Source organism: Pan paniscus, chromosome 1 (genome assembly GCF_029289425.2).
Source record: "Pan paniscus chromosome 1, NHGRI_mPanPan1-v2.0_pri, whole genome shotgun sequence".
Classification (NCBI taxonomy): Eukaryota; Metazoa; Chordata; class Mammalia; order Primates; family Hominidae; genus Pan; species Pan paniscus.
Window position 1 is genome coordinate 89,202,753 of NC_073249.2, and position 121,075 is coordinate 89,323,827.

Consider the following 121,075-nt stretch of genomic DNA (forward strand, 5'->3'; position numbering starts at 1 on the left):
CATCCCTGCCTGGGAGGGAATCCACACACATGCAAGAAGACAAACTAGGAGCATGGGCTACTAAATTATACCACATTGCACTCATCGGGGTCACAGGGTTTCTTCCAAGTGACCCGCACTTGCCCTTCCCATCTCTCTGTGACAGTGGCACCTGCACCAGACTGCATGTTGAGGTGTCATCTGAAATTATGAAATAAAACAGAAGAGGTCTATTAGCTCATCAAAATGCAGTTATCTAAGTTCAGCTGTGAACTGCCAAATTTGAGGAGTGATCCGATGAAACATCTTTTCTTTGCAATCCAAGAAGACTTACCGGAGAGAACTGCTCAGAGAATCTGCAACATCCGGTTCCTGGAGACAGCTAAGGAAAGAAGCAGGGGCGCATGTTTCTGCCCAAAGCCGGGTTTTGGCCGAGGTGACTACACACCCCCTTTCCTGGCTCCCATAGGCTAAGTGCCTGGCTTCTTGAGAAGCCTGCTTCTTGAGAACAAAAAAGTGATTTAAAGCCTCATGGGAGATGAGCAATCCTCAAGACACAAGCAGAAAAAGTCCCAGTGATACAGGAAGCGGGTTCAGGAACCTGCTGGTTCCTGATACATAAATCAGACAGCCTCTGCTGCATGACACGAAGCTTGCTTCTGCCTGGCGTCTGTGAGCAGCTGCCAGGCTCTGGCCAGGATCCCTTCCTTCTCCTCACTGGCTGATGGATCCCAAGGGGCTCCTCTCCTTGACCTTCATGCTATTTCTCTCCCTGGCTTTTGGGGCAAGCTACGGAACAGGTGAGTGTTCATCTGCCTGATGGTTTGAGTCCCATGTTAGCTACCAGGAATCAGCGTATCTTCGTGGATGGAGAGAAGGTGCAGGGCTGGGTATTGTGTTTGGTCACTCTTCCTTAGGGACTGGCTGTCAGTTTCAACTGCCTCTTTCAAAGAGGAAGGAACATTATAAGTTCCTGGGCCCTTGGGTTTCCAAGACTCAGCCCCACCAACCCCAGTTTCCAAGGAAATGAGGAGCTCTAAGCCAAAGGCTCCAGTCACTTTTCTGACCAGTCTTAGGGTGACAGGCCCTGGTAGAAGTCTTGCTTGAGTGGTTGGTTTTACATGGGCATCTTCTGGCAAAGACCCAGCCTAGAGAGACTGGGCTGGATGGACTGAGCTCTGGGAGATGATTTGCCCTACATCCCTGCCCTGGGAGGGAATCTGTGCACATGCAGGCTGACAAACCAGGAGCATGGGTCAACAGAAAGCATTGGCTAGAGTGGGAAGAGAGAGTAGAAGTGAAAACTCCAGGCTTTTGGCTGAGAACCAGCAGTGGCCACAGTGCGGTCATACTGGTGTGTATTTTCTTGGAAGAGAAGGTCCAAGAAAGCAAGAGGGAAGAAGTTGGGATTTCTGAAGGTTAGGGCTGGTTACAGTATGTGGGAAATGCAAATTGGGAACCCTCAGAGAGTAGCTCCAGCAGGAAGGCCAGACAAGAGCTACCTTTGGATCTGGACTCTGTTCCTGTCTTTCTGGCTATCTTCTTCCCAAGGCAGGCTATTGCTTTCTGTTTAGAAGTATCAGGGCTATGAGAAAAGGTATTTGAGAAAGAAAAAGCCAAGCAAGAAGTGGACTTTGGACTGCCTGTGTGAGTGGGGTGAGAATCTCCTTCTGCTTATTTGTTTAGACTGTGGGAGGTAGCCTGGAGTAGAAGAGGTGGCATTACGGACACGGGGGGAAATCCTGAGGCCCAGGGTGTTTTAAGCTTGGGGTTTTCAAGACCGCAAATCCAATATGGACTTTTCCAGGAAAAGCACCGTGATATGCCAGGGATGTGGGGGTGCTGCACAATGGATGTGTCTTTTACCAGACAGCCAGATGAACAGGGCTTGCTCAGCCCGCTTTCTTTTGGAATCTGCAGATCCATGGCTCATACTTCCCAAGGTCTAGGAGAGGAAGAACTGAGCTCAGGGCTCAGAAAACCAAATCGAGCCACTTTAAGTGGTCACAGGGAAAGCCAAGCCTCCGTTGTTGCAACCAATTTGTGACTGCACCATTTTTGGAGCACCTCTTGGTGACTGTAAGGAGTGATGGAGTGATGGTGCTGAACTGTGAACTGGACTTTTCCATCTCTGTGCTTGCTAGCCTCTTGGCCAGCCTGGCCCATAGCATCTTAGGCACTGCTGACCAATAGCTGGTCTTATTGAGGCTTTGGAAGTTGCCGGTCAGGGAGAAGCAGCCCAGCCCCACAAGGCAAGTCTATCCAATCGGAGGCTGCTCACTTCATTGCATGTTTTCTTCTTTGAATCTTCACAAAAGTTTTTCAGTGTTTTTATTTTTAAATACACACCCTTTTGTGAAGCCCCAATAAAACCCAGACAGAAATGCTTTGCAAATGGGGCAGGTTAGTCATGACAGATTTGCCCAAGCAAGAAGCTTGATTCTTGTAAAACTGGCATCCACTCCCATTCTCATTTCTACTCAGCTCAACTTCTAATTCCCAGTCAGAATTGTAAAAATCAAAAAGTCCACATGTGCCTTCCCCAAGTAAAGTGAATTTTTCATTTCCCCCAATGAGATTTGTTTTAATAGACTTTATTTTTTAGAGCAGTTTTAGGTTCACAGCAAAGTTGGGCAGAAAGAACAGAGATTTCCCATATGCCCTCTGCCCCATACATACATAGCCTCCCCTATTATCAATATCCCCCACCAGGATGGTACATTTGTTATAATTGATGACCTTATGTCAATGAGTTTTTTTAATTCCTCCATGCAGGTCCTCTGCACCCCCTTCACACACTTTGGGGGAAGGTGAGGGACAAGTGCGTGGGTTCTAGACTTGGCCTAACCTTGCGTGTTCAGTGGCCCATTCTATCCCAAGATGTCAATCTAGGCACTTCTATTTCTCAAAAATGTTAATACTGTGATGTGATGCTGTCACTTTCACTGTCTCCCTCACTGGACTGGAAATCAGAGTATCAGGGCTAATTGGTTTAATCCATAGCTTTGACTTTGAATGATCCCATTCAGCAACTATTAAGGACACATGATGTGGCAGCCACTGTGCAAGGGTGCAAGGTGTGGGGAAAACAAAATGAACAACAGCCACTGCCCAGCACCTGACACTGTGTCTGTACTGAGAGCCTGTCCACAAATATTTGTTGAGTGAATAATACTGGTATATACTGCATACTTGCTATATACCAGGCACTGTTCTAAATGCTTTATGTGTGTCAGTCATTTCATTTTCACACCAACCCTATAAGAAATGTATGTATTATTGGTACCATTATAACTTTATAAATGAGGAAAGGGGCACAGAGTAGTTTAGCAATTTCTCTGCGCTCACATAGCCGCCTGACTCCAGAGGCCTCAATGAGTAAAACTGGACAAGCCTGTGTTTGGGAAGCAGGGGTGGAGAGAATGCCAAAATTTGTATCCAGGTCCCATGGTAAAAATTAGAATGTGCTATCTATAATTGAAAAATATGAGTTGAATTGAATTGGAATAAATTGAAGTATAGAAATGTTCAAAAGGCGAGAGACTGATAAAAATCACAGAAGAACGTAGAGGGCATATAAGAAGTATTTGACCTGGAATTTGGAAAATGAAAACTTTTTTTCATCATGCAAATGTTCATTTAATTTTTTTTGTTAACTAGTTTGTTTATTGATTATCACATCTATAAAACATGTCATGTCTATGAAACTTCAACAGTACACAAGAGTATTTAGTGAAGACTAATTTCCCTTCCATACCTCATGCTGGAGGCAACCACTGTGACCAGTTTCTTGTGTGTCTTTCCAAATGTATAGGTCTTCGTGTTTGATAGATCAGTAGAGTGACTATAGTTAACAATAATCTATTGTACATATCAAAATACCTGGAAGAGAATAATTCAAATGTTCTTAGCATAAAGAAAAGAGAAATACTCAAGGTGATACATATCCCAATTACCCCGATTTGATCTTTACACAACATGTGAGTGTATCAGATAGCACACGTGCCCTGAAAATATGTACATCTATTATGTATCAATTTTTTAACTTGGCAGAGAAGAAATCAGAGATAAAGAGGGTGGGGAAATAAAACTTCTCTGGACTTTTCAGTGTCCTGGTGAAGAGTACTAGCTTCCTGACATTTTTTCATACCATAAGAATTAAATCTGTAGTTATTTGTATAGGTAATTGCTCTGATCCAAACGAATAATAAAATTTTTCCCGAGAGGAGCAAATGGTTATAGCCTGAACAAGGTCCCTAGGTAGAGCGCCCAGGGTGCCATGAAGCCTGGAGTCACTATCTTCCTAAGCAGGCCAGCATAAACTTGTGCCATCATTATGCAACATGCAAGAAGGAATGAGCCCCAGAACTTGGAGTCAAGTCCCAGGACTTGCCATAAAAGCCAAGACATGTAACGGACTATCTGGCTCCTGGAGAGATTTATTTACCTAACAAAGTGTTGGAATAAGGAGCAGACCTTTAAGAAGGGGAGGGGGGATAGCTGCCTCCTTCCTCTTTTATAGGTAGGGAAAATAATTTGTCCTTGTTTCTTACCTATGGAGTGTCTGTTTACTCACATAGAGCAATTGACCTTGCTCTTATCACATCATCCTAGGGGGAAGGGGGGGCCAAAGCATTTACTATTTACTGTGAGTCATTTAATAAGAAATTTAACTCTAATCCAGTATATCTCATGTGCACATTTGGGATAAAGTTAATAAAAATGAATATTAAAAACTTAGCCCCAAATAAATGGGTCCGATGGGCTTGATTTTTATGGAACTTGAGAAGGAGCGTTCTAGAAGGAGGCACAAATGCAGAGGTAAAGGGTTTCAAGTGTTCTTGGCAAGTTGTCTGTTGTACCTGAAACCTAGGGTTTATATTTAAGGCACTTCCATGTCCTCAGCTGGCAAGTGGGGAAAAGGGTCCCCACCACTTTCCTCCATAATATACCTCTTAGGGATACTATAAAGGCAAATCAGAGTACATTCTGCTTTTGGAAAGAGGAGAACTTGGACTCTGTGTTGTCATTTGCTCATTTTTCATTCATCCCATTCTGTTTTATTAATTCACTTGGGCAACAAGGATTTACTGAGCTCCTACTATGTCCCAGGTGGGTGTTAGGCATACTGTAGTGAATAAAACAGACACAGTCCCTACTCTTGGAAGCTTATAAGAGTGGGGGATTACAGGCATTGAACCAGAGTTGAACACGTGATGAATGATATGAAGGAGTGCGTTCATTGTCCATTGGAAGCCTGTGACAGGAAAACCTAACCTAAGTCAGGAGTCAGGAAAGTCTTCCCTATGAAAGAGATGTCAAAATGGAGACCAGAAAGATGGAAGTTGTTAGCTAGGCAAATAAAGAGTGGTTATAGCCTCTAAGGCTAGGGAAGGTACATACTAATAGTCTAAGATAGAAAGATCCAGCAGTGCCAAATAATAAAAATAGGACTTTGACTGATGGGAATACAGTTTAAAAAGCAAACACAGACAAGATGTCTTTTCTTTCTGAGCTTAAATTTACCAAAAGAACTGTGGGGTCTATAAGTTCTGTTCCTTCTGTACCTGAAAGAATACCGTAGCAAGATGCTAAAAGCACATATGAAAGTGTCAGGGCTAGGCAAAAAAATATAATACAATAAAACAAAAAGAGTTATCATTAGGTAGAAGCCCATCTTGTGAGAGGGTTGGCTAAATCCTACTATTAATAATTTTTGACCAAACTCCATAGGCCCATGTGAATCACTCATTTTTCGAAGTAGAATTACCCATGAAGGAAAGTGAGTTGGTGTTAACAGCTACAAATGTTTCCTCCCAGACTCTTTTAGTAAATAAGGGCTGGCTGAATCACAGACACACTGGAAAACACTCATCAGGCAGCAGGATGTTTCAGGAGCAGGGACGCCACTTGAGGGGTTTTATGAACCACTTTAAAGCCCCCACTTATTTTTCCACCTTGTGCTTATGTGAGGGTGATCTCAAGTACCCCCTCCAGACCCCAACACTCACACACTCAGGTATTGCGTCATCATTCTTTATGTGGGTTGTGGGGTATAAGGGTCTCTTCCTGATGAAGTTTTGGTTCCACTCCTCATGACTGAGTGTGCATAAACCACTCAGCCTCTCTCATCTACCCCTCCCTTTTCCTCTTCCTCTTTCTCCTTCTATGTTCTTTCGTTTATTTTTTTTTGATTTTTTTTTTTTTTTGGTTATTCCCTACCTCTCTTATATCCCTCTTTCTCCTCCCCCAATCAACTCCAAGTTCTGAAAGCAACCATGGCGCAAAGAGTGTGCAAGGTTAGGTGGGGAAGGGGTGCATGGGAGCCATTTTGGGGAGTGGTGGCGATGGGTTATGGCCTGAAAATGGGATTTTTTATTCTTTTTTTCTCCCAATCAAAGTTGGTCTTTAAAAATCAACACTATGCTAGCAATTTTTAACCTTGTTTTGAATCTCAGATCCCTTTAAGAGATGGCATTTATGGATGTGCTCCCAGAAAAATATGTATACGCTCATCTACACAACTTTTTAGACAAAAGTCTGGAAGTTCATACTTGCACATATGGCTTTAAATTTTTCCTTATTTCTTTATACACAGAAGTTTAGGTTCAGGATTCAATAAGTTACTCTCTTAGGTACTGTGCCTACAATTCAGGTATGTGGCCACCAAAGGGGTCACATTATCTAGACAGTCAGGCATCCATAAGTGTGGTGGAAGAAAATCCAACATGCTTCCCAGTATATTAATGTAAAAACAACCACCACCACCACAATAACTATAATGTTCCTCATGTCACCAAGCAGCAGGGGAGAGCACTCTGTTTTAAGCTTAATATATTCGCAATGTTTTAAAAGACAAATGCCTAATTGCCTTTCTCACTTTTCCTCAACAATTACGAATTTCAATCACTCTAGTCCAGATTTTAGCCCAGATAAACTTCTTTTTCTTCTTCCCCAATCACTGAATCTCTAGTCTACTATTAGCTGAGCCCTTTACTAAGCAACATGGGGATTTCGGGGTATTTTGGTGACAAGAATATTTGGGCCAGGGTGTCCAATTTTCCAATAGCTCATCTTAGCCACAAGTCAGTTGTGAAAGAGTCTCTTCTAGGTAGCTGCATTACTTAAGCTGATGGTTCTATTTTACTCTCTGACTTTCTTATCAGCTAGAACAATCTATGCTCTCTTTGAGTCATGGGCTCTTTCTTTTATGAACACTAGCTTATGGTTAAGTTCAGATATATATATATATGTGTATATATATATGTATGTGTGTATATATGTGTGTGTGTGTGTGTGTGTGTGTATATATATATATATATATATATATATATATATATATATATATATGACAAACCCAATAACCTAAATAAGAGGCTTTGGTCAGGTATTATGGTTTTCAGCATTCATACATTGAACAGATATTTATTAAATGCCTCCTACACGCTAAGCACATAGCACCTGTTGGTAGGTCTTGGGGTCAAAATAGTGAACAAAATGAAGTTCTTCCTCTTGAGCCTTTTGCATTCTAGTGGGAGAGACAAAAATAAAACAAACAAATATACAGTATAATATAATGCAGTGATAAGTGCAGAAAGAAACACAAAGCTATTTTAGATAGATGGTCAGAGGAGGCCTCTTGGAGGAGAAACTGTTTTGAGCAGATACCTAAAATGAAGTGAAAGAATGAGCTACCCAGGTATGGAAGGGAAGAAATTCTTCAGAGAGAGGAACAGCAAAAGCAAAAGTTCTGAGACAGGAATGTTCTTGGTGGGTTTAAGAAACAGCCAGGAGCCAGTGTGGCCGTAGCACAGTGAGCAAAGAGGAGGGCAGGAAATGGAGTTGGAACAGTGCCACTGACTGGGCATGCAGGGCCTTTGAAGCCATATCAATAATGGACTATGGTTTTATTCTATCGGTGCTAGAAAGCCACAGAAATTTAAAAGCAGGAGAGAGACAAAATAGGACATGGTTTTTAAAGATGATTCTATCTATTGTATGAATGCAGGGAGACCAGCTGGAAGAAGACAGCAGTACCCAGGCCTGGGATGATGGTGGTGGAAATGCAGGAGGTGCAAAGGGTTCAGATACCAGACATATTTTGAAGTCAGAGCCAGGAGGATTTGCTGTTAAAATGAGTGTGGAGTATGGCTGGGCACAGTGGCTCATGCCTGTAATCCCAGCACTTTCGGAGGCCGAGGCGGGCAGATCACTTGATGTCAGGAGTTCGAAACCAGCCTGGCCAACATGGTGAAACCCCGTCTTTACTAAAAATACAAAAAATTAGCTGGGCATGGTGGCAGGCACCTGTAATCCCAGCTACCCAGGAGACTGAGGCAGGAGACTTGCTTGAGCCCGGGAGGCAGAGGTTGCAGTGAGCCGAGATCGCAACATTGCACTCCAGCCTGGGCGATAGCACAAGACTCCGTCTCACAGAAAAAAAAAAATTGAGTTTGGAGTATGCGAGAAAGAAAGGAATCAAGGATGTTTCCAGTGTTTTGGCCTGACAAATTGGCTGGATTATAATGTTTGCATAAGGTGTTCTGGAACCAAGAGTTTGTTTGCTAAGTTTGAAATGCCCTTTAGACCTCCAAGTCCTGTCTTGTGTAGGCAGTTGGGAGTGCAGTGAAGGGTTTGGTTGGGAGATATAACCCTGTAGCATCCCAGAAATGTGTCAGACTGTGCAATTGGGTGAGAAACTGGATGAGTGTGGATGAGAATGAGAACTCTGAGTACTGAGATGCTCCAGTATTTAGAAGTCCAGAAGAGCAGAAGTCTCCTGCCAAGAAAACTGAGCAGAGGCAACCTATAGGATAGGAGAAAAACCAGGAGAGTATGTTGTTCCCTGAGCCAAATGATGACAGCATTTGAAGGAGGGATGGATGAACTATGTCAAGTACCCCTGAGAAAGCAAGTAAGATAAGAACTTTGACTTGGCTTATGGAGTAGACAGTGACCTTGACAAAGGTGGTTCCAGCGAGCAGTGGGGAAGAACACCTGTTTATAGTGGGTCCAAGGAAAAATGGGTCTGGAAATGGGAAAAGAAACTATAAACACACATTAAAGCACTTTGCTGTAAAGGAAAACAGAAATGGAGAGGTATCTGGGGATGGACCTGGGATCAGGGGAGATAGTTTTAATATAAGGAAACTACAAGTTTATATGTTGTGTATTGATGGAAATAACCTAGTAAAAAAAACCTGGTAATGTGAGGGACAGAGGCAATTGCCGAAACAAAGCCTTGAAGTAGGTGAGTGCTCCGTGGAGGAAGAGGCTCGACTTAAGTGGGAATGTAGACCATCCATCCAGGTAGGTAGGTTGATTTAGTGGTGGTAATAAATGGAAGTTCTCTTTTTGTGTTTTCTATTTTATATTTCAGTGAAACAAAAAGCAAAGTCGTCACATGAGAGAGGAGGGGGAAAGGCAGGTTGTGGGTTTGAGGAGAGAGGAGGTGTGAAATAATCAGCAGCAGGAACCCTCATAGTGGTTTGAAACGCTCTTGGTATTTTTTTTTTTTTTAACCTTGTTGTTGGCTCAGCTTTTTTGGAAAAGAGAAATACAGTAATATCTCACTGTCGACATTATTAACTATCTCAGGGTGTTTTGGAGAGAGAGGATTCCACAGTTTGAACACTGGGCTTATCACTTCCTGACTCCACATTCCTCAGATTTTTCTGTTTTCCTCATGATCTGAAATGCTTCCTGGGCTCATGAGCTCAGAATCACTTTCATTTGCTCTCCGTCCTTCATCCTGTGTATTCAATGGTGGAAAAAACCCTGGTAGAGGAATTAGCAGAACTGAATTCTAATCCTGACTCTGCCACTTACTAGTTAGGGAAGCCATTTAACTTCTCTGTGCTTTTTAGATGCCTGAACAATAAATCTGAGTTGATAAAGACCCAGTACTCTAGTTAGTCTATACAACTCTATCCTAAGTAATTTGAAGATTTCTATTGACAGTTTTGAAATATTGAGAATATAGTGGGGATCCTCATGGCAGTTCTTATAGACCACGAAGGACTTGGCAACCCCAGGGATAGCCAAAGAGGAAGAGGGAGAGCCTCCAGTCTGTCCTTCCTGATCTGCTGACACGATGTTGTCTAAAGGCCTTAATAATAAGGGACTCTCTTCTCCTCCCTCCCACAGGTGGGCGCATGATGAACTGCCCAAAGATTCTCCGGCAGTTGGGAAGCAAAGTGCTGCTGCCCCTGACATATGAAAGGATAAATAAGAGCATGAACAAAAGCATCCACATTGTCGTCACAATGGCAAAATCACTGGAGAACAGTGTCGAGAACAAAATAGTGTCTCTTGATCCATCCGAAGCAGGCCCTCCACGTTATCTAGGAGATCGCTACAAGTTTTATCTGGAGAATCTCACCCTGGGGATACGGGAAAGCAGGAAGGAGGATGAGGGATGGTACCTTATGACCCTGGAGAAAAATGTTTCAGTTCAGCGCTTTTGCCTGCAGTTGAGGCTTTATGGTAATAATGGCGGCTTCCCCAGGCCACGCTAAAGGGCCAAGGTGCTCCTTTGACAAAGAATTTAGGTCTCTCTTAAAAGCAAAGGGTATTCAGAATTGGAAGTAACTAGAATGATCTTCTAGTTTGGGGGTATTTAAACCTGCTGCATGGAAGACGTTTTAAAGGTTGACTTTTTTTTCCAAATTGCATATTGATGGTAGCTGATTAAGCATTAGTTACTCTTACTCCCATTTCCCAAAGGAAAGGGGCCCAGCTCCTTGTGGGCTGGAGGGCCGATAGCCCCAAGGATCTTGGTTTGCAAGTAATATTTTATTTGAAAATAGGATTTTTTTCTGATTAAAAGAAGTTGAATATCACAGATCAAACCCAGTCTCTCCTACATGAGGACAGTGAAATCTAACCAGAAGCGGTTAGCACATTTACACACATTTGTGTAGGTGTTTCACTGCACTGGGGGTTCTGGATAAAGACGGCTAAAATTCAGCCCACACACCACTTGTTAAGCCCTGCATTCCGGCACCAGATCATACCTACCTGGTGGAAGAAGTGCCTTTTGGCATTTAAACAAAGGCTTTGGTTATAAAGTCTTTTAGTTGCTGTACTTAAACTAGGAACCAAGTCCACCTGAATCCAAGGCCAGTGCTTTTTTGAGCCTCTTTAACTACCAGTCCCTCTTGAGTGCACCCAGGGATTGTGTCTCTTAGGCCCAGAGGCTCATCTGAATTCCCAGGGATCCTGATAGCCACATGGGGCTTTCCTGCTTCTTCAAAATGACTTCCTTATCTCTGGGGATGGGACAGGAATTCCCACCTAACCAGCATTTCTTTGAAATTCTCAAATATCTAGAGGGAAGGCAGCAATACTCTCACCAATCCTCCCTCACCCCAGCATTCCCTTTCCTTCAAACAGTGCCTGCGGAATTCCCATGGCCCTTCCTCAGGTACCTGAGAGTCATTTCCAGCAGTGGCTCCAGGCAAGATTGCCATGAGCATGGAGGCTGCACATGATGCATTTTCCAAAACGGTGTGGATGCCAGACATTCTGTCCTTTGGTTCCTATGTTTCCTGTTTTTGTCACATCTTGTGATCAAATTCTTACTTTGGAAAATGTGGTCTCTGCAACCATGGCATTTTTCTCAAGCCAAAGGAAGAGTTTGGATTTTGAAGTCAGACAGACCTAGGTTCAGATCTTAACTTGGCCACTTAGAAGCTGTGAGATGTAAGACATTCCACCTCCCTGGGACTTGGCTTTCTCATCTATAAAATGGGGAATAATTACAACTAGAGTTATAATTGTTGAGAAGATTAAAAAAGATGATGAGGCTGGGCACGGTGGCTCACGCCTGTTGAGGCGGGTGGATCACAAGGTCAGGAGATCGAGACCATCCTGGCTATGGCGGTGAAACCCCATCTCTACTAAAAATACAAAAAAAAAAAAAATTAGCTCAGCATGGTGGTGGGCACCTGTAGTCCCAGCTACTCGGGAGGCTGCGGCAGGAGTATGGTGTGAACCCAGGAGGTGGAGCTTGCAGTGAGCTGAGATTGTGCCACTGCACTCCAGCTTAGGTGACAGAGCGAGACTCTGTCTCAAAAAAAAAAAAAAAGATGATGAATGTGAAACACCAGCACTGTGCTTGTCCTATAATAGTTGCTAAATAAGCAAGAATTTACCTTTTATGTGGCCTATTTCATGGCCTTAGAGTGGGATAGATTGATGAGGCCTATGGTTATAATTGAGGACCTATCACTATCTCAGACACACAAAAGCACTTACTACACACCCACCCACTCACTCACCCATGCGCCCGTGTACATGCGCGCGCGTGCACGCACACACATACACACACACACCCTCCCACACACATCACGATAGATGAAATCCCACCACTAAAAAGCCATTCTTTTAGGTCTAGGAAGTAACAACGTAAGCCAACTAAAAACCATGGTGGATTAGTTGACAGCAAACTCCACTGATAGGAGACAGGAGAATAGCAACTTAGGTCAAGGACATCAGGAAGGGCGAGTGGAGCCCTAACAATATTGGTAGAAGAGGCCTAAAAAGCAAATTCTTATTTTCTATTTTATCCCAAGGTGGTCTTAGAAAGGATGTAGTGGGGCATGATGGACAGTGTGAAGCAATAGATTCCCCACTAGAAATAAATCACATTGAGGGGGAGGGAAAATGCCATTAGGCTGTACTTTGTTCTAACAAAAAGCTCAAGTGAGAATTCCCAGGGGTTCACTTCAGTGATGGCTCCCTTCCTCCCACTCCTGACAGAGCAGGTCTCCACTCCAGAAATTAAAGTTTTAAACAAGACCCAGGAGAACGGGACCTGCACCTTGATACTGGGCTGCACAGTGGAGAAGGGGGACCATGTGGCTTACAGCTGGAGTGAAAAGGCGGGCACCCACCCACTGAACCCAGCCAACAGCTCCCACCTCCTGTCCCTCACCCTCGGCCCCCAGCATGCTGACAATATCTACATCTGCACCGTGAGCAACCCTATCAGCAACAATTCCCAGACCTTCAGCCCGTGGCCCGGATGCAGGACAGACCCCTCAGGTGAGTACACTGGTGGCAGCCTGTGTGCCACCTTAATGAGCATGGGCTCAGTCTTCACATGGCCCAATTGCTCCCCAGCCATGGCATTCACCTTAGTAACAATACTTTACATTTTCTTTATAGTTTGCAAAAGTTTACCATGTGCATTTAGTGAGCTCACTCTCATATTGACCAGGGTGGCATTTTTATGCTCAGTTCACAGTTGACGAAACCAACAGGAGGTGATAGAGCCAGACCCAGAGCCTAAGTCTCCAAGGCATAGCCTTCTCTGCCTCTTGCCTTGACTCCAACCTGCAAGGTTGGCTGGGTGAGGGATTGCAGGTGGGAGGGCCTGGCTCCCAAGTCTATGCTCCACTAATGCTGGGGCAGTTCTACACCATCAATTAGTATTTACTGATCACCTACCTGGTAAGAAATTGTGAATAAATATGATATGTGATCTCTCCTCTCTAACAATTCATTGTAAAGATAAGACATAAAACATGGCTTAATAATGAAACACAGGATATAGTGAAGGGCCTCGTTTTATGGAATGGACTGTGAATCCCATAGCAGGGCTAGGGGAGTCAGAAAGAGAGACTAAGACCTGGACTGTGAAGTTTGAGGAATAATGATAAATTGCATAGCGCTTCATCATTAGCAAAGCACTCTCAACTGTGTAATCTCTTTTGATCCTCACAATAACCTTGCCAGATAGGTGTTATTATACTTTCATTTTACAGATGAGGAAATTGACGTTCATACCATTTAAGTACCCTCTTCAAGTTTCTTTGGCATGTAAATAGTGGAGTTAACCCCTAAACCTACATCTTCTGACTGTTCTTCCTCTAGAAAGAAAAGCATCATTATTCTGTCAGCAAAAGGAAGACAGAACTTATTAAGTAAGCTCATTTAACCACTTGGATACAGGACAGAACACAGGCCCTTTTCACTAACAGATCTTGTGTCCCTGCCTCAGGCAGGTTCAGGGACTGTAGGACCAGGGTGTTGCTCTGCAAGGCATTGCTTACACCCTGACATTCTCCTCTCTGCATCCACTGGGGGGACATAGGAATCGTTCCAATGGGTCTTCTGCCTACAGTAGCCATGGTGTCCATGTGGAGGGCTTTCCCAGGTGGTCATGGTTGAGGGACAGGGGAACTCAGCCAAGTAATGCCCTTCCACATAGCACTGCCTGTCACAGAGACTCCCCTGGAGTATTCCCAGATGGACTGCTGGGAAAATCCCACCTGGCCTCCAGTGTGCCCCTGGGAGTTCTTGAATGAGTCTAACCCCCTGCATGTTTCCTCCCCAGACATTTCATAGCCAGAGTCCCCCATCCTCTCACTTACTGGCTATGTCTGGCTGCTTTCCCACCTTGCATACAAACCACATTCAGAGGCTACCCCCCAGTTCAGAGCGTTCTCCCCACCCACAGTCATTTAGAAGGTGCTGGCAGGACAAGCAAGCCCTGCAGCATAGTGGGTAGCTTACAGAATGTGGCCCCGGAAGTCCTAGAGCCAATGCTGCCCTTTCTACTTACAAGGGCAAGTCCCTCAATCCCTCTGAGATTTAGAGTCTTCATCTCTAAATAACAGCAACTGGTGGGTCATCATGGTTTACTATGTGCCAGTTATGTGGCATCTCAGTTAATCCTCACAGCAACAAAATAATATTGATAGTATCCCCACTTCACAGATGAGGAAACAAAGCTATAACATGGTTAAGTGAGGTCACACACAGAGCAAGTGATGGAGCTAGGCTTTCTGATTCTGGAAGCCTCATAGTTATTAGTGAAAGAGATAAAGCACTTAAAATGCCTTATAAACCATAATAAAAATGTAATTTTTATTATAAAAGCTATAAAAATATAATGTATTTTTTAATTGTAAATGAGGAAGCAGTAACCCTTACCTCAGCACAGCCCTCTCTGGGTATAGCTGCCCTATTAGAGTACAAAAACAGGGCACTGAATATTTTACCCTGGCCCAACCCAAAAAAGGGGCAGAACTTTGTTCATGCTCCTCAATGTAGTTTAAAAAGAATTTAGTTAGGGCATACCAAAGTGTTGGTGGGCCATAAAGCTTATACTAAGGGCACTCAGCTCAGGACATTCTAAGAAAACATGTGAAGATGGACTTACCCATCTAAGCCACTCTGAGGACCAAGAATGCACCAGTGGGAACCAGATTTACTGAGTAGGAAGCAGGTTCTTGTGAGGAGTGGAGGGACAGGAAGCAGTAGAAACCTGGCACCACAGGAAGGGCCCTATCAGGATCTCGGCTTGGTTTGTAAGAGAACTGTCCAGCCGTTTCCCTCTCTTGGGTCTCTGTTTCATCCCCAGTAAAATGAAAAGGGCGAACAAATGAAGTCCCTCCCAGAGTAGACAATCCTTGATTCAGTGTGTGTGTGTGTCAATAAGAACTGCAAATAGAGGCTTGCCACTGTGTATGAGTTTGCTAAGGCTGCTGTAACAAAGGACCACACACTGAGTGGCTTAAACAATCAAAATGTATTGGCTCTCAGTTCTGGAGGCTAGAAGTCTAAAGTCAAGGTGTCAGCAGGATTGTTTTTCTCTGAGGGCTGTCAGAGAAGGATCTCTCCCAGGCGCCTCTCCCTGGCTTGTAAATGGCTGTCTTCTCCTTGTCTCTTCATATCATCTTCTCTCTACATGTATTTCTGTGTCCAAATTTCCTCTTCTCATAAGGACAACAGTCATATTGGATTAGGGCCCACCTGTCTCCGTTTGCTAGGGCTGCCATAATAAAGTACAACAGATTGGGTGGTTTAAATAACAGAAATTTATTTTTCTCCTAGTTCTGGAGGCTAGAAGTTTGAGGTCAAGGTGTTGGCAGGTTTGGTGTCTTCTGAGGCCTCTCTCCTTAGCTTGCATATGGCTACCTTCTCACTGTGTTCTCACCTGGTCCTTCCTTTGTGTACTCACACCCTGATCTCTCTCTCTCTCTCTCTCTTTCTTTTTCCTGGTGTCTCTTTGTGTGTCCAGATTTCCTCTTCTTATAAGGACACCAGTTAGGTTAGATTAGGGGCCACCCTAATGACCTCATTTTAACTTAATAACCTTTAAAGACCTTGCCTCCAAATACAGTCATATTCTGAGGTCCTTGGGGTTAGAGCTTCAACATAGAAATTTGGGGGAGGGGAGACAAAATTCAGCCCATAACATCACCCTAATGACCTCAGTTTTACTCAATTAACTCTGTGAAGATGCTAGGTCCAAATAAGGAAATCAACATATGAATTTGGGAAAACACAATTCAACATGTAATAAAAGTAGAGATGCCTCCTCCCCACCCTGCCAGCCTGCAGGGATAGGGGACCAGACCTTCCCTGCCTCAGAACCAGATCACACAGCTGGTTTGTGGCCTGCCCTTCGCAGTATACCAGATTGCCTAAATACTGAAAACAGAATTGTATTAGTACCTTGATTTGTGTTTGCGCATGAATAATGAATACTACCAGTTCTTAAAACACTGCGCTTAGTTTGACAAAACATTTACCGAGGCTCTACTATATTCTAGCATTGTGCTAGGGGCCAGTACACAAAGATAAAAAAGACATGATCATTGCCTTAAGGCAGAAGACAGCTGTATAAGTAAACAATGATCCGAGATTAGACAGTGTGACGCATGTAAAATGGAAATATATGCAAGGCAACAAACAGGAGGGAATTATTAACACTGTCTCGGGGGATTAGAGAGAGCATCCCAGAGAATGTGACATAAACTGGGTTTTAAAAATAAGTAGAAATTACCCAAGCTGATGAAAGACATTCCAGGCAGAGGGAGGAGCAGATACAGCTGGGTCTTGCTCTGTATTATCTTGTAGGTGATAGGAACTAATAGTTTTAGATAGAGGAGTGACACCATCAGTCTTGCTTTTCAAAGAGGAACTCCAGTAGTATAGAGAACAGACTGGGGCAGAGAAGTAGGGAAGAAAGAGAAACTAGTTCCTGGGGGCCATTATTGCAGTCATCCATCAAAATGATGGGACCCGAGCCAAAGCAGCAACTGTCAGTTAACAAAGACTTTTTTCCTAGGGCATACAAAGGAAAACCCCAGCCTTGGGATGAAAGGGTGGGGTCCGAGGATTTATTAGAGGTTGCTTTGCCATCTCTCATCAGGACAGTGATTTTAAGACATTTTTCATTTTCATTAATGAAAACCTCACAGCGGTTAATGATGTGATGAGACGGAATGCAATGTGATGTGAGCACTGAATCTTGACAGGACTCACTTAAGCGAAACTGTGCAAAAACTTATATGTTCCTTGAAATCTTTTTCTTTAGGTGACATTTGTTCAGGTCATGTATTCATCCTTGTTTCAATTGCCATTTCAGTGTGTTAATGTCTATCATAATGAAGCATCTTTATTGCAAAGTCCAATTCTTAGGGTGCTATGAAGTACTCTGGCTAGGTCATGTGAAGCCAGTGGATGTGGGTCAGCTCTGGACAGTGTGTGACTTGCTGCCATCCTCGATGACTGTATTCTGAAATAGATATGGCTGTGCTAGAATGAAGGAATCTAGAAAGGAATGCCCCTGGAAGCTCATCTTGAAGAGAGGATCTTTTTCAGCAGATCAGCAAAACGCTGGCTCAGCACCTCTGAGTTAGCTCAGTGAAAGAAAAGGCTGACGCCTGCCAGTGAGCTCCGGAGGCTTCCCCTTTCTAACAAGGTCATTTCTTCAAATAGGGAGTTCCCATTGTTTCAGAGTCACTTAGATGTTCCAGGCACAAAGACAGGTCTCTCTCTAGGGTCTTCCCAATTTAGCGAGCGTAACAACAATGGTGGAAAGAAAAAACCTGGAAACTTTGCACAGCCCAGAGCCTGGTCATGGGCCACACCCGCTATAAGGGAAGCTGAGACACATAGCTTCTAGCTGAGCAGCTACATGCCCAGAAAAGACTCATATTACCACGAAAGCATGAGCGCAATCGCACTGGAGCTAGTAGCCTCTGCAATGCTGGGTGGGATAGGCAGGTTGTAAGTGATTTTTCTGGAAGCTGTGAACTCCGTAAAAATGTTTACTTGGATGGTCCCAGAACTTAAATTAGTATATGGTTCATGAGCATCCTTCCCCACCCCCAGTTCTGAATGGAAACTGCCACGAACAAGAATGTATCTCTTGAAGATGGCAGCCTTTGCTGACAGAACCACATGAAAGGCAGGAAGGAGATCCGGCACGCTCCCACCGTTACGCTAACATCGCAGTATCTCCTGGGTGAACTGCATTTGTTTCTCAGATTCTTTTTAGTTTTCTTTTTCATCTTCCCTAAAAAAAAAATTAATAATAAGATTTTGGGACTTGAGAAGAGAGAGAGAGAGACACGCTTCTGTGTTTCTGTGACAACACTTTCAGAGACAAGAAAAAAAAAGCTCTCTGGCTTTTTCCTTGGATGTGTGACTGTCTGCCAAGTTATCACGTTTAAACCACAGCCAATAGGTGGGGAGGGCCCAGGGTGGAGACTCGAGCAAAGCACTCTTCCCAAAGGGCATGTGAGTTCTTGACCAGCCTGCTCGGCCGCCTCTAAGAGCCTCGGGAGTAGGGGGAGTTCCAAACCTCTGGTTCAGAAATGTTCAGGTACCATTTCTTTGTGAATGAAGGAGTCAGGAGCTTGTAGACCCCAAGACAACTTTGATTTCTCAGCATCACCATCCAGAGAGGCCTCACTACATGACTGAGCAAAGAGAAGAAGAGCTGGAGCTTCTGCCACAGGAAATGGTGGTTTGAAAATGGGAGCACAGGTGAAGCGCCGATGGCACAGACACACACTTGCCTCCTGGCTCCATCTTGTTATTGTAAAGTATAAGCCAAGTGGGTCACTGCTCCTTCCCTTTGATTCCTGGCTTGGGCCATTCAGCAGGTGACCCTGCATTCCTTCTGGTAATTTTTAAACAGAAAGCTACGTGACAGTCTTTTTCTAGATCCATTTTTGTGGACTCTCATTTAATTTAACTTAGTTCGTCGAGTGCATATTGAGTGCCCTCCTGCCCTATATTGTTTCCGGTGGAATGGAGGATACAAATAAAGAATAAGGTACAGGGCCTACCTTCATGGAATTTGCAATCAAAGTGGGACTTCTACATCTTACTAGGTAGAAAAATATAATATTTAAAGAAACATATTATAATCAAGGAACTGCTACTAGAATTCCTCTTTGTAAAGGAATTGTATTTGTTTATGATAGTACCTTAATAAATGCTAGAAGGCAGGTGGAGACCCCCGAGGAATCTGGGTGTGGGTTGGATGGTTCTGTATGAGAATGGAGGAAGATGATACTGGTGCAGAAACGGGAAGAGAAAGAGAGAGTCTGAACCTGCTAGGTGGTGAAAGCTGCCTGGTTCACAATGGAATTTGCTCCCTGGGACCCTTCAGTCTTCAGTAGAGAACTTAAACCCACAAAATTATTGGTGTAGGTTTTTAAAAAAAAGTTTTTTGGTTTGTTTGTGGAAACTGATTGTATTAGTCCGCTCTCATCATGCCAATAAAGACATACCTGAGACTGGGTGATTTATAAAGGAAAGAGGTTTAATTGGCTCATAGTTCCACATGGCTGGAGAGGCCTCACAATCATGGTTGAAGGCGAATGAGGAGCAAAATCATGTCTTACGTGGCAGCAGGCAAGAGAGTTTGTGCAGGGGAGCTCCCATTTATAAAACCATCAGATCTTGTGAGACTTATTCACTCCCATGAGAACAACCTGGGGGAAACCACCCCATGATTCAATTATCTCCACCTGGCCCCACCCTTGACACATGGGGATTATTACAATTCAAGGTGAGATTTGGGTGGGGGCGTGGCCAAACCATATCACTGATGAAGGGACTAAACCTTGCACCCAAGGAAGCACAGAGTAGAGCAAGCAGAGTTATAGGAGCAAAGACTTAGAGAACCTCGAGGAAATTACTCCCAGAAATTACAGAAATCATGTGCAGCTTGACCTGAACAAACTGTAATAGTAGCACTTTTTTCATATTTATCCAAATTTCTAAGAGCATGGGGTCTCTGACATTTGATTTCCATGTAAATATAATTAAAGAATAGCAACAAATGGATGAGCACCAAGTGTAAAAATACTTGGGCCTACTATACAGATAGGGAAACTAAGCCATAAGTAAAGAACAGATGGGACTGAAGCATCTCTGGACACTGGTGAAAAGACTCCTTTGGACTTAAGATTAAACTCATTTTCTTGTCTTTCCAATCAACCAACAAGAATTTACTGAGACTTTATTATGTACTGACTACTAAGAGAGCTGTTAAAGTAGTGTAAGAGATGGTCTCTGGCCTCCTAGAACCTAGCAACTGTTTGGAGAATTGAGGCTAGCAGAAGTAATTGACACTTACTGACCACATGATGGATTCCAGATATTGCTCTGGGCACTTTCCATACATTACTGTATGGGTTTCTCAGAACAACACTGTGAACTTATTGTTATGCTCATTTTACAGATGAGGAAGTTGAAGCCACAGAGGGTATGAGTAGCTTATCTGTAGTCACAGAGCTATCAAGTGGTAGACCCAGAATTTGAACCTATCTATCTGGCTCCAAATACCATCACTGAAAATGGTCTGCATGGTAAAGATGATGTTGCCAAAACTCAGGTTCTAAGATACACGACATAAACCACAGGTGCTGCAGGAGTCCAAGCGACAGGGAAGAACAAGAGCTGGGATGGTCAGGAAAGGTGACACAAAGAAAGGAAGATTGGCCTGGGCATCAAGGCTAGGCAGGCATGGTGGACAGCTTAGGGTGCAGCAGGAAGGAGAGTATGGAGTGGAGCCTGGGGCCAGGAATGAGCATGTGTTGGATGGAGGATGATGAAGGATGGGTTGGCTGCTCAGAGGGCTTTTGACTCAAAAGGTTTGAATCAAAAGGGCTTTGACATCACTACTGCCTTCTTTATGGGGACCGCATCTCCAGAGGCTAAAGCACAAACCACAAAATCTGCAGTTCCCATCTTATCCAGCTCTGCCACTGACTTTTTCTATGAATCTGGATACTCCTGTCTGAGTCTCAGTGTCCTCAAAATAAAATTAGTGGGTTGGGTGAAATAAGCACTATACTATAGTTCCCTTAAGGTTAAAAAGGTCTATGGTTCATATTTGTATCCAAAGATTTGGAAAAAAATTAGAGTTTATGAAATATCTTTCAGGACCATGGCCAACTTGTCTCTCAGATCTAGATGGACTGGCAGAAGCTTGTCATAGGACAAAGGTAGCAGATTGCTTTCATCCTCTAGAGACCCTAGAAAAGATAGAGAGGGCTGGCGTTGTCATGTCCTGAAGCCTTGGTGCTGCACCCAGTCATTGTTAGTTTCTGTGAGTTGGTGGGCAGCAGAGCAACCGGCGTCGGGCGCGAGGGAGAGGAGGCTGACTCACCAGGCATTACTGGTGCAGTTTTGTCTTTTATTTTCCAGTTCAGAGGTACTACTTTGTCTGTTGGTTTTATTTTTTTAATCTCAAGTGAAATTGGAAAGAAATATTATCTTTTAAAATGATATAAATGGTGGGGGTGTTTCTTCTCAAATCAGTTGTTGTATTGGAAGTTCCCAAAGTATCTATGATAGAAGAAGAAAGAGGAACTAGTCAAAATAGTAAGTGCTACTATAATGGTTTGCTGGATCAGTTCCATAGGCTGACGAAACACAAAGTTCAGGCTACTGGCTTTGCTTCTTATCCTACTATTAGAGTGATTTCTCCAGTGGTTCCTAGTGTCGATATCATAAACCTTGAATGAATCAATCTGTCTCAAACACACACATACACACATACACACATACACATACACACACACACACTCCTGCACAGAGGGTTCTCAGTGACCATAAGTCACTCAGAGTGGAGCTGCTCCTTCCTCCAGCATCAGCAATGATTCAAAATGTCATACTTTATACAAATTCAGAACTCTCTGCCTGCCTCCTAACTTCTTTTTTTTAATCAGAGCATAAGACTGTTGAAGTTGGTATCTGGCAAAATTAAAACATTTAATTTAGGGGATAGAACCTATAACCAAGGTGTTTGCAAAGTCAGTTCAGTGAGATTCCTTGGGCTAACTTGATGTGTGAAAGGCCTAAGGAGAAAAATAATCTTTTCAAACCCAGAAGGCAACTTCTTGTCAGCTATCAGGCTGGAGGCCCCTTTGGATCTTGTGGGCTGCATTTTATGAATTCATTGAGACTGTCTGTATCTTTGGTCAACTCTGTAAACATCTGATTGTGTCCACCATGATTCTTTCCTTTGGAACCCGACTATTTTTCTTTCAATTTCTGCCCCACAAATTCCTCACAGGTTCAACAACAAGCAGGCTTATTCCACAATCATCCTTATAAGTTTCCCTTACACATTAATGTTAACATCTGGTGTTACTCTATTTAGAACCTTAGTGAGAATATTCTACTTAGAACCCTAGGGCTTCAGCTTGGTCCCCACTGTTCATTACCCCGGTATAACTTTTTCCAAGCCCATAAGTCTCTCTAACTCTCCAAGAAGTCTGTCTTTAGTATTCAGCCACATTTCTACTACTAAACCAAGCTCTAGTTCTTGAGGTTCTCCAGGCTGTTTTCCTTCTCCATAAAATGAGAATAATGAGTGTACCTACCTTGTAAGATTATTGTGAGGATTAAATATGTTAGTACACATGATGCACTAAAAATATGTGGCCCATTGCAAGTGCTCAATAATTGTTCATTATAATCTTATTGAGCTACATGTCTTGTTTACTGGGGGTGATAATTCTCATTCACTGTTTGTCAAAGTGTTGCTCCTAGTTCAAAAGGATTTGATAAAGTGGGTAAAGGAGAGAAAACAATAAAAGTTTTCTCTCTGATTTTGAGCCTTGATGATTAGTTCTCGGGCTAATTTTAAACATGAAGATGATTTAGAGGAAAGACTAAATACTTTCCTTTCAGTTCAGGTCTGCTGGGTTCAACCCAGTTATTTGCATGAAAGGACAACAATAGCACTATTATGTTTATTTTTAAAAAAGATAAGTAGATCTTTCTTCCTCCCAGTGTCTCATGAGAATAGTGTGAATTCACAGGGACGGCACATGGAACCATTATATTCTCTTTACCCAAAATGGATACAGGACACATTAGCAATCTTAAGATGGAGAAACTGGGCAGAGAGATTGACTTAGGAGAGATGAAGATAATTTAATGTTAGACATGTGGTAGTTGAGTTAAAAATAAAGCATTTGGATAGAAAAATCTTCATGAAATTAAGAATGTGAAAGTATAGTGAGAGAAATTAGAATAAGAAAACAGATACAAAAATTTTCAGTGGTCTAAAGCTGACCTCTAAAACCATGAAAACAAACGTCTCCCTTGGGAGAGAATGCAGAAATAGAACATGAGGCTCCATTATCCCACTTTCATGTAAGATGTTTTTAAGCTCAGAATACTTTTGAGATTGCTCTTTGACTTCTTTTTTTTTCCAGAAACAAAACCATGGGCAGTGTATGCTGGGCTGTTAGGGGGTGTCATCATGATTCTCATCATGGTGGTAATACTACAGTTGAGAAGAAGAGGTAGGTGTCTGGCAATAAATAGATTCTTACCACACTCTCTGTGGTAAGCAGGGGACCTCTCTCCACAGGCTCGGACTTGCTCTCACAACTCTGGCTTTCTGCATGGGGCCACCTTTGCAAAAATAGTAGATAAACATATCCTGGGACCTTGCTTAATTCAGTCTAATTCAACATGTCTTGATCCCCTCTACTAGGCTATGGAAAGAAATAGAAGAGCCACAGGTTTCTAATGTGAGAGACATTATTCAGATAATTTCAGTTTAGTGTGACTAGCACTGCCATCAGGGTAAACACAGGATGCTGAAGAAGTGAACAAGAGGTTTAAGAGTATTCACTGGGAACAGAATTCAGAAAATTATTGGATCTCATCCAAAAAGTCACCAGGGTTAGAATGAAACCTATAAGGCACAATTATTCCCCTGCAGTTGAAGTGCCTAGAGGTACCATCCCCTGTCCTCTCTTCCAAATTTCCCTATGATTCAATATCTCAGGGCATTGTGCTCCCCTCAGCCACCTTGACTACTACCAACCAATACTGGAGTCAAAATGTCCTGACCCAAGACCAGGAGAGATGCCCCGGCTGCCTTCCCATGGTAAGGATAGAACTTGATCCTCATAACACTGAGCTGATGACTGATTTCATTCTCAAGTAGATCAGTGTCATCTACACGCAACCTTCTTAGAAAAGCCCTTACCTCAGCACTCTGATGTTGGTTTTGCTTATATAAAAAAACTAGATCATAGCACAGCGACCTACTTGTGTCTCATTTCCTCCATCTAAGAGTTAGCCAGGGAGGAGGGATGGGTGATTCAGATAGAAATTAGGTTGACAGCCTATGGGGCTGGGGGTAGGGCAATCACATTTAGCTCATACTATAAGGAAATAATGAGATACCCAGGATGAGAAAACTGAACTTAACTTATCCACATTAACCTACCTAGTAAAATTGCTGGGATCCTACGCCATACTCTTTCCTCAACCACACTTGGCTTATCACATGGTTGTGCTCTAAGGGAATAGTGCTCCCCATCCCACAATTCCCCACTACCTTCCCCAACACACATACCCGTCCTCACCTCAACCCCATTCACCATTTGTCCCTTGTAAGTTAGCAACACACAAAACTCTGCCTCAAACTTGCGGTAAAATTTATATTTAGTTGCTGCACCTTTCACAAAACCTTGCTAAAGAAATTATTTTGGCAGCTTCTAATGCTATAATCGTCAGAATGCAGCCTGACACTGAAGGCTTTTCAATGGACTCTTTGGCAATTTCATGTCCGGGAGAATACACTGATAAAGAATGTGGGTATAGGCATTAGACAAACTTACATTCAGATGTAGATTTTGCTACTGACAAGCTGTGTGATCAAATGACTTAACTTCTCATCTGCAAAACAGGGGTAATACTATGTACTTCATGGTATTGTGGTGGAGATTGGTATCAATACACAGAAAACACTGAACACAGTGGTTCCCATCGATGGGTGATAGATAGATAGATACATAGACAGATAGATACATAGATAGACAAATCTCTTAGTGTAGATGAATTAAAATGGCAATGTTTAAGTGCCGTGGCCAGGAGAAGCTGCACTGGAAGCATCTGGAAACAATACCTGGAACAGATTGAAAATATTTTAAGTCATGGTAACATAAGACTTTATACTTCAGGTAAAAGCTGAAAAGGATATTAGATACTCTATGCCTTCATTTTACAGTTATGGTAAGAGAAAAGACCCATTGAGATGACGTGATTTGTCCAATGCCACACAGCTAATGATGGCTACAATGTAGATGTCCTAATTTTAAGGCCAAGACTTTTTCCTTAGAGCCTAAGACCTTGCTGACTTGGAGCCGAGTTAAGCTTACTCCTAAAAACCTGTTCTTGCACTGGGGAAAATAACCTGAGACTAAATTATCTTGGTCCAATGGTCCTTTTAAGCAGCAACAATCAACCTCACCTCTTCCATCTGTCTGACCATTTAGGACTGTCCTTCCAGTTCTACATTTGACTCTGAGCTGACCTGCAAGACTGAAAGTCTTTGAGGACTGGAGTCTGTTCTCTACTCTATTTGTAGCCACTACAGCACCTAGGAGAGTGCTGGCCAGGCATGTCTTCCTTTGCAAACCCTCGTGGGGACTAACTTGAACCTCCTCTGCTACCTCCAACTGCTTCTTGAGTCCTCCCCTCCATTTTACACACACACACACACACACACACACACACACACAAGCACTCACGCACACTCCTCAGTCAGGATCAACTCTGACCAAAAAAGCGAAGTTGAAACCACTAGGCACACCGTGCTCATACCCACACACAAAAAATCCCATGTTGACTTTCCTTGAATTCCTGGAACTTCATCAGTGTCTGCCCCACATTTCCTCCCCAAGACTCACACCCTCACGCAGCACATTCCACCATGCTCACCACATACATACTGGGCCTTTCCCTTCCGGAGAAAAATGTGCCTCTCCTAAAAATGCTATGTCCTCAGAGACGTGCCTTTTTTTTTTTTTTTTTTTTTTTTTTGAGGCAGATTCTTGCTCTGTCACTCAGGCTGGAGTGCAATGGCATGATCTCGGCTCACTGCAACCTCTGTCTCCTGGGCTCAAGCAGTTCTTCTGTCTCAGCCTCCTGAGTAGCTGAAATTATAAGCGCGTGCCACCATGCCTGGCTAATTTTTGTATTTTTAGTAGAGACAGGGTTTCCCCATGTTGGCCAGGCTGGTCTCAAACTCCTGACCTCGTGATCTGCCCACCTCGGCCTCCCATAGTGCTGGGATTACAGCGTGAGCCACTGCACCCAGCCCAGTTTTTTAAGAGAATAAATTAACTGGTGTTAAAATAAGTCTACCTTAAAGGCTGTGATTTTCTGGGTCCAGCCTCCATTGCCTCTGCCTGGACTTTGCGATAATCCCATAATAAACCTCCATCCTTCAGTCTGCCACTTTCCCACCATCCTCACTGCTGCATGATGTATACAAAGGATACTGTGCAACTTTAGAAAGAATGAGAGAGGTCTACTGTGCTAACATGAAAAATGTACTCAAGACATTTTAAGTGAAAAGATCAAGTTACAGAGAAGTGTGTGCAGAATGACACCTCTCGTGTGAAAAAAAGTCTATATAAGTATAGCAAATATCCAAAACTGCATTGTCTAATATGGTAGTCACTAGCCACATGTGGCTTTTTAAATTTAAATTAATTTGAATTAAATAAAATTTAAAATTCAGTGACATTAGTCACAGTTCAGGTGCTCCATAGCCCCGTGTCTGTAAGCTGTATTAGACACTGCAGATATGGAACATTTCCATCATCTCAGAAAGTTCTGTTGCACAGAGCTGATCTACAGGGATATACATCAAACTTTTAAAAATGGTTTCTTCTTTTTTTTTCCCCACTTCTTTTCACAGGTATTGAAAAATACGGTTTCTTTTGGGAATGAAATTGGGTTGGTTAATGGGAGAAGGGGATTTATACTTTTTACTTTATACTTTATATATTTCTTCACAATTTTTATTTTATGATGAGAATAAATTACTCCTATAATTTAAAAAGAAAGCTTTTTAAAATTGGCTAAAAATTAAAATATTCTGCAACTTATTAATTTCCAGAGACCCTAGGCCCTGAGCAAAATTTCCAGATGGTGGGCAACAGAATGACATTGTTGCTTTATTTTCTAAATAGTCCCAGGTGGAACATCCCTCTTACACGTCCCCCCCGCCCTTACCTCCCACACATCAATTCCCCCAGAAATAGGGAGGTGAGAAAGCTGCGAGTGAAGCAACATACTACCAGCTGGAAAATACAAAAGAGGTATAAACAACTAGCCCTGCCCTCAAAGAACTTAGAATCCTATTAGGAGACCAGATATGCACATTGAGCAACAGAGATTAAAGTAATTGAATGGTACACCAATGAGAAAAACACCTAATGCGTATTGGGCATTTGTTATGCACCAGGCAATGTTCTAAACACTTTACAAGTGGTATCTCATTTAATTATCACAACAGCCCCGTGAGGCAGGTATTTCAAATCCCATTTCACAGATAGGCCTAGAGTGATCAAGTAACTAACCTAAGACAATATGACAAATGCACAGGGGGGCTGGGACTCAGGGCTTTGTTTCCATTGTGCCCTTGGGGAAAGTGGGTATGCAAAGGACAGTAAAGACCAGACAGGTCTGAGTAAGGAGCTCCTGCTGGGGACCAGAGGGAGATAACCATTATGGTTTCTTTTCACCAGGTAAAACGAACCATTACCAGACAACAGTGGAAAAAAAAAGCCTTACGATCTATGCCCAAGTCCAGAAACCAGGTGTAAGTTCTATATTTTGTTTGAGATGAACCTGTCATGTTTCCTAGAGGATTCCTGGCCAGTCTACCTTGCCTGTTGGACATTCACAGTTTTCCATCCAGAGCAGAGGAAAGTAGGGAACAGGAGTCAAGAACAAGAGTTCTCCTAAAGTCACTAAACGTCAGTGTTTGAAATAATGGGCAACACTGGATAATTTTCTGGTCATGAGTCTTCACAGGAAAAAAATGTAGAAGCTGGAAATACATACTGTATGACTCTTTCCAGCTCTGGCATTGTAGGAGTCTAGGGTTCCATGTTACTCAATTATTTCCTTTTCTAGGGAAAAGAGTGCAGGCTTGAGGAGAGAGGAGGTTTGGAAAAGCTATTGTGTGACATGTTGGACTGATCCAAGTTTAGGATTTACTAAGTGCAAAAGTGACAAGGAAGGTAGGATCTTCAAAATTCTAGCTAGAGTGTGGTTAAAGAGATGAAAGAAGAGATGGAAGAAAGAAAACTGTGATAGAGTGATCACTGGACTACGAAGTGAAGGATGGAAAAACTGGATGCATGGTGAAGTTGAGAAGCAGATATGCTTGAAGGAAGGGATAGAGACGCTAAAAGGATCGTGGTTAGATGTAGAGACACTGTAGTTTTTCAACATGAAGGCAATTCTTGGTATTGTATAGGCCAGAATCTGGCCATTTGGAGTGTAGGAAGAGGCAAATTCTTGAGTAAAGGATGTGAAGGTAAAGACGGTTTTGATAGTACCTTAGAAAATTGCATGAAAAGACAGCAAATGCACTTCTGAGAACCAGGAGATGGACTCTTGAACAAAGTTCTTATTTCTGCTGTCCCCTAGTGGCCTGGAGGGCTTATTACACAACCCAGCTCCATCCTTCCCCCAACTAAACTCCATTTAAATAGATGAGAATCCCAAGAGTAACCCTTTCACCCCACGCTCTCATCTGCCTGTTTAGGTAACCAGGTTCATCTTTACCATAGTGTCTTCCCTCACTACTCTATCCTATGCTGCTAGCATCCCTCTTTTTTACTGTGAAGCATGACATATGGTAGTTACTAGCCACATGTAGCTTTTTAAATTTAAATTAATTTGAATTAAATAAAATTTAAAATTCAGTGGCATTCATCAGTTCAGGACCATCCTCCCAGTTCTACATTTGAGTCTGAGCTGACCTGCAAGACTGAAAGTCTTTGAGGACTGGAGTCTGTTCTCTACTCTATTTGTAGCCACTATACACCTAGGAGAGTGCTGGGCAGGCATGTCTTACTTTGCAAACCCTCGTGGGGACTAACTTCCACCTCCTCTGCTACTTCCAGCTGCTTCTAATCACACTTTTAGTCCTCTCCTCCATTTTACACACACACACACACACACACTCACTCTCACATACACACACTCATGCATACCCACTCCTCAGTAAGGATCAACTCTGACCAAAAAAGTACACAACACATTAATGTCAGCTCAGTGAATTACCCTTAAACACATATTTCGATATTTGGTAAAGCAAGTCTTCCTAATTTGTTTTTCTGCAAAAGTTTTTGGCTATTCTTGTTCCTTTGTACTTTCATATGTATTTTAGAATCAACTTATCAAGTACCACAAAAAGAAAAAAAATTATTAGAATTGTATTGAGTCTACAGATCTATATGAGGAGAAATTACATTTTTCAGTGTTGCGTGTTTTTTGTTTTTTGTTTTTTGACAGAGTCTTGCTTTATCGCCCAGGCTGGAGTGCAGTGGTGTGATCTGGGCTCACTACAACCTCCGCCTCCTGGGTTCAAGCGATTCTCCTGCCTCAGCCTTCCAAGTAGCTGAGATTACAGGCACCTGCCACCACACCCGGCTAATTTTTGTATCTTTAGTAGAGATGGGGTTTCACCATGTTGGCCAGGCTGGTCTCAAACTACTAACCTCAAGTGATCTGCCCACCTCAGTCTCCCAAAGTGCTGGGATTACAGATGTGAGCCACTGTGCCTGGCCTCAGTATTGAGTCTTCTAATACCGTAAAACTACCACTCAGATCAAAGACTAGAACATTGCCCGTACTTCCTGAAGGCCTCCTGTGCCACTTCCCAATCATTACTTCCTCTCTCCTCCCCAAAGATAACCACTATCCTGACTTCTAGAAATATAGGTTAGCTTTTTCCTTTTTTATTTTTGAACTTTATAAAAATTGAATTCTTTATTCTTTTTTCTCTCATGTCTGATTTATTTTGCTCAATATTATCTTTATGAGATTCATACATGTCTTTGAATTTACATATAATGCATTCTTTTTCATTGCTTCATAGAATATAAACGTATGAATATACTAGAGTTTATTTATCCAGTTGACTATTGATGGACATGTGAGTTATTTCCAGTTTGAGGCTATTATGAAAGTTGCAGCTGTGAACATTCATATGCAAGTCGTTAAGTGGACATGTGCACATATTTTTGTTGGGTATATACCTAGATATACCTAGAAGTAGAATTGCTGAATCGTAGAGTATGCATATCTCCAAATTGACTAGATAAGGCCGAGCTGTTTTTCAAAGTGGACATATCCATTTACTTTTCTATCAGCTACATATGAGAGTCTCAATTGCTATGCCTTTTTTAAAAAAATTTTTTTTGAGACAGAGTTTCACTCTGTTGCCTAGGCTGGGGTGCAGTGATGTGATCTTGTCTTACTGCAACCTCTGCCTCCTGGGTTCAAGCCATTCTCCTGTCTCTGCCTCCCAAGCAGCTGGGATTACAGGTACGCACCACCACACCCGGCTCATTGTTGTATTTTTAGTAGAGACAGTATTTCACCATGTTGGCCAGGGTGGTCTTGAACTCCTGATCTCAGGAGATCTGCCCGCCTCAGCATCCCAAAGTGCTGGGATTACAGGCATGAGCCACCACTCCTGGCCTCAATTGCTATGCATTCTAACAAAAACTTGGTATTAACAGTCTAATTTTAGTCCTACTGTTGGATGTGTCTTATTATGCTTTTATTCCACATCTCTGTAATTATTAAGGAAGTTGAACAACTTTTCATATGTTTATTGGCCATATTAAAATTCTTTCTTAAAGTGCCCATTTAATCTCTTGCCCGTTTCCCTTTGAGGTTTAGTCTTTCTTTTATGGACTAGTATATGCTTTTCATATATTTTGGATATGTGCCCTTTGGCAGATATGTTAGCAAATACCTTCACCCATCTGTAGCTTGCCTTTGGAATTTCTCAGAGATACCTACTGATAAAGAGACGGTCTTAATTTTGTTGTAGACCAATTTAGTCTAGTCCTTTTTAAGCATTACTGGATTTTATTTGCTAATATTTTGTTAAGAGTTTGGTTTTCCACTTATGTTTCTGAGTGAAATTGGCCTGTAATTCTCTTGTATAATGCCTTTTTTTTTTTTAAGAAGGCACTGCAGTGGCTGGTATCTCTTGTATAATGCCTTTTTTTTTTAAGAAGGCACTGCAGTGGCTGGTATATAGCATTCTTGTGAATATATCTAACTGGGATACAAGTTGAGGTAGAAATATTTCAAATGTCCTTAAAAAAATAAGTAACAGAGTTCTTCCTGGACTCTTCTTTAATCACAAGCCTCAGATTGATCCCAAAATGACACACAGCTACTCTACGTAATACCCACATCACGGTAAAGTTGGTCGCTCTCCTGTTAAAAATTCAGACTTTAAGAACTGGAAGGGACCTGGGTAGTCATGCCCAACCAGTGGGGTTTTGATATAAAGATTTATGCTAATTCACATAAGGAGTTGGGGTATATGTTAGTTTCCTAGGGCTGCCTTAACAAATTACTGGAAACTTGGTGGCTTAAAACAACAGAAATTTATTCTCTAACAGTTCTGGAGGTCAGAAGTCCAAAATCAAGGAGGCACATCCTCAGGGCCACACTCCCTCTGGAGGCTTTAGGAGAAAATCCTCTTTGCCTCTTCCAGCATCTGGTGGCTCCAGGCTCTCCGTGGCATTTGTTGGCTTGTAGTTGTGTATCTGCAATTTTTGCCTTCATCTTCACATGACCTCCCTCTCTGTGTCTTCTTCTTTTCCATCTCTTGTAAGGACACTCATCATCAGACTTAGGACTTATTCTAATCCAAGATGACCTTATTTTGAAATCCTTATCTTGACATCTGTGAAGATCTTTATTCAAATAAAGTCACATTTTGAGATTCTGCCTGGACATATCTTTTGGGGCCACAGTTCAACCCACCGCAGGGTGCATTTCCTTTTTGTTATTCTCTGCGATATTTGGGTAGGATGTCTTATTTCTCCCCTTAAATATTTGGTAGAAATTGCTGGTAAAGCTATCTGAGACTGGGGTTTCTTTGGTGGAAATTTTTTTAAGTTATATTTTTATTATTCAATTTTCTCCTCTACATATTAGTGAACAACTTTTTTCTGTCTTTTTAGTGGCTACCCTAGAAATTATAAAATACAACTTTGACTTACCAAAGTCTAAGGTTTACTTCTCTCCTGCATAATACTTTAAGTCCACAATAATTTCACCTCTTGATTTAAGTGACCGTTTTGTCATTATTTGAATTTCATATATATTTTAAACACACAAGACATAATTATTATTGTTTTATATATAAAAATATATACTTAGACTTACCCACATTTTCACAATTTTCTTTGTTCATATTTGCGATGTCTTTATTATATCATTATAAAGACCGTAATAATGTAGACAGTTATTTAAAAACTAACAATGCCTTTATTCTTATTTTTAATGGCTATAAAATAATCTTATAAAGAATATAATAACATGAAAATCACTTAACAAATGTTTACTGTGTGCTAGGAACTCTTCTAGGACTTATCAGAGCTAGTATCTTGCAGAATTAATTCCAGCGGCCACCATTCACAAAAATTATGTGAAAATAATGCCCCTGGAGTTGCTTGTAAATGATGCTCCCTAAAGATGTACAAATCAGTGGTCCTAACAGAAGACAACAAGATACAAAAATATACTAACTTATTATATTTATGTTTAAAATAATTCCCTATGCCTGGATAAAAATCCTGAAGCAAACATTTAAGCACACACAGAGTCTTAATAGGACTATGGGTGACTTCTTTTACATATTTTTCTCCTTTCTAAAACTTCTGAATTAATGTTAAAAATGTAAGTTATTTGCCTCCTTCTGCCTCTAGGTCAGGTTATGCTAAAGTTCTCCCAAACAGGAAGACCAGCAGAGGTTGCATCTGTTGATAAAGGTCTCTTTTTTTTTGTGAGGCGGAGTCTCACTCTGTCGCCAGACTAGAGTGCTGTGGCGCCATCTCAGCTCACTGCAACCTCCAGCTCCCTGGTTCAAGGGATTCTCCTGCCTCCGCCTCCTGAGTAGCTGGGATTACGGGCATGCACCATCATTCCTGGCTAATTTTTGTATTTTTAGTAGAGATGGGGTTTCACTATGTTGGCCAGGATGGTCTCGATCTCCTGACCTCGTGATCCACCCACCTCAGCCTCCCAAAGTGCTGGGATTACAGGCGTGAGCCACCACGCCTGGCCAAAGGTCTCTTAATAAACTGTTTTGATAGCCTCTTTATCTCATCACTGCAAGAAATTCTTTCTTAAACTCAAAATTTCTTCAAAATGTATTTAAGAATTGTATGGGATCTTGAAAGCCATCTATCTGAACCACCCAATTACTGCTTGAATTATCTGCTACAACATTACTTCCAAAGTGTTGCCTAGCTCCTTTTTACTGAAATATAGTTTGTGAACAAGCAGCATCAGCATCACCTGGGACTTTATTAGAAATGCAGAATCAGGCCCTGCTCCAGATCTTCTGAAATAGAATCAACCCTTTAACAAGATCCCCATGTAATTCATATGCATAATAAAAGTCAGCAGCACTGGTCTAGACCATGCCCAAGTACTTATAACTATAGGAGCTCATTGCCTGCCAAGGCAATTCATCCCACATTTGAACATCTTTTACTATTAGAAAGATCTTCATTATATTGAATCAAAATATTTTCCCCAAATCCTAATCTTGGTTTAAACCTGAGATACTTTATAGGCAAATTGAATTCCTTTTCTATATGGCAATTCATCAAATATATGAAGAGAAAAATTATGTCCCATCCCTTTTTCCTCCAATAAACTTTCCTAATTCCTTAACCCTTCCATCACATGACAAAATTCCAAGTTTTCTCGCATTAAAACACATGTGGTGTGGCTTCAAGTCTGGCTCTATACCCAGGGAGAGTGGACAGCAGCATTATCCCATAACCAGTGTCCCCAAAATGTGTTGAATTAATGACTTCCCTATTGTAAGTGATGGCATCCGCATCTTACAAGGATGTGGTCTCAATTTATTTTGAGGTCTTTGTCCAGGAATTGTGGATTTTAATTCGTTCAAAGTAACATCAACAAATATCAGCTGAAGAATTTATTTTTATGTGTCCAATACTGTTCTGTGGGGAGTACAAAAATATATAGCTTATTTCTCAAGGAATGTGTAGACTGGAGAAACAACACATAAATATATCAGAATGTTTTAAATATAGCATAGAGTGCCATAAAGTGTAAATTAGACTTTAAATACCTGAGGAATTTAAGTAAGGGATAGGTCATTATAAGTTGAGTGACCAAAAAAGAATAGTGATAGAAAGGACATGCACCTTAAGTTAAAAGAGCTTAAGGCAGGGGACTCCCGGCTTTGACACTTCTTGCTTGTACACATTAGGAAAACATTTGGTCTTTCTGAGCTGTAGCTTCATCATCGGTGAAGTGTGAGTAACAACAGTATTTAACACAGAGTGGTTGTGAGGCAAATGAGAAGACATATGTGAGGAGGAGGAAGAGTAGGAATGGCAGTGTGGGATGCAAGAACTCTGCATGTAGCCGGTGATATGAGTGAGACGGACTAAATTCTGTTGCTATTCTGTCCCCTCCAGCTGCCCCTGTAAGAGCCACACCAATTTCAGTTTCTTGTGAGGAAGACATTTTAAACATCTGAGAAGCACTGACAATGGATGAGGCTGCCTTGGGAGGTTGTGCACCCCAAGACGCCACCTGGGGAGTCCAAGCAAAGCCTGGGGAATTGAGTTCCAGAGAATTTGGGGGAGAATTCCCACCTGAGAAGGAGGTTGGACCAAATGACTGGAAGGAACTTTCTGCCTCAAGGCTTCTTGAGTCTGTGCTTCTCTATCGGAGAGTTGGGTGAGAACTAGCTCTCTCTGTTCAGCTAATCTGCTTTCTTTGCTTCTCTTGTAGCCTCTTCAGAAGAAACTTGACTCCTTCCCAGCTCAGGACCCTTGCACCACCATATATGTTGCTGCCACAGAGCCTGTCCCAGAGTCTGTCCAGGTGAGGCATCTCTCTGCCTACTCTCCGTAGAGAGGGAATACATGAAGGAGGGGAAAATGAGGAAGTTTTTTTTTTTTAAGGTGGGAGGAGGGAGAGGATCAGGGAAAATAGCTATTGGGCACTAGGCTTCATACCTAGGTGACAAAATACTGTGTATAACAAATCCTCATGACACAAGTTTACCTATGTAACAAACCAGCACATGTACGCCTGAACTTAAAATAAAAGTAAAAAAAAAAAATTAAAACAAAAACAAATTAAATGAAACAGATTGATGAGTCCTGGACTGGGGAAGGGAGGCCACAGCATGCAGGCAAAAAGGAGTCTCTGTGGCTTTGGTTTTCCAGTTTCCATGAAGCCCCCAATACCTGCTCACACGGGGCCACTGCTAACCCCCTGCTGGCCAGTGTTTCCCTGAGAGTTGTCCAAGGACCACATCAGAATCAGCCAGCGTACTTGTTAAAAATAAAGATTCCTAGGGCCTTCTACCTAGGATTCTGTTAAATGAAAATGTCTATGGAGAGTAGCCATGGACCTACATATTTTTAAAAACCCACACCCCAGGTAATTCTGATACACACTCAAGTTTAAGAACAGCAGCTGGAGTCCAGGAGTTCTCAACTCCAGCTACAAAACAGAATCACCAGGGAAGTGTTGTAAAAATGCTCATGCCTAGACTCTGTGCAGCCCCATTTAATCAGAATATTTAGGGGTGGAGCTCTGCATAGGTGTTAAGCCTAGAAGAGAATATGGGGTGCAGCTCAAAATGAGACTTGCATATTCTACCCTATTGCAAGATCAGCAGGGACTAAGTTTACTTCTGACAGGAATCTTTCCTTTACTGAATGAATAGAAATAAATTCTGGGCTGAAATCTTTGCTCCATTTGGGTTCTTTCAGAAGAGAGCCCAGGATGATAGAGGCACAAAGGTCACACAAATGCCTGCATCCACCTTATTTTTCAAAGCTCCTACCGCACACACACTCATCCAGAAATGCCTGGGCAGGTGCCCTATTTCAAGATGAAATCAATCTTCAACTTGAGGTCCATTCTCACTTCACTGTCATATCTAAGAAGGAAGTAAAAATATAAACCTGACTTCAAAGCTTCAAAAAAATACATAGATTTTTAATGAAGTTTACTTAAGGACAAAAACAGTGTGCTATAGTTAACATTTTATGGCAAAACCCTTAAATTCTATTTTCTTTGTTTCTTTGATGAGAGATCTTTGCGCATAACCCTCTTCTCCCCTTCCTCTCTCCTGCCAATACCACTTTTCTCTTCTCCCTTTGAGTCCCACTAGACTTTTTAAAAACTCAATAATTTACAACTCTCTTGGCTTCCCAGATTGTGACCCATATGTAACAGCAAAACAAATGGTTTTCCTTACAAGGGGATGGAAGGGGAGAGGGCAAAGAGGGAGACAGGGCACTGAGTGCTGGTCCTCAGATCATGCTCCCCATAATGACATGCTTATGCTTGGAAGGGAGCTGTGGTCCTTGTTGCAGGTGGAGAAGCAGTGTGGGAACCCAAGTGCTGTCCCAGCAAGGCCCTGTCTGTGACAGACCCTGCACAAGCCATGATCTCTAAGACCCTTTCCTTTTCCTCAGCAGTGCTGTTTTCATTTGCATTCTGTGAAGTGAGTATCCAGTCCCTCTACTCACAGACTTCTGCTTTGTCCCCAGGAAACAAATTCCATCACAGTCTATGCTAGTGTGACACTTCCAGAGAGCTGACACCAGAGACCCAACAAAGGGATTTTCTGAAGGAAAATGGAAAAACCAAAATGAACACTGAACTTGGCCGCAGGCCCCAAGTTTCCTCTGACAGACATGCTGCACGTCTGTACCCTTCTCAGATCAACTCCCTGGTGATGTTTCTTCCACATACATCTGTGAAATGAACAAGGAAGTGAGGCTTCCCAAGAATTTAGCTTGCTGTGCAGTGGCCACAGGCGCAGAACAGAGCGTTACTTGATAACAGCGTTCCATCTTTGTGTTGTAGCAGATGAAATGGACAGTAATGTGAGTTCAGACTTTGGGCATCTTGCTCTTGGCTGGAACTGGATAATAAAAATCAGACTGAAAGCCAGGACATCTGAGTACCTATCTCACACACTGGACCACCAGTCACAAAGTCTGGAAAAGTTTACATTTTGGCTATCTTTACTTTGTTCTGGGAGCTGATCATGATAACCTGCAGACCTGATCAAGCCTCCGTGCCTCAGTTTCTCTCTCAGGATAAAGAGTGAATAGAGGCTGAAGGGTGAATTTCTTATTACACATAAAACACTCTGATATTATTGTATAAAGGAAGCTAAGAATATTATTTTATTTGCAAAGCCCAGAAGCTAAAAAGTCAATAAACAGAAAGAATGATTTTGAGATCTCTGAGTTTTGAACAGTGGACTGGAAACCTTGTAAGAGCCTTAAAAGTACAGTTCTGTGCAAATGGCATTCAGTTTTAAGGAAAAAAGTAGCAAATGTTTGATGGTGCTGTTACAAAGGAGCTTGGAATACTCAGAGGAACTTGTCCCATGGTGATTTTTCACTTCTCAAAATGATGTTTAAATCCCAGTTCTCTGTTGATTCCCTTGAACAACAAACCTGGAACCTCAGCTAAGACTCTCTGTGACCAGATTCTGAACCTCTTATATCCAGGGCTTCAAGGGGTATTGCAAGTCAAGGTCTTTCCTAGGCACTTTCTACTCCCTGCATACCTCTCCTCACACTAAATTTATCCTCTAGTAGAAAATTAAGTTATTTTGGTCTAACAGCTTCAAATCATTGAATGCTCAATAACTTATTTTGCAAGCTGCAGGCAGAAAGAGACTTTTTAAGTAAAGTCCTATGTTTTTTCCTATTCTCTGCTTTCAGACAGGCTGTCTTCAATTTAAGCCCTTCTTTTTCTTATTTGTTCTTATATAAACTTGGTAAGTACTGTAAGAAACAGCCACTATCATACCATTGCATAATAAGGGGCACCAACTTCCCAGCTCAAAATTCAGGTCCTTATTGCCTTGTATCTTACCTCCTCTATGAGGTCAATTCACATTGTAAGCCTGCTGCTTAGTGCATCTCATTTCCTGGTACCAGCTTCTTCAATAGAGTTCTTAGTTGCAATCAACAGAAGCTGGCTTTGGCTTTTTTATGTAGAAAAGGAATCTATTGAAAAGATACTGATTGGTTCCAATAACTGCTAGAAGGTTCTGCAAAACCATGCTTTGAAAGTGAGCAGGAAAAGAGGAGACTAGGCTGTGGCTGGGAGCACAGCCAAAATTACAAAACCAGCCCAGGGATGATGATCCTGTTCATGCACAGCCACTGTCCCCAGCACTAGGCACAGACTCTACCACTGCCTCACTGTCTCTGCTGGACTTGGAAACTTGATATTACTGTTACTGCTGCACTGTCTGCCGTGAAAATGAATTCTCCAGGGTCCCTTCTTCATCCTTTCGTCTCTAGCTTATAATTCAAAGTCTGGGATTGAGTGGCCAATCCTAGGTCACATGTCCATGTCCTGTCTCCAAGGGAGGCTGGGAAATGAATATCTGGCATTTTCCACTTTCACTTCTTATGAATTAAGGAATTCTACAAATAATAGAAGTGGGATTCAGGTGGTAGGCAGACAAAAAAGCCTCACAATTATCCACTATGCCACCCTTGTATAACCTTACCCTCATTCACTGTCTACTCTCAAAGCTGTGGAGCTACTAATGAAGATTTGTAAACCCTGGGCTTATGAGCACCCATTCCTTTACTACAACTCAGATTGCTCTAGCAGCTCAGTTCCCAGCACTTGGATTTTTCCAGTAGCTGAATTCTACCTGATGGAAGGGCAGAAACAAAGGGTGAAGAAGAGGCTATCACTTCCAAGTATCCTGAACCCCTGGGCTCAAGACCTCACTGGGAAGGGAGTCTTTCGGGCCTCCCACCAAACAGCACTGGCATTTTGCCTCTCACCCTAGACCATGGTTACAAGTGGTAAAACAACCCCTTCTGGTGATACATTCACCACTCTCTAGTTTCCCCCAAATGGCACTATGGGGAGCGGGAGCTTGCCTTTTCCTCAGACTTAAAACAATAAGTTTTCCCTGTGTTTCCCCTCTAATGCTGTTTTCTTTTGACCAAGCATGTCTGAATTCTAGAGAAGTCAGGAGGAACACACCCATTCTCGGTTTGAAGGGACTGTCGTTCTGAAGTACAACTGGGCACAGTCCCAGGCTCTTCAGGACGCTTCCTCCATTCACAAAGCGGGGATGTGATTGTTACAGCGGGTGGTGTGTGCTGGCTGAGAAGCCACTGTGAATTGATTCTTCTTCTGAAGTTTATGTTTCTACTTTTTGGAAATGAATAAATTACAGCCAGTCCATCAAGGAAATTGCACTTTTGTCTTGTGTTTCCTAAAGGATTTATAACACGGTAGTATGGCATGATGTGTTTCCTGGCCTTATGTCTCCATGCCATAGTTATGAAATGCTGAAGGAGGCGGATTTGATCAGATAGGATGTGAGGCTGTCCCTTTCCTGGAGGTGGACAGGGGTTAGCTTGGCATCCCCTTCACCAAAGGTCAGGAACCACCCTCCACATGGAGAACTGTGTTGAAAGGATTGTTTAATTTTTGTCACTGCCAGAGTAATTCCCTTCCCTGAACTCTGCCAAATTCCCCTTGTGGACAAAATCTAGAGCAGGGTTTCTCAACTGCCACACTATTGACATTTGGGGCTGGATAATTTTTTTGTCATGGGGCTGTCCTGTGCACTGTAGGGTGTTTAACAGCATCCCTGGCCTCTGCCCACTGGGTGTATGGCACATGCACTGTCCTTGATTGTGACAATCAAGTATCTCCAAACACTACCAAATGTCCCCTGCTTGGCAAAATCTCCCCCAGTTGAGAACCACTGATCTAGAGATATGCTGGCCCCCTGGTGAGCTCTGAGAAAACTAAATACGCTTCTATATACCAAGAAGTAGATCTGTCAAAGGTGGCCACCTGGTCACTTAAGCATGGCCCAAACCTGCCAATGACACCCAAGGTTACCTAAATATTAGAATTACCCGGGAAACTTTTTAAAAAATAGTGATGACCAAATCTAACCTGAAACCAAAATGAGATCTGGGTTGAGATTTATAGAACTACTTATACCACAGAAAGGATTTCGTGATGAGTTTCACACACCAGCCACAAGAGGGTGATATAGCAACACAATCCACCCAACCTTAGCATCCCCACCACTTCCTTGTACCTAAAGGATGTGGACTTAGTCACAGACTGGATGAAACTGTGTCTGGTTTCTCAGCTCTTACAGGCTGAAAGGAGATAAGGAGGCTAATGTGGATTGATGAAAGGCTCTAAAAGGTTAAGTGTACTAAGTTTATTTCACAGAAGACTTCTAGTTCTACTCAATGCTTCACTCATTCAACAAAGTTATTAAGTTCCTACTGTTTGGCTTGTCATCCAGCAGGAGATACAAAGAACACAGGCAATTGAAGTATTATAACAGGTAGATCACTATGTGATCTACTGAGAACCATTGGAAAATAAAAGAAGATGCTATTAATAATTACCCTGGGGCAGGGGATGGCAGCTAGGAGGCAGGACTAACTTGCAACTCTCACTCAGATGTGTGGAGACTCACATCATGAACTTTTGTTCCAAGAACCGCTGCAGGAACATACCAGGAAAACTGAAAGAATTCACCAGCCTTTTGAAAGGAGTGGCTTGCCACTGCAAACTCTGAAATAGCTGAAAAACTGTGAGTGCCTAAAGTGTGAGAGGGGGAAAGTCTACCTCTGAACACACATCTTCACTTGGGAAACCTGAAAATCCAAATAACAGGAGAAGAATTTAACTTTACCTAGAGCTGAAATGAATTTAGAGAGCCAAGCAAAATACAAAAGTAGAAGAAGCAGTGGGAAGAGCCCTACAGGCACTCCTGGTCCCCGAGGAAGTCCAGGGAAGTCATTTCTGACTTTATCTCACAGAGTTCCTTGGGGAGGGCTGCCAGTGGGATTGGGGAAGGGCCACAGGGAGAAGGAAACTTCCAGCTGAACTTTGTAATAATTTTGACTGAGTACGAATTGTCCTGGTCAGGATCTGTGGAGATGAATAGAAAGTGCAGATATGAGCACAGAAGCCACAGCAGGCAGGGAGGGGTGAGGCCTGAAAGCCCTGCTTGCCTTCTCAGCACAGAGGCTAGTATCCCAGGGCAACATCCCAGCCCTGCATACCAGAGGCTTGGATATAAATTTGGCTCTTTGGGGAGCATGGCAGGAGTGAGACTGGCCTTGCTGGCTGTGTGGGAGTGGGGAGAGGCCTGTCACCACTGGCTTTCCCCCACTTCCCTGGCTACCTGTACAAAGCAGCAGAGGCAGCCATAATCCCCTGGGAACATAACTCCATTGGCCTGAGAACCACACCCCCATACCCCACAGTTGCCACAGCAAGCCCTGTCCAAGGATAGTCTGAGCTCAGACATGCTCAACTCTGCCCCCACCTGATGGTCTTTTTCTGCCAGCCCTGGTAGCTGAAGACAAAAGACATAATCTTGTGGGAGCCCTATGGCCCTCCCATCACCTGAGAAACCCAAATACTTATCCAGGTGACCTTAGGGCAAGCTTGTATTCCCCCTGTACTGCTGCAGCTGATGCTCTCTTGAAATCGCCACCTTCTGGCTGGAGGCCAATCAAGTCAAGCCATTATAGCAACTCATAACAAAATAGCCCTGCTCCAAGGAAGGAGAAAACAACAGCTAATTCCACCACTTGTAATGTCCTGGCTAACCAGAGGTCGAGTCTGTCCATGTGACAACTTCACTGTTAGCATAACCAGCATTTGAGAAAACCTGTGCACTAAACAAAACTACAACCAAGGACTCTCACAGAATCCACTTCACTGCCCTGCTACCTTCACTGGAGTAGGTGCTCGTATCCGTGGTTGAGAGACCTGAAAATAGATCACAACACAGGACTCTTTGCAGACACTCCCCAGTACCAGCCTGGAGCCTGGTAGGTCCACTAGGTGGCTAGACCCAGAAAAGCAATAACAATCACTGCAGTTCAGCTCTTGGGAAGCCTCATCTGTAGGGGAAAGGGGAGAGCACCACATCAAAGGATCACCCTGTGGGACAAAAGAATCTGAACAGCAGCCCTTGAGTCCTAGACCTTTCCTCTGACATAATTGACCCAAATGAGAAAGAACCAGAAAAACAATTCTGGCAATATAATTAAACAAAGTTCTATCACACCACCAAAAGATCACACTAGCTCACCAGTAATGGATTCAAACCAAGAAGAAATCTCTGAATTGCCAGAAAAAGAATTCAGAAGGTTGATTATTAAGCTACTCAAGTAGGCACCAGAGAAAGGTGAAAACCAACTTAAAGAAATTTTTAAAATAATACAAGATATGGACAAAAATACTGTAAAGAAATAGATATTATAAATAAAAAACAATAAGAACTTCTGGAAATAAAAGACATGCTTAGAGAAATGCAAAATACACTGAAAAGTTTTAACAATAGAATGGAACAAGTAGAAGAAAGAACCTCAGAGCTCAAAGACAATGCTATTGAATTAACCCAATCTAACACAGACAAAGAAAAAAAAATTTTTTTAATGAACAAAGCCTCCAGCCAATTTGGGATTATGTTAAATGACCAAACCTAAGAATAATTTGTGTTCCTGAGGAACTCAAAGAACACCCAGGAAATTCATTGCAAAAAGATAATTACCTAAACACACAGGTTTAGGTAATCTAAACCATCAGGTTATCTAAAGTCAAGATGAAGGAATGAATCTTAAGAGCTGTGAGGCAAAAGCATCAGGTAACCTATAAAGGAAAACCTATAAGATTAACAGCAGATTCCTCAGCAGAAATCCTACAAGCTAGAAGGGATTGGGGTCCTATCTTTCATATCCTTAAACTAAGTAATTATCCTTACTTTAGCCTCCTTAAAAGAATAATTATCAGCCAAGAATTTTGTATCTGGCAAAACTAAGCTTCATATATGAAGGGAAGATAAAGTCTTTTTCAGACAAGCAAATGTTGAATGTATCACTACCAAGAGAATTTGCCACTACAAAGTCAGCAGTATAAGAACTGCTAAAAGGAATTCTAAATCTTGAAACAAAACCTCAAAATACACCAAAATAGAACCTTCTTAAAACATAAATCTCACAGGACCTATGAAACAATAACACAATGAAAAAAAAAAACCAAGCAATTCAGGCAACAACTAGCACAATGAATAGAATAGTACCTCATATCTCAATACTGACATTAAAAGTAAATGGCCTAAATGCTCCACTTACAAGATCCAGAGTGTCAGAACGAATAAGAATTCACCAACCAAGTATCTGCTGTCTTTAAGAGACTTGCCTAACACATAAGGACTAACATAAACTTAAGGTAAAGGGGTGGAAAAATATATTGCATTCAAATGGACACAAAACTGAGCAGGAGTAACTATTCTTATATCAGACAAAACAGACTTTAAAGCAAGAATAGTTTTAAAAGACAAAGAGGGACATTACATAACAATAAAAGGACTAGTCCAGCAGGAAAATATTACAATCCTAAATATATATGCATCTAACACTGGAGTTCCCAAATTTATAAGACAATCACTGCTAGATGTAAGAAATGAAATAGACAGGAACACAATAATAGTGGGGGGCTTCAATACTCCACTGACAGAACTAGAAAGCATCAAGACAGAAAATAAACTATATCCTAGAATAAATGGACTTAACAAATATTTACAGCACATTCTACTCAACAACTGTGAAATATATATTCTACTCATCAGAACATGGAACACAGGCCAAAAATCAAGTCTCGATAAATTTAAGAAAATCAAATTTATATCAAGTACTCTGTCAGACCACAGTGGAATAAAATTGGAAATCAACTCCAAAAGGAACCCTCAAAACTATGCAAATATATGGAAATTAAATAATCTGCTCCTGAATGATCTTTACATCAGCAATGGAATCAAGATAGAAATTTAAAAGTTCTTTGAAATGAACGATAATAGTGACACAACCTATCAAAACTTCTGGGATACAGCAAAAACAGTGCAAAGAGAAAAGTTCATAGGATTAAATGCCTACATCAAAAAATCTGAAGGAGTACAAACAGACAATCTAAGGTCACATCTCAAGGAACTAGAGAAGCCTGAACAAACCAAACCCAAACCCAGCAAAAGAAAAGAAACAACCAAGATGAAAGCAGAACTAAATGACATTCAAACAAACAAAAAACAATACCAAAGATAAATGAAACGAAAACCTGGTCCATTGACAAGAGAAAGAAAATGGATAGACCGTTAGTGAGATTAACCATGAAAAGAAGAGAGAAGATCCAAATAAGCTCAGTTAGAAACAAAATGGGAGATATTACAACCAATACGACAGAAACACAAAAGACCATTCAAGGCTATTATGAACACCTTTATGTGCACAAACTAGAAAACTGAGAGGAGATAGATAAATTGCTGAAAACATACAGCCCTCCTAGATTAAACCAGGAAGAAATAGAAACTTTGGGCTGGGCGCAGTGGCTCACGTCTGTAATCCCAGCACTTTGGGAGGCCGAGGTGGGCAGATCACGAGGTCAGGAGATCGAAACCATCCTGGCTAACATGGTAAAACCCCATCTCTACTAAAAATACAAAAAATTAGCCAGGAACAGTGGCAGGTGCCTATAGTCCCAGCTACTCGGAAGGCTGAGGCAGGAGAATGGCGTGAACCAGGGAGGCAGAGCTTGCAGTGAGCCAAGATAGTGACACTGCACTCTGGCCTGGGAGAAAGAGTGAGACTCCTCCTCAAAAAAAAAAAAGAAAAAAAAAAAGAAATAGAAACTTTGAACAGACCAATAACAAGCAGCAAGATAAAAATAATGATAATATAAAAATTGCCAACAACAAGAAAGTTCAGGACCAGATGGATTCACAGCTGAATTCTATCAGGAATTCAAAGAAGAATTGGTAACAATCTTATTGAAACTATTCCAAAAGACAGAGAAAGAAGGAATCCTTCCTAAATCATTCTATGAAGCCAGTATCACCCTAATACCAAAACCAGGAAAGGACATAACAAAAAAAGAAAACTACAGACTGATATCCCTGATGAACATAGTTGCAAAAATCCTCAACAAAATACTGGCTAACTGAATCCAATAGCATATCAGAAAGATAATCCACCATGATCAAGTGGGTTTCATATCAGGGATGCAGGGATGATTTAATATACGCAAGTCAATAAATGTGACACACCACATAAACAGAGTTAAAAACAAAAATCATATGCTCATCTCATTAGACACAGAGAAAGCATTTGACAAAATCCAGCATCCATTCATGATTAAAACTCTCAGCAAAATTGGCATAGATGGGACATAACTTAAGGTAATAAAAGCCATCTATGACAAACCCACAGCCAACATTATACTGAACAGGGAAAAGTTGAAAGCATTCCCCCACCCTGAAAACTGGAAGAAGGCAAGGATGCCCACTTTCACCACTTTTATTCAACATAGTACTAGAAGTCCTAGCCAAAGCAATCAGACAGGAGAAAGGAATAAAGGGCATCAAAATTGGTAAAAAGGAAGTCAAACTGTTGCTGTTCACCAATGGTATAATTGTAGAAGGTATCAAACCCTACTCATCCAAAAAACTCCTAGATGTGATAAATAAATTCAGTAAAGTTTCAGGACACAAAATCAATATACACAAGCGAATAACACTGCTATACACCAACGGTGACCAAACTGAGAATCAAATCAAGAATTCTCCCCTTTTTACAATAGCTGCAAAAAAATTAAAATACTTAGAAATTCACCTAACTAAGGAGGTGAAAGACCTCTATAAGGAAAACTACAAAACACTGCTGAAAGAAATCATAGATGACACAAACAAACGGAAATATATCCCATGCTTACGGATGGGTAGACTCACTATTGTGAAAATGACCATACTGCCAAAAGCAGTCTGCAAATTCAATGCAATTCCCATGAAAATACCATCATCATTCTTCATGGAACTAGAGAAAACAATCCTAAAATTAATATGGAACCCAAAAAGAGCCTACATAGCCAAAGCAAGACTAAGCAAAAAGAACAAATCTGGAGGCATCACATTACCTGACTTTAAACTATACTACAAGGCTATAGTAATCAAAACAGCATGGTACTGGTATAAAAATGGGCACATAGACCAATGAAGTAGAATAGAAAACCCAGAGAGAAAGAGACAGAGAGAGGGAGGGAGGGAGGGAAGGAAGAAAGGGAAAAATATAGGCTCATACACTAAAATAAATGGAATCAGAATTTTTGATAATCTAACCCCTACCTCAATGTAGACATCCTTTTCAAGTGGAGGCACTTTAGCTTGAGTGACATTCCACGCCTGGCCTCTCCCCTACTCATTTACTCCACTCTCAGGGAAATTCACCCCTGATATTTCATGTAGGTTCTTTTCTATTTTCCTTAAGTGTTGGCTGGTCTGAGAAATAAAGGGAAAGAGTACAAAAGAGAGAAATTTTAAAGCTGGGTGTCCGGGGGAGACATCACATGTCAGCAGGTTCCATGATGCCCCCAAACCACAAAACTAGCAAGTTTTTATTAGTGATTTTCAAAAGGGGAGGGAGTGTACTAATAGGATGTGGGTGACAGAGATCACACGCTTCACAAGGTAATAAAATATCACAAGGCAAATGGAGGCAGGACAAGATCACAGGACCAGGGTGAAATTAAAATTGCCAATGAAGTTTCAGGCACACATTGTCATTGATAACATCTTATCAGGAGGCAGGGTTTGAGAGCAGACAACCAGTCTGACCAAAATGTATTAGGTGGGAATTTCCTCATCCTAATAAGTCTGGGAGTGCTACAGGAGACTGTGGCTTATTTCATCCCTTATCTGCAACTGTAAAAGACAGACGTCCCCAGAGTGGCCATTTCAGAGGCTTACCCCTAGGAATGCATTCTCTTTCTCAGGGCTGTTCCTTGCTGAGAAAAAGAATTCAGCGATATTTCTCCTATTTGCTTTTGAAAGAAGAGAAATATGGCTCTGTTCCGCCCAGCCCATAGGCAGCCAGACTTTAAGGTTATCTCTCTTGTTCCCTGAACATCCCTGTTATCCTGTTCTTTTTTCACGGTGCCCAGATTTCATATTGTTTAAACAATTTGTGCAGTTAACGCAATCATCACAGGGTCCTGAGGCGACATTCATCCTCAGCTTACAAAGATGATGGGATTAAGAGATTAAAGTAAAGGCAGGCATAGGAAATCACAAGAGTATTGATTGGGGAAGTGATAAGTGTCCATGAAATCTTCACAATTTATGTTCAGAGATTGCAGTAAAGACAGGTGTAAGAAGTTATAAAAGTATTAATTTGGGGAACTAATAAATGTCCATGAAATCTTCACAATTTATGTTCTTCTGCTATGGCTTCAGCCGGTCCCTCTGTTTGGGGTCCCTGACTTCCCACAACACTTCACCTCAGGAAAGAGAAGTGCATAAACTATTTTGTGAGTTTGGGAAGATAACTGAGCAACCTCCACTCAATGCCTTCTCAGCTGTCTTTCTTGGAACCAGCCTTTTTGTAGGAGGCAGATATTCTTGTCTATTCCTACCTGCTCACAATGGCAGACTCTACTCTCCTGTTGGGAGGGTTTGCCCACTTATGGCCTCTTCCTTCTTCTCCTCCTACATTCCCCACCTCCTCCTGATTATAATGATAGTGATAGTCAACATTTATCAAGTGCTTTCTAAGTGCCGAGTATGGTCCTGAGTGTGAATCATGCATTAACTTGCCTAAAGCCACATTTGCCAACCAGCTTTATCAATAACAGAGCTGACACTTTTTCTCCATCTGTATGAATCTTCTGTCTATCTTAAAATTGATTCCAAATCAGGAGTAGAGGAAGCATAATTAGTTGCTCCTTCCCTCTAAACCCAACACCTCCTCTGGCCAAACTCCCTTGCCAAACATCCTCCATGTCTTCCCTGAACTTCTCTCTCACAACAGTTTCTCATGTTCCATTGTTAGAGAGCTAACAAAGGTACATGTTCCATTGTTAGAGAGGTTCCATTGCTAGAGAGTCAAGTTTTTGTACATTAAAATACTTCTTCTTGGAACTTGCCTACTTTCTCCTAGTGGTTTTCTCTGAATAACCTAATTCCTCTTCTGCATAATAATTTTTCAAATATCTGAAAATAACTGTCATTTCTATGCAACTTGTGATCACTAAAGGAAACAAAAAAAAATTCACTCCCAAATACACTTTCTGACATATTTCAAGATGGCTGTTCAGATGACCTGAAGATGGGAATAGCCCTGCAAAGCTGCTTTTTGTGGAGGAGATTTGCCTCTGTAGAGAAAATCTGCATTGGTGAAATAAACAGCCAGGCTTTCTCTGCCCCATTCTGTCTAGATCTAGGAAGGATAGGCTCCTGGGAGAGAGACTGAAAGTCTGACACCTTATGGGGGCTGACAGAAACATTCTTTCTGAGAGCTATGTTGTCCAAAGGATCATCAGGATGGCTAAATAATAGGAAGGAGAGCATTAGTAGTGATATTGGTTTGGAAACCAGGAAGAGACAGTCTCAAATATGTGCCTAAGCTGGTGTCTCTTCAAAGAGAAGAAGGACGGTTGGGTATTACATGACAAAGGGTCCATATGGTTTGTTTGTTTTTTTTTCCTATCTCTTATAATATTCAATTCACTTTTCTTTCCTTTTTTTTCTTTCCTTTCTTTCTTTTTTTTTTTTTAAGACAGGGTTTCGCTTTGTTGCCCAGGCTGGAGTGAAGTGGCATGATCATGGCTCACTGCAGCCTTGACCTCCCAGGCTCAAGCAATCTTCCCACCTCAGTCTCCCTGGTAGCTGGAACTACAGACACATGTAACAATGCCCAGCCAATTTCTGTATTTTTTGTAGAGACAGGGTTTTGCCATGTTTCCCAGGCTGGTCTTGAGCTCCTGGGCTGTAGCAATCTGCCTATCTTAGCCTCCCAAAGTGCTGGGATTACAGGAGTGAGCCACTGTGTCTGGCCTCATTTTTCAATAAATTCAAAACCTCTGTTGAAATTCTCTACAGAAAATTTTCACCTATTGTGTATATCTTTTCACCTATTGTGTATATCTTTTCCACTATTCTCTTCAAAACATTAATTATAGCTATTTAAACATCCTTGCATCCTAATCTAATATCTATAGGTCTGTTTCTAAAGTCTTTTTCCTCTTGTTAATCAATCATATTTTTGTCTGCCTGGTATTTCTTAAATTTAATGCTGTGCATTATATATAAAAGAACCAGAGATGCTTAAAGTTATACTTTCTTCCACCAGATAGTGTTTTCCCTTCTTTCTGTTAGGCAGATATAAGAGACTGATCACCTCATGGCAGTCAGGGATCCAGCTTCATTGGCCTGGATTTCAATTTATATAAGGTGGCCTGCTGGGCCTTTGATTAAGACACTGTCAGGCATCCATCTCCTCCAATCTGAAAGACAATAGGAGAGCTAGCCCTTTTTTCAGAGTTTCTCGGCCCAGCTCCTCAGCCTCCCATACTATATAGCTTCAAAATTTGGCAAATCAACTAAGGGAGAAACCACCAGGGCAGGTCTCTTTCACGATATGCAGGACTGTGAAAGATTTCACTCTACTTTTAGAAGACATCTGTCTAGATCACCAGACTCTCATGCACTCCTAGAAACTAGTAAATATCCTGTGAGAAAATCAGCCATGTGTTAGGGACCACCTCAGGTTTCTTAGTCCATTTGTGCTGCTATAACAGAAGACCTGAGACTGGGTAATTTATAAAGAATAGAAATTCATTTTCTCATAGTTCTGGAGCCTGGGAAATTAAAAATCAGGGTGCTGGGGTCTTTTGAGGGCCTACTTGCTGCATCCTCACATGGCAGAATACAGAAGGGCCATAAAGTTTTTTCACATGGCAGAAGAGCAGAAGAGAATGAACTTATTCCCACAAGCCCTTTTTATAATGTCAGCTATCCATTCTTGAATGTAGAGCTCTCATGACCTAAACACTTCCCATTAGGCCCCACCTCCCTATACTGTTGCATTGGAGATTACGTTTCCAACATACAAATTTTGGGTGATGCATTCAGACTATAGCAGCTTCCAAATTTTCCCTCTACACTAACACAGTCAAGAAAATTTTTATTGTTCTTTCCTCCTCAGCCTACACTAAGCTCAATATTCAGCTCATGTCTAGAATCAGCAAATCTCCCCCCAACTCTCCCCTCAAGGTAAAAAATGGTTGATGATGTCAGGTCATCTGAAAAAGGTTCTGCCTCTCAGGAATTTTGGGTGATGATATCCCATTACTTCCTCTTTAAAGACTCTTTGATGCCTTTAAAAATAAGGACTTTGTAATTCCTCTGGCCTTCATTATTATTATTATTATACTTTAAGTTTTGGGACATATGTGCAGAACATGCAAGTTTGTTACATAGGGATACACATGCCATGGTGGTTTGCTGCACCCATCAACCCATCATCTACATTAGGTATTTTTCCTAATGCCATACCTCCCCTAGCCCCCTACTCACTGACAGGCCCCGGTGTGTGATGTTCTCCTCCCTGTGTCCATGTGTTCTCATTGTTCAACTCCCACTTATCAGTGAGAACACGAGTTGTTTGGTTTTCTGTTCCTGTGTTAGTTTGCTGAGAATGATGGTTTCCAACTTAATCCATGTCCCTGCAAAGGACATGAACTCATCCTTTTTTATGTCTGCATAGTACTCCGTGGTACTATATGCCACATTTTCTTTATCCAGTCTGTCATTGATGGGCATTTGGGTTGGTTCCAAGTTTTTGCTATTGTGAACAGTGCTGCAATAAACATACTTGTGCCTGTGTCTTCATAGTAGAATGATTTGTAATCCTTTGGGTATATGCCCAGTAATGGGATTGCTGGGTCAAATGGTATTTCTAGTTCTAGATGCTTGATGAATTGCCACACCATCTTCCACAATGGTTGAACTAATTTACACATCCACCAACAGCGTAAAAGCGTTCCTACTTCTCCACATCCTCTCCAGCATCTGTTGTTTCCTAACTTTTTAATGATCGCCATTCTAACTGGTGTGAGATGGTATCTCATTGTGGTTTAGACTTGCATTTCTCTAATGACCAATGATGATGAGCTTTTTTTCTTATGTTTCTTGGCCACATAAATGTCTTCTTTTGAATACCTAATAGACGTCTACAGAACTCTCCACCCCAAATCAACAGAATATACATTCTTCTGAGCACCACATTCCACTTATTCTAAAATTGACCACATAATTGGAAGTAAAACACTCCTCAGCAAAGGCAAAACAACAGAAATGTCTCTTCATATCCTTCACCCACTTTTTGTTGGAGTTGTTTATTTTTTTCTGGTAAATTTGTTTACGTTCTTTATAGATTCTGGATATTAGCTCTTTGTCAGATGGATAGATTGCAAAACTTTTCTCCCATTCTGTAGGTTGCCTGTTCACTCTGATGACAGTTTCTTTTGCTATGCAGAAGCTCTTTAGTTTAATTAGATCCCATTTGTCAATTTTGGCTTTTGTTGCCATTGCTTTGGTGTTTTAGTCATGAAGTCTTTGCTCATGCCTATGTCCTGAATGGTATTGCCTAGATTTTCTTCTAGGGTTTTTATGTTCCTAGGTCTTATGTTTAAGTCTTTGATCCATCTTGAATTGATTTTTGTATAATGTGTAAGGAGGGGGTCCAGTTTCAGTTTTCTGGATATGGCTAGCCAGTTTTCCCAACATCATTTATTTAATAGGGAATCCTTTCCCCATTGCTTGTGTGTGTCAGGTTTGTCAAAAACCAGGTGGTTGTAGATGTGTGGTGTTATTTCTGAGGTTTCTATTGTGTTCCATTGGTCTATATATCTGTTTTGGTACCAGTACCACATTGTTCTGGTTACTGTAGCGTTGTAGTATAGTTTGAAGTCAGGTAGTGTGATGCCTCCAGCTCTGTTCTTTTTGCTTAGGATTGTCTTGGCTATCCAGGCTCTTTTTTGGTTCCATAGGAAATTTAAAGTAGTTTTTTTAATTCTGTGAAGAAAGTCAATGGTAGCTTGATGGGGATAGCATTGAATCTATAAATTACTTCGGGGAGTAAGCCATTTTCACGATATTGATTCTTCCTATCCATGAGCATGCAATGTTTTTCCATTTGTTTGTGTCCTCTCTTATTTCCTTGAGCAGTGGTTTGTAGTTCTCTTTGAAGAGATCCTTCACATACCTTGTAAGTTGTATTCCTAGGTATTTTATTCTCTTTGTAGCAATTGTGAATGAGAGTTCAGTCATAATTTGGCTCTCTATTTGTCTATTATTGGTGTATAGTAATGCTTGTGATTTTTGCACATCGATTTTGTATCCTAAGACTTTGCTGAAGTTCATTATCAGCTTAAAGAGATTTTGGGCTGAGACGATGGGGTTTTCTAAATATACAATCATGTCATCTGCAAACAGAGACAATTTGACTTCCTCTCTTCCTATTTTAGTACCCTTTATTTCTTTCTCTTGCCTAATTGCTCTGGCCTGAACTTCCAATACTATGTTGACTAGGAGTGGAGAGAGCGGGCATCCTTGCCTTGTGCCAGTTTTCAAAGGGAATGCTTCCAGCTTTTGCCCATTCAGTATGATATTGGCTCTGGGTTTGTCACGAAGAGCTCTTATTATTTTGAGATATGTTCCATCAATATCTAGTTTCAATGAGACAGAAAATTAATAAGGATATTCAGGACTTGAACTTAGCCCTGGACCTAATAGATGTCTACAGAACCCTCCACCCCAAATCAACAGAATATACATTCTTCTGAGCACCACATTCCACTTATTCTAAAATTGACCACATAATTGGAAGTAAAACACTCCTCAGCAAATGCAAAAGAACTGAAATCATAACAGTTTTTCAGACAACAGTTCAATCAAATTAGAACTCAGGATTAAGAAACTCACTCAAAACCACACAACTACATGGAAACTGAACAACCTTCTCCTGAAGGCTACAGGGTAAATAACAAAATTAAGACAGAAATAAAGATGTTCTTTGAAACCAATGAGAACAAAGACACAACATAACAGAATCTCTGGGACACAACTAAAGCAGAGTTTAGAGGGAAATTCATAGCACTAAATGCCTACAGGAGAAAGCGGGAAAGATCTAAAATTGACACCCTAACAACACAATTAAAAGAACTAGAGAAGCAAGAGCAAACAAATTCAAAAGCTAGCAGATGACAGGAAATAACTAAGATCAGGGCAGAACTGAAGGAGATAGAGACACAAAAACCCTTCAAAAAATCCGTGAGTCCAGGAGCTGATTTTTTGAAAAGATTAACAAAATAGATAGACCAATAGCCAGGCTAATAAAAAAGAAAATAGAGAAGAGTCAAATAGACACAATAAAAAATGATAAAGGGGATATCACCATGGGACCCACAGAAATACAAACTACCATCAGAGAATACTATAAACATCTCTACACAAATAAACTAGAAAATCTAGAAGAAATGGATAAATTCCTGGACACATGCACCCTCCCAAGACTAAACCTGGAAGAAGTCAAATCCCTGAATAGGCCAATAACAAGTTCTGAAATTGAGGCAATAATTAATAGCCTACCAACCAAAAAAAGTCCAGGACCAGTTGGATTCACAGCTGAATTCTACCAGAGGTACAAAGAGGAGCTGGTACCATTCCTTCTGAAACTATTTCAAACAATAAGAAGAGAGGGACTCCTCCCCAACTCATTTTATGCAGCCAGCATCATCCTGATACCAAAACCTGGCAGAGACACAACAAAAAAAGAAAATTTCAGGCCAATATCCCTGATGAACATCAATGTGAATATCCTCAATAAAATACTGGCAAATTGAATCCAGCAACACATCAAAAACTTATCCTCCACTATCAAGTCAGCTTCATCCCTGGGATGCAAGGTTCGTTCAACATATGGAAATCAATAAATGCAACCCATCACGTAAACGGAACTGATAACAAAAACCACATGATTATCTCAATAGATGCAGAAAAGGCCTTTGATAAATTTCAACACCCTTCAAGTTAAAAACTCTCAATTAACAAGGACACAATTTTATTTACAATATCATTTTAAAAATAGCTGGGAGTAAATTTAAATGAGGAAGTGAAGAATGTGTATACTGAAAACTATAAAACATTGATGAAAAAATTGAAGATGACACAAATAAAATTGAAAGCTATCCCATGTTCATGGATTGGAAGAATTAATATTGTTTAAATGTCCATACTACCCAAATCTACAGATTCAATGCTCTCCCTATCAAAATTCCAATGTCATTCTTCACAGAAATAGAAAAACAATCCTAAATTCATATGGAAACATAAAAGACCCTGAATAGCCAAAGAGATCTTAATCAACAACAACAAAACTGAAAGCATTACACTACAGGATTTCAAAATATATTTCAAAGTTATAGCAGTGAAAACAACTTGATAGTGGCATAAAGACAGACTCATCAACCAATGGAATAGGAGAGAGAGCCCAGAAATAAACTGGGCTCACACATCTATGGTCAATTGATTTTTGACAAATGTGCCAATAATGCACAATGAGAAAAGGATAGTCTCTTCAAGAAGTGGTGTTGGGAAACTGAATATCTACTTACGGAAGAATGAAAATGAACCCTATCTCACCCCTTATGTAAGAATCAACTCAAAATGGATGGAGACTTAAATGTAAAACCTGAAACTCTAAAACTAATAGAAGAAAACATAGAGAAAATGCTCCTTAATATTGGCCTGGGCAGTGATATCTTAGAAATGATACCAAAAGAATAGGCAACAAAAGCAAAAGTGGATAAATGGGATTGCATCAAACTAAAAAGCTTCTGCACAGCAAAGGAAACAATTAACAGAGTGAAGAGACAAACCACAGATAGGGAGAATATATTGGTAACATACATTGGATAAGGGGTTAAAAATCCAAAATATATATAAGGAACTCAAACTACTCAATAACAAGAAACAAATAAGCCTATTAAAAATGAGCAAATGACTTGAGTAGACATTTATTTAAAAAAGACATAGAAATGGTCAACAGATACATGAAAAACCACACAACATCTCTCATCATAAGAGAAATGCAAGTTAAAAACAAAATGAGCAATCACCTCATACCTGTTAGACTGGCTATTACCAAAGAGATGAAAGATAAGTGTTGGCAAGGATGTAGAAAAAGGGAATACTTATACACGGTTGGTGGTATTGTAAATTTTTTCTCCAGCCATTTTAGAAGACAGTATAAAGGTTCCTCAAAAAAACTAAATAGAAAATTAACACATGATTCAGCAATCTCACTACTGGGCACATACTCAAAGGAACTGAAATCAGTATATCAAAGAGATGTCTGCATTCCCATATCCGTTGCAGCGTTGATCACAATAGCCAAGATATGGAAACAACTTACGTGTCCATCAGTGCACAAATAGATTTTTAAAATGTGCTACATATACACAATAGAATACTCTTCCACCCCCCAAAAAACAAACAAAACAAAACAAAAAGAACAGAAAATTCTGTCATGAACCTAGAGGACTTTATGTTAAGTGATATAAGCCAGGTGCAGAGGGATAAATACCATATGATCTCGCTTATATGTGGAATCTAAAAAAGGTGAACTCATAGAAGTAGAGAGTAGAATAGTGGTTATCAGAGTCTGGGGATTGTGGGAGTTGATGCGGAAAAGGAAGATGTTGGTCAATGGGAACAAAGTTTTAGTTAGCAGTAATAAATTCTGGTGCTCTATTGCACAGCACAGTGACTATAATAATAATATATTGTCCCTGGCTAACACGGTGAAACCCTGTCTCTACTAAAAATACAAAAAACTAGCTGGGCGTGGTGGTGGGAGCCTGCAGTTCCAGCTACTCAGGAGGCTGAGGCAGGAGAATGGCGTGAACCCAGAAGGCGGAGCTTGCAGTGAGTCGAGATTGTGTCACTGTACTCCAGCCTGGGCGACAGAGCAAGAATCCATCTCAAAAAAATAAAAAATAAAAAATAAAATAATAATAATATATTGTTTATCTCAAAATAGCTAAAACAGGATTTCAAATGTTCTCACCACAAAGAAATGATAAATATTTGAGATGATGGATATACTAATTAGCTTAAATTCATAACTCCATATTGTATATATGTATTAAAACACCACATTGTACTTTATAATATATATAATTATTATTTGTCAATTTAAAATAAAATGAAACTTTAAAAAAATAGATAAAAGAGACCCCAGAAAGCTAGCTCTTCTCCTCTACCATGTGAGGACACAGAGAGAAGGTGTCTTCTATGAGAAAATAGGCTCGCACTAGGCACTGAATCTGCCAACCCCTATCTTGGACTTCCCAACCTCTAGAACTGTGAGAAGTAAATGTTTGTTGTTTACAAGCCACTCAGTTTATAGTATTTTGTTATAGCAGCCCAAACAGACTAAAATACAGAATATCTTCCGTTTAGCAGAATTTACTTGGAGCTTACCAAGTACCCCAGCACTTACAGAGAAATTAGTTTCTCAATTTAAAATATTGAGTCTATAAAGAAGAGCCATTTAAGGCACCAATACATTTGTCCAGCAAAGTTATCTCTCCCCAAGCCCTGGCTATAGGCTGCACCACTGCCTCTGCAACTGTGACCTTGGCTCCAGCCGCCATGCTTCCTCACACACCAGGCACCAGCTACTTAGTCTGCAGGAGGGTGAAGGGCTCTGCAAGGCAAGTGGAAAATCTAGCTCACCACAGAATGGTGGCTGCCATTAAATAACCACAAAACGCAAATTTGAAGAAGCTTACAGGTAATTTTATAAGATAATTAAAGTAATAAGATCAAAGTTAGTTAAAAAGTACATTTTTAGAAAAATAATCCAGTGACTTTGTATGAGAGACAGATACGGCTAAAAAACTGCAACTGTGTGCCTATGTACCAGGAATAATTATTCTAATTATGTTGTTGTTGATGTGCAGATGACCAATAATATAAATATAGTTTAATATATAAGTAGTAATAAATAAAATTTTGATTTTACCTCAATAAACATAAATATATTTTATGTTTATTTTTAGAAATAATTTTATTTATGAAAATGTCTTTAATAAAACTATTTTACCAGTTTACCAATTTAATAAAAATATATTTTTCACCCAATATATTAATATTTCAAAAAAATCAAATAACAATTAGTTTAGTGCTTCTTTATCCCAAACATCTCCTGGTTTGGATAATAAATTATATGTTTACTCTAGGCCAGGCACAGTGGCTCACTCCTGTAATCCCAACACTTTGGGAGGCCAAGGCAGGTGGATACCTGAGGTCAGGAGTTTGAGACCAGACAGCCAACATGGTGAAACCCCGTCTCTACTAAAAATACAAAAATTAGCTACGTGTGGTGGCAGGTGCCTGTAGTCCCAGCTACTGAGGAGGCTGAGGTAGGAGAATCACATGAACATGGGAGGTGGAGGTTGCAGTGAGCCAAGATCACACCATTGCATTCCATCCTGGGTGACTGAGCATGACTCCGTCTCAAAAAAAAAAGAAAAAAAAATTATATTTACTCTAGAAAGAGGAGAATAAAGAACTGACCAATAGAGTTCTATAGAGATCACTGATAAACTTGACAGAAGGAGCCTTAGTGGACTCAGGAGCTGTATCGGAGAAGGCTAAAAATAAAATAAAGTGAAGTAAGGAAGTGGAGAGATGACAATATATTTATTTTTTAATATGTTTTGCTTTTAATAAGAGCAAAGAAAATGAGACAGTGTATAGTGGAAGAAGCGAGGTCAGGAGATATTATTTTTGCAACTAGGTTATAAAGTATATATCTATGTGTGTTTGTGTTGTTGCCCAGTAATGAGGCAGCAATTGATGATGCAGGATGGAGGTAAAGGGATAGAGTCCAACTAACCAGAAGATTGACTTTTCATTCAAAGCCACAGTTGCAACCTTCTGGTAGACACGTTAGTTTTTCTCTTCCTTATTCTGCTTAATTCCCATATTATTAGATCTTTATTTGTCTTTTTTGTAAGCGTAAATAGTAACATAAATAGAATAACAAAAATAGAATAATTCTGGTACATAGTTGTATCAGTTTTTCAGCTATATCTCTCTATACGAGATTACTGGAATTATTAAGAATGTCTTTTTAAACTAACATGAGTCTTATTAATTGGGTTATCTTCTTTTCAAATCAGTTTTGAAAAAATAGGAATGAAAAAGAGGAAGCGAGAGGAGGAGGAAGGGAAAAATGTTGTTATGTAAAAGCAGAACCTTTCCCTATGCTTTGAAGATACAGATTAGATGCTAATAATTGTCTCTGAGCAAATAACCTAAGAAATGTGTGTGCGCATATGTGTTTGTGTGTGTGTGTCTGTGTGTGTATGTGTGGTGTGTGTAGGGGACTTGCTGTTCTTTTCATTGTTTTCCCTAAGTAATTGGAGAAAATGCTAGTAAGCCTTAGCTGACATTTCATGGTCTTTCTGACCAACAGTTAAATCCAAGCTTCTTTGTTTTACATTACCCCAAAATAGATTTCCTTATGCTGATACAGAGAAATTAGGTCCTTCAATTCAGCTTGCATGTTGAGAATACCAAAATTGTCACAAAATTTAGCCCTTCCCGTCCTGATATTTATCATGTTAGGTTACTCACATGCTGCTGCTGATCGTGTTTTTGAGTCAACTAGAAAAGCACAATCCATTAGATAAATAACCTCTAAGTTCATGACCCCATACACTAGGTAGTTGAGAAAACTGCATAAGAATGAAAACATTTTGTCTGGGCGCAGTGGCTCATGCCTGTAATCCCAACACTTTTGGAGGCCGAGGTGGGCAGATCACCTGAGATCAGGAGTTCAGGACTAGCCTGGCCAACAGGGCGATACCCCATCTCTACTAACAATGCAAAAATTAGCCGGACGTGGTGGTGCACATCTGTAATCCCAGCTACTCAGGAAGCTGAGGCAGGAGAATCACCTGAATCAGGAGGCAGAAGTTCCAGTGAGCCGAGATCATGCCAGTGCACTCCAGCCTGGACAACAGAGCGAGACCATGTTTGTTTTTGGACATTCAAGATTCAACCACACAATGAGAAATTCCCACAATAACATATATGTCAAAGGTCTATCCAGTCTTGGCTTTAACTATTGATTCTGGGATGACTACAATTGTTAGGGGGAAATCTGTATGTTGAAATGCTCTACTTTCCTGGAGCAACATTTATGGTTTACTAGTTCTGTCCATGGAGACCCCTTGACACCAAACACCAGCATTTCAAATACCTGGCTGTAATTATCACACTGATCCACATGATGCCTTAATCACAGCCCCCTCACTAGGTTTTCTCTTTTCCGGGCCAATGAATCCCAATTCTTTCACTGTTTGTCATATGGAAGTGTTGAACATAGCCCTGGAAACAAACCTAGTACTCAATAAATCATAATTTTGTCTGTCTTATTGTTCCGTGCCCAGTCTTTTACAATCTGTTGCCCTCTGGTGGATAGTTTTCCAGATCATTAATGTCCAAATGGTGTATTATAATTAACCTATTAGTGATAATACTATTAAGAACGAACATTTATTAAAAGCTTATAATGTGCCAAGCACTTTGCTAAGTGTTTTCAGACATTCTCATTTAATACTCAAAACAAACTTAACACGCTAATATGGCAATTCTTATTTTACGGATGAGGAAAACAAGACTTAGAACAGTTAAGAAACCTGATCAGGGTGGCACAGTTGAGGGGTGGGGGCAGTGATCCTTCCCCTTTTCTCCCAAGCCTTCATTTACTTGCATCACAGTGCCATCTTATAACTTTATATTGGTTCTCATCTAAACTGTGGTTTCCTCCCTTCACTTTCCTCATGACAGTTTTTTGTTTGTTTGTTTTTTTGGTTTTGTTTTTTGGTTTTTTTTAATGTTCCAATAAAACTTTACATTTATACGCTGGGCGCGGTGGCTCACGCCTGTGATCCCAGCACTTTGGGATGCCGAGGTGGGTGGATCACCTGAGGTCAGGAGTTCCAGACCAGCCTGGCCAACATGGTGAAACTCTGTCTGTACTAAAAATACGAAAATTAGCTGGGTGTGGTGGTGCATGCCTGTAATTCCAGCTACTCGGGTGGCTGAAACAGGAGAATCGCTTGAACTCAGGAGGCGGAGGTTGCAGTGAGTCGAGATCACGCCACTGCACTCCATCTTGAGCTACAGAGTGAGACTCGGTCTCAAAAACAAACAAACAAACAAACAAACAAAACTTTACATTCAGAAACAGGCAGCAGAAAGGCTGTATTTTGATGATTCCTGTATTAGTTAGTTTAAATTTGTTTTCCCATTCAATTATCCTAAATAAACTTTAGATAAGAAATCAGGCCGGGTGCGGTGGCTCATGCCTGTAATCCCAGCACTTTGGGAGGCTGAGGCAGGTGGATCACCTGAGGCCAGGAGTTCAAGACCATCCTGGCCAACATGGTGAAAGCCTGTCTCTACTAAAAATACACAAATTAGCTGGGCATGGTGGTGTGCACCTGTAATCCCAGCTACTCGAGTGGCTGAGGCAGGAGAATCAGTTGAACCTGGGAGGCAGAGGTTGCAGCAAGCCGAGACTGTGCCATTGCACTGGGCAACAAGAACGAAAACTCTGTCAAAAAAAAAAAAAAAAATTCACAGGTTATTCAACTTGACCACCTGATATTGAGACAAGTATTCAACTTGACCACCTGATATTAATACAAGTATTCCACTCAATAAGTAGGAAAACTGAATTTGAAACTCAAGTTTTGTGACTCCAACACTTGAGAGTGTGTAATCTTCTTTTTTAAAGATTTAATTAATTTTTTAAATAGACAAATAATAATTGTACATATTCATGAGTTACATAGTGATGTCTTGATATATATAATTTATAGTGATCAAATCAGAGTAGTTAGCTTATTCATCCTGATGGTTTTATTGTAAAGCTCAAAGCTTTGGTCACAGAGGCAAATGTTTTTGGAGTCTTTTTATGCTATTTGTTTTTTTTTTTATTTTTTATTTTTTATTGATCATTCTTGGGTGTTTCTCACAGAAGGGGATTTGGCAGGGTCACAGGACAATAGTGGAGGGAAGGTCAGCAGATAAACAAGTGAACAAAGGTCTCTGGTTTTCCTAGGCAGAGGACCCTGCGGCCTTCCGCAGTGTTTGTGTCCCTGGGTACTTGAGATTAGGGAGTGGTGATGACTCTTAAGGAGCATGCTGCCTTCAAGCATCTGTTTAACAAAGCACATCTTGCACCGCCCTTAATCCATTCAACCCTGAGTGGATACAGCACATGTTTCAGAGAGCACAGGGTTGGGGGTAAGGTCACAGATCAACAGGATCCCAAGGCAGAAGAATTTTTCTTAGTACAGAACAAAATGAAAAGTCTCCCATGTCTACCGCTATTTGGTTTTTTGTATTGCTTGCTCAGAGCCTAAACTTTGCTTGACACTACAAAAATTGTATGTACTCTTTCATTTCCCTTTTAATTATTTGCAGAATTAAAAACATTTTCATATTTCTCTTATTCAAACCCTTCGTTGTTTTGCTTTCATGACATCAACTCTCCTGTTTTCCTCCTATTGCTTTAACAATTCTTTCTTTCTTCTCTTTTCTTTCAGTTATAGTTGTTTTCCAGAGTTTTATTCTTATGTTTTGTTTTTTAATTTACCCTTTCTCTAGTATAGAGAATTTTTCAACATGGAATTAAAGATAATTATGAATCAGGTACAACTGAAGACTATGAAAAGACTTGGAAATGAAAGCATATTACCAAAGTTTAAAACTCAAGCAAATAGCTGAAAACTGTAAACATAGCTGAGAACCCATGTTTGGAAGACATTCTATAGGGTGTCTATAAGGAACTCTATCAGTATGTAAAGCAAGAAGACAAAGAGAAAATCAGGAGATATTAATTCAGCAATATAGAGGATAGCTTTAAATATTTAGGAGGACTTTTAGGAAGAGCAAGTAGAAAGGCCAAAAAGGAAGCCATAATCAAAGAAACAGAAGAAAAATTTTCTTTGATAAAGAAAGATTTGAACCATCAGACTGAAAATACAACTGATTCCAGCCAGAAATATGCCATGCAAACACACCAGGACACATCCTTGTAAAATCTTGAATTTCTGTGATAAAGGGAAAATCTTAAGTGTTTCCAGATGGAAAAGTTAAAGAACAAGAATAAAACTAGTATATGTTTTCTTGTTGCAAACCTAAATGCTGGAACCAATTTAGAACTTTCATTTGGTTCCTTTCTGGGTTTTTATTTCTGTCCAGAAATACCAATCTCTTCAATCTCAGACTTCAAACATTTATGAAAAATGAAATTTAAAAACTAAAAATGTAAACTTTATTTCTCAATAGAAGCTCCATCAAGTTCAAAACACTTTTGAAAGTGATGATACCAACCATTTAGAACATCCCTGAAGGACTGAGTGTCCTGGATACTTAACTATGTTAATGTAGTATTTTTACATTATTAACTGAACAAAAATGGGTGTCCTTTAAAGATTTTTTAAAGATTAGGAAACAAAAAGAAGTCAGAAGAAGCCAAATCAGGACAGTAAAGTTGATCCTAAAGATTTCCTATTGAAAAATGAGCAGGAGCTTTGTTGTAGAGAAAGACTCTAGCAAAGCTTTTCTGGGCATTTTTCTGCTAAAGCTTTGTCTAACTTTCTCAAAATACTTTCATAATAAGCAAATGTTATTGTTCTTTGGTCCCTTAGAAAGTCAACAAACAAAATGCCTTGAGCATCACAAAAAACTGTTCCAATGACCTTTGCTCTTGACTGGTTCACTTTCGCTTTGACTGGACAGCTTCCACCTCTTGGTGGCCATTCCTTTGATTGTGCATTGTCTTCAGGATTATACTGATAAAGCCATGTTACATCTCCTGTTATAATTCTTTGAAGAAATGCTTCTACAAAGCATTTTCAAAGTGGGATCATCCTGCTTCTTTAAAATTTCCATTGAAAGCTTTGCTCTTGCCTTCAGCTGATCTGAGAGCAACAACTTTGGCACTCATTGACTGATAAGTTCGCCCAATTTTAATTTCTCAGTCAGAATTGTGTAATTGGTTCAATACATGGAAATCAATAAACGTAATCCATCACATAAACAGAACCAATGACAAAAACCACATGATTATCTCAATAGATGCAGAAAACGCCTTTGAAAAAATTCAACAGCTTTTCATGCTAAAAACTCTCAATAAACTAGGTATTGATGGAACATATCTCAAAATAATAAGAGCTCTTTATGACAAACCCACAGCCAGTATCATACTGAATGGGGAAAAAAACTGGAAGCATTCCCTTTGAAAACCAGCACAAGGCAAGGATGCCCTCTCTCACCACTCCTATTCAACATAGTATTGGAAGTTCTGGCCAGGGCAATCAGGCAAGAGAAAGAAATACAGCGTATTCAAATAGGAAGAGAGGAAGTCAAATTGTCTCTGTTTGCAGATGACATGATTGTATATTTAGTAAACCTCATTGTATCAGCCCAAAACCTCCTTAAGCTGATAAGCAACTTCAGCAAAGTCTCAGGATACAAAATCAATGTGCGAAAATGACAAGCATTCCTATACACCAATAACAGACAACAGAGAGCCAAATCATGAGTGAACTCTCATTCACAATTGCTACAAAGAGAATAAAATACCTAGGAATACAACTTACAAGGGATATGAAGGACCTCTTCAAAAACCACTGCTCAAGGAAATAAGAGAGGACACAAACAAATGGAAAAACATTGCATGCTCATGGATAGGAAGAATCAGTATCATGAAAATGGCCTTACTGCCCAAAGTAATTTATAGATTCAATGCTCTCCCCATCCAGCTACCACTGACTTTCTTCACAGAATTGGAAAAAACTATTTTAAACTTCATATGGAACCAAAAAACAGCCCACATACACAAGAAAATCCTGGGCAAGAAGAACAAAGCTGGAGGCATCATGCTACCTGACTTCAAACTACCCTGCAAGTCTACAGTAACCAAAACAGCATGGCACTGGTATCAAAACAGATATATAGACCAATGGAACAGAACAGAGGCCTCAGAAATAACACCACACATTTACTGCCATCTGATCTTTGACAAACCTGACACACACAAGCAATGGGGAAAGGATTCCCTATTTAATAAATGATTTTGGGAAAGCTGGCTAGCCATATGCAGAAAACTGAAACTGGACCCCTTCCTTACACATTATACAAAAATCAACTCAAGATTGATCAAAGACTTAAACATAAGACCTAGAACCATAAAAATCCTAGAAGAAAACCTATACAATACCATTCAGGATATAGGCATGGGAAAAGACTTCATGTCTAAAACACCAAAAACAATGGCAAAAAAAGCTAAAATTGACAAATGGGATCTAATTAAACTAAAGAGCCTCTGCACAGCAAAAGAAACTATCATCATCATCAGAGTGAACAGGCAACCTACAGAATGGGAGAAGATTTTTGCAATCTGTCCATCTGACAAAGGGCTAATATCCAGAAGCTACAAAGAACTGAAAGAAATTTACAAGAAAAAAGGCAACAACCCCATCCAAAAATGGGCAAAGGATATGAACAGACACTTTTCAAAAGAAGACATTTACGCAGCCAACAGATGTATGAAAAAATGCTTATCATCACTGGTCATTAGAGAAATGCAAATGAAAACCACAATGAGACCATCTCATGCCAGTTAGAATGGCAATCATTAAAATGTCAGGAAACAACAGATGCTGGAGAGGTTGTGGAAAAATAGGAACACTTTTACACTGTTGGTGGGAGTGTAAATTAGTTCAACCATTGTGGAAGACAGTGTGGCAATTCCTCAAGCATCTAGAACTAGAAATACCATTCGACCCAGCAATCCCATTACTGGGCATATATCCAAAGGATTATAAATCAATCTACGATAAAGACACATGCACACATATTTATTTATTTATTTATTTGCAGCACTATTCACAATACCAAAGACTTGGACAAATGTCCATCAATGATAGACTGGATTAAGAAAATGTGGCACATATACACCATGGAATACTATGCAGACATAAAAAAGGATGAGTTCATGTCCTTTGCAGGGATGTGGATGAAGCTGGAAACCATCATTCTCAGCCAACTATCACGAGATCAGAAAACCAAACAACTCATGTTCTCACTGATAAGTGGGAGTTGAACAATGAGAACACATGGACACAGGGAGGAGAACATCACACTGGGGCCTGTGGGGGATGGGGGGGCTAGAGGAAGGATAGCATTAGGAGAAATACCTAATGTAGGTGATGGGTTGATGGGTGCAGCAAACCACCATGGCACGTGTATACCTATGTAACAAAACTGCACGTTCTTCACATGTAATCCAGAACTTAAAGTAGAATAATAAAAAAATTAAGTTACATAAACGTAAAATAAAATACACAGTATTAAAAAAAATCTTGTAATATACCATTTCCACATAAGAAATTCGTCTCTCCAGTAAATTATATATCACCATAAACAAAAATATACAGGAACTGAGAGAAATCAATAACTCTACTGTTTTGTGCAAATGCAGTTGAGTTTATGATCACAACTGCCCTTATCTATAAATCTGCTAACCCTTGAGCCTTGAAGGGAAAAGATAAACACCAGCAGCCAGTGTTTTAATTGTACCACAAGAAGGCCTGAACAACAAGAACATTTTTCCTGCATTAGTTTCATCAATACCCTGTCATTGAAGTCAGGAAATACCTTGCCAGTAAGGGACTGCGTTTTAAAGTTACTTTGATATTGGACAGTGCCCCTGGCCACCCAGAGCCCCAGGAGTTCAACAGCAAAGGCACTGAAATGGTATACTTGTCCCCAGACATGTTTCTAATTCAGCCTCTAGAACAGGGGGTCATAAGGACCTTTAAGTCTCATTATACACATACTCTATGGAAAGAATTGTCAATGCCTAGGAAGAGAACCCCAGGAGAGGGCCATCATGAAAGTCTAGAAAGATTACACCATTAAAGATGCTATCATTGTTGCAGAAAAAGTGGTGAAAGCCATTAAGCCTGAGACAATAAACTCTGCTTGAGGAAACTGTGTCCAAATGTTGTGCGTGACTTCACAGGATTTATGACAGAGCTACTCAAGGAAATTATGAAAGATATTGTGGATATGGCAAAAAAAAAAGGTGGGGTAAAATGTTTCAAGAAATAGATCTTGGCAAAATTCAAGAGCTAATAGACACCACACCAGAGGAATTAATGGAAGATGACTTGATGGAGAAGAATGCATCTAAGCCAGGATCAAACAATGCGGAAGAAAACATAGAAGCAGCAGTGCCAGAAAACAAGCTGACATTAGACAGTCTGACAGAAGGCTTCTGACTATTCGGGACTGCTTTTGACTTCTTTTATGATATGGGCCCATCTATGGTATGATACAGGCACTAAAACTAAAACAAATGGTAGAAGTAAGAAGGGGTACCATATAGAAACATTTTTAGAGAAATGAACAAGCAAAAAAGTCAGACAAAAATTAAATATATTTCTGAAAAGTTACACTGACTGTTCCTGTCTCTTCCACCTTCCTTTCAACCTCCTCTATCTCTTCTTCCCCAGGGACCCCTGAGACAGCAAGACCAACTCCTCCTTATCCTCCTCCTCCTTAGCCTACTTAACATGAAGATGATGAGGATAAAGACCTTTATGATGATCTAATTCCACTTAATGAACAGTAAATATATTTTGTCTTCATTTTGATTTTCTGAATACCATTTTATTTTCTCTAGCTTACTTTCCTGCAAGAATATGGTAAATAATGTATACGACACATAGAATATGTGTTAATCAACTGTGTTGTTGGTAAGGCTTCCTGTCAACAGTAGGCTATTAGTAGTTGAGTTTAGTGGTGTCAAAAGTTATGCATGGATTTTCGACTGTTTGAGGGGACAGCACTCCAAACCCCTGCATTGTTCAAGGGTCAACTATATTCAGTATTATGTAAGTATATATGGGAAATGATCAGCAGGATTGTTTAATGTGTGACTCTAGAGGCCAGGTTACCTAGAAATGAGCTAGCTAGCATGAGGACTCGTCTCAGTTAAAAAAAAAAGCTGTACGCATCCTCCAGGTCTTAGGGGTAGTGTCCCCAGCCTTCTCATTACTCCCCAAAACAGCTGAGTCAAACTTAAATATTCATTTATATCCCCATTCCCAGACAACATCGCCCATACACACATTACACAATCACTCTTATTCTTGTTAACCAAGATGAAGACCCTCTACAAGAAATAGTCCTGTTACATCTAGCTCAACTCCACCTAAGCATGCCTCTGCACCTGCTGTCTCTCATGCCCAGGAGTCACAGTCTTTGCCAAGTGACACTGCTGGCTTTTAACTCAGTTCCCTAATTCACCGTGTGATATAGGGAAAAGTCACTTCCTCTCCTTCTGAGCCAGTTTCTCCATCTGCAAAATAGATTCGATAGTCTAAAAATCCCTTTTGACTTCATTTTTATCAAACACTTTTTGTGTCCCTAATAAGGTGTGATCATAATCATAATGTTTCATGATGATATCATGGAATTATACATAATTATATGTATGTAGTTATACTATATTATATATTAATATATTATATAATTATATATTATTGTATCATATATAAATATAATTATATATTATTAATATAATACTTAATATTGATTATGTTAAATAATATCACATGTTGATTATACATTATAATACATAATCATGTACTTGTGATCATTTTATATAACTATAATTATGTAATTTTAATTGCTATGTTTTTTTAAGCTCCTACCATATGTCAAAACATTTTTCCTCTTTCATATCCCCCACCGCCATTTGCCTAATAATGGTAATTCATTCTTTGAGCCTGTCTCAGGTTGGTTGTCAGTTTCTTTAGGAAGCCTACTCCAACTTTTCTTAGCCTGAGTTAGATGCTCCTATTCCTCTCATAGTTCCCTGTATTTTTCCTATAGCAATGCTTATTACATTATATTGGAACTGCTTATAGAGTTGTTGATTACTCCAAAAAAGAGTATAAATGCCATGAAAGGAGGGTGATCAATTGTTTTGTTGCTCTGTATATTGCCAGCACCCAGAAGAGGGCCTGGCACATAGTAGGCACACAATAAATATTTGTTGAATAAATAATTAATGCTAGGCACTTTAAATTGGAAAAAACTAGCACAGTAATACAAAGACCAGTGTTAACTAAATCAGTTAACATGCACTTCCTTTCTTAAATGTGGTTATAAAAAGGAGGAAGAAAACTCAAGTGAAACTGACTCTGCTAGAACAGTGCCGTGCTTTTCCACAGAAGGTTAGACCCTGAGAGAGATGGCTCAGCACCACCTATGGATCTTGCTCCTTTGCCTGCAAACCTGTGAGTTCTGACCCTTGCTGATCGCCCCCTAGTTTTCCATAAAGTTTTAAAAATTGCCCTTAAGGAAGACATTGAACTGTCTTTTTGATCTGTGTTTAGCAGAACACCCTGGGTCTCAGTATCTACTGTACTCAACAGGATCCAACTGGCTGGGGAGAGACTTAAAATTCAAACCTAAGTGTTTAGGTTCAGCTTTAAAGTTTATATTTCTGAGTTATATTTCTGAGATCTGGAGATCTCAGTTTCCAAAGGTCTGAGGCAAATCCTTCTCAGAGGAATCAGCACTTGGTAAACCCACCCACAAAGCCTGGCAAAAGAAAGATCTTCTAAAAGCTTGAATGACTTACAAGCAATTTCTTCTTGGCATTCAACTGTGATGGCGTTTGAGAGAGAAAAATGTCTTTCCTAATTATAGTTGATTGTTCTATCTGGTTAAAGTGATGGATGACTCATCGTTATCATTGTTGAGCCTCATCTCTATAAACTCCCTTGATTTTCAAAACACAGAGCTATTACTCTGCTTTTATCCTCAAGAAACTCTGAAATAAATGAGGAAGAGATTACTATCCCATTTTTTACAAATAGTCTCAAAAAAGAGTTGGAGAACTTGAATTAAAAACCCTATTTTTCTTACTTATGGCATAATAGTAAACTAAAAGAACAACAAGAATATTGATTGTTATTGGTACAAAGAAAATTGTAATATTAACACAGATCTGGGAGTGCTGTGTCATTGTACATATTATCTCCTTAAATACAAACAATTGCTCTAACAGAAATTTACTATGTTTGGAACTTCTAAATCTACTTCTAGTATCTCTTGCCAGTTCTGAAAATGCACTAGCAAAATTCTGGCATGAGTTAGAACCCTGGGAACCTAGTACGTTTGGATTTTCTGTAAAGGTAGGATCAATGCACCATGATCTCTCTGGTTCCCTTGGCCATTTCAAGCTATGGCTCCTTTAATTTGAACTTCATGGAGATTGTAACCACTAGTCAGACCAAATTTTTGGAGCCTCTGCTGGTCGCTCTAGAATGGCAGACAGAAAACGCAAGTAGATGAGGAATGGTACTAGGGATGTCCCTAATCTTCCAGAGAGAGACCAGACAAGGTAGCATTTGATACCACTTAATTTTCAAAACATTCTACAATGTTTATGCCTACATTCTTATGTCATCCATATGAAAACCATTGAGATGAGCAAGATAGACGTTATTAATCCCATTATGCAAGAAAAATAATAAATTAAGATTTAGGGGTTTAAAAATTCACCTGAAATTTCACTACCTAAATTGGTAGAGCTGGAAATAGACATTGGTTTTTCTAATTCCAAGGTTAATCTCAATCCCATTGGTTCTTCTTTCTGCTCCACCTGACCTCTTCACTCATTGCTTTCAAATTTTTGATGCTCTTCAAAAGGTTAATACCTGCTAAGATAAAAGGTAGCTCTAGGATACACTTCTTTCATCTACTGAAACTGAAATAAAGTTGTCAAATCAGCTAGTAGTGAACTGTTTACGAGTTTTGTGACCTAGACGAAGTTACATTCCTCCTCTGACTCTTGTTTCAGCTTCAAAATGGGGAGGCTATTAATACAGTAGAATTGTTTTGAGAATCAAAATGATGATAATGCATGTACAACACTTGCCATAGTACCTGAATATAGTAAGTGTTTAACAGATATCAGCTAATGCTACTATTTTTCACACTCGCTTTTCATGCATTATTAGGAAGAGCCATGGCTTTACCACACAGAGATCCTGGGCAGGACTCCTCTGTGAGGAAATTGTCCAAGGAACATAAACAGGAGAAAAGGTGGTGGGAGTTTGAGCTTAGGTGTTGGTTGTCAAGGTTCTGGAAAAGGAAACTAGGAGTGAGATATTCATTTCATCAAGGATCCATGAAAGGGGAATGGGAGCTTGTTTATATAAAAGTGAAGCCAGGAGTACTTTTTACATACTGTCCACCTTTACTGAATTATCTGTTTGCCTCTTAAGGATTATTCTGCAAACCTTTTCTGAGCACAAAAATATACCGTGAATTCCTCCTGCTGCTGTTCCTGGTAGAGATAGTCCCTTACATTCAGTATTGGGCTTAGGAGTCTACACTTTACACATTTCCCTGGAATTCAGAGCAGTTGAAGAGGCTGAGAAGCAGTGGAGAGATGCAGGGAGAAATCCCCATTTCCCCTCAGAAATCACCGACATAAGGAAAGTCTGAGTGTGCAAACTTATGACTGTTCCATGTTGGAAAAGTTTTCTCTGAGTCAAAATTCACAGTCTTATGCTCTGATGCCAACTTTCTGATCATGACTTTGGAAACACCATGACTCTGACTGTCTCTCCACATACCCTGGGAGACACTCCCACTCTGAGGGTAGGAGATGAAGGAGTCCACCAGTTTTAATCCTTGCCCATCCCCTCTACATATTCTGTCTCATACTCTTAATTCTTCCTTTTCTCTGCCCCATTCTTATTTCTATTTCTTCAACTCCCTGTCTTGTCTCCCATCAATAATAGTAATAAATAACCATTTATGGAGCAATCACTGCATATTCAGCATTACTCTAAGTAGTCTACAGTTATTATTTTGTTTAATCCTTACAACACACTATGAGATAGATACGGTTTATGTGCACATATACAGATGAAAGCATTGATACACAGAGAGTCAAAGGTCACTTAACCAAAAAGTGAAAGAAGTAGAATTTAAGCTTCAGAGTCCTTAGACTTCACCTCTGAGTTATGCTGCCTCCACCCACATTGATGCTGAAGTGGAGTAAATTACTTTCCCCACTATTAATGTTTGGGAATATGTCAGTAAAGAGTGATGATTTATTTATTTCTGTCAAGACAGGATTATTCGGATAGAAGCTGTGCCTTTCTCTATACCCACCCACAGAGGAGGAAGGAGCTGTTGGCAGGTCCTTGCCAATAACGGAAGTTTAGGCAGGGCAGTGAGGCAGAATACCCAAGCAAATAACCATCTCCAGACATCTTTCAAATACCATTCACTTTAATATTATTCAAATGTGATTTGAATTAGTTTCTTTAAACAAATAAAAGTCCAATATCAGCATGATGTTGATGTCTTGTTGGATGTTAAACATGGTCATGGGCATTTCAGCAGTTGAGACTTAAAATTCTAAGAAATGAGTGGGCCCACTATGGGTAACTGGACCCCAACCATCATCCTGGGGCTCGGAGACAGGAAGCATACATGTGGAAGTATGCTGACAAAACAACGTGCCACTGATCTGAAGTCCTTGCATCGAGGGGTCTTCAAGATAAGGACAAGTTCTCTGTATTAGAATGAGATTTAAACAGATGACTACCATAGACATTCAGAAAAGGGCTCAAAAGCAGAAATCCAGTTATAGAAATGGAAATATATTATTTATGGGTAAAACTGTTTATCAAAAGCCAAGCTTCCAAACAGAGCTTGGGAAGCTGTTCCCCCTGTGATAACTCAGGCCTTCAGTGGAAGGCAGTGGAGGCCTACTTTGTCAGCTCCAACTGCTGAAGCAGTCCTGGAGATCAATATGGAGGCCAACAAGGCAGCCAGAGCACCTTCACAACAGAAGCCTGATGGTCAGTGCCAAGCCATTCAGGCTACTGGAGTATTCCTAAATCAAACCTTTCTTGTCTTGGACCTTAGGAGAGGGATGGACCTGTAAGTTGGGAGATCACTGGGCTCATCTATGTGAAACTTAGAAAGAGGTATGAGCAATCAGCTGGGGGCTGATATAGGTGGAACTGACTAGGTACTCTTGTTTCCTTTGTTATACTCAGTGTTCAAGTACACGCTAATAGAGGGCAGCAGTGTTAAAACGGATGGCCATGATCTCATATCTGTTTTGAGATTTTGTGTGTGTGTGTGTGTGTGTGTGTGTGTGTGTGTGTTTTGAAGGAACTGATTCAAGTAAACCTAAATCCCAATAAAGGTGATATAATATAAAACTCCCAGGGGAAAACAATGTACTATTGCATGAGGGTAGTAAGTTCCTTTTTCTTAAAACCTCATGATCAAGGACTTTCCGTCGCTTTGGAGAATGACACAAAATTTCTGCCTGCCCAGCCCTGTGCTTCCTCTTCCCCTCTATGTCCCTTCACTCAGTGTGAGCAGTTATAATGGACTCTTTTTTGGGTACCACATGCTAAAGCTACCTCTGGTCACTCTCCCAGACCTACAATACTCAGCGATGTTCCACCCCCACTTTTTGACTCTAGGAGGCAGTGGGTGGAGAAGAGGAGGGGAAGTTTAGCTAGTGCCACAAAAAAAGAACAAGAAATGTTTGTCTGGAGGATCCTAAGAAAGTAAGGGGGTGGAGGTGTCTGTTAAGCAACTGTGCAGTCTTCCCCATTTCCACTCTTATTAATAGCTACTTGCTGACTTTAACATCTCCCCAATACCCCAACTCTAATGTTTCCCTTCATAGTTGTCTGAGGTGTTATTTTAGTCTCTTTGAAGATGTTTATTTGTTTTACGTAGCAAACATATATAGTGCCTAGTATATGCCAGGCACTATTCTAAGAGGTCTACAAATATCAATTCATTTAACCCTCATAATATTTTTATGAGGTCAAATATTGTGCTACTATTACCTTCATTAATGTGCTAATATTACCTTCATTTTAAAACTGAGGAAACCGAGGCACAGAGAGGTTACTGACTTTCCCTGGGGTTCATGGCCAGTCCCTGACAGAGCCAGGATTCTAGCCCAGGCAGGCTAGTTCTCAGTGACTAACCCATGGTGACACACAGGTGATTCCACAAGGCAACGCTCTCCTTGGGACCACTAGACTCTTCTCCATTAGTACACACACTTGAGAGCACCCTCATGTCATTTAATCCTAATAATTCCTCAAAGTGGCAGGACAGCTCTGTTTTATTTCTTTTACCAACTAGAACCCTCTGACTTAGCAAGTAAGTGACATTCATGGTCATTTAGTCAACAACAGACCCTAGACTCAAACATGTTTCCTAATCCCTGATTCAGGACACTTTTACTAACTATGCTGTGGGTCACCATTTTGTGGATCTAAAAAATTTTCTTCACAAACAGTATAGAATATAGAAAGAAATTGCAGTTAGCCATCTGATTCTTGTTAATAATCAGTTTAAATACTTGACCTTTCACATCAAGACCCAGAGATCAGTAAAGAGTCCTCTCTTGCCTTCACTCTTTCTCTTGCTGAGATTTTCTGCCTTGTTTTTCTATTGTTGGAAAAGATTAATTGAGTCAGTTGCAAAAAAAAAAAGCTTTGTTTTTTGTTTTGTTTGTTTTTGTTTTTTGTTTTGAGACAGAGTCTTGCCCTGTCACCCAGGCTGGAGGGCAGTAGCACAATCGTGGTTCATGGCAGCCTTGACTTCCCAGGCTCAAGTGATCCTCCTGTCTCAGCCTCCCAAGTAGCTGAGACTACAGGCATGCATTACCATGCCTGACTAATTTTTTTTTTATTTTCTTTTTCATAGAGATGGGATCTCATTGTGTTTCCCAGGCTGGTGTTCATTTTTTCAACAAACATTTAATAATCATCCACTAGTTATTGGAGGAACAGTAGTGATTGAAACAGAAAAAGACTCACATTCTTGATAATTGCATTATAGTAGCAGTGTATTGAGGGGATGGGTTGGGAGACAATCAATAAATAAGCACAGGCAATGCTTTAGTGGTGATAACTGCAGTGAAGAGAAGGATAGTAAGGCAAGGCAAGAGAGAAGGATGGGGTGGGGATTGCTATTTTAGGCACAGTGACCAGGAAAGCTCTTTCTAATGAGATGATGTTGGGAGAAAACCCCGAACAAAGTGGGGGACTGCTGAAAAGAGTGTGGTAGGAAAAGAGGAGAACAACAGGTGCAAAAGCTCTAAGGCAAAGTGCCCTTGGCCTGTTTACAGAACAGAGGGAGCTGATGTGGTTGGAGTAGGGAAGTAGGGGAAGATCAGACAGAGCCTAGTAGTGATGGTTAAGATTATGAAAGGAGAATGGAGAGCTCCCCAGACTCCAAGGGTACACTGTGTTCATTTTTAATAGAATCTAAGGAGGATTATGGGGTTTTAGGTCTATATAATCTCTCCATTGTCATCCATATTTGACTTTGGATTCCACCCAAAACATCAGTAAGTTTTGCTTGCCCAGCCTTGAAGAATTTTCCTCTCATGAGTTAAAAGCCTCATACCTCAACAATCTTTATACAATCTATATATATGGGTTTCTGATTCTTTTCTATTTGTTTTTTGTTTTTTCAAATATTCTTCTTTTTCTCACGATCCCTATTGTCTTCTTCTAGTCAGTGGCTTTGAGCTGCCTAACCATGAAATGTACATTTGTAAAATCCATCCATATCCCTAGGATCATCCAGGGAAACAGGGTTATCATCTTAGACACAGAAAGGTGTATTGCATTTGGGAAGGGTGCCCCAGCCCAATCCAGGAGGGGAAGGCAACCTCCAGTGAGCAACCAGTCCTCAGTGATCTCTTTCAACACTGGTCATCCTGCCCCCTGAGTCCTGGGCTCCCTCTTTGCCATAGCTACCTAAGAGTCACAGTGAACAGGTTTTTCCATCTAAGCCTGCACCCCAGGGTTTCAGCCTTTTCTTGCCTTTGCTTCTCCTCTGGAGGTATGACCTTTCTCCTACCTTTCCCATTTGTGTTCTGGCATAAGAAGTTCACGAAATCACACTCTTTGGAAAAGGTTGTAAATGTGGGTTACCACTTCTTCACTGGGCTCTCAAGGGTACTTAGCAAACACTTGATCCCCTTCATCAATCTCTTGTTGACTCCCTATGGTGTTCCTTATAGTAACATTCCCCCCCCCCAATTTTTACATTCACCAAAATAATAGCAACTACCATTTATATGTGCCAGGCATTGTGCTAAGTGCTTTATCTTCGCAATTGCATTTAATAATTATCCACACTTTACAGATGAGGCACCTGAGGAACAGTGAATTTCAGTAATTTTCTCAAGATAACACAGCTAGGTTCAAATATTCCTAGATTCAAAATCGGCACCTTTAGTCTGTATACCTCCTAGCTGGTCCCACTCTTGCCTCCTCACTGTTGCCAGTTAGTCTCCCCTCCTACATTACTGAAGAGAGGAAGGCCACCAAGAATGATTATCTTCCATTTTATCCTATCTATTCCAAAATGTCCACTGTGTATTAAGCACCTTCTATGTGTCCTCAAAACAATTCTATAAGGCAGGTGTTATTATAGCCCATCTTGTAGTCAAGTAAGATCAGGGCCTCAGCAAATGTCAGGGATTGAACATGAGCACAAGCCCACCTGGCTCAAATCTATGCTCACTCTACTTCACCAAGCAGCCTCTTCCTATCACCATCTTTAATAACATCTCAAAATACCTTTGCTCTTTCACTCATCCTTTCCTTTCCCCTTTCCACTTCAGGTGAGGGTGTGACCCTCCTTAAACCTACAGCTTCCACTGCCTGCCCTTTCCTTTCCATCTTTTGTTCCATGACAAGCATTAGTAGCCTGTGTATCTTGTGCTGTTCTGCATACCAGAGGTTTAAGGCAAGGCCCCTGGACTCAGTCATTCACAGTGTCCAGAACACAGACACGCAGATTGATGACCACCACACAATGTGGCAAGTGCTATGAGAGGGAAACCTGGAGTTCCACAGAGGCCATGAGCAGGAGCATCTAACCTAGAGCAGGCCCACTGGGGACATCTCTCTCTGCTTACCCTCCCTAGCACCTCCCCCTCAACCCCCAGTCTCTTCTATTTTAAAACAAAAATAAATTAGTTTTACCTGACCTTCTATCTCATCACACTTCTTTCACTGTCAAGTTTTTCCTCCACACTTTACCACCTACTCTGTCAGTCCCCTAGACTCTGGCCTTCCATCGAGTTGTCTTACTTGTACTACATTCTCAAAGGCCATCAATAACCTCATAACGGGCAAACCCAGGGCCATTTTCAGTCTTTATCCCATTGAACACTGAATCATTAGACATCAGTGGCAATCTCCTCCTTGAGACTCTTTCTCCTCTCTGTGATATGGCCCGCTATTGGTGCCTCTCTTGCACTCTTACTGTTTGGTCTCTTCTGTTTCTTTTGATGGTGTCTCTTCTATAAATGTGAGCACTTTCACAGGGCTCAGTCGTGGACTTCAGGCTTACTCTTCCTGAATGACCCTCCTCTACTTCACCCATGCCATTTCTGTGGATGATCTCTAAACCCACTGGATTTCAGTGTTACAGTAAGTACCAGAGACACTAAAATAAGAATGGCTTAAACAAGAAAGAGGTTTATTTCTTGCTCATGTAAAAAAGTGCGGAGTTGGCAGTTCACAGTCAGTAGAATAGTTCACAAGGTCATTGGGGTTCCGACTTCTATCTTCCTGCTCCACCATCCTCAGAACTTGGCTTCCTACTCATGACTCAGAATGTCTGTCTAAGATCCAGCTGTCATGACCTTCTGGCCTGCAAAAGCAAGGAAGAGATGAAAACAGCAAATTTCCCTCTTTTTATGTATTTATTTATTGGTTTTTTTCTGAGACAGGGTCTCACTCTGTCACCCAGGCTGGAGTGCAGTGGTGTGGTCTTGGCTTACTGCAACCTTGACCCCCTCGGGCTCAGGTGATCCTCTCACCTCAGCCTCCTGGGCAGCTGGGACTACAGGTGTGCACCATCATGCCCAGGTATATTTTGTACTTTTTTGTAGAGACAGGGTTTTGCCATGTTACCCAGGCTGGTCTCGCACTCCTGGACTCAAGCGATCCACCTGCCTTGGCCTCCCAAAGTGTTGGGATTACAGATGTGAGCCACCGTGCCAGGTTCCCCACTCTTCTTAAAGACATAGAAGTCATATACAACACTTCCATTTTTATTCTGTTGTGCTGAACTTAGTCATATGACCAACGTTAGCTAGAAGAAAGCAGGACAATATAGTCTTTACTCTGGGTGGCTCTATGCCCTGCTAAAAATTAGTGATTCTATTAATAAGAATGAAGGAGGGAACAAATATTGGAAAACAGCTAGCAGATTCTGCCACAGTGCCCCAAATAATACTTCAAGTCCATTCTCTCTCCTTATCTTCCATCCTTCCAACAGCTTACTTACATGGTCCACCATCATCTGAAGTTTAATATTTCTAAGACTAAACTTTCTTCTCCCTTTGACTTCTTTCCATCATAAACTTTATGAGTTTTTCAATGACATAAAGTAGAAACTCAAAATACATTGATGAACAATTGAATTCTAGCAGATGCCTCTTTATTTCTTGCCTTTCTTTGTGTTATCATCAAATCCAGCCCTTCCTTTCCATTCCCATTATCGTCCCCTGGTTCATGCCCAGAAGACTACAGTATCCCTAAATGGCCTCTCTGATGCAGCCTCTCCTTCCTGTTTTCCTCCCCACACATCATTACTACATTACAATGACTAAAACATTATTTTAATCTTCACTCGCAAAAACCTTAATAGTTCCCCTCTGCCTCTGATGGAGACCTCAAACTCAAGGCTGTTTCAAATCTAAACCTAATTTGTATCTCCAGCTGTACCTCTCCCCACTCTGATATGCAAATCTATATTCATCCAATTAACATCACAGGTTCTGCTTCTAAACTTTTATTCAGGATCCGAGGACTTGAGACACCCTTCCTTTCCCTTTCCATCAAGTAGAATTCTATTCAGCCTTCAAAATCCTCCTCAAATTCTACTTTCTTTGAGATGTTTTTTCTAACCACTACAGCTCAGCAATCCCTCCCTTCTTAGAATTCGTACCGTAATCACTGTTTCTACCATTCACTTGAATTTATTAATCACTATCTCATATTGCAAAGGAGAATTGTGTGTGTGCGTGTGTGTGTGTGTGTGTGTGTGTGTGTGTGTATCTTATTTCCCTAACCGGGTATCAAATTCCCCCCAAAAGGCAGAGAATCTGTCTTTGCCGTAGACTAGCATAGTGCATTTCATGGTAAGTCCTCAAGATGTTTCTGTGCCACCAGTTATCTCTGAAATTAGATTTTACTAAGGTCACTTCCAGTGATAACATAATGTTAGAGTCCCTTTAGCACCTAGAAAAATAAATATTGGGATTGATTGATATGGACACTCTTTCTTTTAAATCTTAAAATCTTTTAAGAGCAGAATAAAGTCTATCCAGGGTACCTGAAACTGTCCCTCCAGGCTTTACTTGAATTAGCCCTTAAAAATGGCTTTTGATATATGCTCCAGTATGGCCCCGGCATCACCAACACCATCATAAGGGTGGCCTAGGGCAGGCCCAAAGGGCATGTACCAATTGTTAAAGTGATGATAAAGAACATACGATGAATGTTAATATATCAGTATCAACTCCAGAAATAACTAACATTTATTTTACCTTGATGATCAGCAAAGCATTTCTACTCATATTACATCATTTGCTGCTCACCAAACAGGACAAATAGCATAATTATTATTTTCATTCTATGGATGAAGAAACTGAGGTTCAGAAAGGTTTTGTGACCTGTAATCCCAGCATTTTGGGAGGCTGAGGCAGGCAGAGCATTTGAGGTCAGGAGTTCAAGATCAGCCTGGCCAACATGGTGAAACCCCTCTCTACTGAAAATACAAAAACTAGCTAGCCGTGATGGGATGCACCTGTAATCCCAGCTACTCGGGTGGCTGAGGCAGGAGAACTGCCTGAACCCGGGAGGTGGAGGTTGCAGTGAGCCAAGATCACTCCACTGCACTCCAGCCTGGGTGACAGTGAGAGAGTGAGACTTTGTCTAAAAATAAATAAATAAATAAGAAAGGTTTTGTGACCTCGTTAAGGTTGTCCAGTTCATAAGTAGAAGTACTTGCACCTACACCTTCTGCCTCCCTATCTTTCCACTGCATGCAATGGTTTTGCAGCTGCTTCTCTCAGAGCACAGTTGGAGTGTTTGAAGGTGGCAGAATCTTCATCTTAAACATGTGCAACCCCTTTGCCTTTTCCAGCAAGCAAAGTATTCTTGCCAACAACACCAGCAGCACAAATAACAGCTTCCCCCAGCTTTGCCTACCCACCACCCCCACTGCCTGATTGCTCTTTGATACCCCACCAACACTTCCTGAATGACTTGCTACAGGAGATGAGACATACTTTTAAAACTGCACCACACACCAACCACTGTGGCTGCTCAACGGCCCTAATATTAAGAAGGTCTCAGCCTTAACAATCTACCTACATACTTCCTGGGGTTTAGTGAGAGAACCCAGCAAAATTACGAGTCTGTGGAATCTATGTTCTGTCTCTCTCCTCACACCTAATCTCAATCCACAGAGTGGTGTGGCAATTAAGCACTAGGGCCTGACTTCAAAAAAGACTTGAGACGTGGGAGATCTGAGACCAGGACTGGCTAGATAATTTGCGAGGCCCAGTGCAAAATGAAAATGGAGGGCCCCTTGTTTAAATAATATGTAGAATTTAAAGGTGGCAACGCAGCCTTAAGTCCAGTTCAGGGTCCTTTTGAGCTCAGGGTTCTGTGCAACTGCACAGATCACATGCCCATGCCTGGACCATCCAGGGATTCAGGCTGGGACACTCCAAATACCCCTCTCCTAGAACCCGTCAGCCCAGAAAAACAGTTTATCTGGGAGGAATTAATGTTCTTGAATTTTGGCAAACTATGACTCTTACCACCAAAGGCAGCATTAGCCTCTTTCTGACCCGCTACCCCAATGGCTTATTTCTATTGCTTTTACCATTTAGCACTCATCATGTTGTATTGTCTTTCACTTGTGACCACATCTGTCTTATTTTCTAGGCTGTGAGCTCCTCAGGGCTGCAACGATGTCCTGTTTATCCCTGTGTCCCTAACACAGCATCTGACACATAATTAGCAGTTAATAAATGTTTGCAGATAAGGGTTCCCAATTTCCCCCTTCCTACTCCCACTCCACATACTCCCCACCCTGTTGTATCTTCTGTACTTAGCCAACCCCCAACTAAATCCTCAGGCCTTGTCCTGGATACTGCTCCTAAGGGAAAATCTCTGTTGGTCAGAAAGGAAAGAGCTTTACATCAGCTGTTCCTGGGGCTCTTTCAGTGGTTGCTGAGCTGAAGAGCAAGGGTAGCCATAGTGAGACAACACCATCAGGTTAAGAAATCGCTTTTTTTGTGCCACTTTCAAGTGACGTGTATACTTTATGATCCTTATTCTTCCATATACCAAGCCTTGGATAAACTTTAGGGTCAACCTGAACCCACTTACGTGGAAAACTGATGTCTGGTCATCAGAGCCTACATGCAACCAGTACACACCAGAACCGCTCAACTAGTTTGTTTATGACTAACACCCTTTCTGATTGGTCAAGGCCCACGTCATATTGGTTATTAAATACTTTGGATATCATCCATGCTTGCCCCAAACAGTGTTTCTCACTAAAGAGCCCTCATTGAGAATTATAGGATAATGAAGAAGAGGAGGAGAAAGAGCAGAAAAATAATGTCTTGAAATTACATTGTCTCTCATTTTACAAACTATATATTAAATCAGTTTATCTTCAAAAGTGATAGAGGAGAGAAAAGGGAGGAGAAAATAAGCTTTTCATCTTCCCATGTTACATTTTAAAATATTCATCCTTAAGTTTTCACTAGGAAATGTTCCCTGGATTCCCAGAATAGATCAAGTCCCCTTGCTGGTCTCTCTCAAATCACCATAATGCTTACATATTTTGTGCCTATCCATTTGTTTCTATGGTTATCTGATCAACATTGGTATCTTCCTCTGATTGTAAGTCTCAAAGAGCAAGAATTATATCTGTTTCTTCTCGCCGTTGTATCCCCAGCTCCTCGTATCTTGTTTAAAAGAGTAGATGTCCAACAAACACTTATATTATAAATTAAATTAACAAATACCCACCATAGTATCTGGAACAAAACTGATCCTGAATAAATACATGCAACCATTCACAAATGTATGAATGAATAAACGAAACTTGCTTACTTCAGAAGTTGTTCCAAGAGAGTCTAGGAAACTCATGAGTAAATTCTATCAGTTAATTCCACAAATATTTATTAAGCCCCTTCTCTGTGTTAGGCACTCTTCTAGAGACTAGGAATATGGAAGTAAACAGAAAAATATCCCTAAAAATCACCAACTTAGGGAATATTTTCTCCAGAGACTCCAAAGCACTCTCTGCTTGTATCTTCCAAGAAAAGAGACAAAAGTGTTACTTGCTTTTTGCAGAGATCACAGGAAAATAAAAAGCAATGACCCAAGAGTCCATCAGCCAAGATATTCCAGGTTCTTGTTCTAGCTCTTCCACCACTTGGCAATATGATCTCGGGAAAGAAGTGCACCTAATATCTTAGACTACGTGGAGGCTTATGGCCTTCACCTCTCAAATGCCTTCTAGCTTTCAGAGTCTGTAAGTCTAGGTAAAAATATTTTTAACAAAATGGATCTCTAGTGAGAAACTTAGTTTTTGAATGAGAATGCGTTAGAAAATTTAGTTGTCATAACATATTAAATACACCTAGAGTAGAATGCCAAAAAAAAAAAAAAGGCATCCTCAAGAAACTGGGTGAACTGCATTTGTGGCAGCTCCTCAGGGAGCTCCAAGGCCAAAAAGATTAGGAAGTGAAAAAGCTGCAACAGTCAGATGGCTACAGTTTTCTTTTTATGTTCTCAGGGCCGGAAGCAGCTGGAAAAGACTCAGAAATCTTCACAGTGAATGGGATTCTGGGAGAGTCAGTCACTTTCCCTGTAAATATCCGAGAACCACGGCAAGTTAAAATCATTGCTTGGACTTCTAAAACATCTGTTGCTTATGTAACACCAGGAGACTCAGAAACAGCACCCGTAGTTACTGTGACCCACAGAAATTATTATGAACGGATACATGCCTTAGGTCCGAACTACAATCTGGTCATTAGCGATCTGAGAATGGAAGACGCAGGAGACTACAAAGCAGACATAAATACACAGGCTGATCCCTACACCACCACCAAGCGCTACAACCTGCAAATCTATCGTAAGTCATGGGAAGACGGAGAGCTTGTGTTTTATTTTTACTTTGCAAGTTTGCTATCTGAAACACATCTACATTTCTGATAATTGGGTCCCCTAAATCTTTTTATATCTATAAATACTTACATATTGATACATCAATATTTATAAGAGGATGTAGTCTTATTTCAGTCCTGACTTTGCCTGTTTTTAGCTATGTAATCTTCCATCAGTAGTTGGTCCCCTGGGCCTTGGTTCTCTTTTTTACATAATGTCAGTGATCATACTACTCACTTCCCAGGGTTATCATGAGGATCAAATGAGATAGTGTATGCAAAGTGCTTTAAAAAAACTTTTCATTTTGAGATCATGATAGATGCAAAGAAGGTACAAATAAATATACAGGGAGGTTCTATGTACCCTTCACCCTGTGTTAACACCTTGCATAACTATAGCACAATATCAAAAACAGGAAATTGACATTAGCACAATCTATAGAGCTTATTTAGGTTTCACCACGTATGCATGCATTCATTTATGTGTGAGTATGTGTGTAGCTCTGTACAATTTAATCACATGGGTAGTTTTGTGTAACCACTACCATAATCAAGATTAACCATCACAAGATTCCCTCATACTCTCCCTTTATAGCCACATCTCCATCTTTCCCTTCCCCAGTCCCTGAAAAACAACCAGTTTGTTCACATCTACAACTATGTCATTTCACACATGTTATGTAGATGGAATAATGAAGGTGTATCTTTCTGAGGTTGGGTATTTTTCACTTAGCGTAATGTCACTGAGATTCATCCAAACTCTTGTGTGTACTAATAGTTTATACCTTTTTATTGCTAGATAGTATTCCATGGTATGGATGCACTAGGTTGTTTAACCATTCACCTCTTGAGGAACATTTTAGTTCTTTCCAGTTTGGGGCTATTACAAATAAAGCTGCTGTGAATATATGTGTACACATTTCTGCATGAAATAAGTTTTTATTTCTCTGGGATAAATGCTCAAGAATGTAATTTTATGATAAGGCCATTTACAACTTTAAAAGAAACAGATAAACTGTTTTCAACTTTCCATTCTCACCAGGAATGTATGAGTGATCCAGTTTCTCTACATCCTCACTAGCATTTGGTGTTATTATTTTTCATTTTGGCCATTCTGATGGGTGTGCAGTTATAACTCAATTTAGTTTTAATTTGAATTTCTAGTAGTTAATGCAAAGTGCTTTTGAAAGGTAAAATATTATAACTATTTGTTATCATCATTATAATTGCCACAATTCACTGGGAGATGTGCGTGCTTTGTTTTGCAAGCTACCCCAAGTGTGGTCTGTAGACTGGCAGTATCAGCATCAACTGGGAGCTTTTTGGAAATGCGAATGTTCAGGTCCTCCCCCTGACCTTTGTGAATGAATGAAGTCCAGGAATCTGTGTTTAATGTTATCTCTGGATTATTCCCACCTGTGCCAAAGTTTGAGAAAGTACGGACTTAGTGCTGCCCTGTTCAGTATGGTAGCCTCTAGACACATGCAGCTCTTGAGCATCTGAAATGTGGTGAGTCCAAATTGAGATGTGCTGTAAGTGTAAAATTCATACCAGATCTTGAAATCTTAGCACCAAAAAATTATATAAAATATCTCAATAATTTTCTTTTTTTTCTTCAATGTTTATTTTAAGTTCAGGGGTACATGTGCAGGATGTCAAAGTTTGTTACATAGGTAAATGTGTGCCATGGTGGTTTGCTGCACAGATCATTCCATCATCTAGGTATTAAGGCCAACATCCATTAGCTAACCTTCCTGATCCTCTCTCTCCCCCAACCCCTCTCCAACAGGTCCCAGTGTGTGTTGTTCCCCTCCATGTGTCCATGTGTTCTCAACATTCATCTCCCACTTATAAGTGAGAACATGTGGTGTTTGGTTTTCTGTTCCTGCATTAGTTTGCTGAGGGTAATGGCTTCCAACTCCATCCATGTCCCTGAAAAGGACATGATCTTGTTCCTTTTTATGGCTGCATAGTATTCCATGGCATATATGTACCACATTTTCTTTATCCAATCTATCATTGATGGGCATTTGGGTTGATTCCATATCTTAGCTATTGTGAATAGTGCTGCAATGAACATACATGTGCAAGTATCTTTATAATAGAATGATTTATATTCTTTGGGGTATATACCCAATAATGGGTTTGCTGGAACAAATGGTATTTCTGCCTCTAGGTTTCTGAGGAATGGCCACACTGTCTTCCACAATGGTTGGAATTAACTAATTTACACTCCCACCAACATTGTAAAAACATTTCTTTTTCCCTGCAATCTTGCCAGCATCTGTTGTTTCTTGACTTTATTAATAATTGCCATTCTGACAGGCAGGAGATGGTATCTCATTGTGGTTTTGATTTGCATTTTTCTAATGATCAGTGATGTTTAGCTTTTTTTCACATGTTTGTTGGCTGCATGAATGTCTTCTTTTGAGAAGTGTCTGTTCATGGTTTTTGCCCACTTTTTAATGGGGCTGTGTGTGTGTTTTTTTTTTCCTGTTTGTTTTTTCCTTAAACGTTTGTTTAAGTTCCTTGTGGACTCTGGATATTAGACCTTTGTCAGATGGATAGACTGGAAAAATTTTCTCCCATTCTGTAGGTTGTTTGTTCACTCTGATGATAGTTTCTTTTGCTGTGCAGAAGCTCTTTAGTTTAATCAGATCCCATTTGTCAATTTTTGCTTTTGTTGCAATTGCTTTTGACATTTTCATCATGAAATCTTTGCCCGTGCCTATGTCCTGAATGGTATTGCCCAGATTTTCTTATAGGGTTTTTATACTTTGGGGCTTTACATTTAAGTCTTTAATTCACCTGGAATTAATTTTTGTTTAAGGTATAAGGGAGTGGTCCAGTTTCAATTTTCTGCATGTGGCTAGCCAGTTCTCCCTGCACCATTTTTAAATAGGGAATCCTTTTCCCATTGTTTTTGTCAGGTTTGTCGAAAATCTGATAATTGCAGGTGTGTGGTCTTATTTTTGAGTTCTTTATTCTGTTCCATTGGTCTATGTGTCTGTTTTTGTACCAGTACTGTGCTGTTTTGGTTACCTTGGCCTTGTAGTATAGTTTGAAGTTGGGTAGTGTGATGCCTCCAGTTTTGTTCTTTTTGCTTAGGACTGTCTTGGCTATTCAGGCTCTTTTTCATCCATATGAATTTTAAAGTAGTTTTTTCTAATTCTATGAAGAATGTCAATAGTAGTCTAATGTGAATAGCTTAGAATCTATAAATTACTTTGGGCAGTATGGCCATTTTCATGATATTGATTCTCCCTATCCATGAGCATGGAATGTTTTTCCACTTATTTGTGTCCTCTCTGATTTCTTTGAGCAGTGGTTTGTAGTTCCCCTTGAAGAGGTCCTTCACTTTCCTTGTTAGCTGTATTCCTAGGCACATTAATCTTTTTGTAGCAATTGTGAATGGGAGTTCATTAATTATTTGGCTCTCTGCTTGCCTGCTGTTTGTGTATAGGAACATTAGTGATTTTTGCCCATTGATTTTGTATCCTTGAGGATTGCTGAAGTTGTTTAACAGCTTAAGAAGCTATTGACCTGAGATGATGGGGTTTTCTAGATATAGGATCATGTCATCTGCAAAAGGAGACAGTTTGACTTCCTCTCTCCCTATTCGAATACCCTTTATTTCTTTCTCTTGCCTGATTGCTCTTGCCAGAACTTCCAATACTATGTTGAATAGGAGTGATGAAAAAGGGCATTCTTGTCCTGTGCTGGTTTTCACAGGGAATGCTTCCTGCTTTTGCCCATTCAGTATGATATTGGCGTGAGTTTGTCATATGTGGCTCTTATTATATTGAGGTATGTTCCTTCAATACCTAAGTTATGGAGAGTGTTTAACATGAAGCGATGTTGAATTTTATTGAAGGCCCTTCTGCCTCAGTTGAGATGATCTGTGGGTTTTGTCTTCAGTACTATTTTTGTAATGAATCACACTTACTGATTTGGATATGTTGAACCAAACTTGCATCCTAGGGATGAAGCCAGCTTGGTCGTGGTGGATAAGCTTTATGATGTGCTGCTGGTTTTGGTTTGCCAGCATTTTACTGAGGATTTTTGCATCAATGTTCATTAAGGATATTGGCCTGAAGTTTCCTTTTTTGGTTTTATCTCTACCAGGTTTTGGTATCAGGATGATGATGGCCTCAGAATGAGTTAAGGAGGAGTTCCTCCTTTTCAATTTTTTGGAATAATTTTAGTAGAAATGATGCCAGCTCTTCTTTGTACTTCTTGTGGAACTCAGCTGTGAATCTGTCTGGTCCTGGCTTTTGTTTTGTTTTGTTTTTGGTTGGTAGGCTATTTATTACTGCCTCAATTTCAGAACTTGTTATTGGTCTGTTCAAAAATTCAACTTCTTCCTGGCTCAGTCTTGGGAGTGTGTAAGTGTCCAGGAATTTATCCATTTCTTCTATATTTTCTAGTTTATGTACATAGAGATATTTATAGTATTCTCTGATGGTTGTTTGTATTGCTTTGGGGTCAGTGGTGATATCCCCTTTATCATTTTTTATTGTGTTTATTTGATTCTTCTCTCTTTTCTTCTTTACTAGTCTAACTAGCAGTCTATCTATTTTTTTTATTTTTTCAAAAAGCCAACTTCTGGATTTGTTGATTTTCTGAAGAGTTTTTTGTGTCTCTGTCTCCTTCAGTTCAGCCCTGATCTTTGTTATTTCTCATCTTCTGCTAGCTTTGGGGTTTGTTTGCTTTTGGTTCTATAGTTCTTTTAGTTGTGATGTTAGGTTGTTAACTTGAGATCTTTCTAGCTTTTTGATGTGGGCATTTAGTGCTGTAAGTTTCCCTCTTAACAATCCTTTAGCCTGCCTTGCAGAGATTCTGGTACATTGTCTCTTTGTTCTCATTAGTTTCAAAGAACTTGATTTCTGCCTTAATTTCATTGTTTACCCAAGAGTCATTCAGGAACAGATTGTTCAATTTCCATGTAATTGTGTGGTTATGAGTGAATTTCTTAATTTTGAGCTCTAATTTGATTGTGCTATGATCTGACAGACTGTTTCCCTGAATGATTTCAGGTCTTTCGCATTTGCTGAGGAGTGTTTTACTTCCTATTATGTGATAAATTTTAAAGTAAGTGCATACGGTGTTGAGAAGAATATATATTCTGTGGAATTCGGGTGGAGAGTTCTGTAGAGGTCTACAGGTATACTTGATCCAGAACTGAGTTTAGGTTCTGAATATCTTTGTAAACTTTCTGCCGTAATGGTCTGTCTAATATGGTAAGTAGGGTGTTTAACTCTCCCATTATTATTGTGTGAGAGTCTAAGTCTTTTTGTAGATCTCTAAGAACTTGCTTTATGGATTTGAGTGCTCCTGTATTGTGCGCATATATATTTAGGATAGTTAGCTCTTCTTGTTTAATTGAACCCTTTACCATCATGTAATGTCCTTCTTTGTCTTTTTTTATCTTTGTTGCTTTAAAGTCTATTTTTTCAGAAACTAGGATTGTAACTCCTGCTTTTTTCTGTTTTCCATTTGCTTGGTAAATTTTTCCCTATCCCTTTATTTTGAGCCTATGTGTGTCTTTGCATGTGAGATGGGTCTCTTGAAGACAGCATACAGATGGGTCTCAGCATACCAGTTTGCCATTCTGTGATTTTTTTAAATTGGGGGCATTTAGCGCGTTTACACTTAAGGTTAGTATTGTTATGTGTGAATTTGATCCTGTCATCATGATGCTAGCTGGTTATTTTGCAGACTTGTTTATGTAGTTGCTTCATAGTGTCACTGGTCTGCATACTTCAGTGTATTTTTGTAGTGGCTGGTACCTATTTTCCCTTTCCTTATTTAGTGCTTCCTTCAGGAGCTCTTGCAAGGCAGGCCTGCTGGTTGCAAATTCCTTCAGCATTTGCTTGTTTGGAAAGGATTTTATTTCTTCTTCACTTATGAAGCTTAGTTTGGCCAGATATGAAATTCTGGGTTGAAAATGGTTTTCTTTAATAATGTTGACTATTGGCCCTCAATCTCTTCTGGCTTGTAGAGTTTCTACTGAGAGGTACACCTTTAGTCTGATGTGCTTCCCTTTGTAGGTGACCTGGCCTTTCTCTCTGGTTGCCTTAACATTTTTTCTTTCATTTCGACCTTGGAGAATCTGATGATTACATGGCCTGGGGTTGATTTTCTCATGGAGTATCTCACTTGTGTTCTCTGCATTTCCTGAATCTGAAGGTTGGCCTGTCTTGCTAGGCTGGGGAAGTTCTCCTGGATGATATCTTGAAGTATGTTTTCCAACTTAGTTCCATTCTCCCCATCTCTTTCAGCTACCCCAATTGGTCATAGGTTTGGTCTCTTTACATAACTCCATATGTCTTGGAGGTTTTGTTCATTCCTTTTCATTCTTTTTTCTTTTTTCTTGTCTGCCTGTCTTATTTCAGAAAGATAGTCTTCAAGTTCTATGATTCTTTCCTCCACTTGGTCTATTCTGCTGTTGATAGTTGTGATCAATATCTCGTGTTGTGGTTTTCAGCTCCATCAGGTTGGTTATGTTCCTCTCTAAACTGGCTATTCTGGCTATCAGCTCCTGTATTGTCTTATCATAATTCTTAGCTTCTTTGCATTGAGTTAGAACATGCTCCTTTAGCTCAGCAAAGTTTGTTATTACCCACCTTCTGAAGCCTACTTCTGTCAGTGCAGCCATCTCAGCCTCAGCCCAGTTCTTTGCTTTTGCTGGAGATGTATTGTGGTCATTTGGAGAAGAAGAGGTATCCTGGCTTCTTGAGTTTTCAGCATTTTTGCATTAATTCTTTATTATCTTTGTGGGCTTATCTACTTTTTATCTTTGAGGTCACTGACCTTCCAATGGGGTTTTTCTGAGGTCTTTTTTGTTGATGCTGTTGTTTTCTATTTGTTGGTTTTTCTTTCAATAGTCAGGCTACTCTTCTGTGGGGCTGCTGCAGTTTGCTGAGGGTCCACTCCAGACCCTAATTGCCTCAGTTTTTCCTATACCTGGAGGTATCACCAGTGAAGTCTGCAAAACAGCGAAGATGGCAGCCTGCTCCTTTTTCTGGAAGCTCCATCCCAGGGGTGTACTGACCTGTTGCCAGCCTGAATACACTTGTAGGAGGTGGCTAGGGAGCTCTGTTGGGAGGTCTCAACCTGTCAGGAGGAACAGGATCAGGGACCCACAAAAAGAATCAGTCTGGTTGCTTTTTGATAGAGCAGGTGTGCTGCATTGGAGGCTCCCTTCCTTGTCCAGACTCTCTGGACTCTCCAAAGCCAGCAGGCTGGAACAGCTGAGTTGACTGAATGGCAGAGATGGTGGCCGCCCCTCCCCATAGGAGCTCTGTCCCAGGGAGAATTCAAAACTCTGTCTGTATAACCCTGGCTAGAGTGGCTGAAGCCCCTGCAGGGAGGTCCCACCCAGTGAGAGTAAAGCAGCAGTCTGATCTGGCAAAGCAGCTGTGCCGCGTTGTAGGGGACCCTTCCTCCTCCAGATCATTTGAACTCTCCAAAGCTGGTAGGCTGGAATGGCTGAAGCTACTGAACCACAGAGATGGCAGACGCCCCCTCCCCAGTAATTTTCATATTAGGGAAAAGAAATTTTTGTTATATTGGGTTAAATATAATGCATAATTTAAATTAATATTACGTGCTTGTTTTGACTTTTGAAATGTGATTATTAGAAAATTTAAAATTACATAAGTGACTCACATTACATTTCTTTTGGGCAACACTAGTTTCTAGCATAGAGAACACCTTGGCCATTTCTCAAAGATTTCACTGTTCATCTGCCTCATTGCAGAAAAACACAGAAATGTGGGTAATCCATGTTGTGACAGATGCAATTCAGGTATATAGGTCACCCACTAAAATGCAAGTTCCATAAAGGCAGGGACTTTGTATATTGTTTATCACTGTATTCCCAGCACCAACATCATCAGGTACATAGTGGATGCTCCAGAAGTATTTGTTGAAAAAGAATGAATGAATAGTATTATTCCCAGGTTTCACAGTGCTTAGCAATTGTGAATGTTCGATTAATATAAGATGATTGAATCAGTTTCTATACCGATGGACAGCATAGTGGAAAGAACACTAATGTTGGGATTAGGCATACTTTGCCAGCTGTATGATCTTGGGCAAGTTGTTTAACCTCTCTGTTCCAAAGTTTCCTGACTTATAGAATGTAGATCGTAATTGATGGTATTAAATGAGATAATGGTAGTTGAGCTCCTAGTATAGTGCCTGCCTTAAAGTAAATGCTCAATAACTAGTAATCATTAATTTTTTAATCCTTATCCCTTAAAAAAAATCTCATTATGAAGGACTTCCTAGATGAAGAAGGCTCTGAACTAGGCTTGAATAATGTAGTCAAAGAGCCATACCCAAATGTCAACCCTTTAGAAAATATTTAACTCATTCGAGAACTTTAGCTGAGAAAATAAAGATGGTATTCAATTTTAAGATATTCATTTTTAACCCTTTATATGTTTAATTTTGCCTACCCAATCTTCAGAAAGTCTTCTACCACGTGCAATTAGGACACAGTACAGTAATATCTTAGAGAAAGCTGTACTGTATATACAATAAAATCTGTACCTTATGGGTAGTTAGCTGGGAAAATAAAGAGAAGGAAACTAACATTTATTGAACACCATTTATGTGTTTGGCATTCTAATATCTATTTTAAAAATATATAGACTATACATATTTAAGCACTGTGTGCACAAAAAGAGCAAAAGATAATACAATGAGATGTAACTCTCTCTTCTCAGAGGCAGTGGCTGTAGCCAGCTTATTCTGTGTCTTCCATAGATAATTAATGTGCATACCAGCATAGACAGACAGATAGATGATAGATAAGTAAATAGGTAATTAGAATAATCTTTATCTTCAAAATCTCATTTAAACCTCACAACAATTGTATTTAGGGAAAAATTTTTACCCTCATGTTATAAATAAGGGAGCTGAAGCTCCATGAATCTGTATATCTTCTCCATTATTCCATAGCTAGAGAGCAGTAGAGCCTGGATTCTGAACCAGGTCTCCAGTGGCTTCCACAATCTTGGCTTGGGAGGATGAAGATCTGTCAGCCATGACTCTGACTTTCTCTTCCCAGCATCTTTGTGCAGGTAACACCTCTGTTCCTGCTGAGAAAAGTGAGATGGGATCCTCTTCTTTACCACTGTCCCCTACCTCAACACCTACCCCCAAAAATTGGTAAACACCAAGCACTCCCTAGGCATTTTTGTAAATCAAATTTCTAAAGAAACACACACGCACACACACAAAATTTTGTTCACTTTCTACTAATTGATATTGTATCAGTCACTATTATAGTTAATCCAGGTCTGTACCCCAAACTTGTTTTGGGTTTATTCCAAGTCTTCACTAATTCTAATATGGAATAGATCCCTCTGAAAGATTGTTAGGACCAGAATTTCTGGCTAGCTTGGAATCAAACATTTTTACAGCTTCTTACTGTTCATGTTGAGTTCCTTCACAAACGCAAGATAATGGTTCTTATATCTTGTGTCTACACTTCTGAATTTATTGCCTTTCTAGACTCCACATTAATTAGAAAGTTGTGCACCAGTTCCTTCTGACTCCTCTATTCCCTTCCTCACATAGCTACAAGTGGAAGAAACAAACCCCACCACAGCAACTTTGCTGAGAGGGCGCTGAACTTATTAACTCCAAATGTGCTCATTTTCTTATTCCTGGTAAAAGAAAAGACCTTAACGCTTCCCCATGCCAGCTCCAGTCCTAGCTATCACTTGAATTATTATTGTTCTTTAGTAACCCTTTACTAGCCTTCAACTTTTATAGTTTACTTTTTGATTGTTTAAGTAAAAACATTTTAATGAACTTTTAAAGAAATTATAGCTTTCCACCGTGGATAGTTTTTAAAAAATAAAGAAAATATACATACACCAGAAAACAGAATGAAAAAAAATTTTAAAGATTATTTCGGCTGGGTGCGGTGGCTCACACCTGTCATCCCAGCACTTTGGGAGGCCGAGGCGGGTGGATCACAAGGTCAGGAGATTGAGACCATCCTAGCTAACACGGTGAAACCCCATCTCTACTAAAAATACAAAAACAAAATTAGGCGTGGTGGTGGGCACCTGTAGTCCCAGCTACTCCTCGGGAGGCTGAGGCAGGAGAATGGCTTGAACCCAGGAGGCGGAACTTGCAGTGAGCCGAGATCATGCCACTGCACTCCAGCCTGGGTGACAGAGCGAGACTCCGTCTCAAAAAAAAAAAAAAAGATTATTTCATGTAGTTGTGTGCTGATAAATATTTAATTAGCTCTTAATTGGGTGTGTGTATTCATATATATATAAAATTTATGTTTAGTACAAATTTTATTGACTTGAAGGATGTGTAGCACACAGTTTCATTAATGATAATAAATATATAATAGTCTTTATTGTAAATTCTATATAGAATTTATTTTGCTGAGAGGGCACTAGAGGATAAATTCCAATTATTCTTACAGAATGCTTTCATTGATTTTTGCTAAGCATTTATATCCCTAATCAGCTTATAGTTGTAATTGATGTATGAGTATAGTTCCAACACAAACATCGGTTGATATTTTCATTTCAGTTAAATAATAAGAAAAAAGTGATTCAACAAAGACATATATATTGGAGCTTCATTTGTTTATCAATGACACGAGCGACTTCTTTGCTGAATTGGATAATGGTTTCCAAATACCAGAAGAATACTTCCTATTTTTTGTGCTATTCACAATGTAATGGCTACAGATATTATACAATTTTAAGTTTCATCTGCATTCCTCCATTGCTATCTTAAGTCTAGAGCAACAATCATCAAAACAGTAAATCGAGTCCTAGCTTATAGCAATTGCAAATTTCTATGGGGTAAATACTCCTACCATGGCTGATTTTAAGACATGCAGAATTAGAAAGACAGATACTCTGTTAACAAAGGACAGATACAATAGATGTAGATAACCTCGAGAGCATAGACAGCAGGAAAATGTCAAAAAAAGGATTAGAAAGTGATGAGTTTTGAGGATTTATTATCTTTATTTTTAACATAATTTATTTATGTTTTTATAATTTAATTTTTAATGATGGCTTGCAAATTTCTGAGAATTTAACAATTGGCTCCCACAAACTAGTACAAGCCAGCTCCAGCTCACTACTGGCTCATGTGTTTGCCCCCACAGGTCGGCTTGGGAAACCAAAAATTACACAGAGTTTAATGGCATCTGTGAACAGCACCTGTAATGTCACACTGACATGCTCTGTAGAGAAAGAAGAAAAGAATGTGACATACAATTGGAGTCCCCTGGGAGAAGAGGGTAATGTCCTTCAAATCTTCCAGACTCCTGAGGACCAAGAGCTGACTTACACGTGTACAGCCCAGAACCCTGTCAGCAACAATTCTGAGTCCATCTCTGCCCGGCAGCTCTGTGCAGGTAACCAGCTCTGCCCATCTCTCCTGGTGAGTCTCAGAGATCACTCTGAGGAGCTGCAAGGTCTGAACGTGGGCCACATTCTCTAGGGAGATGTGCTTCCTTTATCTTTGGCCTGGTCACTGAGGGCATCACCTCCCAAGAAGCCTACTGGGAAAGAGGCCAAAGCCTTCTGAGAGATGCTAGACATTTCTGGGTGTTCTGTGGCAGCCCCTGATCAACTCTCTGATTCAATTTCTCATCCTGGCTTTTAATAGCAGAAAGTTTAGTTTCCCTAGGAGCTTTGGCACTCCTTCGGAGGACACCCAATTTTCATAATGCCCCTGACTGTGGGCAAACCTGCCCAGCCTCTTGGGCCTATTTCCTGAGAATCAAGACTCACTGCATCTTCTATTTCCAGACATGGCAATGGGCTTCCGTACTCACCACACCGGGTTGCTGAGCGTGCTGGCTATGTTCTTTCTGCTTGTTCTCATTCTGTCTTCAGTGTTTTTGTTCCGTTTGTTCAAGAGAAGACAAGGTAGGATTTTCCCAGAAGGTAAAATGTGGAAACTCACCTTCTCTCCTCCTGGGACTGAAGCCATTTATCCAAGGTTTAGCTGAAAGGTCCATTGTTCCAGGGAATCTGCCTTTTTCCAATCTCCACCCCACCACCTCCCAGAATGATGGCTCTGAGGATGGTATGACATTACCCTGAATGGTCTTCAGAATCCATTCCTGAGATCACCAGTAGCTGGTGGGCCCAGAACATGGGTTCGAGCTTAGTACATACATGAACAAGCTGTGCTTCACTGTACGAGTGTGTTCACCTCTCCAGCTCAGGACCCTCACATGTGAAATGTTTGGACTAGAGGATCTCTAGGGTCACTTCCAATTTCATTGTATTTTGATTATGACTATTGGAGAGTCATTGAGAAACATATACTAATCCTGTACTCCATGGTTGTCACTAGGTCCCTCTGAATCCCTCTGGATCATTCTGTAGTTGTGCCATTCTCTATTCAGAAAATCTGATCTTAGACCCTCAAGGAATCATTATACCCTCCGATTCACCCACATCCCATGTCCACCCAACAACTTCCTTTTCCCACCAATCACAATAAAAAACATGGAACTTCTGCTTCCATGTTCCTGACTCTCCTTTGGGTCTGATTCCTCAGGTTCCTGCTTGAACACCTTCACTAAGAACCCTTGTAAGTTCTCAGCCACAAAGTTCCTTGAATAATAATTGGGAGGGATGGGGAGTTCCCAACAGAGTGGTTAAACTAAGCACGTGATTTGCAGTCAGTCTAGGCGTGAAAGTCCCAGCTTGACCATTTATCAGCTACCGGTTTTTTTATCATTGTAAGCTTCCATTTTCTCAGTTGTAAAATATTCACAGTAATAAGGTGTGCTGTATATACTTATTAAGTAGATTAAGTGGAATTAGAAATACAAAATACTTGGCCCAATTCCAAGTACATAGTAAGTACTTGATAAATGTTAGCTAGTATACTGATAACTGATTGGCCTGGGGCATGGTACGAAGGAGGCATTCTAGGGGGAAGGGGATTTGTGACGTGTGCCATGCTCAAATGGCCTCACAATGGGGAGAAGGCACAGCCTGCTTGAACCACAGGTGATCTGCAAGGTCCCTCAAAGAGATATTGTCTTCAATCCCTCACTGACTCTTGGGAAGAGAAAGGGCTATTCTTTGCATCTATAAATGAGACAAGAGAGAGCACTCAGTTTGTCTCATACTCACCAAATAAGTGATAGGACTAAACTCTGAATGTTGGAGCCCTGTAATACTGCTCAGCTCAGACCTGTTATTTGTAGGTATGTTGGTGCCCTGGATTATGAAGGCCCAAAATTCTGGCCTTCTTTTTTCACCTTGACCCTAAAATGTTCTGTGTTAGTACCAAAGCAAAGGAGTACACTGACGTGAATGTCTCTTCTAGCCTATACATTCTTAAAAGGAAAGACTTGTCTACTGTCTTTTCTTCTCTGGGGCCTCACACAGAGCCTGGCACATAGAAGGTGCTTAATAAATGTTTATTAACTGTGTGAACTGGCAGGGTGCTGTGGCTCATGCCTGTAATCCCAGCGCTTTGGGAGATCAAGGCATGTGGATCAGCTGAGCTCAGGAGTTCAAGACCAACCTGGGCAACATGGTGAAACCCTGTCTCTACCAAAAATACAAAAAATTTGCTGGGTGTGGTGGCACACACCTGTGGTCCCAGCTACTCAGAAGGCTGAGGTGGGAGGATCACTTGAGTCCAGAAGATAGAGGTTGCAGTGAGCCATGAGGTGGTGCACCACTGCACTCCAACGTGGGTGACAGAGTGAGAACTTGTCTCAAAAACAAACAAAAACAGACTGTGAATCAATCAAACAAGCAATAAATGTTCATGAAACATCTACTATGGGCTTAACATTGAGATGGTTACAGCAAGGTCTGCACCAAAAGAATGTAAAACAGTATATAACTAGAAAGAATCAATCAAGTTAAAAAACTAAGCCCGTGACATGGAAAGTCAACTAGCCATGCAAGACAGTCAGTGGTAAGTGTCAGAAACATGAAGGGAGCTCTTGGGTGGAACAGCTACATTTGACTGGCCACACAGGGAGGGGTTGGGGAAATTGTCTTTGGCCTAATCTGGACTCTAGAGTAGAAGAGAATTCCCACTGACCTGTGGGTGAGGCCTCAGCCAAGTGACTCCTGAGACATTCTGAGGATCCAAGCATCCATTTCAAAGGATGGCAGCCATTTAATCCCTGGCGGCTTCCTTTCTTCATCTTAAAAAGAGAACATTGGAATAGATCATTGCTAAAAAAACCACCTTTCACAGACTGTGGGTCTATATTTATTTGTGAGACAGATGCTGCCTCAAAGAAAACCATATACGCATATATCATGGCTTCAAGGAACACCCAGCCAGCAGAGTCCAGAATCTATGATGAAATCCTGCAGTCCAAGGTGAGCTGATGCAATTCATGGACACCCCTGTGCCACCATCTCCATGACAGGGAGTCATGGGCAGCCATTGCCTCTGCTTGTTGTTGTCTAGAAAGCAGCCACGGCCAAGAGTCCAGAGGTTCCAACCAGGAAATACCATGTCAGGGAAGTGATGCCACGGATCTTTCTATGAGGACAGAAACGTGACCCATTGTCACCCCATGGCAGCCTCCATGGGCTGAGGCACTGAGTGTCCCACAGTGGGCCCGGCTCCAGGTTAGATGAGCCATGACTAGGAGCAAGGCGCCCCCTAGAGGGGCCACACAACAGAGGAGCTACTGGAGTGAGGTGAGGGCTGCTATGTGACTACCAACGTGGTGAACAGGTTGCTAAGGGGGCTACGAGGCAACAGAACTGACAGACAAGTTCCCTTGAATGCCCCTCCTGGTCTAGCAGCAGCAGCTTGCTTTCCTCAGACTCAGAGTCACTGTTCCACACCCCTCCTCCCATCCGCCCTTTACCTGCCTGCCCCTCCCTCCCCTCCACCCTGGATCACCCTCTCCTGTGTCCCCACCAGCCTGCCTCCTTAAAGTCTGCAAGGAATCAAGGGGGAGACTGAGGTCTGCCTGGTCAGTCTAGCGCTGTGCTTGGACTGATAGGGCAGCTGGATCCATAGAGCCCATGGAAAGCTAAAATCCTGACTGAGCAGGACTCATCCTGAACCATGGGATCCCTCCTCTTGGCCCCTGAGGTTTTTCACCCCCGAGACCCTGCCCAACTGCTACCCATTCACCCCCACCTTATCCCTTCCTGATCCTAAGCCTCTCCAGAGTTGGATGGAGGCAGAACTGAGGCCAAAGGGGAGGCCACCTAGTAAATGTGGGACCAGGGAAGGATGGTGGGTAGAGGCAGAATTAGGAAAGGGGACTTGTAAGATTGGGCCTGGGCTCCCTCACTGAGGGGAAGATGTGTGTTTTACAGGTGCTTCCCTCCAAGGAAGAGCCAGTGAACACAGTTTATTCCGAAGTGCAGTTTGCTGATAAGGTAACCCCTTTCTGGCTTTTTATCCTTGCTTTCCTATCTCTTCCAGCCATTCTGGTGCACCCGGTCCATCCAACCAGGGGCTAGCTAGTTCCCCTGGGACTCCTTGTAGTTCTCAGGACCCACTGCCTAGGTTTTTGGTCTATATGTACTTCCACCCATGCACAAAGCCCCACTCCCTAGGTCAATGGCCATCCACGAGTTATCTTACTTGGGATGCTGATCCCACCCTTCAAATGCAGAAGTCCCTATGCCTCTGAACTACGGTATGGGAACTCCATCCCGTATAATACCTGGGGTCACTGCTAGCTCACAGTGTGAAAATGAGAAAACAGGTGCTTCCCTCTGAGCAAACACAGGCCCATGCCAGATGCCCAGATGGGTGCAATGGAGCAGAAGCTGAATTTCAGTTCATTTGCTCCCTCAGCTGCTCTTTTACCACACGCAGCCGGCACAACCATTTGTAGTGTCAAGTGCCTTGTGCCTTATGCCTGTGCCTTATGTCCTTCTCTGTCATATGCAAAGCCCTCTGACAGGACTTTAAATTTTGGGGATCTAAGGAGGGATTGTCACTATCTGAAGGTCCTCACTGCTGCTACAATCAGGACAGCTTTAGGGTTGCTTAAAGAATCATGTTTTCTAAGTATTCCTGTTTAATAGCTGAGTTACCAAGCAGGAAGCTAAACTGAATACGAATTGAGAGTGATCCTATAAGGCAATAGGGAGGACATCTATGAGCTCGACGAGCAGGGCAGTGCTACTTCCTTTTAAGGAGGACTTGAAGCACAGGGCAGTTTGCTTGAAAAGATAAGCCAAATGGACTGGACAACCAGATAGAGGGACATTTACTTTCTTAGTGATCAGGAGAGGGAAGGAGGGAAAGAAAAAGAAGGGGAGGAATGAGGAAAGAAGAGCAGAAGAAAAGGAGGACAGGCAAGAAGTGAGGGTCAGGGTGCCCAGCATATTTGTGCCGGGATCTCAAGGAGAGTTGGAGGAACAAGAGTAACTTAACTTAGAAGGAGATAAAATTCGAGGGATTAATCGTGGAATCCTGGATTGTGACATCTCAGGATAAATCCTTAAAGACAAGTTAGATAACAATTATTGGGTCAGTATTTAATTGAAAACCTAAGACTCCTCAAACCAATGGGAAGATTGTTTGCAGCCCTCTAAATGCCTAGAGCACAGGAGATGCTGGCAGTGAGTCCCCACTATGTATAGGTGAAAGTGGAGTTATTGGGATACAAAAAAACTAGGGGTCAACTAGGAACAAGGAATGCAGGTAGCTCGAACCTGAATGTTGCCTCAAGCCTATAATCAAAATCCATTCCAAATATGCCCCCGCCCCCATTCCCTCCCATTGCTCTTTTCTGGGCTAAGAAGTTAATTGCTCAGGGCCTCCCAAATGGGGGGTAGCTGGAGCAGACATGAGGGACTCAGCAAAGAACAAGGCCCTGCTACCCCAGATTTCCCCAGCATGAGGCAAATCTAAGGCATCCCCCCATGCCATTTGCTTAACTCCTCTGGGAACTTGCAGGACTGGAGTTCCCCAGCAGCACCTCTCAGTTAACATTTTCTCACGCTTCTCTCATGCACAGATGGGGAAAGCCAGCACACAGGACAGTAAACCTCCTGGGACTTCAAGCTATGAAATTGTGATCTAGGCTGCTGGGCTGAATTCTCCCTCTGGAAACTGAGTTACAACCACCAATACTGGCAGGTTCCCTGGATCCAGATCTTGTCTGCCCAGCTCTTACTGGGAGATTGCAAACTGCCACATCTCAGCCTGTAAGCAAAGCAGGAAACCTTCTGCTGGGCATAGCTTGTGCCTAAATGGACAAATGGATGCATACCCTTCCTGAAATGACTCCCTTCTGAATGAATGACAAAGCAGATTACCTAGTATAGTTTTCCCAAACTTCTTCCCATCATAGCACATGTAGAAAATAATATTTTTATGGCACACTGGGATAAACAATCAAGATTGCTCACTTCTGGAAGCTGCATATGACTAGAGGCCTCTTGTGACTGGAGGTAACAACCCTGCCCAGTAACTGTGGGAGAAGGGGATCGATATTTTGCTCACCTGTAATAGGCCATGGCACACCAGCCAAGATGCTCTGCTCACAGTCAGTATGTGTGAAGATCCCTGGTGCGTGGCCTTCACCACGCATCTTGAGCAAATTAGGAAAACGTACCCTTCACTTGAGGCAGATGCAGCCCTTCCCCCGAGTGCATGGCTTGGAGAGCAGAATGTGGGCTGCATATAAGCACACTCATCCCTTTGTCTGGGAATCTTTGTGCAGGGCACAACAGGCTTAGTAAGTCCAAACACAGATGACAGTGCTGTGTGGGTCTCTGTCAGAGTTGTGGCTCTCAGCCATGTAGACACACTCTCCAAATGGAGTGTTGGAAAATGTTCTTTCTGCAGGGTCTAGAGACTGCTGGGACACTTTTCTTGGAGTGCTACTTCAGAAGCCTTATAGGATTTTCTTTCTGGCCAAGATTTCCTTCTGTATCACTCCAAGCAGCCTCAGCAGAAGAAGCAGCCATGCCCAGTATTCCCACTCTCCAAAAGGAACTGACCAGCTTATATTTCTCACACTTCTGGGGAACTGGGTATAATCCAACCATCAAAATAGAAGACCTTGCAAGAAGCAGAGTCATTCTCCAGGAGGAACTTGGGAGATGATGGTGCAGATGATGACACTGGGTTCATCCCAGTTCCAAAGACTCAGAGAACTAGAGTTTAAGCTGAGGCGGAGTGCTGCCACCCTGGCATGCCCCACAAACAGACCACCAGCCAGCTTACACAGGCATTAACTCTCCGCAATGAGGAAGAATCATTCACAACTGAGCAAGACATTCATATGATCATTTAAGGAAGTGTTTCCCTTATGTGTTAGCAAATATAATCGGCTAACTCCTAAATCCCAGTGAATAGTCCTAGGCTGGACAGCAATGGGCTGCAATTAGGCAGATAAAGACATCAGTCCCAGTAAATGAATCCATAGACTCATCTAGCACCAACTACCATTAGCACTATGTTAGGAGCTGCAAGGCCCCAAAGTAGAAGATGTGCATAATGTCTGCTCTTGTGTAGCTCAGGAGACAATTCCAGCACAGACACTACAGTTAACGCTGAACTGCAGCTGCAAGTAATAGCATGAACAGTCAGAAAAATACCTTATGAGGGGGAAGGGCTGAAGCTGGGCCTTGAAGGATGGATGAAATTTGGATAGAGAATGAGGAAGACAGAGGGCCTCCAAGTGAGAGAAGCATGAAAAATGAGCAGGGGCCTGGATCAGTGGGGTGTATTCAGAGCACCTCTCCAGATGCACCATGCATGCTCACAGTCCCTTGCCTATGTGTGGCAGAGTGTCCCAGCCAGATGTGTGCCCTCACCCCATGTCCATTTACATGTCCTTCAATGCCCACCTCAAAAGGTACCTCTTCTGTAAAGCTTTCCCTGGTATCAGGAATCAAAATTAATCAGGGATCTTTTCACACTGCTGTTTTTTCCTCTTTGGTCCTTCTGTCACTAAAACTCATCTCATTCAGCCTTACAGCATAACTAATTATTTGTTTTCCTCACTACATTGTACATGTGGGAATTACAGATAAACAGAAGCCGGCTGGGGTGGTGGCTCACGCCTGTAATCCCAACACTTTGGGAGGCCAAGGCAGGCTGATCACCTGAGGTCAGGAGTTCGAGATTAGTCTGGCCAACATGGTGAAACCCCATCTCTACTAAAAATACAAAATTAGCCAGGTGTGGTGGCACACATCTGTAGTCCCAGCTACTCTGGAGGCTGAGACAGGAGAATCGCTTGAACCCAGGAAGTGGAGGTTGCAGTGAGCTGAGATCACACCACTGCACTCCAGCCTGGGAGAGACAGAGTGAGACTCCATCTCGGGAAAAAAAAAAAAAGATAGAAGCCAATAAGCATGGTGCAATCAAATTCTGGCAAGCATTAAATATCAGGATGCAGCTGGGCACGGTGGCTCACGCCCGTAATCCCAGCACTTTGGGAGGCCAAGGTGGGCGGATCACTTGAGGTCAGGAATTTGAGAGGAGCCTGGCCAGCATGGCGAAACCCCATCTGTACTTAAAATACAAAAAAATTAGCTGGGCGTGGTGGTGCACACCTGTAATCCCAGCTACTTGGGAGGCTGAGGTGGGAGAATTGCTTGAACCTGGGAGGTGGAGGTTGCAGTGAGCTGAGATCCTGCCACTGAACTCCAGGCTGGGCAACAGAGTGAGACCATGTCTCAAAAAATAAAAATAAAATAATATCAGGATGCATACATCAGAGGCTGTTCCTAGTGTAAAGGCACTTTGGAGGGAGAAGACTTTCAGAGTTAGGCAGACCAACTAAGAGGTCAGCTGAAGCACCTAACCAGTTGTAAGGAGGTGAAAGACAGCACCCCAAGAAGAGACGTGCAGGAAGGAGGAAAGAGGCTTGGTCATAAAGGATGGAGGAATTCCAAAGTGACACTGAACAGGCTGCGTTTATCCTAAAATAAAACCACTCCTCACTCTGTGGATGCGTTGAAGACTCATTCCCAAACATCTTTATTCTCTAACTTGCCCTCTTCCTCTTCCTAATATGCTCACTCAAGTAAAATTACTAGTGTCCTAATGCCCCTATGCATATTGTCAAAAGTAAAAATCAGAAGCAGGTTAGATCTGTTAGGTCTTCCAGAAGAGCAAACCTGGGATGAAGCCAGAGCCCAGGAATTCTGAAGGTGGCCTTTGGACTCAGGACACCCTACTCTTGTCTCTCCTCTCAGTTTCTCTGCTATGAATCTCCTGATTCATGAACACGTTATCTGTTCACCCTTCTCTCTAGGTCTTAGTTCTTAGATTTTCCTTCTGTAAAATGCATGTGATCTTATTTTCCCCTCCACAACTTTCCAGATGAACTAGACTGTGACCAAGAGGTCTATAAAATCAAAGCATCATGGAACAGGATCTTGTATCAGACCAAAGTGTGCCAGTTTTTAAAAATGTGCATCAAAATGGAAGTCTCAGAGACAGAGCCCTCTGGTGGAAAGTTCTAGTAGGTCAGGACAGTCCTTCTGCCTGCAGACACCTTGGGCTTTACTGAGGGACTCAACTGAGAAAATGAGGAATGTTGCAGCTCATGATTCTTAGAAGAAGAAAGTGAAGCTTGTTTAAAATATGATTTTAAAAATCTGTAGAACACTGTAAACTACACAGGCTATGAGGGAATAGCCTGGTTGGGCCAGCTTGGAAATCGGGCACAGGCAGGAACGGGCCTGTCTGGTTTGGGCCGTGTCCACAGAGAGCACTTCTTAGGTCCTGCCTGGAGAGAAGGAATGGCTGGGCTATATTTTCTTCCAGACTCATTATTTTTCTTCTGTTTGACTTTTCTCTGAATTTCCCTTGATTTGTATAAATTTTCTCAATAATTAGTGACAGCCTCTACTGATTGTAAAATGAAGCTTGAAGGCCAGGCGCAGTGGCTCATGCCTGTAATCCTAGAATTTTGGGAGGCCAAGGTGGGTGGATCACAAGGAGTTCGAGACCAGCCTGGCCAACGTTGTGAAACCGCATCTCTACTAAAAATACAAAAAAATTAGCCGGGCATGGTGGCACGTGCCTGTAGTCCCAGCTACTCAGGAAGCTGAGGCAACAGAATCACTTGAACCTGGGAGGTGGAGGTTGCAGTGAGCCGAGATCACGCCACTGCACTCCAGCCTGGGCGAGAGAGTGAGACTCCGTCTCAAAAAAAAAAAAAAAAAAAAAAAGTTTGAAGAACAAAGACAATAAGAGGAAATATAATGAGTGGTCATAAATGTGGGCTCTGACAGTAGAGTGCCTGGGTCTGCATCCTGGTTTCTTAGTCATGTGACCTTAGGCAAGTTACTTTAACCTCGCTGTACCTCAGGTTGTCCATCTGTAAAATGGGGATAATAATAGTGCCTATCTTTTAAGGTTGATGTGGGGATTAAATGAGGTGTTGCTCATACAGGAATGTGCCTGTGCATGGCAAAGTTCGGGAAATTTTTTATAAGCTGTTCTAGGCCTGAAATCTTCAGAAGATGCTAATCTAAATTCATGAAATAAGCTTCTTACAACAGAAATGCTGCTAGTATTATGCAAAATTAATGTTATATATCAAACTTTTAACTCTCATCCCTCCTTATTCAGATATATTTTGTTATAAGCAATGTTTGTTCCCCCCGTTATTATACCACAGTCTACTTACCTGATGCTATATCTGCCTCCCCAGTTAGACTGAGAGAACAGGGGATATACCTAAATAATAATAATAATAATAATAAATAATAATGGAGAGCTCCTTGAAGATAGGGAGCCTGTAAGAATCATTGAGGGCTTATTTTGTATACCAACTGCTAAATTAGATGCTTCATACATTGTTGTCAATACTCATGACAGCCTTGTAAAGTAGAAATTAATTCTTCCAGTTAACACTAAGGCTGACATATGAATACCTTGGCAAATCTGGAAAGCTGGGAAGACAGTATTTGAACTCAAGACTTCTTGTCACCAAGGGCCATGCACTTGTACTCTGCCATGTGGCCCCTTTTTACCTCCTGTGGATTCCCCCTACCTGGTACTTGGCCTTAGGTGTACACACACCTGGCACTTTGCTTGACACATAATAGGTGGACCACAAATATCTACTGAATGAATATTTGCATATACTAATATTTTAAGGTACTAAAAGCAGCTCAAAGTAAATATATTAATATATTAATTTCATTGCTATCTGGATAACCACTCAACTTTCCTGCTGAAAATGCCCATTTAATTAAAGAAGGTTGGATAGAGCTCTCTATATGCATTTTGGACAGGCAGGGGTTTCAGGTCATAAACATTCTGATGAGTTAATATAAAATGAGAGAAACTGTAAATTTCCACTACTAAAAATCACAAAAATAACAGAAACAAAAGAAGAGATAAGAATTTGGGGAATTGTGCTGAACAATTTAGTGGTTAAAAAAAAACAACTGTGCATGTTTAGACTTAAATAAGCCCCCATCCAAGTGTGAGGGGTCCAGTAATTTTTCAAAACATATGAAAGTGTTAATACATTTCAACAAAGGACCATTAAAAAAGTCCTGAATTCTGACTTGAGGGAGGAAAGTAATGACTAATACATTCTCTAGAGACTTGCAGACTTTGGGAATTCATAAAGGAATGGATGATAATTATTAACTGTTGCTGGCTGATTGCCCAGAGAGTTCTCAACAGCCCTGTACAAGTCTCTGGGTTTGGGACGGATCAATTCTGAGACTGGAAAATGGCCAAATCTTTGCAAATGAGAAATATTTTTCTTATAAGTTCTTATTGTAGGCAAATAATTACATAGATTATTCATCAGAGAATTTTTAAATGCTCATAATCTCAACTCTTTCATTTACAACTTGTATTTCCAATAGTTTATGGGTCATCTCTGCATAGATGTCAGAAGTCACCTCAAGTTTAGTGTGTCCAAAATCGAACTCACAGGTCTGTTTCTGACCTCCCAACTTGCTTTCCTTGTGTTTTTCCTATGCTAATGATCCACCATAATCAAAATAATTAACATTTATCCAGTGCCTACTATGTACTATTCCCTGTCCTGTTTTACATTTACTCATTTAAAGTCCATACGAAACATTAAATCTCATCTGCCTTCTGAAGAAGATACAACCATGCTCTCTTTTACAAAGTAGGAAACTGGGTCACAGAAAGGTGAAGTCTTTAAGGCTGAATCACAGTAGCTCATCCTAGTAAATAGAAAAGCCAGGATTCAACTCCAGGGGCTGGGTGCAGAACTGCTATTCTTCACTGCTTCACCAATCAGCAGCTACCCAAGGCAGAAAACTTTTTCATCCTTGGCTCCTTCATTCTCCCTGTCACCCCAGATCCCCTCTACATCTAGTCAGAGAATAGGTCCTGTCAATTCCAACTTCTCTATATGGCTCCTCTCAGGCATGTGCCCTTAATCGGCCTAATTCTCTAACACACCTTCCCTCTACATGCTCACTCCCTCAGATCATTGCTTTATCACGTGTTACCTGGGTTGCTATTACATAAAGAGCAATCTTTCTAAAATGAGGATCTTATCACTTCACTTCCACACTAAAATGTTTTTCCTGGGGAACCACACTCCTTAGCAATCTGACCCATCAGACCTTCCAGGCTGTCTCCTGCCTGCTCCCTAGGCTCCAGCCACACAGAATTATCATGGGCCCACACACCCACCAAATCCTCCCATGCCTTTGCCCATGTTGTCTGGGATGCCCTTCTCTCCTTTCTGTCTACATCAAGCATCAGACTGAATATCCCTCTTGTGCGGCCTTCTAAAACCTCCCGTCCAAAGCGAAATATATAGCCCTCTATTTATACTTTTACAGCATTTGGCACACAAGTACAGAGTAGTAGCTTTTTATCACATTCTCTGATAATTATATAGATATGGTATTTCTTAGCTCTCTCTCCAACTGGCTAATAAGTTGCTTTTTGTCTGAGTGCCTAATTTTGTGTTTTCTGTCTGAGTGCCTCAGTTCCTCAAAAAAAAGTTTTTTGATTAGTTCATTATTCATTTGAACATGGAAATTATGCTCACTAGTGGCAAATGCCACTAACCGTATTCCAGAAGCTAGGTGTCATGTTTGCAATAAGATATATTATCCCCTCTACAAGTCACCTTTTATTTCAGGCATTTGTAAATGTCCATTAATAAAGTATGGTTCATAAATTTTACCTTGTAAGTGCCTAAGAAATGAGACTACAAGCTCCATTTCAGCAGGACACAATAAATATTATTTTATAATGCATCTATTTTGTGTTTTACTTTGTTTTGGTTTTTGAGAGCAACAAAAATGAAGTAAACAGATGAAACAGCAAAGGAGACAGTCCACATGATAAAAGCCCTGTGCCGTCTGAAAACCCAGGCCCTGAGTGGACACAAGAGACCAAGGGATTGAGGATATAAGACAGACAAAGAAAAAAATAAAAGCTGATGTAGAGAGATGATTGGGACCTTGAGAGGAGACTGAGAAGCTAGAGACAGGAAGGACAAATGCCAGAAACAGAAAAAACCCGGAGGGCAGCAGAGGTGCTTGGTTAAGGTGGAGAAGAGAGTTCTGCCTTGGTCAACCTAGAGAGAGGAAATTGAGGACTTAAATCACGTTTTGGGGGTCATCTCCCTCCAGGGAAGAAGCTTTGTCTTATTCATTTTTCACTCACAGTGCCCTATCACAGGAGCCAATGCCTAGCAGAGCTTAGTAAGTATTTGTTGAACTGAATTTGGATTGGCACCCACATATCAGAAGAGGGAAGAGAGTCCTGGAAACCACATTCAGAGTCCGAGTCCCAAATTGGAGAGTAGAAATTCTCTGTGTCACCCATAGTGCCACTTGGAGGAAAGGGATAAAAAGACTGGGCTTTTAACTGAGGAGAATGAGGTTGTGGTTTCCACAGAACTGTAGGTGCAGGGCCTCAGAATGTTTGGTAAACACTGAAGGGGAGGTGACTTACTAACAGGCGCTGTGAGATAGCAAATGGTTTTTAGGCCTGAGACAAAACCACTTCCTCTATTCCCTGCTTATCAGAGGCCACAGCTGCTCTGTTCTGGGCCAGCGTTTGCAGATAAGCCTGGTCTTCCAGCTCCCCACCTACATTTTCTTGTGGGGTTGAAATTGACTGCTACCCATGTAGAATTTCGGAGTCCCTGTGTAGAAACTCTGTAGGCAGATACAGCAACCGTTTGAGAAGATAAATTTCGCTAGTGTTTCTCCAGTGCTTTCTGAGGTTTGGCACATTTCATTTCATTTCATCTACACATTAGCCATAGGACTTTCAGCTTGAAATTACCTCCACCTCCTTACCCTCACTACCTCCAATACACAGCTTCACTCATTCACACAATGCCCATTCATTCTTCTGGGATAAGCTCAAGCGTCCCTTCCTGGGGGAAGTTTTCCCTGTTCCTCCAGGCCATATCTGATGCCCGTGTTTTGCGCTCATAGTACAACACCTCTTGCCTTTACAGCAGTTTTCAATTTTGTCTTTAAATATTTCTCTCTGTGATTATTTTATTAATTCCTCTCTTCCGTCACTGGACTGTGAGTTCCATCAGGACACAGATCATGCGTGGTTTTGTCACCATTTGTATCCACAGTGCCTGACCCAGTGCAAGTAGTCCTCAATTTGTAATACTTTAATTATTGAAGATGCAATAGTTTATCAGCCTTTAACTGCGTTAGCTGGCATGTTACAATCCTTTGGCATATGTATCAACGACAAAGCCAGGTATACTGTTTATTTCTGAAGTATATTACCTTCATAGATTCTATAAAACCCTTGGTTGGAAATGCACTAGAAAATATTGATTTTACCTGCTATGCATGAGACACAGAAGAGTTAACACAGCAGGGCTAAAACTGCTGTCCTTTGAAGGGCATGCTTATAAGGTTGGCCCTTGGCTGGTGTCTGAGAACTTGGACTTTGGGACGGTTCCTACCATTCCCTGATAAGAATTCCCTGATAAGGTACTTACACTGTACCTAAACTGTTGGCACAACAATTTGTTTTTTGCTGAATATCTGCTTTCTTTCTTGGATTCTGGAATTTTGGTGCATGCTAGGTAGAAGGTGCCTACGTTACTGCCTGCAGAGAAAAACCCTGAATGCCTAGGCCCCATCGAGCTTCTTTGGTAGATTACATTTCAAACATGACACAACATGTTGTTGAAGGAATTACGTACATCCTGTTTGACTCCACTATGAGAGGACTCTAGAAGCTTGCACCTGGTTTCCTCTGGACTTTGCCCTTTTGCCTTTGCTGATTTTCTTTGTGTTTATTCACTGTAATAAATCGGCCATGACTATGGCTATATGCTGAGTCTTGTGAGTCCTCCTACTGAATGACTGAATCTGGGGGTGGTCTTGAAAACCCCAACACAACTCCTGAATGTCACTACAATCTATCTACCTCTCTTTCACCACTAACTACAGTAGTCCAGGTTACCATCATCTCTTACCCAGACAACAGCACTTGACCTCTTGCAGTCGTGCCTGCTCCCAGTCCAATCCATTCTCTACACCACAACCAGAGTGATCTTTCCAAAACACAAATAATGGTTATATTGTCCATGCTAATGTCATCTGGTGGCAGAAAGGACCGATGGATTGCTGTGGTGTAAGGCTTTGTATATGTAATAACTTTTAAGTTGAAAATTTATAATTAAGCCCTGGCACAGTGGCTCACGCCTGTATTGGGAGGCTGAGGTGGGTGGATTACTTGAGGCCAGGAGTTCAAGACCAGCCTGGTCAACATGGTGAAACCCCGTCTCTACTAAAAATACAAAAAAAAAAAAAAAAAAAAAAAGCCGGGTGTGGTGGCACACACATGTAGTCCCAGCTACTTGGAAGGCTGAGGCACGAGAATTGCTTGAACCCAGGAGGTGGAGGTTGCAGTGAGCTGAGATGGTGCCACTGCACTCCAGCCTGGGCAACAGAGCAAGACTCTTTCTCAAAAGAAAGAAAAGAAAGGAAAAAAAGAAAAGGAAAGGAAAGAAAGAAAGTAAGAAAGAAAGAAAGAGAGAAAGAAAGAGAGAGAGAAAGTTAGTTTATAATTAGAAGAAATTCTTTAACCTGAAAAGAAATGGAAAGATATTCAGTGGTCTAATTGCCAAAAGTGTACCAGCCTAGACGGTCTTAAGGACTAGTCCTATCACCTACAATGAAAGGATAATTCCCAGTCATCTTAACTGTCCCAAGGCATAGAAAACAGTGGGAAGCTTCCAAATTCATTAAATACTATAATATAACACTGATTCCAAAGCCAGATAAGGATGATCCCCCACAAAGAAATACATAGGCCAGGAGTTAGCAAACTATGGCATGTGGCCACATCCAGTCTGCCATCTGTTTTTATTTGACCCACGAACTAAGAATAGTTTACATTTTTTAAATGGTTGAAAAGAATTCAAAGAATAATAATATTTTGGGACATGTTAAAATTATGTGAAATTCAAATTTCAGCATCCATAAATAAAGTTTTATTGAAACCAGCCAACATGCATTCTTTTATGTGTTTATTATGGCTGCTTCCATACTACAGCAGCAGAGTTGAGTAGTTGCAAAGGAGACTGTATGGTCCACAAAGTCCAATATTCACTACTGGGACCTTTGCAGAAAAAGTCTGCCACATCCTGATATAGTCCAATCTCACTTATAAATATAAATGTTAAAAATCTTAAACTTCAGTCAATTTTAAAGCAATGCATTAAAAGAAAAAAAAAATGCAACCAAGTAGGATTTTATCCTTAGAGTGCCAGGATGATTTATCTTTAAGAAACCATCTATTGTAATTTGCTGTTCAAACAGATTAAAGGAGGGGAAAAAAATAATCATCTTGACATAGTCTACAATATATATTTGATAAAACTGAATACCCATGACTGATTTAAAAAGTTTTCAAGAAGGCTAAAAATAGCATGTGTTTTAGTCAATATCCAATTTTAAAAAACTGAGACCATGTTAAATACTGAAAACTCAGCAAGTTGAATATAGGGAATTGATTCCAAAAGTGATGGAGGAGTAAAACAGGGAAGCTGAGGTTACCAAGCAATTAATAATTCCAGGAAGTTGCTATGGAACTTTGTCCCTATGGAAATTTGTCTTGGGAATCAGTGCTGCCAGCTTTCAAGATTCTAAGAGTTCACAGTCTTGTCAAAACTGTGAGACTCTGGGAGACAAAAATAACTCACCACTGCAGATGCCACCATCAAAGCCTGATCCCACCAGTACCACACTAGCAAGATTTCTGACATGCTTGCTGGAACTGCACTGCTACACCAGGAACCCTGAAGTGGTACTCATCTTCTGCTATCACTGCCACTACTGAAGACATTACCAGAAACCAAGATTATGGAAAAAATATAATTTATTCCTTCCATCCAACTTTAACCAATACCGCCCAGTGATAAAATCTAATCAGAAGCCATCTGACAATGGAAATGATAAATGTAGTTTGCAGACTTCTAACCTTCTGAAAAACAAAGAGCACAGAAGGGTGGAAATAGAGCTGAGAGCAAATAAGCAAATGACTGGCTCGGGTTAAACTTTTACAACTTGATACAGCATATGTAGCAAACATTTATTGGAAACATTAGAGGCATTCTTAATAAAGAAATGGATAAAAGTAACCATTCTTGTATTCAGTGAATACAAGATCACTGCTACTCTTCAACTGTATTGTATTGAAGATCCTTGTTAGTAAAGTGAGTCAAGAAAAACATGTAAGAGGCTATCTCACATCTAGAATCAGTCATTTTTCTAAGGGGCATTGGTTCTTTAGAGAGAATATTATTTATCCACTAAGATCTTGGATAATGTCATTAATTTTTAGTTACTTAAGAAATATGTGAACACATTTCTATCATTTTTTAAAAAATCAATGTAAAAGTATAGAGATAGAGAGAGTGATGTCAGCAAAGTGGTGGACTAGGAAATTCCAAACTCTCTCTTTCCCCCAACTTAGAGTAATAAAAAAACAGCCAAACAAAAAAAAAAAACCCAAATGGTTGAATTAACCTTATAGGGACTCTGGAAAACAGTCAGAGTTTTATAACAACCAATCAAATGCCCAATGAAGAAAAAGCCACTTTTGAAATGGTAGGAAAAGTTCCATGGCATTTTTCTTGCCCTTGCCCCACCCCCTCCTCATCCCAACAGAAAGCTTGTTTAGAGGAGGCAGGAGTTCACTTCTCAGTTCCCTCTCTTGAATGGGAGGGAACATAACAGATCTTATTTGCAATATTCTAATCTGTCTTGGGAGTCCATGAAGAACTGGTCTCTATTTCACCTAATTCAGATCTCAAGTGGGAAAGTGCCACTGCTATGAACCCAAAGCTATCAAAATAAAGAAAATAATAAAGATTAGACCAGAGATAAAATAGAGAAAATTGATGAACCCAAAAGTTGGTTACTTAAAAGGATCAATGAAATTGGCAAATTTAGCTAGAGTGGTTATGGAAAAAAAGACGGAGTGCTCAAATTACTAAAATTGGAAATGAAAATGAGGACACTACAACCAATTTTACAGAAATGAATAGAAGGGACTACTACAAACAATTGTACACAAATTGGATAACATAGATGAAGTAGACACAATTTTTACAAAGACTGAATCATGAAGAAATAGAAAATCTGATTAGACCTATAACTACTAAGAATATTAAGTAAATAATTTTAAAACAACTTCCCAACAAGGAGAAGTCCTGGATCAGAAGGCTTCACTGGTCACCAAAGAGTTTTAAAAGATTTTACACTAATCCTTCTTAAACTCTTCCAAACATTGAAGATAAACATATTAATTCACTCTGACTTCCATGACAAAATACCACAGACTTGGTAGCTTAAACAATTGAAATTTATTTCTCACAGTTCTGAAGGCTGCGATGTCCAAGATCAAGGTGCCAGCTGATTCAATTGCTGGTGAAACTCTCCCTGGCTTGTAGGTGGCCAACTTCTCAATATGCCCTCATGTGGTAGAGAGACAGCAAGAACTTTAGTCTCTCCTTTCTTATCAGTATGCTTATCTCATCATGAGGGTCCCACTCACATGACCTCATCCAAACCTAATTATCTCTCAAAGTCCCCATCTCCAAATATCATCACATTGGGGGTTAGAGCTTCAATATATACATTTTGTAGAGGCATAAACACTCAGTCCTTAACAAGAAGAGACCACTTCCTAATTCACTCTGTGACACCAGCACTACCCTGATATGAAAGCCAAACAAAGACACTAAAAGAAAACAAAACTACAAACCAATATTTATATAAATATTTATATAAAAATTCTTACAAAATAAGTAGCAAACAAAATTCAGCAGCATATTTAAAGGATTATACAACATGACAGTGAAATGTATTCCTGGAATGCAAGGATAGTTCAACATACAAAAATCATTCAATGTAATATACTGCATTAACAGAATGAAAGAAAAAAACTGGTCATTTTAATTGACACAGAAAAGACATTTGACAAAGTTCAATATTCTTTCATGATAAAAACTATCCAACAAGCTAGAAATACAAGGGAACTTTTTAACACAATAAAGCCCATATATTAAAAATCCACAGTTAACATCACATACAATGGTGAAAGACTGTAAGTTTTTCTCCTCAAATTAGGAACAAGACAAGATGCTCACTTTTACCAGTTGTGTTCAGTGTAGCATTAGAAGCTCTAGCTAGAAAAATTAGACAAGAACAAGAAATAAAAGACATCTTAATTAGAAAGGAAGAAGCAAAATGATTTCTGTTCATGGATAATATAATCTCATATATATAAAATCCTAAAGATAATATAATCTCATGTGTATAAAATCCACACAAGCACACACACACAAACTCTTAGGGCTAATAAAAAATTCAGCAAAGTTGCAGGATACAAAACCAACTGTAAAAATCAGTTCCATTTCTATAAACTCACAATAAACAATCCAAAAAATAAGAAAAACAATTTAATTTACAATAACTTCAAAAAGAATAAAATACTTAGGAATAAACTTAACCAAGTAGGGGAATACTTGTACACTGAAAGCTCTAAGGCATTGCTGAAAGAAATTATAGAAGACATACATAAATGGAAAGACATCCTGTGTTCATGGATTTAATATTATTAAGATGGCAATACAATCTACAGATTCAATGCAATCCCTATCACATCCCAAAGATTTTTTTGCACAAATAGGAAAACTCATACTAAAATTCATATTGAATCTGAAGGGACACCAAATAGCCAAAATAGTCTCAAAAAAGAAGAAAGTTAGAGGCCTCATACTTCCTGATTTCAAAACTTACTACAAAGGTACAATAATCAAATACAGACCAATGAAATAGAGTCGAGAGCCCAGAAGTAAACCCTTTAATATGTAGTCAAATGATCTTTGGCAAGGGCTCTAAATGCCCTCAATGAGGGAAAGGCCAGTCATTTCAACAATTCATTCTGGGACAACTGGACATCTACGTGCAAAAGAATGAAGTTGGACCCCTATCACATACTATATATAAAAATTAACTGAAAACATAACAAAGACTTATCTGTAAGAGCCAAAACTATAAAAATCTTAGAAGAAAACATATAGAAAATCTTAATGACATTGCATTTGGCAATGATTTCTTAAATATGACAATAAAGGCACAGGCACCAAAAGAAATCTAGATATTTCTTTCTATATCTGTAATATATATAGCTCACACCTGTAATGCCAGCACTTTGGGAGGCCAAGACAGGTGGATCACCTGAGGTCAAGAGTTCAGTACCAACCTGACCAACATGGAGAAACCTCGTCTCTACTAAAAATACAAAATTAGCCAGGCATAGTGGTGCAGGCCTATAATCTCAGCTACTTGGGAGGCTGAGGCAGGAGAATCACTTGAACCCGGGAGGCAGAGGTTGCCATAAGCCAAGATCACACCATTGCACTACAGCCTGGGCAACAAGAGCAAAACTCCATCTCAAAAAAAAAAAAAAAATTAGACTTCACAAAAATAAAAAATTATACAGTATCAAAAGACACTGTGAAGAGAGTGAAAAGACAACACACAGAATTGGAGAAAACATTAACAAATCAAATATCTTTTTTTTTTTTTTTAGTATTTATTGATCATTCTTGGGTGTTTCTTGGAGAAGGTGATGTGGCAAGGTCATAGGATAATAGTGGAGAGAAGGTCAGCAGATAAACACGTGAACAAAGATCTCTGGTTTTCCTAGGCAGAGGTCCCTGCGGCCTTCCGCAGTGCTTGTGTCCCTGGGTACTTGAGATTAGGGAGTGGTGATGACTCTTAACGAGCATGCTGCCTTCAAGCATCTGTTTAACAAAGCACATCTTGCACCACCCTTAATCCATTTAACCCTGAGTTGACACAGCACATGTTTCAGAGAGCACGGGGTTGTGGGTAAGTTTATAGATTAACAGCATCCCAAGGCAGATGAATTTTTCTTAGTACAGAACAAAATGGAGTCTCCTATGTCTACTTCTTTCTACACAGACAGAGTAACAATCTGATCTCTCTTTCTTTTCCCCACATTTCCCCCTTTCCTTTTCGACAAAACCGCCATCATCATCATGGGCCATTCTCGATGGTCGCTGTCTCTTCAGAGCTGTTGGGTACACCTGCAGAAAGGCTGTCACTTCACACTTGGAAGATTGCACAGCGGCCAGGCAGAGGCGCTCCTCACTTCCCAGACGGGGTGGCGGCCGGGCAGAGGCACTCCTCATATCCCAGATGGGGCGGTTGGGCAGAGGTGCTCCTCACTTCCCAGACGGGGTGGCTGGGCAGAGGCGCTCCTCACTTCCCGGACAGGGCAGCCGGGCAGAGGCGCTCCTCACTTCCTGGATGGGGCGGCCGGGCAGAGGTGCTCCTCACATCCCAGACGGGGTGGCCGGGCAGAGGTGCTCCTCACTTCCCAGACGATGGGCAGCTGGGCAGAGGCACTCCTCACTTCCCAGACAGGTCGGCCGGGCAGAGACACTCCTCACCTCCCAGACGGGGTGGCTGGGCAGAGGCACTCACTTCCTAGGTAGGGCAACGGGCAGAGGCACTCCTCACCTCCCAGATGAAGGGCGGCCGGGCAGAGGTGCTCCTCACCTCCCAGATGATGGGCGGCCAGGCAGAGGTGCTTCTCACTTCCCAGATGGGGCAGCCGGGCAGAGGCGCTCCACACCTCCCAGACGGGGCAGCCAGGCAGGGTGCTCCTCCCCTCCCAGATGGGGCAGCCGGGCAGAGGCACTCCTCCCCTCCCAGACAGGGCGGCCGGGCAGAGGCGCTCCTCACCTCCCAGACAGGGCGGCCGGGCAGAGGCGCTCCTCACTTCCCAGACGGGGCTGCCGGGCAGAGGCGCTCCTCACTTCTCAGATGGGGCAGCTGGGCAGAGGCGCTCCTCACCTCCCAGATGAGGTGGCCGGGCAGAGGCGCTCCTCAGTTCCCAGATGGGGTGGTGGCTGGGCGGAGGCACTCCTCACTTCCCAGACGGGGTGGCGGCTGGGCAGAGGCGCTCCTCACATCCCAGACGGGGCGGCCGGGCAGAGGCACTCCTCACTTCCCAGATGATGAGCGGCTGGACAGAGGCGCTCCTCACTTCCCAGACGGGGCGGCCGGGCAGAGGCGCTCCTCACTTCCCAGATGGGGCAGCTGGGCAGAGGCACTCCTCACTTCCCAGACGGGGCGGTCAGGTAGAGGCGCTCCTCACTTCCCAGACGGAGCAGCCAGGCAGAGGTGCTCCTCACTTCCTAGATGGGGCGGCCAGGCAGAGATGCTCCTCACATCCCAGATGGGGTGGTGGCCGGGCAGAGGCACTCCTCACTTCCCAGACGGGGTGGCAGCCGGGCAGAGGCACTCCTCACTTCCTAGACGGGGTGGCGGCTGGGCAGAGATTCTCCTCACCTCCCAGACAGGGTGGCAGCTGGGCAGAGACGCTCCTCACCTCCCAGATGGGGTGGCATCTGGGCAGAGGCACTCCTCACTTCCCAGACGGGGTGGCTGGGCATAGGCGCTCCTCACCTCCCAGACAGGGCAGCCGGGCAGAGGCGCTCCTCACATCCCAGATGATGGGTTGCCAGGCAGAGACGCTCGTCACTTCCTAGACAGGGTGGCGGCCAGGCAGAGGCGCTCCTCACTTCCCAGATGGGGCAGCCAGGCAGAGGGGCTCCTGACATCCCAGACAATGGGCAGCCAGGCAGAGATGCTCCTCACTTCCTAGACGGGGTGGTGGCCAGGCAGAGGCTGTAATCTTAGCACTTTGGGAGGCCAAGGCAGGCAGCTGGGAGGTGGAGGTTGTAGCGAGCCGAGATCACGCCACTGCACTCCAGCCTGGGCAACATTGAGCATTGAGTGAGCGCGACTCCGTCTGCAATCCCAGCACCTCAGGAGGCTGAGGCGGGCAGATCACTCGAGGTCAGGAGCTGGAGACCAGCCCGGTCAACATGGTGAAACCCCATCTCCACCAAAAATACAAAAACCAGTCAGGCGTGGCGGCGTGTGCCTGCAATCCCAGGCGTTCGGCAGGCCGAGGAAGGAGAATCACGGGAGCCCGAGGCAGGGAGGTTGCAGTGAGCTGAGATCACGGCAGTACAGTCCAGCCTCAGCAACAGAGGGAGAGAAAAGAAAGAAAGAAGGAAAGAAAGAAGAAAGAAAGAAAGAAAGAAAGAAAGAAAGAAAGAAAGAAAGAAAGAAAGAAAGAAAGAAAGAAAGAAAAAAGAAAGGAAAGAGAAAGAAAGAAAGAAAGGAGGGAGGGAGGGAAGGAAGGAAGGAAAGAGGGAGGGGGAGAAGGCAAATCAAATATCTGATGAGGAATTAATATCTAGAATACATAAAGAAGTCTACAACCCCCCCCCCCGCCAAAAAAAATCCAAGTTAAAATTGGGCAAAGGACTTAAATAGGCATTATTCCAAAGAAGATATACAAATGGCCAATAAGGCCAATAAGCACATGAAAAGATACTCAACATTATTAGTAATTAAGGAAATACAAGTCAAAACCATAATGAGATACCACTTCACATTCATTAGGATAATCATTATCAAAAAATGAAAAACAAAAAATATTGGCAAAGATATGGAAAAATTAGAACCCTTTTTCCAATTGCAGGTGAGAATGTAAAATGATGAAGCCATCATGAAAAACAGTTTGGCAGTTCCTCAACAGGTAAACAAAGAATTACCATATGATCCAACAATTTCACTCCTGGGTGAATCCAAAGAAATGGAGAGCAGGAATTCAAACAGATACCTGTACACCAATGTTCATAGCAGCATTATTCACAATAGAGAAAAGATAGAAACAACCCAAGTATCCACCAATAGATGAATAGATAAGCAAATGTGGTACATACATACAATGGAATATTATTTAGTCCTAAAAAAGGATACAATTCTGATACATGCTACAACATGGATAAACCTTGAATACATTATGCTAAGTGAAATAAGCCAGACACAAAAGGACAAATGTTGTATGATTCCACTTATATAAGGTACCTGCAAATTAATAGAAACAATGAGTAGATTATATGTTACTAGGGACTGAAGGAAAAGGGGAAGGGGAGCCATTGCTTAATGGTCACTGTTTCTGTTTGGGGTAATGAAAAGGCTTTGGAAATAGTGTTGATGACTGCACAACATTGTGCATTAATGCCACTAAATTGTACACTTAAAATGGTTAAAATGATAAATTTTAGATTACATAACCACGACATATAATTTAGGTTATTTTACCACAATAAAATAATTACCTCCAAATGGAAAAAGTATATAGATGGAAAGTGAAATTTCCAATTCACATTGCACAATTAAGATTTGTGCACTTGACTTCTGGGCAAGATGACCAGGTAGGAACAGCTCCAGTCTGCAGCAACCAGTGAGATCAACTCAGAAGTGGGGTGATTTCTGCATTTCCAGTTGAGGTACCCAGCTCACCTCGGAAGCACAAGGGGTTGAGGATCTCTCCCCTAGCCAAGGGAAGCTGGGAGGGACTGTCCCATGAAGAATGGTGCACTTCAGCCCAGATACTATGCTTTTCCCATGGTCTTCACAATCTGCAGACCAGGAGATTCCCTCAGGTGCCTACACCACCAGGGCCCTGGGTTCCAAGCACAAAACTGAGTGGCCATTTGGGCAGACACCAAGCTAGCTGCAGGAGGTTTTGTTTTGTTTTGTTTCCCATACCATTTATTCCCCTGAAAAGGGGGGCTGAAGCCAGAAAGCCAAATGGTGTAGCTCAGCGGATCCTACCCCCACGGAACCCAGCAAGCTAAGATCCACTGCCTTGAAATTCTTGCTGCCAGCACAGCAGTCTGAAGCCGACCTGGAAAGCTTGAGCTTGGTGGGGACAGGGGCATCCACCACTACTGAGGCTTGAGTAGGTGGTTTTCACCTCACAGTGTAAACAAAGCTGCCAGGAAGTTTGAACTGGGCAGACCCCAGGGCAGCTCAGCAAAGCTGCTGTAGCCAGACTGCCTCTCTAGATTCCTCCTCTTTGGGCAGAGCATCTCTAAAGGAAAGGCAGCAACCTCAGTCAGAGGTTTAGAGATCAAACTCCCATCTCTCTGGGACAGAGCACCTGGGGGAAGGGGCGGCTGTGGGCTTAGCTTCATCAGACTTAAGCATTCCTGCCTGCTGGCTCTGAAGGGAGCAGCAGTTCTCCCAGCACAGCGCTCTAGCACTGCTAAGGGACAGACTGCCTCCTCAAGTGGGTTCCTGACCCCCATGCCTCCTGACTGGGAGACACCTCCCAGCAGGGGTCGACAGACACCTCATACAGGAGAGCTCCAGCTGGCATTTGGCAGGTGCCCTTCTGGGATGAAGCTTCCAGAGGAAGGAACGGGTAGCAATCTTTGCTGTTCTGCAGCCTCCGTAATGATACAGGCAAACAGGGTCTGGAATGGACCTCCAGCAAACTCCAGCAGGCCTGCAGCAGAGGGGCCTGAGTGTTCGAAGGAAAACTAACAAACAGAAAGGAATAGCATCAACATTAACCAAAAGGATGTCAACACAGAAACTCCATCTGAAGCTCACCAACATCAAAGACCAAGGGAGATAAATCCATGAAGATGGGGAAAAAACAGTGCAAAAAAGCTGAAAATTCCAAAAACCAGAATGCCTCTTCACCTCCAAAGGAACACAGCTCCTCATCAGCAAGGGCACAAAACTGGAAGGAGAATGAGTGTGATGAATTGACAGAAATAGGCTTCAGCAGGTGGGTAATAACAAACTCCTCCAAGCTAAAGGAGCATATTCTAACCCAATGCAAGGAAGCTAAGAAGCTTGAAAAAAGGTTAAAGGAATTGCTAACTAGAATAACCAGTTTAGAAAAGAGCAAAAATAACCTGATGGAGCTGAAAAACACAGCACAAGAACTTCGTGAAGCATACACAAGTATCAATAGCTGAATCCATCAAGCAGAAGAAAGGATATCAGTGATTGAAGATCAGCTTAATGAAATAAAGCATGAAGACAAGATTAGAGAAAAAAGAATGAAAAGAAATGAACAGAGCCTCCAAGAAGTATGGGACTATCTGAAAAGACCAAACCTTCATTTCTTGGTGTACCTGAAAGTGATGGGGAGAATGAAACCAAGCTGGAAAACACACTTTAGGATATTATCCAAGAGAACTTCCCCAACCTAGCAATATAGGCCAACATTCACATTCAGGAAATACAGAGAACTCCACAAATATACTCCTCGAGAAGAGCAACCCGAAGACACATAATCTTCAGATTCACCATGGTTGAAATGAAGGAAAAAATGTTAAGAGTAGCCAGAGAGAAAGGTTGGGTTACCCACAAAGGGAAGCCCATCAGACTAACAGCAGATCTCTTGGCAGAAACCCTACAAGGCAGAAGAGAGTGGAGGCCAATATTCAACATTCTTAAAGAAAAGAATTTACAACCCAGAATTTCATATCCAGCCAAACTAAGCTTCATAAGTGAAGGAGAAATAAAATTCTTTACAGATAAGCAAATGCTGAGAGATTTTGTCACCACCAGGCCTGTCTTACAAGAGTTCCTGTAGGAACCACTAAACATGGAAAGGAACAACCGGTACCACCCACTGCAAAAACATACCAAATTGTAAAGACCATCGACACTATGAAGAAACTGCATCAACTAACGGGCAAAATAACCAGCTAGCATCATAATGACAGGATCAAATTCACACATAACAATATTAACCTTAAATGTAAATGGGCTAAATGCCCCAATCAGAAGACACAGGCTAGCAAATTGGATAAAGAGTCAAGACCCATCAGTGTGCTGTAGCCAGGAGACCCATCTCATGGGCAAAGACACACATAGGCTCAGAATAAAGGGCTGGAAGAATATTTACCAAGCAAATGAAAAGAAAAAAAAAGCAGGGGTTGCAATCCTAGTCTCTGATAAAACAGACTTTAAAACAACAAAGATAAAAAAGGACAAAGAAAAGCATTACATAATGGTAAAGGGATCAATGCAACAAAAAGAGCTAAC

The 121,075-nt window shown here is 41.2% G+C and overlaps 2 protein-coding genes across 6 annotated transcripts; both read left to right on the plus strand.

Annotated features, from left to right (window-relative positions):
• The first annotated feature begins 263 nt into the window (after positions 1-263).
• SLAMF1 (signaling lymphocytic activation molecule family member 1) lies at positions 264-39,581 on the plus strand. Of its 2 annotated transcripts, XM_024927125.3 has the most exons (8): positions 409-779; positions 10,126-10,464; positions 12,742-13,026; positions 23,466-23,555; positions 24,066-24,148; positions 27,807-27,880; positions 35,104-35,196; positions 36,882-36,915. In XM_024927125.3, the coding sequence occupies exons 1-8, from the start codon at positions 704-706 to the stop codon at positions 36,913-36,915; spliced, it is 1,074 nt and encodes a 357-aa protein (XP_024782893.2). In that variant the 5' UTR covers positions 409-703. The 2 variants fall into 2 exon arrangements, with proteins under 2 accessions (XP_034794404.1, XP_024782893.2); XM_034938513.4 differs by lacking the exon at positions 24,066-24,148 and having other exon boundaries at positions 264-779; positions 36,882-39,581.
• A 28,958-nt stretch (positions 39,582-68,539) lies between these two features.
• On the plus strand, positions 68,540-106,867 carry CD84 (CD84 molecule). 4 transcript variants are annotated; one of them, XM_057302332.2, is made up of 8 exons: positions 68,540-68,661; positions 82,289-82,630; positions 93,823-94,074; positions 94,472-94,609; positions 95,232-95,264; positions 96,933-97,030; positions 97,991-98,053; positions 99,649-106,867. In XM_057302332.2, exons 1-8 carry the CDS (start codon positions 68,616-68,618, stop codon positions 99,712-99,714), a joined length of 1,038 nt encoding a protein of 345 aa, XP_057158315.1. In that variant the 5' UTR covers positions 68,540-68,615; the 3' UTR covers positions 99,715-106,867. The 4 variants fall into 4 exon arrangements, with proteins under 4 accessions (XP_057158315.1, XP_034794396.1, XP_003811921.1 ...); XM_034938505.3 differs by lacking the exon at positions 95,232-95,264; XM_003811873.4 differs by lacking the exon at positions 95,232-95,264 and having other exon boundaries at positions 94,472-94,591.
• The last annotated feature ends 14,208 nt before the right edge of the window (positions 106,868-121,075 follow it).

Excerpts from the sequence above, each read along its gene's own strand:
- SLAMF1 (XM_024927125.3), top strand. The coding sequence starts at position 704 with ATGGATCCCAAGGGGCTCCTCTCCTTGACCTTCATGCTATTTCTCTCC. Across the intron at positions 780-10,125 it reads TGGGGCAAGCTACGGAACAG|GTGGGCGCATGATGAACTGC; the intron begins GTGAGTGTTCAT and ends TCCCTCCCACAG. Across the intron at positions 23,556-24,065 it reads ACTACAGTTGAGAAGAAGAG|CCACCTTGACTACTACCAAC; the intron begins GTAGGTGTCTGG and ends TGCTCCCCTCAG.
- CD84 (XM_057302332.2), top strand. The coding sequence starts at position 68,616 with ATGGCTCAGCACCACCTATGGATCTTGCTCCTTTGCCTGCAAACCT. Across the intron at positions 94,075-94,471 it reads TGCCCGGCAGCTCTGTGCAG|ACATGGCAATGGGCTTCCGT; the intron begins GTAACCAGCTCT and ends TTCTATTTCCAG. Across the intron at positions 95,265-96,932 it reads CACCTTCACTAAGAACCCTT|ATGCTGCCTCAAAGAAAACC; the intron begins GTAAGTTCTCAG and ends TTTGTGAGACAG.